The 144179-nt window shown below is 43.7% G+C and overlaps 4 protein-coding genes across 8 annotated transcripts in view; 3 read left to right on the top strand and 1 right to left on the bottom strand.

The window, feature by feature from the left end:
- MTF2 (metal response element binding transcription factor 2) overlaps positions 1 to 22543 on the top strand; it is a 60257-nt gene extending 37714 nt beyond the window's left edge. The window contains exons 6-11 of the mRNA XM_044302439.1: positions 10161 to 10228; positions 14958 to 15125; positions 16507 to 16642; positions 18272 to 18330; positions 19096 to 19194; positions 19713 to 22543. Of these exons, the coding sequence (XP_044158374.1) occupies positions 10161 to 10228; positions 14958 to 15125; positions 16507 to 16642; positions 18272 to 18330; positions 19096 to 19194; positions 19713 to 20070 (888 nt within the window). The 3' untranslated portion in view covers positions 20071 to 22543. The remainder of the gene's footprint in view (positions 1 to 10160; positions 10229 to 14957; positions 15126 to 16506; positions 16643 to 18271; positions 18331 to 19095; positions 19195 to 19712) is intronic.
- An 8039-nt stretch (positions 22544 to 30582) lies between these two features.
- Positions 30583 to 39221, bottom strand: TMED5 (transmembrane p24 trafficking protein 5). The gene is made up of 4 exons (XM_044301499.1): positions 38819 to 39221; positions 36384 to 36481; positions 36116 to 36296; positions 30583 to 30964 (listed from the first exon to the last, which is right to left on the bottom strand). The coding sequence occupies exons 1-4, from the start codon at positions 38990 to 38992 to the stop codon at positions 30746 to 30748; spliced, it is 672 nt and encodes a 223-aa protein (XP_044157434.1). The 5' UTR covers positions 38993 to 39221; the 3' UTR covers positions 30583 to 30745.
- A 617-nt stretch (positions 39222 to 39838) lies between these two features.
- On the top strand, positions 39839 to 89769 carry CCDC18 (coiled-coil domain containing 18). 5 transcript variants are annotated; one of them, XM_044300841.1, is made up of 27 exons: positions 39839 to 39899; positions 43252 to 43386; positions 44056 to 44215; positions 46370 to 46550; positions 49500 to 49594; positions 51963 to 52091; positions 53306 to 53402; positions 56370 to 56491; positions 56584 to 56857; positions 63425 to 63522; positions 64485 to 64600; positions 64974 to 65194; positions 69115 to 69225; positions 70396 to 70527; positions 71792 to 71926; positions 73051 to 73128; positions 73335 to 73451; positions 74358 to 74525; positions 76052 to 76194; positions 77177 to 77340; positions 78610 to 78790; positions 79777 to 79876; positions 80210 to 80326; positions 81931 to 82074; positions 84578 to 84781; positions 87233 to 87349; positions 88225 to 89768. In XM_044300841.1, the coding sequence occupies exons 4-27, from the start codon at positions 46485 to 46487 to the stop codon at positions 88672 to 88674; spliced, it is 3579 nt and encodes a 1192-aa protein (XP_044156776.1). In that variant the 5' UTR covers positions 39839 to 39899; positions 43252 to 43386; positions 44056 to 44215; positions 46370 to 46484; the 3' UTR covers positions 88675 to 89768. The 5 variants fall into 5 exon arrangements, with proteins under 5 accessions (XP_044156776.1, XP_044156775.1, XP_044156778.1 ...); XM_044300840.1 differs by having other exon boundaries at positions 39880 to 39899; positions 43231 to 43386; XM_044300843.1 differs by lacking the exon at positions 39839 to 39899 and adding an exon at positions 40736 to 40848.
- Positions 89770 to 101263: 11494 nt separating this feature from the next.
- LOC122944006 (retinol dehydrogenase 8-like) lies at positions 101264 to 118245 on the top strand. The gene is made up of 6 exons (XM_044302201.1): positions 101264 to 101360; positions 109437 to 109598; positions 113194 to 113373; positions 113943 to 114036; positions 116557 to 116740; positions 117965 to 118245. Exons 1-6 carry the CDS (start codon positions 101264 to 101266, stop codon positions 118196 to 118198), a joined length of 951 nt encoding a protein of 316 aa, XP_044158136.1. The 3' UTR covers positions 118199 to 118245.
- The last annotated feature ends 25934 nt before the right edge of the window (positions 118246 to 144179 follow it).

Below are 144179 nucleotides of genomic sequence, written 5' to 3'. Positions count from 1 at the left end.
GTGTTCTATGGTACACCCCATCTCCATGGGCCTCCTCTGTTCCAGTCGGTCATGATATTGTCTGCATCAATACGTAGTGCGTACACCATTGCACATATCTGGTGAGTACTTTCCAGCAAGTCCTTTTCACTGACTCTGTATTCTCTATCCACCACTCCTCCTTCTGTGGGAAGGTGGTTATGCTGGCACTCTGGTTTAGTAGTTTAGCTACTACAGCGTGTTCTCCTCCACAGGTGCAGCTTTTTGCTAATGCTCGAGTTCGTGGTCGCTGCAGTGGGGCATCCCCCCCTCAGGCAGGGGTCCTACCCTGGCGCTAGCTTTGGCAGTTGCTCCTGTTAAGCACCCTTCCAGGTGGTTTTTACCATAGCTTTACTACACTGGGGCAGTATGGTACATGGCTTCTATGGGATAGTCTCGGGCCTCCCCCTCAGTTTTGCGCTGACGGGCAAGCGCTGGCTACTACTGGGGGAGTGGCATTTGCGTTACCACTACATACTAGGGTTCTTACTGCACAGCTCCTTCGTTAGGTGGTGGATTCTTCTAGCACTAATTCGGTGCCCTCTGCGGATGGCCCCTCCTCTGCTGGGGTATAGGGTTAGCAATACAGTGTGACTCCCCTTGCCTGGCTTCCTCCTCAGGTAGAGTTTTTGCACAGCCACTACTTCTGTATTCTATATATATTCTAGAGGGTTGTAGTCAATGGAGTATATTCAGACCATGGTTTTGTTACCAGGGGGGTACCTCAGGGATCTGTTCTGGGACACATATTGTTTAATCATCATATTATTGATGGTAAGGTGTGTCTTTTTGCTGATGACACAAAGATTTGTAACAGGGTTGATGTTCCTGGAGGGATACACCAAATGGAAAAGGATTTAGGAAAACTAGAGGAATGGTCAAAAATCTGGCAACTAAAATGTAATGTTGATAAGTGCAAGATAATGCACCTGGGGCGTAAAAACCCAAGAGCAGAATATAAAATCAGTGATACAGTCCTAACCTCAGTATCTGAGGAAAGGGATTTAGGGGTCATTATTTCAGAAGACTTAAAGGTAGGCAGACAATGTCACAGCAGCAGGAAATGCTAGCAGAATGCTTGGGTGTATAGGGAGAGGCATTACCAGTAGATAGAGGGAGGTGCTCATGCCGCTCTACAGAGCACTAGTGAGACCTCATTTGGAGTATTGTGCTCAGTACTGGAGACCATATCTCCAGAAGGATATTGATACTTTGGAGAGAGTTCAGAGAAGAGCTACTAAACTGGTACATGGATTGCAGGATAAAACTTACCAGGAAAGATTAAAGGACATTAACATGTATAGCTTGGAAGAAAGACTAGACAGAGGGGATATGATAGAAACCTTTAAATTCATAAATGGAATCAACAAGGTAAAAGAGGAAAGAATATTTAAAAGAAGAAAAACTGCTACAAGAGGACATACTTTTAAACCTTTGCCCCTCTAATGTAAAACTAATATCAGGAAGTATTACTTTACTGAGAGAGTAGTGGATGCAAGAATAGCCTTCCTGCAGAACTGGTAGCTGCAAATAAAGTGAAGGAGTTTAAGCATGCATGGGATAGGCATAAGGCCATCCTTCATATAAGATGGGGCCAAGGGATATTCATAGTATTCAGTATATTGGGCACACTAGATGGGCCAAATGGTTCTCATCTGCCGACACATTCTATGTTTCTATGTATAGCGCCAGTCTCAGTTGGGGAATGGGCTTAGACCTAGCCTATTCTTCTCCTTCTGTATTTTTCCATCTCTGGCTCATGGTTCATAGCCACCCCGCAAGCCTTGGTAGTTTCTGCGTTACTACCTTTCCCTCATCTGCATTGCATGGGTTATTCGTTTGGTGGCCATCCATTTCCGGACATGCTCCGATCCCGACTGGTGTACTGTGTCGCCCACCACATCCCTTCTACAGGGATCCTTCACACTACACGAAAGCTTCCCTCCTTCTCTCTCTCGAGCAAGAGATATGGAAGCATGCGCCGTGGACGCCCTGATATCCCCTTGGCAGGAGTTCTCCCTCTTTTACGTGTTTCCCCCCTTCCCACTCCTACCAGGGTTCTACGGAAGATCTAGATGGAGGGCATGCCGACAATCCTAGTCTCTCCAGATTGGCCCTTCGCGTGTGGTACGCCGACCTCGTTCTCCTAGGAGACGTCCCTTGGTCACTGCCACTCAGAGACTACCTTCTTCTCAGGGTCCGGTCTTCCGTCAGCATCTAAGGTCTTTGTTTGACGGCGTGGCTATTGAAACAGCCATTCTGACGCGGAGAGGGTTTTCAGCAGACGTCATTCGCACTATGATTCAAGCCAGGAAGCCTGCATCGCCCCCAGGATCCATTATAGGACCTGGAGGTCCTTCCTGGGCTTCTGTGAAAGCCGGGACATTCTCCCATTCAGTTTTTCTCTCCCCGTGGTCCTGTCCTTTCTACAATCAGGGTTGGACCTTGGGTTAGCCCTTAGTTCCTTGAAGGGTCAGGTATCGGCGCTTTCTATCCTCGGGGACACAGCTTTTCCAGCGTCTTCTGGCCCCCCTGGGCCATAAAAACCTTCCTTCAGGTAGTAGCCCATACGGTTCTTCCATACCGGCCTACTCTATCGCCTTTGAGATCTGAATATAGTCTTCTCAGCGCTCCAGACTTCTCTCTTGAGCCCTTGCAGAAGATCTCACTCTGACTCCTGTCCTGGAAGGTATTTTTTTTTTCTTGTGGCTAGCACATCCATCTGATGGGTGTCCAAGTTGGCAGCGCTCTCTTGCAGAGAACCCTTCCTTGGTTCTTCACAAGGATAAGGCGGTTCTCCGGCCCATTCAGTTTCTCCCATAGGTGGTCTCGGACTTCCATACCAACTAGAAATTGTCCTTCCCTCACTGTCCCTCTCCTTCACACCCTAAGGGCTCATGCACACGGCTGTATGGCTTTTTTAGTGTTTTGCGTTCCATTTTTTTATGGATCCGTTCCGTTTTTGAACGGATACGGAAGACATACGGATGCATTTCCGTGTGTGTTCCATTTTTTTTTTTTTTGCGGACCCATTGACTTGAATGAAGCCAAGCACCATGATTTGCGAACAGGAATAGGACATGTTCTATCTTTTCACGGTACTGAAATACTGAAACGGAATGCACACGGGGACACGTCAGTTATTTCTTGCTGAACCATTGAAATGAATGGTTCAGTATATGTACCGCATACTGAACTAAAAAAAAGGCCAGTATACTGAACGCAAAATACTGTCATGTGCATGAGCCCTAAAGGAAAGGAGTTACACCATTTGGATGTTGTCAGGGCTCTGAAGATTATTAGCAGCCTCCAGTTCCTTCCGGTGTACGGACTCCCCTTTTGTCATTCTGGAGGGTGCTCGCAAGGGATTGGCGGCCTCCAAGGCGGCAATCGCACGTTTGATTTGGGCTGCAATTGCTGAGGCATACCGCTCCCAGGGCAGGGTTCCGCCCTTAGGTGTCACAGCTGACTCCACCAGAGCATTGGGCGCATCTTGGGCTCGGAGTAATTGTGCCTCGGCTGCACCGTTGTGTAAGGCGGCTACTTGGTCCTCGTTACGCACATTCACAAATTATACCAGGTGCATACTTATGCATCGGCGGACGCTGCTTGGGCTGAAGGTCTTGCAGGCGGCAGTTTCTTAGATGCCTGCAGGGACGCTTGCTTCTATGGGTCTGTGTTTTTTTTTCCCTTCCTGTGGACTACTTTTGGACGTCCCACGGTTCCTGTGTCCCCCCCCCCAATGAATATGGGCGAGAAAAGGAGATTATTTTGTAAAACTTACCAGTAAAATCTCTTTCTAGCTCTTCATTGGGGGACACAGCACCCACCCAGTATTGTTGTTCGGCCACAGTTGTGGTGGCTGCTGGTTAGAACCCCGTTGTGGTGGCTGCTGGTTAGAACCCCGTTGTGGTGGCTGCTGGTTAGAACCCCGTTGTGGTGGCTGCTGGTTAGAACCCCGTTGTGGTGGCTGCTGGTTAGAACCCCGTTGTGGTGGCTGCTGGTTAGAACCCCGTTGTGGTGGCTGCTGGTTAGAACCCCGTTGTGGTTCCTTGACATTGTTGGTGTTCCATGTTTTTTCGATGGTTACCTTGCCTCTCCTACTGCGTGTAAACAAACTGAAGCTCTCTCCAGGCTGGAGGGGGTATAGCTGTCAGGAGAGGAGCTAGCAGCTTTTACTAGTGTCAACGCCTCCTAGAGGACATGGCTATACCCACGGTTCCTGTGTCCCCCTATTAAGAGCGAGAAAGAGATTTTACTGTTAAGTTTTAAAAAAATCTCCTTTTTTCTAGATTGCTCAGCATAAAATGAATACAGATACAATTTACAGAGGACCTGTCGACTCTCCTGGCAGGTCTGTTTCAGTAACTACTTGCTTTTCCCATATTTTCCTGAAATAAGTTAGTATTTTGGCCTGACCTGAGGTCCGCATCGGACCAGGAGTCACCGGGATGTATATATGGACTCCCCAAGTCTGACTCATAGCTGCCAGCCTGCCTCTCTGTGATTGACATTTTCTTAGCTTTATGATGCCAGCGCCAGCTCGACTGAAGTCTTGCTCCTGGTTATAGAACACAGCTTCCTTCTCAACTGTGAGAAATGCCCAGTGTGCTAAGCTGCACGGGCATGATCATCCCATCGGTGATGTGTCTTTTGTGAACACCTCACCGCTGAATCCATTGATTGGCTGTAGCAGAGCAGATCATGCCAGAGAGGAAGTAAACCAGCTGCGGACCGAAAGTGTGCAGGACTACAGCTGCGGATAGCAGGTAAGTATGATGATGTGAGTACAGTACAATAGACTCACTATCTAAGAACTGATTGTATCATAATACATATTCATGCAGTTGACGCACAGTTTCCTGGACCTAGCAGTGGACTGAGCACAGTCGTATGATCAGCACTTAACCTCCTCAGGACCGCCGTACGCAGGATTGCGTCCTGCCGGCGGTCCTGCTCTTCTGGGTGGACGCATATACGCGTCCTCCCGCGAGAGCCGAGATTTCCTGTGAACGCACAGGCGCGCGCGCTCACAGGAACGGAAGGTAAGCGAGTGGATCTCCAGCCTGCCAGCGGCGATCGCTCGCTGGCAGGCTGGAGATCCGAATTTTTTAACCCCTAACAGGTATATTAGACGCTGTTTTCATAACAGCGTCTAATATACCTCCTACCTGGTCCTCTGGTGGTCCCTTTTGTTAGGATCGACCACCAGAGGACTCAGGTAAGTCAGTACAGTCCCACCAAACACCACACTACACTACACCCCCCCGTCACTTATTAACCCCTTATAAACCCCTGATCACCCCATATAAACTCCCTGATCACCCCCCTGTCATTGATCACCCCCCTGTCATTGATCACCCCCCTGTCATTGATCACCGCCCTGTCATTGATCACCCCCCTGTCAGGCTCCGTTCAGACGTCCGCATGATTTTTACGGATCCGATCCATGTATCCATGGATCCGTAAAAATCATGCGGACGTCTGAATGGAGCCTTACAGGGGGGTGATCAATGACAGGCGGGTGATCACCCATATACACTCCCTGATCACCCCCTGTCATTGATCACCCCCCTATCAGGCTCCATTCAGACGTCCGCATGATTTTTACGGATCCGATCCATGTATCCATGGATCCGTAAAAATCATGCGGACGTCTGAATGGAGCCTTACAGGGGGGTGATCAATGACAGGCGGGTGATCACCCCCCTGTCATTGATCACCCCCCTGTCATTGATCACCCCCCTGTCATTGATCACCCCCCTGTCAGGCTCCATTCAGACGTCCGCATGATTTTTACGGATCCGATCCATGGATCCGTAAAAATCATGCGGACGTCTGAATGGAGCCTTACAGGGGGGGTGATCAGTGACAGGGGGGTGATCACCCTGATCACCCCCTGTGATTGATAACCCCCCTGTAAGGCTCCATTCAGACGTCCGCATGCGTTCTGTGGATCCGATCCATGTATCCATGGATCCGTAAAAAATCATGCGGATGTCTGAATGGAGCCTTACAGGGGGGGTGATCAATGACAGGGGGGTGATCAGGGAGTCTATATGGGTGATCACCCCCCTGTCATTGATCACCCCCCTGTCATTGATCACCCCCCTGTCATTGATCACTCCCCCCCTGGTAAGGCTCCATTCAGCCATTTTTTTGGCACAAGTTAGCGGACATTTTTTGTTTGTTTTTGTTTTTTCTTACAAAGTCTCATATTCCACTAACTTGTGTCAAAAAATAAAATCTCACATGGACGCACCATATCCCTCACGGAATCCAAATGCGTAAACATTTTTAGACATTTATATTCCAGACTTCTTCTCACGCTTTAGGGCCCCTAAAAAGCCAGGGCAGTATAAATACCCCACATGTGACCCCATTTCGGAAAGAAGACACCCCAAGGTATTCCGTGAGGGGCATATTGAGTCCATGAAAGATTGAAATTTTTGTCCTAAGTTAGCGGAAAGTGAGACTTTGTGAGAAAAAAAACAAAAAAAAATCAATATCCGCTAACTTATGCAAAAAAAAAAAAAATTCTAGGAACTCGCCATGCCCCTCATTGAATACCTTGGGGTGTCTTCTTTCCAAAATGGGGTCACATGTGGGGTATTTATACTGCCCTGGCTTTTTAGGGGCCCGAAAGCGTGAGAAGAAGTCTGGGATCCAAATGTCTAAAAATGCCCTCCTAAAAGGAATTTGGGCCCCTTTGCGCATCTAGGCTGCAAAAAAGTGTCACACATGTGGTATCGCCGTACTCAGGAGAAGTTGGGGAATGTGTTTTGGGGTGTCATTTTACATATACCCATGCTGGGTGAGAGAAATATCTTGGTCAAATGCCAACTTTGTATAAAAAAATGGGAAAAGTTGTCTTTTCCCAAGATATTTCTCTCACCCAGCATGGTTATATGTAAAATGACACCCCAAAACACATTCCCCAACTTCTCCTGAGTACGGCGATACCAGATGTGTGACACTTTTTTGATGCCAAGGTGGGCAAAGGGGCACATATTCCAAAGTGCACCTTTCGGATTTCACCGGTCATTTTTTACAGATTTTGATTGCAAAGTTCTTCTCACACATTTGGGCCCCTAAATTGCCAGGGCAGTATAACTACGCCACAAGTGACCCCATTTTGGAAAGAAGACACCCCAAGGTATTCCGTGAGGGGCATGGCGAGTTCCTAGAATTTTTTATTTTTTGTCGCAAGTTAGTGGAATATGAGACTTTGTAAGGAAAAAAGAGAAAAAAAAAAAATCATCATTTTCCGCTAACTTGTGACAAAAAATAAAAAATTCTAGGAACTCGCAGTGCCCCTCACGGAATACCTTAGGGTGTCTTCTTTCCAAAATGGGGTCACTTGTGGCGTAGTTATACTGCCCTGGCAATTTAGGGGCCCAAATGTGTGAGAAGTACCTTGCAATCAAAATGTGTAAAAAATGGCCTGCAAAATCCGAAAGGTGCACTTTGGAATATGTGCCCCTTTGCCCACCTTGGCAGCAAAAAAGTGTGACACATCTGGTATCGCCGTACTCAGGAGAAGTTGGGGAATGTGTTTTGGGGTGTCATTTTACATATACCCATGCTGGGTGAGAAAAATATCTTGGTCAAATGCCAACTTTGTATAAAAAAATGGGAAAAGTTGTCTTTTGCCAAGATATTTCTCTCACCCAGCATGGGTATATGTAAAATGACACCCCAAAACACATTCCCCAACTTCTCCTGAGTACGGCGATACCACATGTGTGACACTTTTTTGCTGCCAAGGTGGGCAAAGGGGCGCATATTCCAAAGTGCACCTTTCGGATTTCACCGGTCATTTCTTACACATTTTGATTGCAAAGTTCTTCTCACACATTTGGGCCCCTAAATTGCCAGGGCAGTATAACTACCCCACAAGTGACCCCATTTTGGAAAGAAGACACCCCAAGGTATTCTGTGAGGGGCATGGTGAGTTCCTAGAATTTTTTATTTTTTGTCGCAAGTTAGTGGAATATGAGACTTTGTAAGAAAAAAATAAAAATAAAAAATCATCATCATTTTCCGCTAACTTGTGACAAAAAATAAAAAGTTCTATGAACTCACTATGCCCATCAGCGAATACCTTAGGGTGTCTACTTTCCGAAATGGGGTCATTTGTGGGGTTTTTCTACTGTTTGGGCATTGTAGAACCTCAGGAAACATGACAGGTGCTCAGAAAATCTGAGCAGTTTCAAAAAGCGGAAATTCACATTTTTGTACCATAGTTTGTAAATGCTCTAACTTTTACCCAAACCATTTTTTTTTTGCCCAAACATTTTTTTTTTTATCAAAGACATGTAGAACTATAAATTTAGCGAAAAATTTATATATGGATGTCGGTTTTTTTGCAAAATTTCACAGCTGAAAGTGAAAAATTTCATTTTTTTGCAAAAAAATAGTTACATTTTGATTAATAACAAAAAAAGTAAAAATGTCAGCAGCAATAAAATACCACCAAATGAAAGCTCCATTAGTGAGAAGAAAAGGAGGTAAAATTCATTTGGGTGGTAAGTTGCATGACCGAGCGATAAACGGTGAAAGGAGTGTAGTGCCGAAGTGTAAAAAGTGGCCTGGTCATGAAGGGGGTTTCACCTAGCGGGGCTGAAGTGGTTAAAGGGGTTGTCTCAGTTCAGCAAGTTGCATTTATTATGTATACAAGACACTTACTAATGTGTAGACATTGTCCATATTGCTTCCTTTGCTGGGTAGACTAAGTTTTTCCATCACATTATACACTTCTCGTTTCCATGGTTATGACCACCCTTCATTCTAACATTGGTAGCCATGTTTCAACACTACTTAAAAAAGCACTGGCCTCTCTGGTGGCCGAGACCATAGGAGCAATAGGGGTGGGCGATATGGCCTAAAATCTATATTGCGATATCATTTTAAGCATGTGCGATGTATATCTCGATATATTGGGGGGGGGTTAAACTTTATACTTTTTATTTATTAACTATTAGCCCCCTTAAGGGCTAGAACATTTGTCATATTTACCATAATAGAGCTCTATTAGGGTGAATAGAACTTTACACTCTCCCTGCTGCCCTGTGCTTTGTGCACACAACAGCAGGGAGTTGACCATGGCAGCCAGCCTCTCATGTGCCCCCCAGCCTCTCCCTCTTATCAGCCCCCCCTCCCTCCCCAGTATTAATCATTGGTGGCAGTGGCCACAGGGTCCCCCCCATCATTGGTGGCAGTGGGCATTGCGGTCCCCCCCCTCTCTCCCCAGTATTGATCATTGGTGGCAGCAGCAGTTCTGATCGAAGTCCCAGCAGTGTAATTCTGGGGCTCCGATCGGTTACTATGGCAGCCAGGACGCTAAATGGTCTGTCTGTGCGGCGCATTGCTAATGCTTATAGCATTAGCAATGCGCTGCACAGACCTATGAGAAGGAGCGCCTGGCGGCAACGGCGCACGTGAGTATAATGCTGCTCACTGACATACCATGGCAGCCAGGACTTCAGTAGCGACCTGGCTGCCATGGTAAACGATCAGAGCCGAACTGCCGCTCCGTGGTCATATCGCAGTCCGGTGATATGCAGAAAATCCATATCGTGGCACAAATTTATATCGCCTATACCGCCCACCCTTAGTACGCAAGCACGGCCACCTCTGCTGGATTGCAGGGTGGTCGTAACCATGGAAAAGACCAGTGTATAATGTGATGTAAAAATGAATCAAGCCAGCAAAGGAGGCAATATGGACAATCACAATACATTAGTAAGTGCCTTGTATTAACTTTCTCTACATGATAAATGCCATTTGCGGAAGTGTGACAACACCTTTTAAGGGGTTTGCGACTCTAATGACATTCATCATGTGTCAAAAATCACAAATGATTAACTCTTATTTTCCGCATTCTGTTGGTTATCTGTTAGAGGCCATTACACCTAGTGGATACTTCTTCTCTGCATATTTCACTCATCAGGTTACCTCCAGTGTACATCGAAAAGAGAAAGTGAGGGTCTAAGCTTCTGTTGGTTCAGCATTATTAAAGTGCCAGCCCCGTGTGTGTGTAAATCTCTGCTCAGAACTATACATGAACAATGCCTGAACTGTTCTTTAAGTAATTTATATGTTGTGCCATTATGCAAATAAAATCTATTTCTTTGTTCTAGCTGGCAGACACACCCAAATCAGAAAGATATGAACATATTCTGGATGCATTAAATGAAAATAAGACCATGTAAGTTTTTTTTTTTTTTTTTTTTTTTTTTTTCTTGCACCAACATTTTTTTTGTTTTGGGGGTTTTAGGAAGTGTAAGGCTACTTTCACACTAGAGTTTATCCTGCATCCGAAAGGGTTCAGCAAAAACACTTCTGTTACTAACCGTCTGCATCTGTTATGAACGGATCCAGTTGTATTATCTTTAACATTGCCAAGACGGATCCGTCATTAACCTCATTGAAAATCATGCTGCGGTTTGCTCACCGGTATGAGAACGGAACAGAATGCATTTTGGAGCATATTCCCTCCTGTTCAATTACATTTTGTCCCCATTGACAATGAATAGGGACAAAACGGAAGCATTTTTTCTGGTATTGAGACCCTATGATGATCTCAATACCAGAAAATAAAAACGCTAGTGTGAAAGTAGCCTAACTTTAATCCCTTAATGACTAACATGGGGTTAACCAATACTAAAGTAGCGGCCCAGACTTACCCAACCCAGGCTGGTGGTGATGCTTACCTGATTTATGTGGTCTTTTGGGCTCCCTGGCCGGCAGTTCTACTCCCACATGTGCTGATGAGAACACCTGTTGACGGGGGCAAACATCATGGCAGGTATCGGGTAAGCATCTCCCCCACTCTGGGTCGGGCTGGTCTGGGCTGCTATTTTAGTATTTGATGAGCCCTTTTTACGGTACCTTAGTCTAGGCTGCCATTAAGTGTTGCACTGGTCTCCTGTATTGAGAAGAGCTGGTATTTAGCATGGTTATAACAGCTGGATTCCTGATCTAACGGCCCAAATGTCAGAATCATCAGGCCACGACACTTAAGGCTAGTTGCACAGTAGCGCTAGAGATCCAGCACACTGTACTGGCAGGGAACAGCAGTTTTCTTCTGGACAATTCTCAACATATTTGCGGGGTTGCAGCTGGATCTCCGTTGGTATTATAGTAAATGGGGCCGGATGGAGACTTAAAAGCTTCCAGCAATGCCTGCTGGGTCTCTAGCACTTGTCTGAAACTAGCCTAACCCCTTAGATGCTGTGGTCGAGGGAGCTTCCTCTGCCACTCATAGGAACTCCTGCAAATATAACTGTGTGGTAGCCATGCAGGGGTCTAATGAAGGCCCCCAGGCTTGCCTTCTGTGTAGGCCTTGTCAGACAGGTTGCATGTCAGTTTTCCACTGGCAGCATAATGCACTGCATATTTTTATGGGAAAAGAACCTATACATAATTGATATTTTCGTATCCGTAACAAATTGAACTATATAATTATCACTTTATTTATCCCGCACAGCAAACTCTCTAGAACAGAAGTTAAAGAAAAATGAAGTAAGCAATGCCAAAATTGCTAGTTTGTTTGTCTTCCACTCAAAAAACCCCCCAAAAAACGATCAAAAAGTCTTTAGTTGTCCCAAAATAGTATCAATGCAAAGTACTAATTATCCTGCAAAAATCAAGCCATCACATAGCTATGCCAAAACAAAAATAGTTTTTCGTTGTAGTGACCATGAAAAAAATAATTTATTGTGTAAAAGTAGTAAACCTTCGAAGAAAACAATATCCATTTGGTATTGTTCTAAACGTACCGACCTAGGTAATAAACTATCAAAGTGAACGTTGCCAAATGTTAAACATAAAAAGAAAAGGTCTGAATTCCGTTGTTCTTTTTTCATTCCCATCCGAAAGGAGTTTTACCCTGATGACCTCTCTAGGGGATAGGTCATCAGTATCTGGCTGTTTTAGAAGGCAGCAGCACTTGCTATACCACCGCGGCCTTCTCTATGCAAACCAAGTACAGCTCCGTATATTGTATGGCGGCTGTGCTTGGCATCGCAGCTTAGCCCTATTCACTTCTTTGGGGCTGAGCCACGCCTAGGCCATGTGACCAATAAGCGTCGCATCACATGGCCTAGGGAAAGTAGAGAGAAGGCTGCGGCGCTACTGCAACCACCCCTGTCTTCTCAAAAAGCTGAACGGCAGCGGTCCTGGGTGTTGGATCCCCACAGATCAGATACTGATGATCTATACACAGGATAGGTCATCGGTATAGAACTCCCAGAAAACCCATTTAATAAAACTTATGATTTATGTGCATCCCAAAATGGTGTCATTAAACAGTGAAACGTGTCCCCACAAAAAACAAGCCCTCATATGACTACATTACCAGAGGAAGAAAAGATGGCTCTTGGAATGTGACGATACAAAAAACTATCGTAAAAAAATGCTTGGTCATGAAGGTACAAAACAGGCTTGTTACTTAGGGGTTAATGCAGTTTTTATTTTTTCCCCATATTTTTTTATCTAATTAAACTTTTTTTTATACTAATACATTTATACTGCTATCCTTCTCATTGCCATTGTTTTTGGAGATTTTTGCATGAGGAGAAGTTCTACAGTTAACCTACCTAATGCAGACATCCGTGACCAAAAAATAATTTTCAAAGCATCTCTTAAAGATTCGTGCAACACGGATGGCATCCGTGGTTTTCATGGATTCATTGACTATAATGGGCGTGAGGGATCCGAGAACACGGACTAAGATGAGACATGCATCTGTGCTGAAAACGCGGACTGTGCTAAAACGCGGATGTGTGAATACACACATACTTATGAGGGACATGTGCTGTTCGCGGAGAACACGTACAGCACATGTCCGTGAAACGCTGATATGTGAATGAGGCTTAAGACGGACGCCACTGCCAATTGTAATATAAGGTCACTTTCACACAGTCGGGGTTTGATCAGTGATTTCCATCAGTGATTCTGAGCCCAAACCAGAAGTGAAGCCTACACAGAAATAAAGTATAATGGAAAGAGTTGCTCCTGTTCTGGGTTTTGACCTGCACCTTGTTTAGTCCCTGTCTGATGGAAATCACTGACAAATCAGACACTGGCCAAACACTGTGTGAAAACAGTCAAAGTGTTATCTTTGTTAAATATCCATAGTTAAAGCTTGTTTAAAAACTCAGTATATCCAATAATCCATACGTCTACAGTAGTTTGATACCACATATAACGTGATACAGTGCGTAATGCAAAGCTTACCTGTTATGACAGACCCAGACAGGGGCGCTGATTTAAACTTTAATGTCTCCCCTATATACCCCATCACACCTGCCTACAATAGCTCTTAATTGTTCCCACTCTATCTGAGTGAAGTCTGTATATCAGGTGACTGATAAATGTATATTGCTGTGCTCAGCAAGTTTTAAATATGGCTTCCACAACGTCAAATTACATCAACCCGTATGGGGCCATATAATCAATAAGAGCCAAATCAAACAATGTTGTGTAGGCACAGCCTGGGGGCCTTAATGGTGAAAGGCATGGATGCTCGCGTTTAAAAGTTCCGCAACTTTCTAGCTGACTTTGAGATCATTTACTCCACAAAATTGGCCTTATAGACTATGTACACTTTTTTTTTCTTTTTTTCTGAGATTGCATTTTAGGCCTCTTTCACACTTGCGTTGTCCGGATCCAGCGTGTACTCCACTTGCCGGAATTACACGCCGGATCCGGAAAAACGCAAGTGAACTGAAAGCATTTGAAGACGGATCCGTCTTCAAAATGCGTTCAGTGTTACTATGGCAGCCAGGACGCTATTAAAGTCCTGGTTGCCATAGTAGTAGTGGGGAGCGGGGGGAGCAGTATACTTACAGTCCGTGCGGCTCCCGGGGCGCTCCAGAATGACGTCAGAGCGCCCCATGCGCATGGATGACGTGCTATGTGATCACGTGATCCATGCGCTTGGGGCGCCCTGACGTCACTCTAGAGCGCCCCGGGAGCCGCACGGACGGCAAGTATCCCGCTCCCCACTACACTTTACCATGGCTGACAGGACTTTAGCGTCCCGGCAGCCATGGTAACCATTGAGAAAAAGCTAAAAGTCGGATCCGGCAATGCGCCGAAACGACGTTTCGCTTAAGGCCGGATCCGGATCAATGCCTTTCAATGGGCATTAATTCCGGATCCGGTCTTGCGGCAAGTCTTCCGGATTTTTGGCCGGAGCCGTCTGGAACTGAAGACATCCTGATGCATCCTGAACGGATTTCTACCCATTCAGAATGCATGGGGATAATTCTGACCAGGCATTTTTCAGACTGCTCAGGATCCTGATCAGTCTGATAAATGCCTGATCAGTCAGAAAAAATAACATGCGTTTGCATACAGTTTGCCTGATCAGGCAACGGAACTGCCTGCTGGAATCAAACACATTGGCTAAAAAAAAATTTGAATGCCCTCTGATTTGATCGCGCTCAAAGCCAGGGAAAAGTTGATGCCCACAGCAGAAGACTGCATGTCCACCCTGTTGCGAAGTTGCAGCTCATTACAATACAGCGGACGAACGGGTGGTGGGGTTTAAAAAAAGTACACCCATGGCATCAGTGGGGGCCGCCCTACAAGGTAATAGCATAAATTGGCCTATGTCAAAACAGATGAAATGTCCTCTTTAACTTTCGATCTTGATATACTTCCCCCTATTTTGCCTGAATTTTTTTGGTATTTTTTATTTTTTGCAGCCTTGGTCGCCAGCTACTATGTGTTTAATTTTAAGAAAAATGTTCAATTAGGGTTAAAGATCATTTTTTTTTTCAATAGCACTGACCTTTATAGTTGGTAAACAGAAATTTCTGATGAAACTTTGGACACTGATTTTTACAAGGACACTGTGTGTGACTCCATTTCGATACTGCGCCAACTTTATTGCAACACAGCCTTTTTAACAATGTTTCAATACTCAGGTTTATGTCTGGAAAGGAAATAAAGAAGAAAAAACACTTGTTTGGTCTAAGAATTCGGGTTCCTCCTGTTCCTCCAAATGCTGCTGTTAAACTTGAGAAGGAAGAAAGCACGTCCCATGAGTTCAAGATCAAGGGTAGAAAGTCATCAAAACTGCTGCCTATTGTGAAGTAAGTGTTAATTAAGGTTTGATAAGTGAAGCTTGTCCATGCAACAGCACAATCGTAATTGTTACACTCCTCAACACTGAAGTTGCAACACAAAGAAGGAAAAGTTGTGTAATTATGGAAATAACAGGATCGATGGACATGTTGTTGATATAGAGCAGAAAATGGGAACAAAATATTCAAAACATCTCCTTTATTCACTATTGAATATAAATGCCCTGCGCAGATATACACGCGTATACACGTGTTGGCATGTGATCAATGAGTTTATTAATGGTTGTCTGAGGACTGTTCTGCCATGTTGAATGGTCACGTCCTTGTCACGCTCCCTTTTCACAAACTGGCAAAGGAGCTGGAAAAATGCCAGTTATGACTAAGTAACAGTGGCATTTGAAAAGTTGCAAAAACCAGTTTAGCGAACTTTTAACACCAGAAAACTATGAAAGGGGGAATAGTAAATTCCACCTTCAGTGGTTTACCATCCACTTAGAGAATATTCATCTGTATAATATATATGTATAGTGTCATAATAATGAAAATTAAATTGAGGTTAAAGGGGTTGTACCATCTCAGATACTGGGGGCATATTCGCTAAGAAATGCCCCCAATGTCTGATCGGTGCGAGTCCCACCTTTTGAAACCTATACCTTGAACGGAGTCCTGGACGGCACACTGCGCATGTGCAGCCGTCCTCCATTCATTCCTGTGAGAGCACAGAAAATAGCAGAGCGCTGGCACAGCTATTTCCATCAGCCCCATAGAAGTGACTGGAGCTGTGGCTGTGCTTGCGCGATGCCTCTCCTATTCGTTTCAGTTGGGCTTCCGAAAATAGCCGGCTATTTTTGGCGCCTCCATAGGAATGAATGGAGGGTGGCCGCACGTGCGCCCTCTGGGACCTTGCCTGCTCCGTTCTAAGTATAGGTGCAGGTCCCAGAGGTGGGACCCGCACTTATCAGATATTGGAGGCATATCCTAGTGATGGGACAACCCCTTTAATATTTCTGTGTGCGCAGAAAGTGTGTTTAATATCAGTGGTGTTGTTTCATAACTGTTCACGGTATGTTCCGGTAGTTATTCCCTATAGGGGATAACTTAGATTGGTGGGGTTCTTACTGCTGGAATCCTTACAAGTACTCCTCGGGTGCTCCCAAAATGCATATGCTCTGCTGCTCCATTCATGTTTTGGGAGTTCCAGAGATGGCCAAATACTGCTGCTTCATTTTGGGGGGCCCAACAGCTACAGGGTCCCTGTTCTCGTGATCAGTGAAGGTTCCAGCGGTAAGACCCCCACCAGTCTTAAATACCCTCTCCTGTGGATAGGGCATAACTTATCACTACCAGAATACCCTTTTAATATCGATGCTGTCTTTTTATAATTAACTTGGAGGAAATCTCCCCCTACTCCTGGAAGAGGCGAGGAAAACAATACTGAAGTCAAGAAACGGAAACCAGTGGGTCGTCCTCCAGGCTCGTATAGAAGAAAGATCTTACAGAATGACACCTGTAATAGCCCCTGTCCGGTAAGCAGCACATCCTGTTTTTTTTTTATTTCTCTGTGAGATCAGGCAAAATATTTTTCAATTGGAATTCTTTTTTTAAATTGCTCTAGATTTTGCTGGTTCGTCCCTGTTTTAGCACTCCCACTCCTCCTCGACCACACATTTTATGTCCAAATGAACTGAGCGTTACTTACCTGACAGATCCCACACCGCAGCACTGGGGTCTTTTGCCAGGGCTTTATAAACCTGTCGATGGAACTGGATAAACAGAATGCCGCTGGGAGGACTGGAGTGGCTGTGCAGGATCTGTCAGTTCTTTTTTTTTTTTTGCTGGAGAATCCCATGTATTGTCTGGTTTCTTCCTGAAACCAGATGACGCTTTTGATTCTGTATAGTAGGTGTAGCTCCAGCTAGGTCACATACTGTGCAGGCAGAGCGGTTGGTTCTCTGTTCTAGGCAACACTGACGGCACCCTCTGCAGGGTGGTACACTTTGGGTGGGAAGCCATGTTTGGTTGGGACGACATGTTAGAAAATCGGACACAGGAGTACTATCTGAAATAATCGCGTGTGCCTCTGTTGCTCAGAAACTTCTGCTCCCAGTGAGAACAAAAGTTTTAAACTCAAACCTGTGGTGATCTGAAAGTCTGGCTGCCTACATCCAGCACTAGATGGAGGCTACTACATACTGTTCTATTATTTAGTTCAGCAAATAACCAGTATGCAGGAGCTTCAGGCAAACAACATTTGTATCATTTATGTTTAAACCAGAGCTCCAAGACACAGGAGGAGCTGAGCAGACTGGTAGGGTTTTGTGCAAAATTATTCAGTAAAACGTGTATTTTATTCATTTAAAGCCCTGCCTTTTTTATGTGTAGGAGTCCAGTAGGCGGATCTTCCTTAGTGATTGACAGTTATCCCTGTATACAGAGAAGGCCATCGGAGAGACCAACCGCTGGACTCCTAAGTATAGAGCAGAGATTTAAATGAATAAAATACACATTACACTGAATCTTCTCCAAGCTTCTTCTGACTTATACTACCCACAGATAGGTGGTACTTGTGACAGGGTTGTACACAAAAAGGCGAATGTTTTAAATGCAATGTGTAATCAGCAAATGACCTATTTGTTTAAATTAGGTTTTAGTGGTAAACCTAGTTTTAAAGCTTTTGGTGAGGTTTTAAATTTTCCTTGTCTACATGGTTAAACATAAAATCCTGCAATTTTCACATTAGTCCCTACGCTTAATAGTAGATACTACTTGGTCTGTACAGACCACTTTAGTGCAGTTATCTGCTTATCATTCAGGCAGGATTAGACGCACAATCTTATCACCTACATAGATGGCACAGGATCCACCATTCATCATAGGTGATATCACAGCTTATCTACTCCCTCCTGACCTCTGCACAGGTCACAGATCATAACTAGTAAACACTCCCATAGAAGTCGGTGAAGTTCCCTTCAGACCATTGTGTCTATGGCCCATGGTGGCTGCTGTAAAGCTCATCTCTAAATGTTTTTAATAACGGCTCAGGAAAGATGTCCTCCTCAATAATCATGTTCAGGAAATAGAATAGTTCTTTTCAATCTAGTGATGGTTCTAAATGTAATTTCATACAATGTCGTTTTATGTTCTTTTCATCTTAGAAAACGGAGAACGATGTGATATTGAGGACTAACAGTTTTGATTCATCGGATCAAAGAAAGTAAGAGACCAGTACAAGACTGCCTTATTAAAGGGGTTATCCTGGAAAAGATAATGACGACTTAAGCCTCATGCACACGTCCGTGGAACACCGGCCTGGATTCCTGCTGAGTGCAGGAGCGCATGGCATCATTAGTTGCTATGACGCTGTGCACTTCGTGCTGCCGCTGCTGTACAGTAATACACTGGTATAGATCATATGAGTGTATTACTGTACATCAGCCACGTCACAAAGCGCACGGCGTCATAGCAACCAATGACTATGTTCGCTCCTGCACTCGGCAGGCATTCAAGCCGGTATCTCATGGTCTGTGTTCCACGGACATGTGCATGAGGCTTTACCCTCTGGATAGGTCATCATTATCGCATCAGCAGGGGTCAGAGTCCTGGTATCCCCACTGATCAGCTGTTTCAGGGAGCTGCTACGCTCTCCGGAGCTCTGGTGAGTTCAGCCAGCTTCCGGCAGCTTTCCAAGGACAGCACCTTACATCGTATAGTGGCATTGCGTGGTATTGCAGCTCAGCCCCTTTGACTTGAATGGGGCTGAGCTGCAATGAGGCCACGTATCCGATGTCTAGGAGGAGGCTGCAGCACTCAAGGCCTCTTCTAACACCCGATGGGCGGGGGTCCTAGGTGTCGTCCCCCTGCATATCTGATACTGATGACCAATCCTGAGGATATCATAAATGGCTTTTACTAGATAACCCCTTTAATGTCACTGACCACTATTAGAAATGTTTGGCTTATTTTGTTGTCTATATTTCAGGAAAGCGGACATCACCACCACCTTTTCATCTAGTAACTCTGATTTTGAGTCCAATGGAGCCGCCAGTTCCAAAGAAACTACCTCAGCGAGCCTTCCCAGGTATATGTGGATTTATGAAGTCAGCAAAGAAGGTGCATATGCAGAATATAGTTAGGGTCCATTCACACGTCCGCAATTTCGTTCCGCAGTTCGCGGAACGGAATTGCGGACCCATTCATTTCTGTGGGGCAGCACGATGTGCTGCCCGGATACGGAACTGCGAACCCGCACCTTCCGGGTCCGCAATTCCGTTCCCGAAAAAAATAGAACATGTACTATTCTTGTCCGCAATTGCAATCCGTGGATCCGCAAAACACGTTGCGGACGTCTGAATGGAGCCTTAAACTGTAATTGCTAAGTTGTGAGTTGTTTTTTTTTTCTGCCGGTTAAAGCTGGAGGTTAGCATGTAATGTATGTGAGCTAGCAGTTTACATCTGACCCCCATCCCTCCACTGTGAAGACAAATGTGGAATACTAACTGTGTGAACATCTTCACGTAATTTGCAGTTCCTGCCCTCATACTTTTTCTACAATATAATACATTGCATTATAGACCTTTCCTTGTATTCTCTTATTAGTCCTCCATCAGACATGAGAAAGGTTACTCGCACTGGACGTTCCTGGTCGACCCCTATACCACCACCCAGAAAGCGAGGCCGTCATCCTCGAAAGGCTCTTCAAGCTCATAACTCAGACATTGGAAGGAACGATGAAAGTAAAGAGGATTCTCAGCTTACCGGACTTAACACTGATATCGTTAAAAATGTAACAGATCATGACTTGCAGCTGCATCACCTGAAGAATTCCATTACCAATTACTTTGGGGCAGCTGGAAGAATAGCATGTGGCGAAAAATACCGCATTTTGGCTCGTCGAGTAACTCTTGACGGGAAGGTGCAGTATCTTGTGGAGTGGGATGGAGCCACTGCCTCCTGACCTCCGTTCTGGACAGCCTTCTTCTTTCTCCCCCCCTCCAGGGTTTCTTGAAGTGATATATAACTTATTATTCACCCTTTTACTGCCAAAGTGCCTACAACACACATGGTAGCAAATGGGTGCTGGAACAGAGACACAAAAATTTAGGTTTATTTTTAATGCATTTGACTGGTGATAATAGAGAACATTGCTTTTAACCAAATATCTGCAACGGTGCACATCTGCGAGAATGGCGTGGTTTACAGTATTCTTCTAAGGCAGGCATTAATGTTTTGTGTATGTCATGTGGGGGTTTGTGTCTAAGACAGATTAGCCCTGTAGTAAATGGGTTGATACCTCTATGTCTAGTACATCAGGTAAATTTGAATCCGTTATTTCCTGGAGGTGCAGATTGTACTTTTAGGATCCCTTTTGTTATCACAGAGGCTCTAAACCTTTTTGTCACAATTACTTACTAGACAGGTCAGAGCTACGTACACACACTTATGGATGCAAATGGAAGCAGTGGCATCCAAGTGACATTTATTCTAAATCAGGTCTCTGAAAAAATGAGGACTGCAGCACTCGCCACAACTGGTACATATTGATCATGTACATAATATACTGTGCAGTGAGCTGTGGTACAAGACTGATCAATACATGGACTAACCATGTGCTATTTAAAAAAATATATATATCTTTTTGGACTTGGCTTTGCTTCAGTCCCGGGTATTTGTGAGTCTCCAGTGATCCATGCCAGGTGCAGCAGTGCAGATCCTGTTTGTTCTTGAATGGTTTGCAATATAAAGTGTGGATAAACCATTTCTACCTCTAAGATTTGAAATGTTAGGCATCCAGACAGCACATATATAATAAAATAAAAATGCCATTGCCGAAATGCAACCTTTGCAATCAATTATGATATCAACCACTGATATGTTGGTGGCTAGGTAGGCTTATTACTCAAGTTTTTGAAAACACAAAATCTAACAGGATTTCTGTTGGATCATCTTCTCGGGGTGCCAGGGGCATAGTGGCTTGTGTCATGCTGCCAAAAAATAAATAAAAAAATTTGGTTTTGCCATCTGGTTTTCTGCTGCACAGGTGAAGCACATTGGTACTATATGCTTCATTTGTAAACTTCAAGTTGTAGTAAAACAGTTTTTTGCCTCGCCGTTTACAAACTTGCGGCACAAACTGCTGCATGTACAGGTGCTCTTAAAGGGGTTGTCTTATCTCAACATGTATTGCATATTCTCAGTATGCTAAACATGTTGAGAGGTGGGACTCGTGTCTATCTTCAGAATGGGGTCCCCAAAGTGAAGGGAGAGCAGCAGCACCTGTGTAGTTACCTTCCATTCACCGCTATAACAGTTCCGAAAATATCAGGAGTTGGATTCCCGTGTGCAGCTCGCTCTTCGTTCCAAAAAATAACTGAGCCGTTTTCAGAAGTCCCATAGGAGTGAATGGAGAGCCGCACGTGCACTTTAGTCGCCTTCACTTGAGCGGGTTCCAGAGATGGCATATTCCAGCATTATGCCATGCTTCTTGAGGCAGGGACAACCCCTTTAAAGAAATATTGCTGCAGAGTCTATGTTGGGACACTTGCTTCTATTGCAAACCCCTGCACCTATTTCTGAGCACAGTTTAAATGGCAAAATATGAAAATAAATTCTAATGTGCATTTTTAAATTGGCATAGTTTCTGCAATCTGCACTGCCGATCTCCGGGCTGTGCCTCTGATGGCACTAATGGCACCAAATCTGAGGTGTTCTTAATCCTTAAAAAATAAAAATAAAAAATGTAAACATATTATGCAATTGGTAAGATGTCAGACTCTGTACCAAGGCATGTGATCGGGAGCTTTCTGGTCACACGGAAGGGGGTATATGGTTTACTGTCGAAACCAGGATGATGACGTGATTGTCTACTGTAGCAGTTGGTGAGTTTACTGCCATTCACCTTGATGGTAGTGCCAGTGGTGCTGTAGCCTCCTTCGCTCCTCGTTTGATACTAGACATGACTGGCACTGTTGTCTTAGAGCAATGTATTTAAGAATTCTTTATATTTTGTACATTGACTGTATGTACGTAGGTAGGTAGTCTTGTTTTATTGTTTCTTTTCAAATGTGATCTATGCAATATATTTTTATTTTTCCTATTATGTGACCAGGACAGGTAAAAAATTGATTTTTTTATGTTGGGCGCATTTGCAGTATTGACACACTAGGTAGCCAGAAGCGCGGACCTTTTTGTCTAATATTTTTGCCGGCTCTTATTTTAATTTGTTAATAAATTTTGTATCGGGGGGGAGAGACCTGTACTGGCCCTTCATATCTGACTGAGGCCCAGCAGTGTACCGTGCCTGCATTTTGTCAAGACCTTCCACAAATGAGCGATTCTACCCTCTTTTAAGACTTGATAACCCATGCGTGATAATTGGTATGTGTTTCCCCCACTTTCCTCTGGTTTGTATACACAAACAGTATATTTTGCAGCCAATGAAAAGGTTAAATTTGTTTTTATCTTGTAAAAAAAAAAAACTTTGAAGAATATTTTGTAAAATTTTGTACAGGGCGTCCTAAAATGTCAATTTTTAATAGAATATTGTGTTTTGTTTTTAGAGATACAGATACCACTGATTACATGACATTACTTTATTTATCTTAAGTAAATGCTACTTTCAGTAATACAGCTGTACCTTTTCTTTCTCATTGCAACCCCATCATTAAAGTGCATTACCGTAGAAAACTATAGTCATGTTCTTTCTCATTGTTCTCAGAATGCTTTATAAGGGGATTTTTTTTTCATTTTTTACAGCAGCAGTTCCATCCTGTAAGCCCCCCATGTAATGGTGCATGGTGCTCCCATGGGGCATCCGATTAGTGCACATAGTAGTAGGTCAATGGAAAAGTACTAGGTAGGGAGTGAGATATAGTAGGCATACTATACACTGAATTAAGTATATCAGGGAAATCCACCCTCTGAAAATATATCGGTGTGCTTGGAACAAACACTCTCTTATGCCATATACCAAGACCATATAATAAGATAACACGAATGACTACTAGAGTAAAAGAAAATAATCGTGACAGGAAATGTGGACGCTGCCTCCTCGACATAGGTTTTCGCCGTTCCGCTTCCTCAGGAGGAGTGGTCCCGGTTGTATACTTTGACAGAACCTTTGTGAAATTAGCCTTAGGGCTAATGCACACACCTGTATTTTGCATTTGTGTCCCATCCCCAGGGCTCCAGACTAAAAAAAAATATCAAGGAGCCTTTGGCTCCTAAGCTGAGAAATTTAGGAGCCAAATTAAAAATTTTAGTCGGCAAATTTAAAATACATATAATATATAATTTTTTTTAAAAGACACATCTTAGGGTACTTTCACACTTGCGTTTTTTCTTTTCCGGCATAGAGTTCCGTCACAGGGGCTCTATACCGGAAAAGAACTGATCAGGCATATCCCCATGCATTCTGAATGGAGAGTAATCCGTTCAGTTTGCATCAGGATGTCTTCAGTTCAGTCGTTTTGACTGATCAGGCAAAAGAGAGAACCACAGCATGCTACGGTTTTATCTCCGGCCCAAAAAACTGAACACTTGCCTGAACGCCGGATCCGGCATTTTTTCCCATAGGGATGTATTAGTGCCGGATCCGGCATTCAGAATACCGGAATTCCGGATCAGTCGTTCCGTTATGCGCATGCACAGACTGAAAAAAAGGTGAAAAAAATAAATGCATTTCAATGCATTTTTTCGACTGATCAGGCATTTTTAAGACTGATCAGGATCCTGATCAGTCTTACTAATGCCATCAGTTAGCATACATTTTGCCTGATCCGGCAGGCAGTTCCAGATCTCTCTGCCGCAAGTGTGAAAGTAGCCTTACTTGGGGTTGTCACAATACCAAAATTTTTACTCTATTTAGATACCATGAAAAAGTATTGCGATACTCAATAGCATGTGAAAAAAAACAAAGCGCCAAAAAAGCTGCGTGCATTCCACATTTTATGGAACGTCTGGACCATAATAGAACAGTCCGATCCTAATTTTTGTCGGGACAAGGTAACTAAAAAATGGCAAACTGCACGTATTTTTTTAAATATTTTTTTCTGTTACGGCATTCACTGCATAGGAGATATTTTTAATAGTTCGCACTTTTTTGGGTGTGGTGATATGTAATATTTATTTATTATTTACAAATCGCATATGTAAAATTGGGAAAGGGGGTGATTCAGGCTAGAACCTGGGATCTTTTAATCCCTTGTCATATTTACCCTAATAGATCTCTCTCTCAGGGTGACTAGGACTTTATACTCTGTCTGCTGCTCTGTGCGCCAATGATTCTACTTTATAATACTTGGGGGGGGGGGGGGGGGTGCACTGTGCCACCAATGAATATAGTTTGTCTGAATACAAACGCAGGCTGCGGGTGCCAGCCATATCCCATACCTGTGCCGCACCCGACGGATTAATAGCGGTGGATCGCAGCGCGCAGTCATAGATGCTGGGTGCCGGGTATGGGATATGGCCAGCCCCCGTTTGTATTCAAGCATAAACTATATTCATTGGTGGTGCAGTGGCCACAGCCCCTCCCTGCTGTCAGCCCATTGGTGCAGCGGCACAGGGGGGAGGGACTACCTCTACTACTGTGCTGCTGAGGAGAACATGGCATGCGCTGACAGCAGCGCAGAGTCTAGGCGCAAATGGCAACATTTTGCGATTCTAAGTTGCATTGGCAACCATTTTGGTCGCCATCTGGAGCCCTGATCCCCATCTTATAACTAAGGGTCTGCAAAAAAAAAAAAAGTTGGTCATGCCATATTTGTCGGTATTGTGGACAAGAAAAGTCCTTCCTAGTTATGAGAGTGAGAAAAATGCGGGTTGCACATGGAAGGTATCCATAGTCCTTTACTAATGTTTTATGGACTGATAGAGACCAATTATTGGGGATGAGAGTTTGTATAAATCTTTGTTCCCGATAATTGGCCTGTGTCAAATGCTGCCCACAAACAATAATTTTCCATGGGGACATGGGATGGTTGTATCAGTTGCTTATCCCCATACAGTGGAGGTGATTGCTACATGTAAATGCAGCCCTCATCCCTGAAAATGATCAGGCAATTAGGACCATTTAGCTTGTTCCTGATAATTGCCTGATATATCACTCCATGTAAAAAGACCTTTAGGCCAGACACACACTATTGAGTTCAATGTGATAAACTTGTCTGTCGGTGTGAGGCCCCGTTCTAACCTCTGCTCCTCTGACAGGATCGCACAGTATTATAATGCTGTGTGACCCTGAGAGTCCTGGAATCGACTGAATTGGGGGCCATTCACACATCCGCAAAACACGGACACCGGCCATTTGCGGACCGCACATGGCCGGCACTATGATAGAAATGCCTTTTCATGTGGCTACGCACAAGAATGGGACATGTTCCTATATTATTTTTTTTTGCGGGGCTGTGGAACGGCAGTGCAGATGTGGACTGCACACTGTGCGCTGTCTGCATCTTTTGCGGACATGTGAATGGACCCTTAAACTGACCTATAATGCTGTGCAATCCTGTCAGAGGAGCAGAGTTCAGACACACATGCAGATAGTGCCTTGCACTCATGTCACATGCGTGTCTGCCCTTAGAGGAACCATCTTTGATAACCCTATTCAATACAACTATTTTGCTGGATCTACTTTATAATAGAGTAATAAAAATACAACCATATAAAAGAGCTTTCATACTTATAGATCACTTACTACAATATATAGTTTTTATTTATTTATTGAAAAACTAGGCAACTATTGACAAGCATGACATACAAAAGGTGTTCACATTTAAATGATACAACTGAAATTGGCAAAATCAAGTGCACCAGACAAATAATTAATCTGAAGAAAAACCTATCATATTCTATCCCATTTACATAGTGTGGCTGAACACGAAAGGGGGGATTTATCATGAGGGTAATAAGTCTATTTCTGTACTCTGCTCGAAATTTATCTGTCTCACACTGTTAAATTTGGCTTATCTAACCTAAAAATTGTCTACAAATTATTATTATTTTTTTACACCACCCCACTACTGGAGGGAGTTTGACTTTTGTAAAAAGTTGCAGTGATAAATCTGTTAGTGAAACTGAGACACAGCAAACCAGGCCCACTGTCCCAGCCACTAATTAAAAAACACAGTCAGCACAAAAGGTGTTAGAGGGTATGTTGATCACCTCTAATGCCACCAGATGTAAGATGGCTATCCTACAAGTCAGTGTTCATTGACTTGGCTGCATTCACATGACAGTGGGAAGAAAGAGGGATCATGGTCAGTTTTTAACTTTTTTTTTTTCAATGATGCCCTTCTGAGAAATGGACGCTAAAAATGGTCCCATTCAATTGTATTGAATCTGTTGGTCAGTAAAAACAGACGAGATGTTTTAATTTGTTGACGTCCGTTAGGTTCCATTCACACGTTCATAAGTGTTTTGCGGATCCGCAAAACACGGACACTGGCAAAGTGCGTTCTGGATTTTGTGGACCGCACATCGACGGCACTTAATAGAAAATGCATAATCTTGTCTGCAATTGTGGACAAGATTAGGACATGTTGTTTTTTTTTTTTTTTTTTCGGGAACGGAAGTTCGGATCCGCAGTTCCGTTTCCGGGCAGCACATCGTGCGGCCCCATAGAAATGAATAGGTCCACATTTCCATTCCGCAAAATTCAGAACAGAATTGCAGACATGTGAATGGACCCTTATTCACTGGCTGTCAAACTGCCGTGTGAAAAACCTCATAGACTACTATTGTTCTTAGAAACTGATTATACGTCCATTTTTCATGTGCATGTAGCCTTATAGGATAGCTGCCTTACATCTGGTGGCATTAGAGGCTCAGGTTGTTCAGAGCTGATTTGCATATGTTCTTCCCATCACTCCAGAATTTCCTGGCCTATAAGACTCCTCAGGGCGATTAGACTCTCCATAAGGAGCTGTAGTAGCCTCTGAATTTTTGTTCAATTAAGGCCAGGTTCACATTACCGTTATGCATTCTGTTATAATGGAATCCTTAAGACTAAAATCAAAACAGAAGCCTTTAAGAGGCATTCCGTTTTGATCTGACAGAATAGACGTCTATATGACACTGCTACGTGAAATAAATTGCCTATAGTCGTGAAGTTGCACAACTTGTTACAGTGTGGATATGGGTTCATATCTGCACTGGAGGTTGCTGTAGTACAAATACCACCGAGTACCGGTATTCATACAGGACACCCCGTAATAGAGAATAGGATTCATCAGGCAGCAGTGGTGTCCAGCATATGGCGGTATTCTATTCCTATGCTGGTCTGAAGAGCAAAACCAATATTGGTGTAGACAAACCTTATATTCATGGTACTGCTTACTTTGATCATTTTTATCCCTGGTCAGCCCAAAAATTATGTTCCCAGGCGATAAGTCTGCTGTGGATTTTCTGCAGCTGCCAAATCTACGCAGATTTGCCTCCAATTTCCTTGTCTCCACAGCAAATACGCACAAGATAAACTGCATGTCAAGTTATGGCCGCAGGGCGTGGATGAGTTTTTTTTTTAATTAATAAAGGGAACCTGTCACCTCCAAAAACCATCCCAAGCCGCCAGCAGCGTGTTTCCGACAATAATTGTCTTCCTGAAGGCTGATGCGGCCAAAACTCATAAAACGTTCTTTTATCCCCTGCCGGCGCGCTTCTCTGGTCATGCTTGAAGTCAAGATAACCACGCCCCCTTCCCTGTGACTGACAGCGCTTATGCAGAGAGTTTGGCAAAGCCAACCAAACTGCCAGCTGTCAGTCACCAGGAAGGGGGCGTGGTTATCTTGACTTCAAGCATGACTAGAGAAGCGCGCCGGCAGGGGTTAAAAGAACGTTTTATGAGCTTTAGCCCTTTAAATATCATCTGCCACGCTGCAGCTGTATAGTATCTGCATTTCCCTAACCTGCTCCCTCATCAAATGCTCCAGCTTAAAGCGGGGATGCCAGAGACTAATAAAATATCCAGGACTTCACTGGCATAGGACACATTTGTTTGGTTAAGGCAGGCATCCTTAAACTGTGGCCCTCCAGCTGTTGTAAAACTACAACTCCCACAATGCCCTGCTGTCGGCTGATACCTGTAGACCAGCGGTCAGCAACCTTTGGCACTCCAGATGTGGTGAAACTACAACTCCCAGCTAGCTCCATTCACTTTCATAGGAGTTCTGAAAACAGCTAAGCAAGTGTGCATGCTGGGAGTCATAGTTTCTCCACATATGGAGTGCCTGAGGTTGCTGATCCCTGCTGTAGACTGTTCAGGCAAGCTGGGAGTTGTAGTTTTGCAACAGCTGGAGGGCCACAGTTTGAGGATGCCTGGGTTAAGGCCTCATGTGCATGGCCGTTGCAATCAGCGGGTCCACAATATACGGGCATCGGCTGTGTGCACCCCGCATCACAGATGTGGACCCGTTTACTTGAACGTGTCCACAATCCAGAAGTTCAGTGCCGAACAGAAGCACCACGGAGTGCTTCCGCACTGCAAAAAAAAATTGCAAATTATTTTATTTATTTTTTTCCCCTAAAATCATTTTGTATGTGATTGTAAAAAGATGTGCAAATTATTTTTTCCATTAAGAAACTAAAAATAAAATAAAAAATAGCTTAAAGCACAAAAGTATAGGTTTGTATGGATAAAGGAAACATGGGGTCAAACTAAAATTCTGCAGTAAGGTGTCCATTAGAGAAGAGCAAGTTTCATATTTAAAAATTTGTTTGCGCTTCATTTGGTGGTAAAAGCAGAATTGCGCTATGGATTCTGTTACCACGGACCACAACGCAAGTCTATGACGGAATGCATAACAGAATGCCTTTAGAGGCATTCCGTCATAATAAAAGTCTATGGGCTGCAAAACTGATCCGTCCCATTTCCGTTATGCAGGAGAGTCCTCTCTCATCCCTCGTGTCCATAAATCCTTAATAGCCGGTAGCTGAACCCCTTCATACACCTGCATGCTCGGTTTATCAGAATGAATGCGTTTAATAGTGAGAGGAGAAAATGCTAGACAAGTCTGGGACGCATTAGATTGTTGGTTAACCCCACCAGAAACTGCAGTTTCTATATGGAGGGCTTCCAAGAAGTTGTCCACTCCTTTACTATCGATAGGCTATCTTCAGCCCATGCCATCAATATCTGATCGGCAGGGGTCCTAAGCCCCGCACGTCACCTGTTCTGCAGCTGCGTGAAAACACTACAAAGCTCTGTCTGTGGCTGGTTACTGCAGCCATGTTCTACTCATACAACCTTTTTATGAACATTTTAGCATTTTTAGAGCTACTTTCAATAGATGTCCATTGTGCAAGGTTAACTTGGCCGTAGAGCTAAAAGGTTCTCCAATCTGATTTCTGAATGCTTACCAGGAAAAGAACACTTAAAAAAAACAATGTTAACGATATCCCCCATTACGTATAACATTGTGATTGTGGGCATTGCCACCGACATGGAAACATTTAAACAATGCTCAATATGTCATTCTGAAGCAACAGCTTTTAGTGCCAGGGACCTAAAAAATTATCATTAGTGATCAGAAAATGTTCCGTTTGTTAATCATAATCTTTACAGCTTTAGGCTACATGCACACGGCCGTCTGCAAAAAAATAAAATAAAATGTCCGTATGGCATCCGTTTTTCTTTTTTGCAGATCCATTGTATATCACTATCCTTGTGGAATGGAACCACGGACAACAGGTACGGAAAACAAACAGTTGACTATCCACATTTTTTAACAGCACCATAGAAGGCATCTGCGGCACAGATGCCTTCAGCTGCCAAGTTCACATGTAACAGGTAGGCACAAATCTGCTAATGCCCTTTAATGACCGCAATACCCGGCCACTAGATGATGTACAGCGCCATGCTTGCTCACAGGACCACCCAGACATCTTGAAGTAGCTGATCGGTGGCAGTGCCGGTTATCAGAAAGCCACTAATCAGCTATTGATGACCTATCCTGAGGATCAATAGTGTGCTGCCCAAAAACCACTTTCTTGTGCTAAGGGGGTTGTCCAGGATCAGCCACGCCACACCTGTCCACGTCTTGTGTCCATTCACTATAATAGAGTTGAGCTGCAGTACCAGGCACAATACATGGACCAACTAAAGCAGCCGTGGTGTTCTCATCGTGTAGAACAGCTTTCTTCATTTTGGTACAGAGACTCCTAACTACAACATTTTTATAAAAGTGGTTTGCAGAAAGAAGAAATAAAAAAAAATTCTTAACCCTTTAGTGACCACACACATTTTTTTTAAAATCACATTCCAAGAGCTATAACTTTTGTTTTTTCATCAATGTACTTGTATGAGGTCTTATTTTTTGCAGGACAATTTATAGTTTTTAATGCACCATTTGGGTACATGTAATGATGGATTAAATCCAAGTCTGTTGGACAATGCAAAAATATTCTGTCCCGCCCTTCTTGACCTATCGGACCAGTAGTTTCACCTGTATAGGCATTATAAGATGTTAAGTTATACAACTAGGTGAAAAAAAAAAAAGAGACATAAGAAATACCAGGATTTAAACTAAAAATGTTGAATCTGTCAAATCACAGCTCTTATAAAAGCCCCCGTCCATTCATTTAGGTTGATTTTCCCCATGGTCTTGGCCAAGTTCCTCACAAGTGATAAAGGACTTTCAAGGTCTGCTTTTCCTCTTGTCCTCAAAAAGGCTCTTCAGCATGTATACTTGGGTGACGCACACCACAACCATCACCACCAAGTTGACCATGGACCAGAAGTTTACTCTGTCATAGTTACTCTCCTGGATATTGCGATCTCTTGCTTCAAAGGCCTTCAACAGAGTCTGGATCTGGAGGCTTTTTCCCAATCTTGCTTTGACACTGTTGATGGTTTCCTGGGGAGAGGGTCACAAAAAATAAAATAAAAATACAAGTTAAAAAATAAAACCTCTCAAACTGGAGGACTGGGCTCGAATTGCTAGAAAGACTTTTGTCCGAAGGACCATAACAGATTCTTTAGTGGTCTATGACACAAGGTGACGGTGGTCCTCATTAAAAGGGAATGTGCCACCTAAAACAGGATAGTGACACATCCTTTTTTCCTAACCTGTATTTTCTAATTGTAATTTTCATTCTAGTTCCCGAGCATGATTATGGGGTTGGCAATCTTGCCTGAGAGGTAATCAGTATTTACAGCAGGCACCATGGGCCATAGACACAATGGACAAGAGGGGGATTTTTAATACCCTCCCCCTCCTAAACCGACCTTTCCCTGTGGGTCCAAAATTGACTTCAGTACCCCGCTGACTTCTCGGCGGTGTACTAAGGGCACAATTTATCAATGGGGCAGGAGTGCACATTGCTGCTCCTGCCCCCTGGAGGTTTACCAAATCCTGGCATAGCACATGGGTACAATAATAAAGTATATTTACAAACAGTATTATGGCATTAGGGACTTGTTAACAAAAATGTATTCAAAAGTTTAGTTACTTTTTAAGTTACCATGTTGTCTTCACACAGAAGCATCAAAAAAAATGGGGAAAAAAAATATATCTCTCTCTCTCTCTCTATATCGAAATGTAGAGGAAGTGCTACATAAAAAAGAATCGCTGAGGCTAGGTTCACATCTGTGCTGGTGTCTTCTGTTACAGCGAAGCTTCCTCATGGGACGCACACCAACGCCGCCCCATTGTACTCTTATAGCCAATGCATTCAGACACTATGTGTCCATCACGCGAAGGGTTTATCTTTAGCTTCCATTTACTCTTTCTGAAGAATAAAATGTCTGAAGCAAACCGGATCAAAGCCTTGAGGGTAGGCTCACACCTCCGTCTGACATGAGTAAACCAAGGACAAATACATATCCAAAATCTCTTCCTTCTTGTAATCTCAAAAGCAGTAACGAACTGAAAGTCATGCCAGTCCATGTAGCATACAGCTGGAAAGTTCATATGCAACAGTAGCATCTCAGTCAGCCGGACAAAAACCAGCACTTATTTCGAAAGGCGGCTGAATCCCCGGCCGATGCATATTCACAATATATACCATAAACATCCGATAGATGCGGGTCCCACCTCGAGAACGGGGCCCCATTTGCCGACTGCAACATCTGGAGTGGTGGCTGCGCATGCGCGGCTCTCTTCATTCACTTCTATGGAAATTCAGAAACCAGCCAAATGCAGAAGTGAACGACGAGAGCCACAAGTGCCGCCACCAAACGGGGCCCCATTCTCAAGGTAGATGTCGGTCCTAAGGATGGAGACCTGCATCTATCGGTCTATTAAATGCGCGACAAACACAACGGAACAAAAAGTTTAGAGATATTTGGATAAATAATGTTAAAAATGAGAAGCCCATAAATCTTGCCCAATATCCAGCTCTGCAGATAACAGATTCTCGTGTCCTAGGTCTGTAATCCTTCGTGTACGCAGGAACGCCCTTTTCTATTTACCTTGTAAGGTTGCAATAAGTTTTATTTGCAGCTTCAATTGATCAAACATCACATCAGAAAAGGATGTCAGCAGCAGTAAATGGAGTCTAATTAACAATAAATATGGATATTACAGATGTTAAATATGTAACGAGGAATAAGCTTGTTCATGTTCGGTGAAGCCGTCAGCATTCTGGACTCTGTCCATCTTCTCTGAAAGTTCACGCAAATATGTAACTTTTTATTAGCAAGGCGCCCTGCCCTGACAATTTCCTGCCAGCGCTGCCACAGTGTTGGCACAGGCTCTGCATCAGAACAGTGTCTGCGCAGGCGCAAATGCTGCTCTGTAGCCGAAATAGAGCCTGTGCCCTCGCTAATCTGTGCAGCAGCGCTGGCAGGAAATTGTCAGGGCAGGGCTACAGGTCCTTCTAAAAAAATTAGCATATTGTGATAAAGTTCTTTATTTTCTGTAATGTACTGATAAACATTAGACTTTCATATATTTTAGATTCATTACACACCAACTGAAGTAGTTCAAGCCTTTTATTGTTTTAATATTGATGATTTTGGCATACAGCTCATGAAAACCCCAAATTCCTATCTCAAAAAATTAGCATATCGTGAAAAGGTTCTCTAAACGAGCTATTAACCTAATCATCTGAATCAACTAAGGCTACTTTCACACTAGCGTTCGATCGGATCCGTTCATATTAATGCAGACGGAGGCTCCGTTCAGTACGGATCCGTCTGCATTAATAACTTAGAAAAAATTCTAAGTGTGAAAGCAGCCTGAGCGGATCCGTTCAGACTTTCAATATAAAGTCAATGGGGGACGGATCCGCTTGAAGATTGAGCCACAGGGTGACATCTTCAAGCGGATCCGTTCCCATTGACTTACATTGTAAGTCTGAACGGATCTGCTCGCCTCCGCACGGCCAGGCGGACAGCTGAACGCTGCAAGCAGCGTTCAGCTGTCCGCCTGTCCGTGCGGAGGCGAGCGGAGGCTGAACGCCGCCAGACTGATGCAGTCTGAGCGGATCCGCTCCATTCAGACTGCATCAGGGCTGGACGGAGGCGTTCGGGTCCGCTCGTGAGCTCCTTCAAACGGAGCTCACGAGCGGACCGACGAACGCTAGTGTGAAAGGAGCCTAATTAACTCTAAACACCTGCAAAAGATTCCTGAGGCTTTTAAAAACTCCCAGCCTGGTTCATTACTCAAAACCGCAATCATGGGTAAGACTGCCGACCTGACTGCTGTCCAGAAGGCCATCATTGACACCCTCAAGCAAGAGGGTAAGACACAAAGAAATTTCTGAACGAATAGGCTGTTCCCAGAGTGCTGTATCAAGGCACCTCAGTGGGAAGTCTGTGGGAAGGAAAAAGTGTGGCAGAAAACGCTGCACAACGAGAAGAGGTGACCGGACCCTGAGGAAGATTGTGGAGAAGGACCGATTCCAGACCTTGGGGGACCTGCGGAAGCAGTGGACTGAGTATGGAGTAGAAACATCCAGAGCCCCCGTGTACAGGCGTGTGCAGGAAATGGGCTACAGGTGCCGCAATCCCCAGAAACAGCGGCAGAAGCGCCTGACCTGGGCTACAGAGAAGCAGCACTGGACTGTTGCACGTCATTCGGAAATCAAGGTGCCAGAGTCTGGAGGAAGACTGGGGAGAGGGAAATGCCAAAATGCCTGAAGTCCAGTGTCAAGTACCCACAGTCAGTGATGGTCTGGGGTGCCATGTCAGCTGCTGGTGTTGGTCCACTGTGTTTTATCAAGGGCAGGGTCAATGCAGCTAGCTATCAGGAGATTTTGGAGCACTTCATGCTTCCATCTGCTGAAAAGCTTTATGGAGATGAAGATTTCATTTTTCAGCACGACCTGGCACCTGCTCACAGTGCCAAAACCACTGGTAAATGGTTTACTGACCATGGTATTACTGGGCTCAATTGGCCTGCCAACTCTCCTGACCTGAACCCCATAGAGAATCTGTGGGATATTGGGAAGAGAAAGTTGAGAGACGCAAGACCCAACACTCTGGATGAGCTTAAGGCCGCTATCGAAGCATCCTGGGCCTCCATAACACCTCAGCAGTGCCACAGGCTGATTGCCTCCATGCCACGCCGCATTGAAGCAGTCATTTCTGCAAAAGGATTCCCGACCAAGTATTGAGTGCATAACTGAACATAATTATTTGAAGGTTGACTTTTTTTGTATTAAAAACACTTTTCTTTAATTGGTCGGATGAAATATGCTAATTTTTTTAGATAGGAAATTTTGGGTTTTCATGAGCTGTATGCCAAAATCATCAATATTAAAACAATAAAAGGCTTGAACTACTTCAGTTGGTGTGTAATGAATCTAAAATATATGAAATTCTAATGTTTATCAGTACATTACAGAAAATAATGAACTTTATCACAATATGCTAATTTTTTTAGAAGGACCTGTATATATCCGGCCCTATCAATCTTGTGGCAGGTGGGCATTCGCGGGGACAACACCCCCTACAGGTGAAGAAGCCCTGTTGATGAGATGAATCGATATATACCACATGCATGTTGCTTTGCAGGTTGCCTTGGAACTGTATAGTGCGGCGGACACCTGTCAAAAGGAAAATCTTATGGCATAGCGAAGGGTGACAAGTCTACAAATATATTCAAAGGAGCAGTTCCCAGCACTGCAAACGCAATGTGACCATAGCCTAAAGAGGTATTCCCATCACAGACAATGGGGACATATCACTAGGATATGCCCCATTGTCTTATAGGTGCGTGGGTTCGGGAAATACAGCCGTCAGATTGAACACGCTTAGCCTAACATTGCTTCACTGCAGAAATGGTGCACTTACAATCATGATGCTTTCAGGAGTAAATTTTCGTATTCACATTAAAGGGGTTATCCCAGGATAAGTGTCTGACTGGTTGGGGGTCCAACCACTGGGATCCCTACTAATCATAAAAAGGAGGGTCACTTGTGGCATTCAAGCACTGCCACCCTATTCATTCTCTAGAGGACTGCTGGGGTACAGTTCTTGGCTATTTCCAGGAGTCCTATAGAGACTAAAGTGGTAGCAGGCATGCCCGACCACCGTTCCTTTCATAGGTGGGGCACAGGACCCCTGTTCTCATGATCAGTGGGGTCTCTGCAGTCAGACCCCCCATAGATTAGACACTTATCCCCTATAGCCTGTGGAAAGTAGAGAAGTTTAAATCATGAGTAGTGTTGAGCGAACTTGTGTTTTAAGTTCGGCGTCTAAAGTTCAGGTTATCGAAGAATCGCGTTATGGATTCCGCTACCACGGACCATCACGGAATTTAGAATCCATAACGCGATTCAATCGATTACCCGAACTTTAGACGCCGAACTTAAAACACAAGTTCGCTCAACACTTATCATGAGACAAGCCCTAACACCCAAATGTCCTGTGGCTCTACTGAACCAGACTCAAGATTATCTTATGGTCTAAATCCAGTCCAGTAGAACCACGTGAGGTCTGCTAGAATAAGTCCCTATAACGGTGGTTAAAGTGCACACCTCTTTACCTGCAGCCTGCATAAGCTACATCAGATAGAAGACTGAAAACCTTCTAGACCAATCGTAATACAAATGGTACCGACCAGTATATCCTCCAGCTTCATGTCCAAGAGATCTGTGCCGATGACGTAATTCTTCCAATCTTCTTGCTCTTCACCGTCATTCATGTGATCCAATATCAGTTCAAAGAAGATCACCTTTTCTGATATACGGCTGAAGGTGTTGTCAAAGCAGAACTCGTAGTCTCCATCCACAGTCTCCACCCTGCCGGACGAGAGGAAACTGGTACCATGTTTTGCTCTACCTGTAAACATCCTCATTGGCCCCTTCCAGCAGTCCTATGTAACTCACGTGTGGACGCCATCTGACTGACGATCCTCAGATAGGACCAGGTCTCCATTTGGAGAGAAGAGGTAGAAATCAATGTCTAAACTTGCACCATCTAGGACCTATACATAAAAACATATACAATGCAATCATGTATACTCATTAGTGTAAAATAATAATCAAGCACATGAACGACATAAAAAGGTGACTAATGCAACCTGTGTTTGTTATAATAACCCTAGAGGGAGGAGGTGCACAAAACTTACAGACCCTGGACTCCTACACTACCCATAGTACATTACGCTATGTTCCAATCTGCATCCTGTCACATGATGGATACTAGGGGCCCCCACAGACTTATAATGGGGCCCGTTAAAGGGGTTCTCCAGGCTTTTTAATATTGATGACCTATCCTCAGATCGGCGGGGGTCAGACATCTGGCACCCTTACCAATCATCTGTTTGGGGAGATGGCGCTCGCATTTCGCATGTGCCGTCTCCCGTCTCTCTGCTGTATGTCTATGGGGGCAGAAGCGGACAGAAAGAGAAGGCACTTGTGCATGGTGTATGCCTTCTCCCTGTAGAGCTGATTGGTGGGGGTGCAGGGTGTTGGACCCCCGCCAATCTGATATTGATGACCTATCCTGGGGATAGGTCATGAATATTAAAAAGCCCGGAGAACCCCTTTAAGGAGTCTTACCTTTCAGCTGAAAGAAAAGCGCAGCAAAGGGTGACTTTTAGCCCCTCGGGTGTCCATAGCCTTTAAAAGGGAACCTGTCATCACCTTTAGGCTGCCCATACTAACGGCAGAATAAAGTAGAGACAGGTGAGTTGATTTCAGCGCCCTGTCATTTATAAGTCAAAAGTAAGTGATTGCCGAGAATCAACATCACAATCACTGCAGACTGGGCCTGGAAGACAGTCACGGCCACCTGAGAAGAGTCCTGGTTATTCATGAATTCCTGCTGATGACTGACACCTAGTTTTCTCTTTCTCTCTAGGAGAGAACTGCCAATCATCAGCAGATGGTGAGAGAGCAGGAGGTTAGGAATAACCAGGACTCTTCTCAGGAAGGTTTGACTCTCTTCAAGGCCTAGGATGCAATGATTATGATGCTGGTTCTCAGCAACCACTTACTTTTAGCTGATGAGTGACACAGCGCTGAGATCAGCATGTCTGTCAGTACTTTATACTGCCCTCAGAGACGTCAGCAAAGTTGATTGCCCTTTAGGCACTGTTTATTTAAAGGGGTTATGCGGGTAGCTCCGCTATCCTGTGCTGCAACCACTTCCAGGATCACGTGGCGTACATTGGGTACGTGAGCCTAGCCTGGGGTTAGAACCCGGTCACACGCTGGTATTATAGGTTTCCCTCTCTTATTGAATTCCGTTATAGGTTCCTTTATGACAGAATGCAAAATGGAAGCCTTTAAAGGGAACCTGTCACCGGGATTTGGGGTATAGAGCTTATGACATGGGTTGCTAGATGGCCGCTAGCACATCCGCAATACCCAGTCCCCATAGCTCTGTGTGCTTTTATTGTGGAAAAAAAAGAATTTGATACATATGCAAATTAACCCGAGATGAGTCCTGTATGTGAGGAGTCAGGGACAGGACTCATCTCAGGGTAATTTGCATATGTATCAAATCATCTTTTTTCCACAATAAAAGCACACAGAGCTATGGGGACTGGGTATTGCGGATGTGCTAGCGGCCATCTAGCAACCCATGTCCTCAGCTCTTTACCCAAAATACCGGTGACAGGTTCCCTTTAAGAGACATTCAGTTTTGCTCCATCCTAATACATGTCTGTGGGGGGCACATAACGGTTCTGTTTGTTTCCGTTATACGGGGCTTGGATCCGTCTGACAAATGCATTGAAATACCGGATCAGTCTCTCCAGTGTCATCCGGAAAAACGGATCCGGTATTTATTTATTTTTTCATAGATTTAAAGATCTGCGCATGCACGGACTGGAAAAACGGATCTGTCAATGCAGAAATTTTAAAGATGGATCCAGCACTAATACACTCCAATGGAAATCCGGCATTCCAGCAAGTGTTCAGGATTTTTGGCCAGAGAGAAAACTGCAGCAGGCTGCGGTATATTCTCCGGCCAAATACGGTAAGAGGGACGGAACGGAAGACATCCTGGTGCATACTGAACGGATTGCTCTCCATTCAGAAGGCATGGGGATAAAACTGACAGAACTCAATACTGGAAAACAAAAACGCCAGTGTGAAAGTAGCCTAAGTCCATGCGGTTTTTGGGGCAGATCTGCTTCAAAAACCTCAAATTGAAATTTCCACTTTGTAGTGCTTTAAAAAAAAGCTCAAAAACTGCGCTAATTTTTTTAAAGTGTTTTTTAAAATCAGAGGTGTGAGCTGGCCCTGATTATTACTGATGCTGTGACTCCTCTCCCCCAGGACACCCAGAATGATCGGAGGGCAGCACGTCCTACCTGGTACTCTATCTCCAGGGTGGCATCCTTCTTCATGGTCTGGAAGAAGCACTCCTTCCGCCCGGCGGGGAGGGTGAAGGTGAAGTCATTGTCCACGGACTGGGAGAAGCTGCCGCATCGCTGCACAGTGTAGACTGCGGCCAACAGCAGTGTGAGCAGCGCCGCTTTCCCCATGCCAGCAGCAGAACCAGTGCCCGCTCCCAGTTCTCCCCAACTGCATAGAGGGTGCGGGGAGCGCGTGCGGAATCTCCCAAATGTGGGCTGTGCCCGGAAGAGGGCGGTGCAGCCAATCACCGGTGTCACTCTGGGGTCAGTACACCCGGCGGGTGATTCCTCCACGCCTTGCTGTACAGTGCAGCCCGACACTCCAGTCCATAGCCCCGCCCCTCCTACTAAGTCAACTTCGAATACGAACATACCTACACACGCATACCTCCGGGGTTTAAAGGGTCTGTGGAATTCTGGGTAATGTAGTTCTGGGATGCAGAATAAGAGTTTCATTACAGTCACTTTTAAGCAACACCCGTCTCTCCAGCCGCTGAGGAATGACCACTTCTGCACTGCCTTTGACACGTGCCTTTCGAAAACTCCCAGATCTTCATCCTATTAAAAGCGAAACGGGTTGTGAACAAGTCCGAACTACAACTCCCAGGATGCACCGCGCCCGACGCTCCCACACGTTTCCACGGCGTGCAGAAGTGAAGTTTTTTATGCTGAACGTGCCCGCAAGCTTTTTAATTACAGAAGACGAAAAGAAAGAGACTGAATATAAAAGAAAAAAAAAAAAAACACGATTCTGTTAACTTCCGTGAAGTGAATAAAGATATGGAGTATTGAATCGTCTCCACGGAGATCGTACGGCGTCGCTCCGCCTCCCGCACAACGGTCAGAGCGGCTATTGGTTGCTCGAGGAGAGGCGGGAACGTGACCCTACGCGGTTCTAGCCAATCACGGTGGAGAGTGTCAGCTGTCCGTTTGGGAGGGGCCCGGACTGGAGGGGAGGGGCTTGTTCATGTTGTACTTGTGGAAGTTGGTAGCATGCAGTGGAGAGGGGCTGGAGGGAGGACGGCTGCTGGCGGTGGTGAGTGCTGGGGCTAGACAGACCTGCTGGGAGTTGTAGTACTCCGAGCTGCTGGAGGTTCTTTGCTGACATGAAGGAAATAGGTGTTTTTAGTTTTTCCACCTCTGGGACCTGCAGCTATCTCTAAAACAGAAGTCACACCGTGCATGGGTGGCCGCCCTCTATTTATTTCTATGGGGGCGCCGAAAATAGCCGAGCAACGTGCACGGTTATTTTTGGCAGTCCTATTGAAATAATTGGGAAGTGCACTGCGCAAGCGCGGCCGTCCCCCCTTCATTTCTATGGGGCTGGTGGAAATAGTCGAGCCAGTGCGCAACTACAGGTGAACCTGGGAAAATTAGAATATTGTGCAAAAGTCCATTTATTTCAGTAATGCAAATAAAAATTTGAATTTTGTGAAAAGGTTCAATATTCTAGGCTCAAAGGGTCACACTCTAATCAGCTAATTAGTCCATACCCCCTGAGCAAAGGGGACCTGACATTGTGACTTTGGGGTTTCTTAAACTGGAAGCCATAATCATCCAAATTATACCAAATAAAGGCTTGAAATATCTCGCTTTGCATGTAATGAGTCTCATGTGTTAGTTTCACCTTTTAAGTTGCATTACTGAAATAAAAGAACTTTTGCACAATATTCTAATTTTTCGAGTTTCACCTGTGTTTTTGTAACTCCCATAGAAATGAATGGAGGGCGGATGCGCATTTGAGAGGACACAACCCCTTCAAGGGCCAGTAGTAAGTACATAGTCACTGCCTGGCTCTGTCAGTCACAGTGGTGGGGGTGCTACAGGGAATGGAAAGGAGCAGTGTCTGGGGTGCAATGACACTGCCCTTGTTGCACCCAGGCGCTAATTAGCATAAATATAAATGCTGATTACTACACAATGGAGACGCCTTTTGAAATAGGACCAAGACCATCACAAAGTACCGACGAGCGCGCTTCTTGCATGTAAGTTGGATTCATAGTGATGTATCTGGTGACAGATTCCATTTACAAGCTTGGCTAGGCTTGGAAATTCTTCAAATGTACCAAAAAGGTACCAGGTACAATCGACAACTTTGGAAAAAAACGGACTCAAGTACAGTCGAGCCATTTCCAGGAAGTGAAAAAGGGGCTGTAACAAAGACCAGTCCTTAAAGGGAATCTGTCAGCTGCGAAACCCCCCAGAGTCCGCGTATAGTGCGACACCGAGTCCGGTTAAGTCATTTTGATCTTGCATTCTGATTAGGGCTGCAACGATTATTCGATTAAATCGAGTAACTCGACTCAAAGAAATCCTCAAGAGCTGTGGAGTGTCGGCGGCGCCCCTATAGGAGAGGTAAGTATTAAACTGGCGCTGGGGACTGATAGCATGGGGAGGGACTGATGGCACAGAGTACTAATGGCATGGTGGAACTAATGGCATGGGGGGCCTGATAGCATGGTGGAACTGATGGCACAGAGTACTAATTGCATGGGGGGCCTGATAGCATGGTGGAACTGATGGCACAGAGTACTAATGGCATGGGGGGCCTGATGGCATGGTGGAACTGATGGCACAGAGTACTAATGGCATTGGGGGCCTGATAGCATGGTGGAACTGATGGCACAGAGTACGAATTACATTGGGGGTTGATGGCACAGAGTTCTGATGGCTTGGGGGTTGATGGCGCAGAGTTCTGATGGCTTGGGGGTTGATGGCACAGAGTTCTGATGGCTTGGGGGTTGATGGCACAGAGTTCTGATGGCTTGGGGGTTGATGGCACAGAGTTCTGATGGCATGGGCGGGGGCTGATTGCGCTCAGCACTGGTGGCATGGGCGGGGTGATGGCACAGAGTACTGATGGCATGGGCGGGGTGATGGCACAGAGTACTGATGGCAGGGGGGCTGAGGAGTTTTTATAAAGGAAAACTTTCTTTTAATTTGTTTTTTTTCTTATTAGAGTACTCGATTCATCGATAGAATGCAGCCCAAATTCTGACACTGTGCTCCGACAAACCAGTAGTAAAATGAGTTGGGAGGACTCCTGAGCTCATGCACATAATGGAGAGGACTCGAGGAGGAGTCCGCTCAATGTATTTTTCTGCAGGTTTGTCGGAGCAGTGTCAGAATGCAAGATAAAAATTACTTATCCGGACTCGGTGTCGCATTATACACCGCTTGCTCTAGTTTGGGGCGGTGTTTCACAAAGGGCAGATTCCCTTTAAGGACTGGCCTTTGTTACAGCCTCTCTTCCACTGCATGGAAATGGCTCAACTGTACTTGAGTCAGTTTTTTTCCAAGGTTACCTGATACCTTTTTGGTACCACATTTGAGGAAGTTCCGAGCTAGCCTTGCCAGTACAATGAAGGTCACGTGACCACCCTTCTGATCAGTGATTGGTCAGAGAATCATCACTACACTGGTACCGACTACATGGGGGAGATAACCTATCCACAGTGGAGAACCAAAACTGTGTGGAGCAGGGCAGAGCTGGTAACATGTGGAAAAGCGGCTATGTGTCCAGTTCCTGATAGTTATGCCTGATTCACACGACCATGATCGGTCCAAGAAACACAGCACATGGGTCAGCCACATATCCCGGACCCACCGCAGCTACTATGACCTGAACTGACTGTACATAGTGATCAGGGGTGCACCACCAATGATGCCAGGTCTTCAAGTAGGGGGTAAGAGGGGGGCAGCAGAAGGGCCATGGTCAATGAGTGCTTTCATTGTTAAAAGGCTAATTTCTACATATTCAACTGCATTGCTGTACTCAGGACTGCAATACAGTTGAATGCTGCAACGGCAGTGATGTCTCCCTGGCCCACCATTTTCCTCTAATGGGCTTTAGTCCTAGTTCCTGTAGCCCTTCAGAGGCCGGTGTCCTCATTATCACGCTGCCTGATCCGGACATTTCAGTTTTCGTCTCAGACAGCAGAAATGCTAGGTGCACCCCTGATAGTGATTTATGATGGTCAGTTCCTATCTGATTGCAGGTCTTTTGTACTGTACTCACATTGATGATGTGATTACACTGCAATAGCCCCACAATCACATAGGAACCAACTGCACCCTAAATCGCTATGATGCAGTGAGTTCATGTCAAGGGAGTTGTGGTCAGTCCAGGAGATGTTTCTTGGACCATGCACGGTCGTGTGAATCAGGCCGAAGTAGCATGACTGGTGCTCCAGGATACGGCCAGCATTCCAGCCTAGTGGTCACCTGTACTGCAAGTATCATGTGCCTAACTTCACAGGCAACCTGCAGCAGTCTGATCCCTGGTGGAGGCGTAGTCCTGTGCTGTCTGTAAAGTGCTATGGAGGTTGTTTCTTACTACTAAACCTGCAGTCTGTTACCTCTAATAGAGATATCGCTGTCCTCTACAGAGAGAGTCCGAGCGAAATGGAATCCAGTGCATCAAGATACCGAAAGAAAAACTTATTTGGAAAAACTCTCAATGCAGAAAACAAACAGTTAATACAGACGGAAGGGACGTTGTGTGACCCAGCACGTCGGTCCAGGTGTGTATACGGGCTTCTAGGGGAATAGGGACTGGGCAGAAGGTGTTTTCCTCCAGTATTGAGATCCTATGACGGATCTCAATACTGGGAAGAAAAAGCACAGATTTGAAAGTAGCTTAAAATAACAAGAGTTATGCCTTACCTATGCTCTGCCGCTCCCGTCCCGGCACGCGCATGGTGCCTTGCTGCCTTTGTTTACGAGGCTTCAGAGATGACACGCGTGACCGCTGCAGACAGTCACTACCTATAGCAGTGATGTGTCACTGTTGCAGCCAAAAAACTGACTGTGGTGGGCACATAATATGAAACAACATCGTAGAGCAGGAAGAACAGGTAAGCCTCAATGGGTCAGTGAAAACCATGGACAGCACACAGATCCATCCATACGTGGTCCATTTTTCACTGATTTATTGCAGAATAATTGCAAATTTGATACAAATTGTTAAAAAATAAAGAGGTCTTCCTTAGTGAGAAAACACTTGAATATGATTCAAAACAGACACAGAATTGTGACTAAGCTCTCCTTTTGATGAATCCCTTGTCAATGGACTTTTGGAAAAAAACACAAGTATCTATGTCTATGTTAGACGTACATCTAAAGCCTCTTCTTGAGTCTTTTACTTGGACTCGCTGATCTCTCGTCATGTAATCTTATTTTTGTTGCTCTAGTGACAGTGGAAGTGAGCATTCCCTGAGCAGAGCCCCCTTGGGGCTGACACTGGAAGATCTCGAGCAGCCCAATCGCTGCGCTCCCTGGGAGAGTGTGCCTAAACAAAGGAACACCATGTTTCTGAGTGCCCCTGATTCCCTCAGGACAGGACAGGATAAGGTGCGTACTACTTATGAGATGGTTGTAACAGAGATGAGATATTATGTAACTGAATGCACTGTCACTAGACAAGGGCTATTTACCAGCCCCTAAAATGCAATGACAGAATAAATTATCTGGTATTTTTTATATTGCATTCATTATATGAATGAATAGGAGGTACTTAGCAAACATATTTTGATCAAAATCATTTGTACCCATCTACCACACCAAGGTGACCTCTTTTACATGGGTCCCTTCTCTAAAATGACTCCTTTCTCCTAACAGAGGTCACATTGTTGTGGTGGATGGGCACAAATGATTTTAATTACAATATAGTTGCTAAGTACCTGTATACAGTAAATATCCCATTAGTAAAATTTATAATCCATATGTTCAGTCTTTGCACCATGCTGTTGCATCATGTTTGCTTTCGTATTTTCAGCCACAGAGATGCACCTACGCGTTTATTTCATTTTATCGGATGGTCTGACTTTGTGTTTAGCTTTTGTGTCTTTCTATGCTACACCAGTAGTATCAGCAGGTGTTAATGGTTGTGCAGGCAGTACATATTGATGACCTACCTCAAGATAGGTCATCAATATCTGGTGGGGGTCCGATCAGCTGTTTGAAGAGGAGGTGGCGCTCATACGAGCTCTATCAGGATTACATGACGCATTATCTCAGAAGTCTCAGTGGCGCAGTGTAATTTCAAGTGCTTATTTCATTCACTTGAATGGGACAAGCACTTGAAATTACACTGCGCCGCCGTTGCAAGAAATCCAACCCTTCTGGGCGTCTTGTCAGGTAGAAGTGGCAGTAACTTGCAACACAACCAAACTTTATTAGCTCTTGCCACTTTAAAAATTAAAAAGTTGGACTTAATGGAGGGGCAGGGCCTCCATGGCTTGGGAGATTTTCTATAATTTACATCAGAAACTTACCTTGGGGTATAGCCACACTATATGCTGTCATTCAAGACATCTGCAATGTGTATAGTAGCAACAAACTGGATGATTTTTTATTTTTATTTTTTTGAGAAATGGAATCCACACATGTTTTGACCTGTTGAGGGTAAAGAATGTAGAATCTGCAACAAACCTGCATAATCTACATTATGAATTATTTCTTGCGAATTTTGCAGAATTCTGGGAGATATGCAGCGGACCCTTCCCTTCTGGATATACCCTTAAAGGAAACCTGTCACCGGAATTTTGTGTATAGAGCTGAGGACATGGGTTGCTAGATGGCCGCTAGCACATCCGCAATACCCAGTCCCCATAGCTCTGTGTGCTTTTATTGTGTCAAAATACCGATACATATGCAAATTAACCTGAGAGGAGTCCAGCATGAAAGAGCCCAGCACCGCCCCGCATCCTCAGAATCTCCTCCTTGCTCCCCGACGTCAGAAAGCTAGAGCGCCGTAATCTCATGATGCGCGAGCTAGCGCATGTGCAGTTTCTTCCCTGAGGCTGATGCCAGCACAGGGAAGGAACACTGAGGACACTGCGCATGCGCGCGCTCTAGCTTTCTGACGTTAGGGAGCAAGGAGGAGATTCTAAGGATGTGGGGAGGTGCTGGACTCATCTCAGGGGCAGGACTCATCTCAGGGTAATTTGCATATGTATCAAATCTGCTTATCATGTAGAGAAAGTTAATACAAGGCACTTACTAATGTATTGTGATTCTCCATATTGTCTCCCTTACTGGCTGGACTCATTTTTCCATCACATTATACACTGCTCATTTCCATGGTTACGACCACCCTGTAATCCAGCATCCGTGGCCATGCTTGCACACTATAGAAAATGCTGACCCCTCTGATAGCCGGGAGCGCACATAGGCTGATGCTTTTTCCGATTGTGTGCAAGCACGACCACTGCTGGATTGCAGGGTGGTCATAACCATGGAAACTAACAGTGTATAATGTGATGGAAAAATGAATGAAGCCAGCAAAGGAAGCAATATGGACAATCACAATACATTAGGATTTTTCTCTACATGATAATTGCCATTTGCTGAAGTGAGACAACCCCCTTAAGTGGCATTCCCTAATATACTTTGTCAGAATTTCTCCTGCTGCAAGTAGGAACAACCCAAAGCTACAGATATATCAGGTTACAAAGGTCTTTTTGTTTGCACTTGTAAAATCTTCTTCTTTTTTCCCTATTGCAGACAGGGTCGCTGAGGAGCACCTGAACAAGAGAATAAGAAGTTCAGAGACAAACTGCTTATTCTGCAGGAACAAAATGCTGCACTGACCGCACAAAACCACTCGCTCAGGAGCCGAATGGAATCTGTGCAGCTGGAACTTGCAAACTGCAAATCAAAGCCATCATCCAAGCAGACCTTTGATGTAATTATTCAGCTGTAATATACTATTTCATTTAAAGGGAGACTGTCACCCCAAACTCACAAATTAAACTGTTCCTGATCTCCTGTAAGAACTTTGCTGTTATCCCAGTGTCATGGTATACAGAGATGTATCTGTAGATACCAGTACATGAATACCACTGATAACAGTAGAAGGTGTCCGTCTCCCATACAAAAGATCATGAGTCTGAGATCCAGTAGAAACAATTTAAAAGTAGAGACTAAATTAATTTTAAATGTACAGGGGTATCCCCATACACTGTCAGAATGCTAACCGTGTTGGGGATACCCCAGGGATGACTCTATATATGGTGTCTGCATGGGACTCCCAGAGTCAGGCTAGGGACTTCTAATACCAGACCTATAGCACAGCAGGGCTAGCTGGCTGCTATGTGTGTTAAAGAGCAGGTGTACTTATGGCTGGCGGACCACTGCGTATAAAAGGCAATCGGCCCACCGGGAAAATTCCCGGTAAGTTACATCTGCCAATCCGCCCCTAGCATTAGGGGACATAATTCTTGTGAAAAATCATCCATGTAAACATGCAGGCTGCAACCTTTAACTAAATCATAGTAAGTGATCAAATGTGAGTTTGAAATCTTCTAAGGAGCAACTGGCAGAATTTAAGATAATGTGCTGCAAACCGTGCAGGTTCTGGGTTCTCATGCCACAAACTCTTCAAAACCAAACATATAGGCCTAGTTCACACGAACGTTTTTTTTGCGGGTGTACGGGCCGTTTTTTTGTGTTCCGTATACGGAACCATTCATTTCAATGGTTCCGCAAAAAAAACTGAATGTGTTCCGTATGCCTTCCGTTTCCGTTTTTCCGTTCCGTTGAAAGATAGAGCTTGTCCTATATTTGGCCGTAAATCACGGGTCGTGGCTCCATTCAAGTCAATGGATCCGCAAAAAAAAACGGAACACATACGGAAATGCATCCGTATGTCTTCCGTTTCCGTTCCGTTTTTTCTGAACCATCTATTGAAAATGTTATGGCCAGCCCAATTTTTCCTATGTAATTACTGTAAACTGTACATGGCATACGGAAAAACGGAACGGAACAACGAAACGGAAACACAACGGAACTCAAAAACGGAACAACGGATCCGTGAAAAACGGACCGCAAAAAACAATAAAAGCCATACGGTCGTGTGAACTAGGCCATACTCTGCTGTGCGTTTTATGATTGGCATCTCGTGTAGGATAAATGGGTTTGTAGTTGGCAGGTTGTACAGATAATTCATATCTTAGATAAAAAGATATATTAAAGGGATTGTCCAAGTTATTTTTATTGATGACCTATCCTCAGGTTGGGTCATCAATATCAGATCGGCGGGGGTCAGACACCAGCCGGTTGAAGAGTAGGGGCATGCCGTGCCAGTGCGGCCCTCTCTTTATTGTGTAGGCTACTTTCACACTCGCGTTTTGGGCGGATCCGTCATGGGTCTGCAAAAACGGATCCGTTACAATAATACAACCGCATGCATCCGTCATGAACGGATCCGTTTGTATTATCTGTAACATAGCCAAGACGGATCCGTCATGAACTCTATTAAAAGTCAATGGGAGAGTGATCCGTTTTCTATTGTGCCAGGACGGATCCGCTTGGCTCAGTTTCGTCAAGCGGACAGCAAAATGCTGCAGGCAGCGTTTTGGTGTCTGTTTCCAGAGCGGGATGCAGACTGATCGGAGGCAAACTGGTGCATTCTGAGCGGATCCTTTTCCATTCAGAATGCATTAGGGCAAAACTGATCCGTTTTGGACCTTGTGAGAGCCCTGAACGGATCTCACAAACTGAAAGCCAAAACGCCAGTGTGAAAGTAGCTTTACTTGCTCACTGTCACAACAGCAGCGGTGAGCAGGTGTAATTACACAAAGCCGTCCCATTTACTTTAATGGGACGGCTCCTTCTTATACAGTTGAATAGAAACAAGCTGTTCCACTTGAAGGGGTTGTCCGGGTTCAGAGCTGAACCCGGACATACCTTATTTTCACCCTGGCAGCCCCCCTGAGGCTAGTATCGGAGCATCTCATGCTCCTATGCGCTCCCTTGCCCTGTGCTAAATCGCGCAGGGCAAGGTCTCTATTGTTTTTCAATAACACACTGTCGGGTGGAAACTTCTGCCCGGCAGTGTGTTCGGTGACGTCACCGGCTCTGATGGGCAGGCTTTAGTGCTGCCCTAGCCGTTTTCCTGGCAGCCCCATGGAGAGCCCCGGTATGCCGTTTTCCTGGCAGCTACTGATGAATGAAAGGTATACCACGGCCGATTGAGAAAGACCACACTGGTCGAAACGTCGCTGAGAATTAGTGAATAAATATATAAAAAACGCTGAAGATTTGAGAGTGCCATGGTATACCTTTCATTCATCAGTAGCTGTGACAGGGTGCTTTCAGACTGGCACCTGACACTGCGGGCACCACCACTACAAAATCCGACCGTTGTGCTGCTGCACCCTTCTACGTTTTCCTAGCAGTCGCATGGAGAGCCCCGGTACGTCACCAGATCTCCCAAAAATGCGTTTGCCCTGCGCGATTTAGCGCAGGGCAAAGGAGAGCATCGGAGCATGAACTGCTCCAATGCTCAAGTCAGGAGGGCTGCGTGGGTGAAAATGGAGGTATTCCCAGGTTCAGCTCTAAACCCGGACAACCCCTTTAAGTGAATGGGATGGGTTCTTGTAACTACACCTGCTCACCGCTGCTGTTGCAATGGTGAGCAGGTAAGCAGTGAAGAGAAGGCTGCGCTGGCGCGGTACATGCCTTTCTCTTTTTGACCAACTGATCTGCAGGGGTGCCCGGTGTTGGACCGACGCCCCCCCCCCCCTTCCCCGCCAATCTGATATTGATGAGGATAGGTCATCAATAGCAATAACTTGGACAACCCCTTCAGTGTATCTATGCTGGGTTATATTCATTTTCATGTTTTTTTCAGGTTCATTTTGGAGCTCGAACATTCAGAATCCCAGACCTTGAGGAACAGGTTGCAAGTCTGGAAGCAGAGTCTGAAGCACAAGAGAAAGCCCTAAGGTAATAATTCTGTGGACGTCACCGCCGTTCTCGTACTATCCTAGGAATCGCCACAATTGTCAAATCTGCGGGACCTAAAGTAAAGTATTCCCCCTGCCTCATTTCAGATAATTAACAAGCTGGCAAGTAATTCCGCTACATTAACCCTCTTGTGGAGATAAGGCAGCAGATCTTCCCTCCTTCATAATTCATCACTATCTTTAACCACTTCAGTACTGGAGAGTTGATACCATTGGCACCATATTGGGGTTCATATAACTTATCGATTTAATGGGTCAACAAAAAAAACTGAAGTTACTCCGTGTGCATTCATTTTCCGTATGTTTGTTTCGCCAAAAAAATAGAATTTGTCCTATTATTGTCCGCATTACGGACAAGGATAGGACTGCTCTATTAGGGGACATCATCCGTATTTTTCATGCACACAACCGCAAAAGACATACGGTCGTGTGCATGAACCCCTAATCAGATATCTGAACTTTGTGTTTTAGGCTACTTTCACACTAGTGTTTTTGATGGATCCGGCAGGGTTCAGCAAAAACGCTTCCGTTACTGATCATACAACCGTCTGCATCCGTTATGAACAGATCCGATTGTATTATCTTTAACATAGCCAAGACTGATCCGTCATGAACTCTATTGAAAGTCAATGGGGGACGGATCCGTTTTCTATTGTGTCTGAGAAAACGGATCCATCTCCATTGACTTGCACTGTGGGTCATGACGGATCCGTTTTGCTCCGCATCCCAGGACGGAAAGCAAACTACAACATGCTGCGGAATGCATTTTGGAGCATTCCCTTCTGTTCAGGTACATTGACAAGACTGAAGCGTTTTTTTTTTTTTTTCCGGTATTCAGACCCTATGATGGATCTCAAAACCGGAAAATATTAACACTAGTGTGAAAGTAGCCTTACTTTTGCACAGTAGTAGCACATTTCATGGAAAAAAAAGGATTTATATTTTTCACCGTATTCCAAGAGCCATCAACAAGCCGTAGATAACCATATGTGTCTTGTTTATTGTAGACTGAGTAGTTGAAAAAAAAAAAAAAAACATTGGGGTTCATAGAAATTTATTGGTGAGCTTTTTTTTAACTCTTCTTATGGGGAGGGGGAGCAATTTCACATTTTTTTTGTATTCTTGTAGCATTCACCTTGCAGTTTAAAGGGCATCTGTCAGCAGTTTTGTACCTAAGACACTGGCTATCCTGTTACATGTGCATTTGGCAGCTGAAGGCATCTGTGTTGGTCCCATGTTCATATGTGCGGCATTGCTGAGAAAAATTGTTTTAATGCAAATGAGCCTCTAGGAGCAACGGGGGCGTGGCAGTTACACTTAGAGGCTCTGCTCGCTGCAGCTGGAAGCTGCAAACAACCTAGGTGTTGTATCAAAATGTGTTTTTAATTTTTTCCTCAAATCATTTCAAAGGGGGTTTCCGGCACTAAAACTATAAATGTATGATCAGTACGGGTCCAGTCCCCGGATACCTGAAGATCAGCAGAATGAAGAAGGTCCTTCATTGTATCTTGATCTCGGCACTAGTCACTTGAATTAGGTAGAGCCAGGCTCAGTTTAAAAGGTTTGTCCAGGATTACCAAAATATTGCTGCTTTCTTCTAAAGCCAGTGTCACACCTGTCCAGTGGTTGTGTGGCCGTATGGCAGCTCAACCTTGTGCATCTCAGTGGACTTGAACTGTCATACTGAATACAACCCATGGACAGGTGTTCTCTTATTTCTTGAAGAAGGCAGCCATGATTAAAGGGAACCTGTCCCCGGGGTTTTGTGTATAGAGCTGAGGACATGGGCTGCTAGATGGGAGCTAGCACATCCGCAATACCCAGTCCCCATAGCTCTGTGTGCTTTTATTGTGTAAAAAAACGATTTGATACATATGCAAATTAACCTGAGATGAGTCCTGTACGTGACTTATCTCGGGGACAGGACTCATCTCACATACAGGACTCATCTCACATACAGGACTCATCTCACATACAGGACTCATCTCGGGGACAGGACTCATCTCGGGTTAATTTGCATATGTATCAAATCGTTTTTTTACACAATAAAAGCACACAGAGCTATGGGGACTGGGTATTGCGGATGTGCTAGCGGCCATCTAGCAACCCATGTCCTCAGCTCTATACACAAAATCCCGGTGACAGGTTCCCTTTAATTAACCCTGTCCTTTAACTGCTGCACCTATATAGACCTTGAATGGGCTATGACCCCCATGTTTTCGGCAGGGATAAGGGATATGACCCCTACTGAGAAAAGGCTTTGAATGCTTTAATCCTAAAAAGAAAAAAAATCAGCCTAAGCTCTGTGTATGTCTTGTACGCATAATACCTTGTAACATGTTTCCTAGGATTGCTGAAGATAAATTAGTACAAAGACGCCACAAAATGGCAGAAAAAGAGCAAATTTTGCAAAAGTTCAGAGAGGAACTGAAGAAAATGAAAATGGAGCTGTCTGAGTGTAATAAATGTTGTAAGCGGTAAGGATCAATGCTAAAATGTCACAGAATTAAATTCTGCTGTTGCACCATTGGACTGTAAGGAAAGACACATCTCGCCATCATTAAATGGTATTAGTAGACATCGTGTTGTAAAGTAAAGGTCTGTGAATTTTGAGGTCCCGTATATTCCTGCATCAGTGGGGGTACTCCACTCGTTACCTTCCATTTGCCCCACTCCTTCTCATCACATAATGACGACCTTGCCTCCGCAGGATCAGGACACTGACCTGCTTCTGTAGATATCCGATCATCGGAATAGTCACATCAGTGGCTCTCCTGCTGCCCCGACAGCTTGAGGTGTTAAGAGCTGCTTAGATCCCAGTAAAACAAACTCTAAAACGCTGTCGCAGGCTTTATTTAACGCATCCTGGTCCACACAAAATGGGCTTTATTGGAAAAAGTTATCTATAAAATGTGGTACACGTGTTCTCTACGCTTGCTGTGGCGGCTAATGCACCTAAGGTGATTAACAGGTGTGGAGCCAAATTGTATAGTGATCCTGTTACTCAACACTTAAGCCACATTAAAGAAGATCTATCACTTGTGAGATTATAGAAAAAAATCTCCTAGTTTGGGATGAGATTTTATAACATTACTTTCCAGGGTTGTGAGATGTGCTTTGATACTAATTTTGATCTGTCCCCATTAAAGCCAAAATAGGTGAAAAGACCTGAAATAGTTTTCTAAAAAGCCTTGTATACTGTGAGGATGGAAACACAAAGGATGTTTTGACACCACTATTTGGCCTATTTTTGGCACAGATTTTGTCGCAAAAGGGTTTTGCTGCAAAATCTGCAACTTTTCCGAGGTGGTGGAAAAAGGGGGCAGGGAAGAGGGCGAGCCAGCCGGCCAATCTCATTCATCATTTTCCACCCAATTTTATGGCATGGAAAATGGTCTTAAACTACAGCAGCAAGGGAGCTGGCGTACCTTAAAGCATGCTGCACGGCCAGCGGCACCAAGTGCCAAAGCTATATAGAGCACTGCGCCTCTACAAAACGTTGTCGCATCCGCTGCCAGCGCAGGGTGAGTAAGACCGGTGTCTAAATTGCCGGTCTTGATAAATGATCCCCAAAAAGTATTATAAAATGTAATATAACCATTGTATTCGGACATTTGTAGCCCACTTATTAAATTATCCAGCTGTCGGCATGTATGCTCCCTTTACTGATAACACCGATGTCTTGCATTAGGGCTGAGAAACAAAGAAACGAAGCACTACTGAATGCTGAAGAACTGACTCGAGCTTTCCAACAATACAAGAAGAATGTTGCCGAGAAGCTGGAAAAGGTAAGGCCGCCATACTCCTAAAATAATAATGCTGCCGTACAGTCGATCTAAACCAAGCTACAGTCAGGTCCATAAATATTGGAACATCAACATAATTCTAACATTTTTGGCTCTATACACCACCACAACGGATTTGAAATGAAACGTACAAGATGTGCTTTACCTGAAGACTGTCCGCTTTAGTTTGAGGGTATTTACATCCAAATCAGGTGAACGGTGTAGGAACTACAACAGTTTGCATATGTGCCTCCCACTTGTTAAGGGACCAAAAGTAATGGGACAGAATAATAATCTTAAATCAAACTTTCATTTTTTAATACTTGGTTGCAAATCCTTTGCAGTCAATTACAGCCTGAAGTCTGGAACGCATAGACATCACCAGACGCTGGGTTTCATCCCTGGTGACGCTCTGCCAGGCCTCTACTGCAACTGTCTTCAGTTCCTGCTTGTTCTTGGGGCATTTTCCCTTCAGTTTTGTCTTCAGCAAGTGAAATGCATGCTCAGTCGGATTCAGGTGAGGTGATTGACTTGGCCATTGCATAACATTCCACTTCTTTCGCTTGAAAAACTCTTTGGTTGCTTTTGCAGTATGCTTTGGGTCATTGTCCATCTGCACTGTGAAGCGCCCTCCAATGAGTTCTGAAGCATTTGGCCGAATATGAGCAGATAATATTGCCCGAAACACTTCAGAATTCATCCTGCTGCTTTTGTCAGCAGTCACATCATCAATAAATACAAGAGAATCAGTTCCATTGGCAGCCATACATGCCCAGGCCATGACACTACCACCACCATGCTTCACTGATAAGGTGGTATGCTTAGGATCATGAGCAGTTCCTTTCCTTCTCCATACTCTTCTCTTCCCATCACTCTGGTACAAGTTGATCTTGGTCTCATCTGTCCTTAGGATGTTGTTCCAGAACTGTGAAGCCTTTTTTAGATGTCGTTTGGCAAACTCTAATCTGGCCTTCCTGTTTTTGAGGCTCACCAATGGTTTACATCTTGTGGTAAACCCTCTGTATTCACTCTGGTGAAGTCTTCTCTTGATTGTTGACTTTGACACACATACACCTACCTCCTGTAGAGTGTTCTTGATCTGGCCAACTGTTGTGAAGGGTGTTTTCTTCACCAGGTAAAGAATTCATGGGTCATCCACCACAGTTGTTTTCTGTGGGTTCCAGGTCTTTTGGTGTTGCTGAGCTCACCGATGCGATCCTTCTTTTTAAGAATGTTCCAGCCAGTTGTTTTGGCCATGCCTAATGTTTTTGCTAGCTCTCTGTAGGTTTTTTTTTTTTTTTTTTTTTTTAGCCTAATGATGTCTTGCTTCACTGCACCACTTTTGTTCTTACACATTTTCTCATTCCAATAGAAACAAATGTCAATATCACACAACTGCCACATGGAGACAATCTATAAATGGCGTGGGCATGTATGGCTGCCAATGGAACTGGTTCTCTTGTATTAATTGATGATGTGACTGCTGACAAAAGCAGCAGGATGAATTCTGAAGTGTTTCGGGCAATATTATCTGCTCATATTCGGCCAAATGCTTCAGAACTCATTGGAGGGCGCTTCACAGTGCAGATGGACAATGACCCAAAGCATACTGCAAAAGCAAACAAAGAGTTTAAGGCTAGGTCTACACAACGACATTTTGTAGCACCAATGTCGCGCAACAATTTTTATAATGGTAGTCTATGGTGTCGCAGTGCGACATGACGCGACAGTCGCAAAAAATCCATTCAAGATGGATTTTTCTGCAACTGTCGCGTCACAGTCGCAGCATGTCGCATGTTGCAGTGCGCCACCATAGACTATAATTATAAAAATTGTCGCGCGACATTGGTGCAACAAAATGTCGCGCAACAAATGTTGCAGTGTAGTTCTGCCCTATCTGTCGCGGTACAAATGTCGTCATGTAGACCTAGCCTAAGGGAAAGAAGTGGAATGTTATGCAATGGCCAAGTCAATCACCTGACCTGAATCTGATTGAGCATGCATTTCACTTGCTGAAGACAAAACTGAAGGGAAAATGCCCCAAGAACAAGCAGGAACTGAAGACAGTTGCAGTAGAGGCCTGGCAGAGCATCACCAGGGATGAAACCCAGCGTCTGGTGATGTCTATGCGTTCCAGACTTCAGGCTGTAATTGACTGCAAAGGATTTGCAACCAAGTATTTTATATACTGAAAGTTTGATTTATGATTATTATTATCATATTATTGTCCCATTACTTTTGGTCCCTTAAGTGGAAGGCACATATGCAAACTGTTGTAATTCCTGCACCGTTCACCTGATTTGGATATAAATACCCTCAAATTAAAGCTGACAGTCTACAGTTAAAGCACATCTTGTTTGTTTCATTTCAAATCCATTGTGGTGGTGTATAGAGCCAAAAATGTTAGAATTGTGTCGATGTTCCAATATTTATGGACCTGACTGTAGCTTGGTTTAGAAAGAGATTGTCATGTCTGATTTTTCTTTTTCACCGCGGCGATTGGAATATTTACAGTATTGCTGAAATTTTTATATTTTTTTTTTTAGGCTGCTTTCAGACGAGCGAGTTGTATACTGCAGACTCACAGCGTGAGTATAAGACAGTTGTTGTCATGAACTTCCAGCACTGCCGGGGTCGCATAGCACTATACTGATTTTATGATGCTACGTAACCGCTAGAGTTCTGGAATGTATCGGATAACGCTGTCAGTGTTATCCAACACATTCCAGAACTCTAAGGGTTACATAGCATCATAAATCAATATAATGCTATGCGACCCCGGCAGTGCTGGAAGTTCAGGATGAGTGCAGCACTAAGAGTCTGGAGCTTGACACTCGCTCGTCTGACAGCGGCCTTAGAGTTCAGAGTCTTTGCTCGGTATTTTCACATACAGAGGTACAAAATTATAAATGCCTTGGCAGTTCTTTAGTATGACTGTTGAAAGATAATTGCCTTTCCGGTTTATTTTAGGTTAAGGCAGAAGGACATCTGGTTAATAAGAATCTCCAGAACTTTGAAAGAGAGCGAGGGGATTTACTGGAGAAGTGTACAAATCTGGAGAATGAACTGGAGAACCTCAGAGAGCATCTAAGGTGCAGTGTGCTTTCTATAGACCCGTAACATTGGAAGAATGGAGAAGAAAACTGCAGATGTCTTCATTGTGATTTTGCTTTTTCCTCATTAGAAATGTCATGTCGGAGAAGACCGAGGAGAAAGAGAAGCAGAAAAGTGTTGAGCTGAAAAACCTAGAGCTTATTTCTCTCCTGACGCAGTCCAATCAGAGGGTTCTTAGACTTGAGAGTGGTCTGGAAAATAAGGAGAAAGTGCTTCAAGACAACATAACTCTTATGAATGAAAATAAGGAGTTAAAGGAGCGGCTTATGGAAATTGCAAACCAGAATGAAGTGAAGCAGTGTGGCTCCGAGTCGGTGGGCATGAAGCGCACCTCACAGTTAAAGGTGGGTCTGCTTTATAACTCGCACCTCCTGATCTCTATTATGTGAAGGACAATGCGAGGCGTTCACCAGCATCTTTTCATTTTCTATTCTGTTAGTGTCTTGGGAATTAACCTTTAGATAAGAGACTTAGATTTTAATATTAATTTTAACATTTCTGTGCACAGTATCTGTGTATAAATAGATTTTTTTTTATTTTACCACTGCAAAATGTTCTATTTTTGTGTCTTGCTGTTCAAACAGTCTCCCCCCCCCCCCCAAGAGTCCGGTAAAAGAATGTATACTTTTTTTCACAATGGAACTCTATGGTGAACGGATTCCACTGTATGGTATCAATCTGCGGCTGTTTGACATATACATTTTTTGTGTATGTTAAACAGGTGGGAAAACCGTGATGTGAACCCGGCCTAACTCCCATATTACCATGCACATGTGACTTGGCAAGTTATTTTTATAATGGAGCACTGCTTTTTCAACCTTGTTTCCCCCCCCCACCCCCCAATCTCATCAAGGGACCTTCAGACTAATGGTGCCCATACATCTGGCCATTATATGATTTGTATTCTGCTATTTTAGCAGTTTTCCTCTCTGCAGATTATATTTCATATTGTTAGTATTATCTTAGCAGTTAGTCTCCAACCACTAGTTATGATCCTGCTCACCTCTATCTCTGTATCATACACTCAGAAGCAACAGCATGGAGGACAATGGAAGGCAGTACTGAGCTGTGTAGCTGTAAATCCAGCACTGGGGTGAGATAGGAAAATTGCTAGAGCCAGTAGCAGCGTCTGTGTGTGTGTCTGCTTCTGTCTGCCTTCACAAATTCTTGCTTGTACATCAACACCCTCCCAATAGACTTGCGGCTGCAGCTGTAACCTGATCTCTCAGTGATCTGATAACCTATCTACACTAAAGATGGATTTTAGCAGTTAAGGGAGAGTTAGTAATCGGTGCTGGAGAATAGGGAAGGAGGAAAAATGAGAAACAACATTTCCTCTAATAAATTTCTCATGTTTCTCATTTCTCATTTTCACTTGTACTGTTAATTTATGAAAAATGTATGTATGTGTATTAGCAATAGCACTATTTCTGATCAGTATATAATGTGTATCTGGCATTTTTTAGTTGGTTCCCCTTTGCAGTCTCTGTCTCTTAGGGTGCATTCACACGACCATATGTATTTTGCAGTCCGCAAAAGCAGATCCACAAAAAATGTGGATGGCATCCATGTTGCATCCTTTTTTTTGCAGATCCATTATAACCATGCCAATCCTTTGACTGCAAAATGGACAAGAATAGGACATGTTCTATCTCTTTTGCGGGGCTACGGAACAGACATCCAGATTAGGACAGCACACGCAAAAAATGCGGCTAGGATGCGGAACAAAACTACGGTAGTGTGAATGCACCCTCCAGTCTCACTTCTCCCTGAGATAGTGGGTTGAGACTAGCTTCTATCATGTCTCCCATAGACTGCACATGAAAGAAGGAGATGATGCTCCCCTACTTTTTTTTTTTTTTTCCCATCAACGGAGAATCGGAATAGTATGGAAGACAGTATAGAGAAGTTCTGGGCAGTATGGATTTGAACCTAATATAATAAATAAGTAAATAATAGTATACGTTCCTACTAGTCAAACCTTGCCTGAAAAGAACGCTAATATAAAATAATAAATCTTTATTGTCTCATTTTATTAAAACCAGGAATAACAAACTAGCACTCTGTTGTTAGGGTAGACTAGGCTAGGGTGCAACCCCAATTGTGCGGGAAGGGTATTGCAGATTTTACTTTTATGTTTCCTATCTCAGAATAGATTACTTGAGTTTAGGAAGGGTACCTCTCTGCACCACCCTGTAATACTTAGTAACACTCTCTAAGCACATATATAAGCAACAGTGTTACTGTAACACATGGACCGATGCCTGCTGGTGTGCAGAGCAATTGTTGTGTTCCAAATTACTGCCTACAGGAGCTGGCTGCAGGGGCTGTCTGGGGTTTTGTATCAAGACAACGTATTAGTTGGTCAGCTTGGATACAAGTGGCATGGTAGTAACAATGCCTTTCCTTTCCTCCCCCCCGACTGTCTGCAAACCCTAAGTGTTTCTCTCCTGCTCAACGTGTTTCCACGCGGTGGTGAGCCCGCATTTCATCAGGAGCAGGTACAGGACAAGTAGGTGAGAATGTAACATCAGACTCCTGCACAGAGTGGCATGCAGTTTGGCAGCATACCGGCGCTATGACGGCCGCTCATTCGCCGGCTTCATATAGTTGTAACTCTGCCCCTCAGCAGGCGCGGTCTCGGTGAACAGCCAATAGGAACGGGGGGGGGGGGGTGTCTACAGTTTCCACACCGCTGCTCGGCGTCCACTGCTCATCTAGTGTAGCGATGCTCGGGAGGGAATGCCTACATGTCAGGGGGAATCAATTGGCGGCTCAATCTGTCATTCATATTATTGCCACTGGCATGCTATAAGTATATCAGATCCTCCTAATAAGTATATCGAGATCCTCCTAATTTATTTACATTTTGTTATTATATTGAGCATGACGCTTCAAATCATAAATCAGAGGTTATTGGGATGGACAATTAATGAGGGCAAAAATAAGAGCATATAGTCACCATACAGTGATAGTATCATGATGATGTTAAAAGAGATGAGTGTCAATAAAAAAAAAAAACGGACAAAGAAAGGGGTGATATTGTATCATCTCTAAGGTGGATGTATTTGTATAATGTATTTACTTCATACGTCTATCACTTAGAAGTCACATCCCTGATATTAGACACCGTGTCCGGGCTGTCAATCCCCCTAAGTCAGTAGGGGACGGGTGTCATATTTGGTGTCATCCATATGTGACCCCAGGTAATAATAGTCCACAAGATAGTAATGTATACATGCAAAATTAAAGCAGTTTAAATGAAGCACGCGTAAGAAATAGTATCATTTAGCCCCAGTGGTCTCACAGTTTGCATTCTGAAGATAGACTGGGCTTCTTTACGTAACAAAATAACATCCACATCACCTTCCCGTACGGGTCGCATAACGTGTTCAATGCCTTGGAACTTCACCCCTTCACTTTTCCCAGCATGACATTCGCTCATGTCTTGCTACTGGTGTTTCTGCCTCATTTCGAATGTCCGATAAATGCTCCCCAATCCTTTTTCTGAGTTCACGTTTGGTCTTCCCAATGTATTGTATACCGCATTCACATGTTAGGAGATAGATAACCCCTACTGTCTTACAATTAACAAAAGATCCCAATCCATACATCATCCCTGTGGTTGTACTGCTGAAATATTTGCAGAAGGAGCATGTTCCACATGGGAATGTACCTTTGCATCATTTCTTAACCACGATTTGGGTGGTTTTGGGGCCTGGTACAGACTGTGAACTAGGTGATCTCTTAAGTTACGGTTCCGCCAGTAGGTAATCGAGGGATGTTCCGTTAACAAATGTCCAATATCTGGGTCAGATTTTAAAATCCCCCAATAGGTTGAAATGATTTCTCTAATCTCCCGATGGGATCTGTCATAGGTGCCAATTATATCCTACATGTTTTGTCATCCTCACTTCTCACTTTGGGACACAGGAGTTGTTCCCAGTTGCTACTCAGTACATGTTGATACGCACTCTTCACAGTGCTCTGAGGGTAGGCACGGTTCTTAAAACCGGCCTGAAGATCCCAGGCTGCCACCCTAAAATCTGCAAATTCAGAGCAGTTCCTCCAGGCCCTCAAGTATTGCCCTTTTGGCATGCCTCTCTTAAGGGCTATTGGGTGGCCACTATCCCATTTAAGGAGGTTGTTAGTTGCAGTCGGCTTCCTGAATAGATCAGTTACTATCTAATGCAATGGAGAGGTCCAAAAACGATATTTGTTTGGCCTCTATTGTGGATGTAAAAAATAAACCAAGTTGGTTCTTATTCAGCTCTGATAGAAACAGATAAAATTCAGCTTCTTGCCCTTTCCATAAAATAAACACGTCATCGATGAATCTTAGCCAAAGTACTATCGATGACGTCAACCGTTCCATTATATCTGAAAAAACCACCTCACTCTCCCACCAGCCCAGGAAAGGGTTGGCATAGGTTGGGGCACATCGGCTCCCCATTGCCACACCCCTGAGCTGGTGGAAGATCTGGCCTTCAAATATGAATACATTCCTCGTCAGAATGAACCTGATCAATTCCACAAGGAAGGAGTTATGACGTTGACAGTGTTCCCCTCTTTGCTGAAGAAAAAACTGTATCGCTTGGCACCCTTTATCGTGGGGGATAGAGCTATATAAAGCTTCTACATCAAGGCTAGCCCTCCTCACACTGGAATCCCCTCTAGTTGTTTTAAGACATTCATTGTGTCTCTCACATAGGATGGGAGCCCTTCCACAAATGGTCTTAAAATTGTGTCAACATATCTACTGATGTTCGATGTTATTCTCCCAATCCCGGACACAATAGGTCTTCCTTTCAGCCGTGTCAATCCTTTTATGCAGGTTTGGCAAACTGTAAAATGTTGCCAATACTGGATATTCAGGACTTAGGAATGTGAATTCATTTTTACTTATGAGGTTCTCATAATTTAGTTCCTTTCTGTACATTGGCATGGGATCATGTGGTAACTTATTATATGTCTGATGGTCAGTCAGGATCCTCCTACACATCTTCTCGTACTGTTTATAACCAAAGACGACCATATTGCCACTTTATCGGATTGGCTTTATCACAATTTCTGTGTCCAATTCTAGCTGTTTGAGGGCCAGATATTCCTCTTTACTCATATTCCCACGTTCTTCACCCCCTCCCCTATTTTCCATTTCTAATGCACGTAATTGTTCCGTGACAACTGTCACGGACGTGTCAATCGGCATGTTATCATTTATGGGAGGATGATTTTTTTAAGGGTATTCGTAGTTTTGTAAATGGGCCATCACCCATATTCTGCTGACCCTCAACATAGAGATCTGCCAAAAGCTGGACATCAAGAAGTTCTTGCTCCTCTACGCCCAGCTCTTGGCACGTTGCTCTTCACTTTAATTTGCGTGCAAAGAGGTGTAGGTCCTTCACCCACACAAACAAGTCAAAACTACGTAAAGGAACAAATGACGAACACTTTTTCAATAACTGCCTTTCTATTTCTTATAGTGGATGTGAACTCAGATTCACTACTTGTAAGTTGTCCGTTATAGGAGTCATTTTGAGGGCAGGTACTATGTTTTGTTCCGCAGGAAGTATTCTGACACTTGGGGAGTGCTCCCTAAAAAAAAAAAAGCCCCTCTATTGTCTCTTCCCCTTCTGCCGCGGCTCCCACAATTTCTCCCACTATATGGTCTTCTCTGACTTTGAGTTGTCCCTCTCACTTTCCCTGCATTATAGTCACTGTCAGTTTCACATTCAGACGAAGATAAGCCTACATGCACACGAACGTGGTTTGGTTCCGTATCCGAGCCGCCGTTTTGTGCGGCTCGGGTGTGGACCCATTCACTTCAATGGGGCCGCAAAAGATGCGCACAGCACTCCGTTGCTCCATTCCGTAGCTCCCCCCCAAAAAAAATTGAACATGTCTTATTCTAGTCCGTTTGCGGACAAGGATAGGCATTGTTACAATGGATCCACACAAAAAACAGATGCCATACAGACGCCATCCGTTTTTTTTTTGTTTTGTTTAGTTTTTTTGCGGATCCGCAATTTGCGGCCTGCAAAACACAAATGTTAGTGTGCATGTAGGCTAATTCTGTGTCCATCTCAAGTGGGGAAGTCCGTTTCCTAAACTCAAGTAATCTATTCTGACATGGGAAACATGAAAGTAAAATCTGCAATACCCCTCCCCTGCAATTGGGGTTGCACCCTAGCCTACCCTAACAGAGTGCTAGTTTGTTATTCCTGGTTTTAATAAAATGAGACAATAAAGATGTATTATTTTATATTAGCGTTCTTTTTAGGCAAGGTCCCAGTATGGATTTGAGTCCGGTAGCTGCTGCAGCCTCTGTTCCCGTTTATTTTCACTCCACTCTCCATAGACTTCTATGGGGAGCTGTATCTGATCCTTTAGTGAGGTGACAGGCCATCTAATTAAGCACTGCATTCTGTGTCAATCATCATTTAGGAAAAGTGGGTAGAAAAGCACTGATAAGTGGAGAAAAAGGCAATTTTCGCTTATTAGATATTTTACAGCATTTTCTTATATTTACCAGTATTATTGATGTATGCAGAGTTGTGTGAAAAGCTTATGACGTGTTAAGTGTTGTATTATTTTGTTAGCTGCAGGGATTATTACTTCTCTGATGTAACTGCAAGAACAGTGGCCCAGATTTAATAATGTGTCTGCACCACAATTCTAGTGTAAAAGTCTGTTGCAAATTACGCTAACCAATAGCTGGTATGGAGTTGGACAAAAGTACGTATCCGTGCCCCAAATATATCATTGAGCATGAGCCACTGTGATCAATCTGGTGCAGGCCTAGACAGGCGGTCTTAGTTTACACCACGTCTAGGTTTAGTAAATCTGGGCCAGCGTGTATTCTGCAAAGTTTAAGTAAAATTATATTTTTATATATTTTTGTGTTGTTGCAGAATGACTTTTCAGATCTTGAACGTCTAAGAAATAACATGTCGGAAAATGTGAATAAATTAGAAAGTGATAACAACAGATCACTCATCGCAGAACTGAGGTCTGTAGATACATATACTTGTCTTGGTCCGTGGTGTACTGTCCTTGGAGGCAAACCACGTGTCTGTTATGGGGGAGGGGGCCATCAATGAACTGCCGCTCCTGTTTGACATATACATTAATTGCATTTCCCTGCAGCAGCCACTAGGGGCGCGTATTGCATAGAAATGTTAGTCTTTTTAGGATTGCAGTGGTGATGGTGTTAATTCCTATGTACTGAGCACCCTAGTGGTGGCTGCAGGCGGGCAATTCTGTAATATGTGAGGACTTATCAATGAATGTATTCCAATTGTCTTGTGTAAATTTATTGAGAAATATGGTAATCAGAAAACGCACTCTGTTTGAAACGCCAGGTCCACTTTTTTCCAACATAGAGGTTGGGTAAAGACTGAGAATCATTTTTTATTTTATGACGAAAATTCCTAAGTTTGTCAGAAATCTCTCTGAAGAGGGGATGACGCACTAAGGCCTCATGCACACGACCGTTGTGTGTTTTGCAGTCCGCAAACCGCGGATCTGCAAAACACGGATGGCGTCCGTGTGTGTTCCCCAATTTGAGGAAGGGTACGGACAGCCTTTAATATAACTGCCTATTGTTGTCCGGAAAGCGCAGACAAGAATAGGACATGTTCTATTTTTTTGGCAGACCACAGAACTGAGCAACGGATGCGGTCAGCACACTGAGTGCTGTTTGCATCTTTTGCGGCCCCATTGAAGTGAATGGGTCCGCATCCGAGCAAGCCAAAACTGCGGCTCGGATGCAGACCAAAACAACGGCCGTGTGCATGAGGCCTAAATTATGTTTTGGGGACCTATGAGATCTGTGTACGCCCCTGATCTAGCTAGGTTTAACAAATTATGTATCTATCTAAAAGAAAACTGCAGCACTCCAAATCCGATGAAATGGGAAGCAGGTGGTCTTTATTCACCCATGATATTCATAATGATTTTTTATTCTTTTAGGGCAAAATTATCAAAGAAAGAAGCTGAAAATCAAGAACTTCAAGCTAAAATTTTTATTGCAAATAGCAGTCACACGCTGGACACTGAACCAGTAAAACTAACTTTACAACAATCAGGTCAGTGTGAAACTTCCAAGGATTTTATAAATCCAAGAAAGTACCAGGTACTATCCGCAACTTTTGTCTAGTAGAATAGTGAAAAGTCAAGTACAACCAAGCTGACCGTTCCATGCGGTGGGGAAGGAGCTTTAGTTGTTGGGCATGGCCTTACCAGCCTGACTATTACATCACTCTGCAAGCATGGCAAGAAACGGAGAAAGGATATCACAGCTGTACCCAACCTGTGCATTCCCCAACTTCTGTCGCTGACGTTGAATCCATAAAAAATTATGCTTCTATTTTCTATGGGAACTTCTGTCAAGTCGTTTTTGTCTTTGATTATTTTCATGGCATTTGCTTACCTTTTGGTTATTCCATCTTTGCAATGCAGAAATAGAGAAATTCCAGCACTTCGAGTCGGTGAGCAAAGAGTTACAGGAAGAAAATGAAAGACTGACTGACACTGTGAGAGAATTGAAGCGGAAACTTAGTAAAGCCCAAGCTGAAACCGCAAACACCAAGCTCTCCATGGCTCAGAGAACCAGCCAGTTTCAGCTCATCCAGGAAGAACTTCTGGAGAAAGCGTCAAAAACAACCAAGCTAGAACAGGAGGTGGGTGCAAGTAAGCGTGAAGTCTGTGTTTCTGAGCAATCTCGTTCGAAATCGCGATCTGTGTAGACAAGCGACGCTCATTTGTTGGCTAATGACCTCCTTTATGCAGGCCTAAAAATCATCACTGCCAACAATATGCAAACTGTACAAAATGGGAATAAAAGGATTGTGCTAATGATGGTTCTTCCCCCGTACAGTTTGCATCAGCCAGTGCAAAGGTCCCGTAAATGCATAAAAATCAGCAATCACTGCTCATTCCAGGCTGAAATTAGTCAATGTTTAGGGACCCTGAGGCCAAGTTTACATCAGCGCTGCATTTTCTGTATTTCTCTTTAATTTTCAACGGGAAAATGGTGGGGGAAAAATCAATCGGTTTTATTTTGAGCATCAATGTGTTCTGCTCGTTTGCATCAGTTGGTCCTTTAGGTTTCATTTGTACTTTTTATGGGAGAAAAAAAAAGCTTGTACTTGTACTTTTTTCCCATCAAATATAACTGAAACCACTGAAGCAAAAAGAGCATAAACCAATGCGTAACACAAAATAGTTCAGGCGAACTTCGCCTTAGATAATTAAGTTCTTGCTTTAATAAAGGCCATCACCTTGTGACCATTTTTCAAATTTCTTCATGTGTTAACAGCTATGTACCTCTTCGGAGGCAATTTTTTTTATGATTGCATTTGACTCATTTTAGACTGTAAATCATTTATTGAACTGTTTTTTATTAAAAAATATTGAGCTGTTCTGTCACAAAGGGTTAACAGTTTTTCTAGCAAAAAATGCTAGTGTGAAAGTAGCCTTAAGGGGTTTGGCCCCTTTCTGGTTATTGTTGCCCAAAGTGTATATAAGAGGAATATATGGCACTTACTAATATGGCCTTTGTTGAAATTCTGCATCATTTTCTATATTTCATAAGGTACACAAAGTCTTTTGTGCTGTCCACACAGAGGACTAGTCCATAAAATGGCTGCTGATGGAGGGTCATGTGACCAGGCACATCATCTCCATGTGGGGTCTCCTCCATCTGCACTTGTTCTGTTTGGAGTCCAGTGCAGGTGCAGTATGTTTGGATGGAGGACACATCACATGGAGGTGATTTGCCTGGTCACATGACCCTCCACCAGCAGCCATTTTATGGACAAGACCTCTGTGTGGACAGCACAAAAGACTTTGTGTACCTTATGAAATATAGAAAATGGTGCAGAATTTCAACAAAGGCCATATTAGTAAGTGCCATATATTCCTCTTATATACACTTTGGTCAACAATAACCAGAAAGTGGCCAACCCCTTTAAACATCTAACAGTTAAATATGGCAGCTTCTAGTAAGAGGAAAGTGAGCGCCTTTACTTAAGATATTGTAAGTTTCTTTTCAGTGTTGCCATGGGGCGTATATATCTTACAACTATTTGCTATAGGGCAAATATTTTAAAAAAATGTACATTTAAAGTTTAGAGGTTGTCAGGGCAGGAGGAAGCCAGACACAAGCCTTGCAGGCCAGCTTTTGATGTCTGAGCCATCTGTTAGGCAGGCCTTTAACGCTGTCACTGATGGTAGTGTTGATGTAATACAATAGTTGGCATGCAATGTGAAAAGGTATTGTGACGTTACTGAAAAGCTGATTCAGTTTCCGTTCCGAGCCGTGCCGATAAACGGCAACGATTGGTGCACTCGTACACGTATCTTTTGCATCAATCTAAAATGAATGGATCCATCATCACTGTCATGGTCCTACTATGAATAAAAGCCACAATACTAGCGTGAACAGAGCCTAAAATATGTAGGTCTAGTAACCACGAGGGCTGCAGCAAACAAAAAACGGAAAGTTGTATAATCCTAATTCTATGGGTTTTTTTTTACTGTATGTTACGATCATATTAAAGAGGTCGTCCAAGATTTTAATGTTGATGGCCCAATCTTAGGATAGGTCATCAATATCAGATTTGCAGGGGTCCAACTTCAAGCTCTCCTGCCGATCAGCTCCTCCTTTTTCCCCCAAATTTTGCAAAAGCTTTATTTTAGAATTTAGACTATTTATTTTTTTTTTTTTTTTTTTTTTTAACTTCTTTTTATTGAAGTGGAAGAATGCATGCAATACATATACCATACAGAAGTTGATGACAAACTTAGTAGGCTACATTGCACAAGCAAATATCATTGATCATCTCACAAAATCATCATTCCACATCATTTTTAACTTTTCTCCCCTCCCATCCCCAGCCCAGTCATATTTTCTTTTAAACTGATCCCATGATGACCATTGGACAGTGTTATCTAGCAATAAATCACTAAGTCTAATTATGTTTTTGTCCCTCCATACCTGAAACAGAGTATTCTCCCTGCCCTGGGGAAAAGCCGGAAGTGACCACAGCGGCATTCTAGGAGAAATGTAGTACGGGAGCCCGTAAATCTTTCTAATGGCCTTCCACGCCACTATGGTATCCCTTAACAAGACGGCTTGCCTAATTGGCGCCAGGATGTCACTGAGCCTGGAATGCAGTAGGGCCTCTAAATTCTCCCTGCCAGCTAGTTCTTTCTCGAGCCTAGTCGCCGAGTAGAAAGCAGTGTCCCATACCCAATCTCGCGCGTGCCTAAACAGCGCCGCCAGATTATAGTGGCGGATATTGGGAAGTTGCAACCCCCCTTCATCTCTTAACATAGTCAGCTTGGCATAGGCGATACGCGGTCGTTTAGTTTTCCACAGGAAGCGATTAAACGCTCGCTGCATCCTCACCACATCCGCATGTTTCAGTAGCAGAGGTATCATTTGAAGTGGGTAAAGTAGTTTCGGGAAGCTCATCATCTTGATTAAGTGGGCTCTACCACATAGGGACAAGGGCAGATCCCGCCATTTTTCCAACTCCGTCTCTATTTTCAAGAAAAGAGGGGGATAATTCAGTGTGTACAGCGAGCTCGGGGTGCGACCAATCTTGATGCCAAGATAAGTCATATAATCTTTCCGAACCTCAACCCCATTCATCGTACGGGTCCCCAGTTGCGGTTTTTGCCCCAAAGACAATAGTTGACTTTTGTCTACATTGACCCTATAACCCGTTACTTCCCCATAAGCGCTTAATGTAGACTGTTTTATCTATGCTAGACTACTTACTCACCCAAATCATGGCCAAGTTCACATCACCGTTTCATTTTCCGTCCTTCTGATCCGTCAAAAGAACAGAAAACCAAAAAAAAAAGAAGAATCCTTTATTTTAAGCATCCGTTATGTTAAATTATGCAGATTTTGCATCTGTTTTAGCCATTTCTGTCTGAGATCCGTTACTTTAGACAGGAAAATAAATACTTTGTGTAGAACTTCTCAGACGGAAATTGCTAAAACAGATGCAAAATGTGCATAACTGATCGGAACGGATGTTTTGAATCCGTTTTTCTTTTTGTTGTTTTCTGTTCTTCTGACGGATCAGAACAACGGAAAATGAAACAATGATGTCAACCCGGCCTTACAAACTGAGTTTTAGTTCATTATGTTCCAATGCAGACGAAAAGCCAACATCTGGTTTTATTTATACATGTATCTCCATACAGGAAAGTTTATGTATGAGCTGCACACCAGACCTTCATGTACACTGCACATTTCTTATACACGTGTTATACACTGCTCGGGGTCTGCATTGGGATAATGCAGTAACTTTATGAGCAGAAGTTTGAAGCAGATCTGTTGCTTAAATAAGCGGCCCCAGCGATCAGACATTTATCACCTATCCTGTAGATAGGTGATAAATAGTTTTGTAGGATAACCCCTTATAATGACATATCAAATGTGGACCCAGGTTTGGCAGAGGTTAGCTTGTATCTTGGTATACTTTTGCCATTTTAGTAATTTTCGATTTGAATTCATATGTCACCCAAAATTTATTGAAAATCTATGCAGAAATAGTGTGATTTTTACACAATCTATTGACAGATGACAAAGAAATCCTTGAAGATTGCCTCCCTGCAGAAATTATTGGAAGACAAGACAGAGACTTACTCAGGTGCTATAGCTAGAAACGCCAAACTGGAGGAGGAACTGCGGGTAAGAAAAGCAGGGATGTAATGCAAGAAAATCCTTTCTCACTGCATGCCATGCAAGACCATTAAAGGGGTTGTTCAAGATCATTAGACAGTCTTGGACAGGAAAGGCATAAAGTGGTGATCCCATGATTAATGTAAAAAATTAAAATCATACAATACACAACAGTCTCTTTCTAACAAAGCTAGAACCAGCCCTGCACCTCACATGGGTCCAGAGATCTCCCCATTCATTGCTCTGCTAGACTTATATCAAGCTGACAGCTCAAGGGGAGTGTCCTATCTGTTGCATCTCAGGGGGCGTGTCCTTTCTGCAGCAGCTCCCTCCCTATCACAGCTCAGGAGGCAGTTGAAGGATGAAACTGAGCATGTGCGGCCATCTCAGTGAGCAGGTCAAAGAAATAATAAGAAAAAATATATAAAAATAGCAGGTGGCTCTATACAGATACATTTTATTAAATAACTAGTTTTTTTATTACATGTAATTACAGAAGTATTCAGATCCCGGTGCTGGTTTGAAAACTGTAGAATATTATTCGCGGGGCAACCCCTTTAAAATAAAAAATGATACTCACCCGCTTCTCCAGTAGGTTCTCTGCGGTGCTGGTCTGGTTCTTCTGACACATTTTGTTTACAAGCAGCAGTGGTGACGTGTTGGGATACAGCATGTGACCACTGCAGCCAGTTACTGTCCTCGGCGGTCTGGCACTGAGGATAGTGATTGGCTGCAGCAGTGACATTCTGTATACCTGCACTGTCACAATGACATCCTGGGATATGCCACGTGACCACTTCAGTTATAGGCTGTCCTCATTGGCAGACCTCTATGGTAGCAGCGATCCTACGTCCACATACAGAAGAGGTGATTGCTTCATGTAAATACAGCTCTCACTTCCTCTGACGAGCATGCAGTTGTCGGGAATGAATGGATCGTTCCAGATAATTGCCTCTTGTGTCAGCCCGTGTAAAGTTATATTTAGTTATTTTCCCATTTATGGCTGGCATTAGGGAAGAATTTTTGCATCATTATTAAATGAACTTTTAGTTATGTATAAAATATACACGGCAAATGTGTATCCTTGTCTGTTATCAGCTCATAATCATGGCATTAATCGATGATAACCCCCATATTTGGACAGCACAGTGGGTGATGATTTCTTTTCATACTTTGCAGGATTTCAAAGCTCAAATTCGTAACTTGGAGGAAAACATTTCTAAAGAACACCAAGAAGTTATCATGGCCTTTGAAAAATCAAAAACTGTGTACCTGGATCAACAGAATGAACTCCTGAAACAGATTGAAGATGTAAGATAAACTATTGCAGAGTTAAAGGGGTTGTCCAAGTTATATTTATTGATGACCTATACTATCCAATATCAGATCGGCGGGGGTCCGGCACCCCAGCCGATGAGCTGTTTGAAGAGGAGGCGCACGCCTTGCCAGCGCTGCCTCCCCTTTACTGTTTACCTTCTAGCCGTTGCATCTGCAGCAGTGAGCAGCTGTAATTACACCCAAGCCGTCCCATTCATTTCATAGTACGGATTGCTCCTATACAAGTGTATAGGAGCGATCCGTACCATTAAAATGAGTGGGACGGCTTGGGTGCAATTACAGCTGATGGGTTGGGGACCAGGTGTCCGACCCCCACCGATCTGATATTGATGACCTATCCTGAGGATAGGACATCAATAAATATAACTTGGACAACCCCTTTAAGGTTAAGCCGACACATTAGAACATAAATAATAATCGTCTTCATGGGTGCACATATTTCACATAAGACTACACATCTTCTTCCCAGCCCAATCAATCCTATAAACCCACATTTCTTTGTAATAAATACACCTCATTTTCATTGTAATTCATGGTAGGCCTTGCAACGTTTACACTGCAATACCCTGTAATGATTTTCCAACTAAGTCAGTTATGTTGTGTCGAGGTAAGATTGTTTTAGTAGTCAGGTGATAATCCTTTGGACCTCTGTCTACTTTCCAGCTTAAGGGTCCATTCACACATCCGTGTGTGTTTTGCGGATCTGCAAAACACGGACATTGGCAATGTGCGTTTCCGCATTTTGCGGACTGCACATCGCCGGCACTAATAGAATGTGCCTAATTGCGGACAAGAATAGGGCATGTTCTATTTTTTTTGGGAACGAAAATGCGGACCCAGAAGTGCGGGTCCGCATCTCCGGATCGGGCCGCAAATGAAGCCTAATACTGTTTTGTTCGTTTTTTTTAAAAGTATTTAAAGTGGTTGTCTCATGGAGACAGACCTCATCATATGCCCTACATCACAAAGGGGGATCACAAGCTGGAACCGCTTCTGAGAGCCATGAAGGAGAGCTGTTCTGGTAGACTTGAGCCATGCCTATTCAAGTCAATGGGTCCGCACCGCAGCATGGAGTTCACACGGCTTGTGCCCCTGTATTGCGGACGCACTGTTTGCTGTCCGCAAAACTGGCACAGCGTCCATGCATTCGTCTGAATGGGGCCTAAAGCAGTAACTTTGTGTAGCACATTCAGTCTTCTGTACACAGTTCATTGATTTGTTATTTCCACCCCTAAAGCTCAGTTGTCAGCTGGAAATGAAGAACCTGGAAGCAGCTGAACAAGAGTTTACCATCAATAATCTTCAAGAAGACGCAGCTTCAAAACAAATGCAGCTGGAGGCTCTGGATAACATGCTGGTAGAAGCAAAGAAGGTAAAGACGTACCATATTGTTTGGACTATAAGATGCACTGGACCAGAAGACACAGCTAGCATATAGAGAAGGGAGATAATAATAAGAAAATATTTTTCTTATTAGACCTCCAAGCTCCATCAGACCTCGGATCAGACCCCCAACTACATCAGACCTCAGATCAGATCTCTATATCAGACCCCTAATCCTCAGATCAGATTCCAATCAGACCCCCAAGCTCCATCAAACAAAAAAATAAATAAATGAACCTACCTCTTCTACTCCAGACCGAGCTGACACTTACCACTCCCTGCTCTTCTGCTGGCCTAGCACTGCACTGTGACCTGATGTCGCACAGCGTCGGGTTATAGTGTGCACCTATGTGCGCTACGTCTTGATGCTGTACGCAGTCAGGATACGTGCAGTGAGGCACCTGGAAGTAAACCAGGCAGTGGTGAGTACAGCGCTTCACTCGCCCCTCCCCGCAACTCCTGCATACTAATGAACATTTCCTTAATGGAAGCAGTCATTAGCATTCACGCTATAAGACGCACTGAAATTTTCCCCACGCCTTGGGGGGGATTTTATAGATCGAAAATTACTATATTTTTATTTCATATTATATATATTTATCTAGCATTTGACAGATCCCCAGCTCTAACAGTTGACTCAATGGACTGCAGCCTGTTATAAAAAAACACTGTATCTACTCAGGCCTGATGGACGTTCAACAGGGAAGCTTTTCTGCATTAGCTGAGAGCTTTGAATAACCGTTTTTGTCCTGTATTTTTAGGATCTGTGTGGCCACAAATTATAGAACGTATCTTATTCTGGTCCACAAAAATAGTAATTTTTATTGACGGGAGTCAGAGTGCACACGGAAAGTATCCCTATTTTGTGGATCCATGGTTTGCAGATTGAAATACGGAAACGGCTGTGTGCATGAAGCCTTATGTTCAAGAATTTCTGTTTGCTAACAAATTACAAGAGCGGTGTTTTAGGATATTGTGCATATTGCGCATTAGCTGTTCATTTAGGACGTCTACTGAGTGGTTCTACAAACTTACATTTTACTGAATATTTTTAAATGCACCTCCTATAGATGTATTTTATTTTTTAACTAACAATATATGTCCTATGCATAGGAACTGGAGCTTCACAGAAAAGGTGCAGCTGACAAAATGAAAATACTTGAGAACCAATTAGAGACTGAAGCAGTGACGGTGAGCTACGTGTGCAAATGTGACGTCCTCCAAGTATCATTTCTCGTATATGAAATCTGATGTATACATGTCAGTACGGCTTTTTTTTTTTTACAGGTGTTCAAACTATTCTTCGGCAGTGTGTTTTAAGCTATGCCCAGTAATAAGCTGGCACCAGTACCATTCCCTCAAGCTTATTCCAGTTTGTGTGTCATTTTGATTTACAGGTTAAACGGCTTGAATCGGCCTTAGCTGTTTGTAAAAAAGAATTGGGATTATATTTTCAGCAGCTGGAAGAGAACAGAGAACATTTTGAAAATCAGACCAAGAAGAAGTCGGAGGAGGTGAGTAAAATGATTGACTGCAAGTTCTGGATAATGACAATTAACATACATGTTTATACCATGAATAGGTGCCAGATCATCAAATGTTCTATACTCTATTTTTGGTACAAAATCCGGTAAGGCTTCAGCGTCATTTTACAGTTTACATTCAGTTATAATATACTGTAGATTAGATACAGTGGGGCAGGTTTACTGCTGCAAATATGCCAGAATCCTGGTACACATACCCTACACAACATTTTTTTAAGGGGTTGTGCACCTTTTGAGCCTTTCAGCCAGACCTCCCCAAGTCACTGGACCTGCAAACGTAAGCTTACTTACCTGCACCCTTCCTGTGGGTTCCAGCTCCTTCCGTCTTGTGCTGCCGCGCTCCAGTCACTGCCGGTAAACGTACTGCTTGACAGGGGTGGCCTCTGCAGCTAATAATTCGCCTCAGTGGTTATATGTCCCTCATGCATTATCCTGTGACTGGCTGCAGCAGCAACATGACACCCGTGGTTTACCAGCAGGGACTGGAGAAGCTGGAACCCAGCAGCTGGGAGCAGGTAAGTAGGCGTCCCTGCACAGGTCTGGCAACATGCGTTGGCTGGATTTTAGCGTGGATTTTAGCGTGGATTTCATCCATTGTATTGCCATTAGTGAAATCTGCCCCAAAAAATAAATAAAAAAATAAAAAAATGAAGAAATCGGCAACAGGTAGTTCATGCTGTAGATTAGAATACCTGCAGCTAGCCCTCAAAATTACAGATTTTTTTCTATCCTTTTTTTACTATGCTTTTTTGCAGATGATATGCGCAGAATCCACCGCAAATGTGCCACGTGTGAAAATTTGGCCTGTGCTGTTGTGAAATCTGTATCATTGTATGTTTTTACAGTTAATCACCCTACATTCCTTTTGCTATAAAGGTTCACTGTTTACAGAAGGAAATGAAGTTTAGAACACAAAACCTACAGGAAACCACTGAAGAGAATGTGCGTCTACAGCAGACCCTACACCAGCAGCAGCAGATGTTACAGCAGGCAACTACCCGGATTGGGGACCTGGAAGACACCCAAGCAGAGCTGGAGGAACAGGTTCAGCCCTCTTTATTCAACTATTGTGACTATCTCGTCTATGTCAACTAAAAGGAGCTGTCCAAGTTCATATCCTGTAGTTTATTTTTAAAATGATCCCAACCCAGTGAGACCTGTCGAGGGAAGCCTACTTTCTCACTCCCTGACGCTTGGTTCTGGCTTTGTGGGCCTAGTAATATGATTACAGCGCATTGGTCCCTGCATATAAACCACCAGCAATGACTGGCTGCAGTGGTGACGTGTCGCCAAGTGATGTGCCGCTTGAGAACATGTCACCGCTTCGACCAGTCATTTACTTCAGCAGCTGATGAGACTTTGTCCGTGTTTGGAAGTTTACATGCGGGGACCAAAACGCTGTAAGACAGCACTGGGCTAGGGCTGCAGCAAACTATTATTTTAGCAATCGAGTATTTTACCGATTATTTTTACGATTAATCGAGTACTCTAATAAGAAAAAATGAATTAATAGACTGTTTTCCTTTATAAAAACTAATCGGACCCCCTGCCATCAGTCCCCAACACGCTTCGTTTGCCCCTGTGCGATCAGCCCAAGTGCATCAGTTCCCCCCAGTTCCTTCAGCTCCACTCCCCCTTGTGCCATCGTCTCTGCTCCCCCTTGTGCCCTCCTCCAGACACCCCGAGTGCACAGCGTCATTGGTTGCTATGACGCTGTGCACTCCGGGCGACCAGCCATAGTCGCGCCCCCACCCCCTTGGTGTCACCAACTTGCGTTTCCAGCAGGGGCACCGCCGACACTCCATGGTTCCGCGCTGCTCTGGGCCTGACGTCACACAGCGCGTCAGGTCACGGTGTGCGTACATTAGGAGGTCTGCAGCGCGGGACCATGGACGTGCTGTGGAGTGTCCGGAGGCCCCCCGCTGGAAAGGTGAGTATTCCAAGTGCATTGCGGGCCTTTTGTCCTTGGTGAGATTATAAGCTGCTGCTAAAAGTATAGAGTAGATTTCTCTCCTTTCCCTGTTCAGGACACATGAATGCTTGTCAAAGCCAAGCGTGCACGTGTATGGATGGGTCAGGAGAGATCGCTTCTGGCCAGATGAGCTTATTCATCTGACATCTATCTAATGTGTATGGGGCAGCCTTATTCATTATCTCAAGAGCCTATTTCCGCAGGACGGAACAAAAGGAATTAGTTTTATATCTACCTACATTAGCCCCCCCCCCCCCCCCCCCAATAATCTATAGGGATCTGAGTGGAACCCCAATTTTAAGCCAGTTCCACTGCTTACCGCTACAGCATATTGATGCAGCAATAATGTTTCTTTACTTCAAAATGTCATCCAAAGCCTTGCCCAGGTTGTTGATAGGCACTGGCACCAAATACCACAGACAAAAATGTTGATTCGACGAACTTCACGAACTGCTAAGAAATAATTCACATGAGAATTTCTAACTCTCTAGCTGTCTAGTACTTAGCCTGTTAAAATTATTTGGGTACTATATAGACTGGATAAGTTCATTGTGTTCTATTACTATGTTTGACCATTAAAGCTTGCATTATACCACAGGTTTCCAAATTAGAATTTGAACTTGAGAAACAAAGGTCGTCTTCTCAAGTAGATGTGAAAGCGGCAGAGGAGGCACTTCAGGTTGCTAATGAGGAATTGGCTTGCAAAGCTCATCAAGTTCATGAGTTGGGCGACACAGTTAGGTAAGTGGAGCGTGCACACCATTTGTTGTATCTGTACAATCACATGTACAGGAAGCTATAATACATATGTCTGTGTATATACAGTAGATCTACAAACATTTGCATTATATTGACACAGCCAAGCACACAGTGCAATAAAAGGGAGCAAGCATTAGGGTAAATCATATAGAAATATGGAAATCACCGGCTCGACAGACATCTTGATGATAGGTAAATGATGAAAAACTTACACGTCTTGACATGCTGTCAGTGAGGTTGTTAATGGTTGTCTGAGGAATGTTCTGCCACGCTGAATGCACTTGGACATGCAAGTCTTCCAAACGTACATTTATTAAAAATGTCATCGTCATGTAGAACACATTTTGGAGGCAGTCCTCCTCATCTCGGAAGGGGACCAGACCTTCATTCCAACCTTCATTGCAGTCTTGCTGTGCACCATTATAGCCTTTGAGCACGGTGGTATGAGGTCAATGGAGCACCTGTATCTGGACATCTGCCTCATAGCCCGTTGTCGTGCAAACGCCTTCTGATGGGTTCTGTAGACACTGTTTGCAGCCCTAGTCTTAAAGGTGCAGTTCTTTTTTTACTGATCTATCCTCTGGATAGATCATCAGCATCTGATCGGCCGGGGTCCTGGATGATCAGCTGTTTGAGAAGGCAGGAGCACCGCAGCCTTCTCTCTGTTTCCCTCAGGCCCAGTGACGTCACGACTAGTATCACTAGCCTGGGGGCGGTCAAGCCCCGCTCACTTGAATGGAGCTTAGCGGCTGCCAGTCCAGTAATACTAGTTATGACGTCACTTGACCTGCGGTAAACAGCGAGACGGCTGCGGCGCTCCTGGAGTGCCGCTGCCTTCTCAAACAGCTGATCGGCAGGGGTCCCTGGTGTCGGAATTCCACCGATCAGATACTTTTGATTACAGTATTGTAAAAAATGTTTTAGCTTTAGTTATTTTAGTTGTATAACACCTCTTTTATTCTAGTCAGCTGAAGGATGAATTGGACCTTTGCAAAGAAAAGCTGAACCAAGCAGAAATAAAGCTGATGGCTGCCACTGTTGATAAGGAATCTAAGAGTGACAAATTGAGTCAACTGGAGTTGATGTTACAGCGGACACAAAGTGATCTGAGTGATAAGACCCAGCTTGGTAAGACCTGCACTTACGATCAGGCTTTACTGACTACTTTTCCAGTGCCGCCGTTCCTTTACCAGCCATTTTCAGTCCCACTGGACCAGAAGTGATGACGCCCGGTCCATGTTCACGTGACTACTGCAGCCAATCATTGGCTTCCAGAGTGACGTGTGCACGAATGGCTTGCGTCCCCAGGCTTGTACCTGCCACTTTTTTCTTAGGGTCCATTCACACGTCCGCAAAAGGGGTCCGCATCCTTTCTGCAATTTTGCGGAGCAGGTGCGGACCCATTCATTTTCAATGGGGCTGGAATGTGCTGTCCGCATCGGCACTTGCGGATTAAGGCTGCTTTCACACTAGCGTTCGCTGGTCCGCTCGTGAGCTCCGTTTGAAGGAGCTCACGAGCGGACCCGAACGCAGCCGTCCAGCCCTGATGCAGTCTGAATGGAGGCGGATCCGCTCAGACTGCATCAGTCTGGCGGCGTTCAGCCTCCGCTCCGCTCGCCTCCGCACGGACAGGCGGACAGCTGAACGCTGCTTGCAGCGTTCGGGTGTCCGCCTGGCCGTGCGGATCCGTCCAGACTTTCAATGTAAGTCAATGGGGACGGATCCGTTTGAAGATGCCACAATGTGGCTCAATCTTCAAGCGGATCCGTCCCCCATTGACTTTACATTGAAAGTCTGGACGGATCCGTACTAGGCTATTTTCACACTTAGCTGTTCTATGCTAAAAATAATGCAGACGGATCCGTTCTGAACGGAGCCTCCGTCTGCATTATTATGAGCGGATCCGTTCAGAACGGATCCGCCCGAACGCTAGTGTGAAAGTAGCCTAACAGTTCCGTTTTGCAAAAAAATAGAACATGTCCTATTGCGGACAAGAAAATGTATTTTCTATGAGAGTACCGGTAATGTGCGGTCCGCAAAATGCAGAACGCACATTGTCGGTGTCCGTGTTTTGCGGATGTGTGAATGGACCCTCTTAAGCGCATATTGACATAAGCTCTTAGAAATTTTGTCTGCTGCGTCCACTAAGGAGCCATTCTGTATAATACTGTAGCTGTATACAGCTCCATCTGACCCAAATAGTGGATTGGTGATCTTCATGAAAGAAACTGAGCACTGTCTCTATCAAACACATTTCTCCTGCTGGTTACTGTAGGTACTCACGAAGGCTTCTAAAATATTCTGATTGTTTCTAATGTAGAGGAGAATGTGTTTATGCACTTCATTTAATATCAGGGCTAGTACAATGCTTACTGTACATTATGTCTTTTTCTTCAGTGGCTTTACTACAAGAGAGAGTAGCCGTTGCTGAAAATGATCTGATTAAAAAAGGAGAGATGACAATGGACTTGCAGAAGAGTACGAAGCTTGTTGAGGAGCTACAAGAAGCGCTCACAAAGACTCACCTGTCAGTGGAAGAGAAAGACGTGATAATACAAACCCTTAGAGAAGAATTAAGGTGAATTTCTAACCATCTTAACTGCTTGTACAAAGACTTGACGTGTAAATATATAAATGTGATCCGTCCAAGGACTAGCCACATGTTATCTCCCACAGTAAATAGAGATACAAGCTCACTGCTCCTCATCTTATTCTCAGCTGTGCTCGCCTAGCTGCCTCAGTGCATCTGTACCTGGATCACCTCGTTCTCAGGAATGGGTGGTCGCAGCACATAGACTCCCACCAAGCGGGAACTGAGTGATTTGCTGTACAGAACTGTCTGTCTCTTGTTGTGCCAAGTTTGTAAGTTACTCACCTATCCACAGGATAGGGAATAACTAACTGATCACTGGGGGTCTGACCACTGTGACTGCCACGATCCCAAGAATGAGGGTTCCGTTTCCCTAAGTCTGATGGGGCGGCAGGTTAAGCATGCTCACTCCTGCTCCATTCCTTTTCCGTAGTACTGCTGGAGATATAGGAGTATACTGGAGCAGCAGGGCACATGTTTGACCTTCTTTTCCATCAGATTTGAGGAATGGCACTCCCATTCTCCAGATCAGTGGTGGTCCCAGCAGTTGGACCCCTAGAGATCAGAGATATCCCCTATCTCAGGGGTGGCTAAGCTCCTGCACTCCAGCTGTGGTGAAACTACAACTCCCAGCATGCTCCATGCATTTCTATGGAGTTCTGAGAACAGCCAGGCAAGTGTACATCTTGGGAGTCGTAGTTTTAAAACAGCTGGAATGCCTGAGGTTAGCCATCATAGCCCTATCCTGTGGACAGGGGATAATGTGCAAACTTGACCCCTTAAAGGGGTAGCCTCATCTTGGACATTGGGGGCATATCGCTAGGATACCTCTGGGACCCGCACCTATCCTTAGAACGGAGCCGGCAAAGTGACGGAGTGCCCACTGCTCATGCCCAGCCGCCCTCCATTCATTTCTATGGGAGTGCCGAAAATAGCCAAGCAGCTTTTTTTTAACTATTATTTTTTATTTTTAGGACATGCAAGACTGAACTGGAAGAGAGAGATCATGAGCTGCTTGACTTGGACCAAGCCCTAAAAGACCGCAACTGGGAGCTAAAACAAAGAGCAGCACAAGTTAGTATTAAAAATTACCTCTACATTGTCGTTATCACGTCCAGTAAACATATATATAAAGTAATGGTGCCGTGACGAATGAGAATATTGAAATATAACGTATAGGATGTATTATCAGTGGCAGCAATTAATTAAACGTGTGTGACGATCAATTCCTAAAGGACGGTAATGTCTACTAAATCGCATAAGGAACCAGACACGTATAATGGACAGAAGACATTTTTCCTTTCAACACTACTTTCCGTAAACTAGTTTGAGTGCAAGAAAATCCTATTGTTGTGTCCCGCTTTTAATTACAGGCAGAATAATATAAATTGTCACTTGCTTTTGCAGCTCACTCATTTAGACATGAGTATTCGGGAACATAAAGAGGAGCTGCAACAGAAAATTTCTCAGCTTGAGCGCTCCCTGGAGAAATCTGAATTGGAAACGAAAGACTATATTAAACAGGTGAGCGGTCCTTGTTTTTAAGCAGTATGTCGCATCCCCTTGGGAAAAAATATATAAGATGTTTAAGGGTAAGCCCTGGAACGCTGAGGATTTTAATAAACACAAATTATGCTATAAACATTCAGATTTCACCCGGTGCGGGGCACAGGGCGAAATCTTTAGCGAATTTGAATGCAACTCATGCAGAGTTTGTTGCAAAGTACATCCCTTGTGAACATAACTTTAACGTATAATGACTGTCACCTCGTCATCCTCAGCTAAACCGGGTTTCAGGTTTGAATTCTTGGCAGAACAGCAGGATAGACAATTGATGCCTAATTGGTGCAGTCTGACCAGTGTTACCCCCATCAATCGCTGTAGAGAAGGGCCCATGCTCCTGTGAGCTCAGCAAGGAGCTTCTGATGGATGCTGCTTGGTTAGCACGTCATAATTAACTTAACAAAATATGGGGGTCATTTACGAACAGATATACGCCACTTCTGTGGCGTATATCTGGCGCAGATTCCGTCACATGCCATGTTGCGGCAGAAGCTGTGCCAAGTGTAAAAAAAACGGAGTGGCGGAAAATGTTGTAAATGTAAGACAGCAAGAAAGCTGTCTTACATTTAGAATACGCTGAAGTTATGTAGAGGCCGGCACCCCACCAGAGGCTTATTAAGACCGACGTCTAAAACGCAAGTCTTAATAAATGTATAAAAAATATAAGGGTAAAACAAGAGAAAACAAAGTATAATAATTTGACTGTACTGAACAATGTATGACGGACTGATTCCAGCTCTACGACAGACGTATTCCTCAACATAGACTTCTGACGTTTGCCACTGTATAACCACGAGATAGTGTTTTTTTTGCTTTTGTTTTGTGGTGGACACTGTCTTCTGTGCTTTTCTGTACTGTAAACAATATATATATATTACACACACATACCACCCAAGAGACCAAATTTGACTCTTATTATCCTTCGCTTGGGGCATATGGATAGGTTCAGCAGTAATGTCTCTGCTGTGACTTTTCACACACACCGAGCATAGCATAAACACGAGATGTGAACTGAGCCCAATAATAAAATTTCAAAGCAATCATTTGTAGCTAGGTTTTTTTAGGCTACTTTCACATTAGCGTTTTCAATTCCGCTATTGAGATCCATTATAGGATCTCAATAGCGGGGGGGGGAGCACATCAGTTTTGTCCCCATTCATTGTCAATTCGGACAAAACTGAACTGGACAAAACGGAGTGCTCCAAAATGCATTCCATTTGGTTGCATTCCCATCACGGACAGAATAACTGTGCAAGCAGCGTTTTTCCTGTCTGCGATGTAGTGCAGAGCAAGACGGATCCGTCCTGGCACACAATGTGAGTCAATGGGGACAGATCCGTTTTCTATGACGCAATGGAAAACAAATTTGTCCCCCATTGACTTTCAATGGTGTTCATGACGGGTCCGTCATGGCTATAGAAGACATAATACAACCGGATCCATTCATGACGGATGCATGCGGTTGTATTATGGTAACAGAAGCGTTTTGCAGATCCATGACTGATACGCAAAAACCGCTAATTTGAAAGTAGCCTTACACTGTCTTTTTTTGTGATGTTTGACAGATTTCCAATCTTGATGAAACTCTGGAAAAGGCAAAGGGTCAGCTCCGTGAAAAAGATTTTGAGTTGCTACAGAAAGACCAACATATAACGCAGCTACAAAATGAAGCTGAGAAAAAGCAGAAAACAATAATGGAGATGGAGCAGGTTAGTGAGAACACATCACTAAAGTAAATACAGAATCAGCGATCTCACAATTGCAATACTAAAGGGGTGTCCAGCCAACAACCTCGGTAGCCCTAACCTGTGCCCTATTAAAAAAGAAGCACTCTCCTCTTTGCGGATCTGCCACCTCTGATATCCTCCCCGCTCCCAGACGCTTCTAGTCTCCGCAGGACCAGGAAATGGCTTGATATCATCATAACCAATCACGGGCCTCAGCGGCCATATCTGCTTAAACAGCATGTTCCATTCACACACATGACCACTGAGGCCACAGATTGTCCTGCTATGACTAGAAGCGGCCTGAAACTGGGCAGTGGCGTGGGACCGCAGTCAGATTTTCTTTGTGCTTTTGGTGTTTTCTAGTGGTGTTATAACGGCCGTGTAGATCTTTCAAGATGTGGAGGTTCTATCTATGCGTAATTTTGGGACGAAAACTTAGCACCAGCTCCACCCACTATAAGGCTACATTCACACAAACGTGTTTTGTTTCCATGTCTGTTCCGTTTTTTTTTTTCTTTGCGGATTGGATGAGAACCCATTCATTTCAATGGCCCCTATAATATTGCCCCCAGACCCAACATCCCCCCCACCCCTCCCACCCACTATAGTGACAGCAAATTAAAAATAAAGTAAAATACTCCCCTCACCACAGACAGTCCCGGAAACACTTGCTGTGCAACAGGACCTAACGATCTCAGCCTAGTAATGTGACGTCATGATGCTGGGAGAGCAGGTCCTGCTACCTACGGTGCAGAACAAGTGTTTCTGGGACGGTCTATGGCGAGGTCAGGATCTTATTTTTTTACTCCCTGCCTTCCACCCACCTTAATGGGCATTAAAAATTGGCCCATTTATTTCAGTGGGGACCTTAAGGCCATTAAAATGGCAACACTAGGGCATGTTAGGCTATTTACTGGTCATTGAAAAAAACAGCCATGTGAGTATCTCCACAGACTGCAACAGTTATGGCCGTGTGAGGGACAAAGTCTTTGCTTAGGCACTCATGAGTTCCATTATTCTGTACAGTCATAGGAGCAGATCAATGGAAGTTCTGGATCTGGCTCATAAGTAAGGCTACTTTCACACTCTCATTTGGTGCGGATCCATCATGGATATGCACAGACTGATCCGTTCAGATAATACAACCGTCTGCATCCGTTCAGAACGGATTCGTTTGTATTATCTTTAACAGAGCCAAGACGGATCCGTCTTGAACACCATTGAAAGTCAATGGAGGACGGATCCGTTTTCTATTGTCGGTGAAAACGGATCCGTCCCCATTGACTTACATTGTGTGCCAGGACGGATCAGTTTGGTTCAGTTTCGTCAGACGGACAACAAAACGCTGCAGGCAGCGTTTTGGTGTCCGCCTCCAAAGCGGAATGGAGACGGATCGGAGGCAAACTGATGCATTCGGAGCGGATCGTTTTCCATTCAGAATGCATTAGGACAAAACTGATCCGTTTTGGACCGCCGGTGAGAGCCCTGAACGGATCTCACAAACGGAAAGCCAAAACGCCAGTGTGAAAGTAGCCAAACGAACAGTGCCCTATTGACGGTCATGGGGTATGTCTGGTTTCCGTTAGAGCAGGAATGCTCAACCTGCGGCCCTCCAGCTGTTGTAAAACTACAACTCCCACAATGCCCTTCTGTAGGATGATAGCTGTAGGCTGTCAGGGAATGATGGGAGTTGTAGTTTTGCAACAGCTGGAGGGCCGCAGGTTGAGCATGCCTGCGTTAGAGAGTCCACCATTTCACCAGATAAATAGTCCCATGTGATACTTTTGATGGAATCTCAATGGAGGCCAGAAAACAAAGCCTCCAGTGCAGATGTCAACTCAGCCTTAAAGGGGTTATCCAAGTTATATTTATTGATGACCTATCCTCAGGATAGGTCATCAATATCAGATTGGCGGGGGTCCGACACCCGGCACCCCCTCCGATCAGCTGTTTGAAGAGGAGACTGGCACGGTGTCAGCGCTGCCTTCTCTTCACTGTTTACCTTCTAGCCGTTGCATCTGCAGTGGTGAGCAGGTGTAATTACACCCAAGCCGTCCCATTCATTTCAATAGGAAGGCTTGGGTGTAATTACACCTGCTCACCACTGCAGATGCAACGGCTAGAAGGTAAACAGTGAAGAAGAGGCAGCGCTGACACCGTGCCAGTCTCCTCTTCAAACAGCTGATCGGAGGGGGTGCCGGGTGTCGGACCCCCGCCAATCTGATATTGATGACCTATCCTGAGGATAGGTCATCAATAAATATAACTTGGATAACCCCTTTAACTGCAAATTGTTGGGTGGGGGTCAAATATGAAGGGTACAATGGAGTGTTTGGAGATATCTGTATGTATGACCACAGTATATGATTACCACTATGTTGGAAATATCATTTTATAGGCTTTTTACTTAAGATTTAGTCCTCCATTAATATATAATCTTCACAAGTATTAAAGGTGTTGGGTGGAATCTTCTTTACTGTTTTAGATTATGGGAGAGCAGCAGAAGAACATCTCTGAGCAGCATCAAGAGGGCAATGATCTCAGCCAGCAAGTGAGGCTGGCACGGGAACGCATGCAGTTCACTCAGTTAGAGCTCATGGAAACCCGACAGCAGCTGGCTGAATCTCAGAAAGAATCAGACAGGCTTACACGTAAGCTGGAGGCAATGGATCTTCAGTCCAGAGAAGAGGTAAAAGGCCGTCCCGGGAGAGGGGATTCCTAAACTGCTTTTGATTGTTGATTACTACTTTTCTCACGTATGAACAGCAGGCCACAGAGGATTTGTAAGCATTTGGATTCTCCTAATTTTGTCCTGCTTTATTGAATAGCAGCCCATTACATTAGGGTTTTGACCCCGATCACAAAGTTTTCTAAATAAATACAACAAAACTGAATGCATTTACCCCCTCTGCTATGGCTCGTACTAGACGTTTTCTCACTTTTTGGATTAATTGATTATTTGTTCAGAATCCCTAAATCAGTTGTTAAAAAGTAAAGAAAAGGCCCGGATGTAAATCTGTCCCTAAAACTGGCTGCAAGGAGGACTGTGTATACATGCAGGTTAGAGGAGAAAGAAGAGAAACTTTTCCCGAAATGAAATTATCGCCCTGATATGTTGAGATGATAATAGACAGGTGTGGTAACAAGGGAAGTGCTAACCTCAAGACTTTGAGGTCACAGAGAACTTTTTTACATGTTTCGGTGCGCCTACACTTTCAAAAGCTGTCTTCCGAACTACAGTATATGAGCTGGGGGGGAATAAGATGCTTCCAGTCTCCTCTTATGGTGGCTTATATCTTGTTAGAACGAAGGATTAGACATGTTTAAGTTCAACAGCCAACCCTCGTTCTCCTGACATCATCGGGACAACCACATACAGATGGTCAGCCAGTCCCGCCAAAAATGGAGTAAGGAGGTTTTAGGCTCTTTCATACTAGAGATCTTTATTTCCTTTGTTCTGCTGTTATAGGTATAGGACCAGAGCAACGAAAATAACTTAAACCAAACAGACCCATTATAGTCAATGGGATCTGTTTGGTTATGTCTGGAAGAGCTCTTTTTTTTTTTTTTTTTTTTTTTTTTTTTAGCTGAGGAAAAAGTCCTGCATGCAAGACTTTTCTCTCTGCTGTTTTTGACATAATTTGTGACTGAGGCCCCGCACAGAGACTGCAACACTGATGGGAACATGCCCTTACTTGATCATTTGTTTTCCATATATACTGTATTTTTCAGACTATAAGACACAACTAGGATATAGAGAGAGAAAATAAGAAAACAAATATTTGTCATCTGTTCTCATATCAGACCTCACATCAGACTCTATTCCTCCTCAGATAAGACCTCCAAGCTCCATCAGACCTCAGCTCAGACCCCCAAGCTCCATCAGACCTCTGTATTGGACTCCCATTCCACTTCAGATCAGACCCCCATTCCTCTTCAGATCAGACCCCCATTCCTCTTCAGATCAGACCCCCATTCCTCTTCAGATCAGACCCCCATTCTCCTCTTCAGATCAGACCCCTATTTTCCTCTTCAGATCAGACCCCCATTCTCCTCTTCAGATCAGACCCCTATTTTCCTCTTCAGATCAGACCCCTATTTTCCTCTTCAGATCAGACCCCCATTCTCCTCTTCAGATCAGACCCCTATTTTCCTCTTCAGATCAGACCCCCATTTTCCTCTTCAGATCAGACCCCCATTTTCCTCTTCAGATCAGACCCCTATTTTCCTCTTCAGATCAGACCCCTATTTTCCTCTTCAGATCAGACCCCTATTTTCCTCTTCAGATCAGACCCCTATTTTCCTCTTCAGATCAGACCCCTATTTTCCTCTTCAGATCAGACCCCTATTTTCCTCTTCAGATCAGACCCCTATTTTCCTCTTCAGATCAGACCCCTATTTTCCTCTTCAGATCAGACCCCTATTTTCCTCTTCAGATCAGACCCCTATTTTCCTCTTCAGATCAGACCCCTATTTTCCTCTTCAGATCAGACCCCTATTTTCCTCTTCAGATCAGACCCCTATTTTCCTCTTCAGATCAGACCCCTATTTTCCTCTTCAGATCAGACCCCTATTTTCCTCTTCAGATCAGACCCCTATTTTCCTCCTCAGATCAGACCCCCTATTCCTCCTCAGATCAGACCCCCTATTCCTCCTCAGATCAGACCCACATTCCTCCTCAGATCAGACAAACAAATTAAATTAACTACCTCTCCTGCTGCAGGCTGCATGATCTTCCTTCACTTGCCACTCCCTGGTCTTCTTCCGGACCCCGCTCTGCACTATGACCTGATGCTGCACAGCTTCGGGTCTTAATGCACACCTGCATGCATTATGTCCTGACACTTCACTGTATGCAGTGAGGACACAGTGCAGATCGGGGCCCGGTGAGTACAGTCAGCTGCAGTGCTTCACTTACCACTTCCTGCGCATCCTGCATACTGATGGGCCCCGTCCATAATGGAAGCAGTCATTAGCATTTGCACTATAAGACGCACTGCCATTTTCCCCAGCTCTTGAAGGGAAAAGTGCATATTATAGTCTGAAAAATATTGTATATAAAAAAAATAAAAAATTTGACATCTGTTTGTCTGTCTTAAAAACACTTTGTACAACTTTATTTTCATTCCCTTTTTGCCAGAAGCAGCACTTCAAACAAGATCTGGACGATGCTCAGGATACAATTGCTAATTTAAAAACTGAACTTGAAGCCAGAAACGAGGTGATCAAAGCAACTAATGAAGTGTTAATCCTGAAGGTAAATTACATTTATTGAGATACAATTCCGTTTGTCTTTTATGATCTTAGTTTGGAGCATCATATCCATTTGTAGTCCTCTAAATAAGCTCTTATTGCACCAGTCTGTTTCTCTAGGATAATCACTGACCTGGCTAATTGGGATGGAATCTGAGGAAAGGGCATGCCTTTTAATATGATCCGTTTTGTAAAAAAAACCTTTTAATATAACATTATCAATTTTGATTTGGTCTTTACAGATGGGTACATATTTCACTTCCTGTGAAAACAAAACAAAACAAAACACCCCTCCAGCTGTCCTACTGGTAGTGCTTTTGTATTGTTTGGCTTTATTCATTATAATAGATTTATTATAACTCAAGGAGCAGTAATAGGATAGGCCATCAATATGAAAATCCCATAGGACTCATTTACCACCATGAATATGGTGGTAGCCATCTTTCCTGGGTGGCTAACAGCATTCAGAGAGACGCTTTACAGCAGGAGACGTTTATTGACTTCAATGGGAGACTGTTCTATGACCTGTGCAGAGGTCATTGTGCAGAGAGGGGTAGGAGCTGAGCTGTTCTTTTCTTAATACATTAATGCTGTTTTGAAGCTGGTCTGGCCCCTGCTGCTCTCCACTTCCTGGTCTCAGCACAGTAGGAACGACCTACTCCACCAATCGCTTGCATTCTAAATGTTACCTCCCGGGAAAAAAACATTTAAGCAATAATTACCTAGTGACACATTTCCGGGGAATTGGGAGTAATTGGTTTCTCATAGTCTGTTATGGTCACCCTAAGAATATAATTTTGACATCTGCAAATGTCACCATTATTGCTTGTGATACTGGTTTCCATAATACTCCTCATGGTTTCTTGTGTTCTTCTGCAGGAGTCTGAGTTGACCAGGTTAAAAGCCCGTATTTCAGGATATGAAAGATCACTTGCCCTCAAGCAAATGCCAAACCACTCCTCTGTTTCTCCTGATATATTTGGTGGCTGCCAGGCTCTGGAATCATACAAACTTCCAGAATCCTCTGATTTGAACTGGAACATGGACCATTCGTTAAGTGACCTAAGCCTTTCTGATGTTAGTTCTGTAGATTTCAAAAATAGGATGGAAGGCATGAAGAACTTCATGCTGTCCGATTCTTCACTAGCGAGGATTGCCAGCGACAAGAATGTCCTTGTACCATCAGACAATTTCACCGAAACCTCATTTAACCCGTTAGAGCATGCTGTCAGTCATTGTGACACAACATGTGACACTCCCGATCTAGGCACTCTCAGCGGTATGCTTAAGTACATTAAAGAGGAGATGAATTTATCTGAAGGCCTATAACCTGAACAGGAATGAATGAATGAGTGAATATACCTATAAGGAAAGCAGTTTTGTGTTATTAGCAATATATCATTTTCCAGGTATGATGATGATGATGACCTCTTTAGAATTTCACCACTGGTCACAGCTGTCGTGTTCAGATGGCTAGTTGACAGCCAAATCAATGCTTTATTTGACTAGAAGTACTACATTTTTTTACAAGGCAGCAGAGGTGAGTAAGACAAATTTGTGGGCGACTGTAGGGTGTCACCTTTGTAAAAGGGAACCATGATAGCAGGGGAATGAATATGCAACCAAATAGCATTAAGCTAGGAGCAAAGTTCTGAAGAAGCTTTTAAGGTACCGATGCTACAGCCCAAACTCCATCCGAGATCATCTTCTCCCTGGATTACAAGGGTCAGGGCCGAAAGGAGGAAGAAAAGAGGACTAATTCCAGACGCGGCTTGTCTATAAAAGATGAGGAAGCAGTATTTGAACTTTCCAATATCAAATTTATACAAGACATATCGGGACATTTATAAAGGCCAGCGTCTTGTATGCCGGGCTAACTTTGCCTGGTCCTCTTTATCTGGTTTACAGATAATAGGCCACACAAATCAGCTTAAATACGAGCAAATCGTACTGGAGAACATTAACCTCCTTTACAACCGGAGTGTTTTGATCCTTAATGACCCCTACCTTTTGCCGTATTTTGCGGATCGCGGACCCATTCAAGTTAGTGTGTCCGCACCGCAATATGGAATTCACACGGCCGATGACCGTGCATAGTTGGCCGGTATTTGCAGTCTACAGCATGGGGACGGCGACCATACGGTCATGTGAATGTGCCCTTAATGAAAAAGGGACCCTAAAATGAAAGTGCCTTAGTCTGACAGCTTTTGCTGTGTTAAGGCCTAGTTTATACAATACACGTTTTGAAAGATCCGTGTGTACGTGTATGTTTATATGTAGCTCATTGCCTGTTTCTTTCTGCACTGACATGAGCCGTCTTCTATTATGTTTGTATATGGTGTACATTCTGCTATTTATTTGTATACATCTTTTCCAGGCACTAATATTTTATATTTGTCTTTTTCATACAGATTGTGTATCTTATGATTAAATATTTTCTTGGTGAGAATCGGGTTCATATGTGTCTTTCTTAATACTTTTCATCATGGGACAGAAGTGGTTTGAACATCAAAATGAATTAGAAAGAGCCTTGGGATCTACTGATAATTAATCAGACTGCACCACACACAGTCTCAATCTTTGCTCTGCATAATTCCATCCGCCTGGGGGAATATCAATCCAGTGGAATGGGAAATAAACATTTTGTTGTTGCATGAAATGCTTTTGGAATGAAATATGGTTTCAAGTTGTCATTTAACCCCTTGTGGCCCGCAGTGCTCCAGACTAAAAAAAATACCTAGTAGCCATTGGCTCCTGAACTGAAAAATTTAGGAGCCAAATCGAAACCGAATCCAAATTTTAGTATCGTGACAACGCTATGCCGATCAGATCGGCATAGGGTTGTTTTCATACCAAAATTTTTATTCGCTTTCGTCACCATAAAAAAGTATTGCGATACTCAATAACGCGCAAATAAAAAATAAAAAAAAACACCAAAAAAAGCCGCGTGCATTTCGCATTTTATGAAACATTCAGCCCATAATAGAACAGTCCTATCCTATTTTTTGGGGTGTCAAGGTGACTAAAAAATGGCGAATGCTCACCGCATAGGAGATTTTTTTAATAGTTTGGACAGCGCTATGTAATATATATATATATATATATATATATTTATTGTTTATATATTTTATATGTAAAATTGGGAAAGGGGGGATTTAATCTTAAAAATTTTAAGGTACTTTCACACTAATGTTTTTCTTTTCCGGCACGGAGTTCAGTCCTAGGGGCTCAATATCGGAAAAGAACTGATCAGGCATATCCCCATGCATTCTGAATAGAGAGTAATCCGTAATCAGGATGCATCAGGATGTCTTCAGTTCAGTCATTTTGACTTATCAGGCAAAAGATAAAACTGCAGCATGCTACGGTTTTATCTCCGGCGAAAAAAACTGAAGATTTGCCTGAATGCCGGATCCAGCATTTTTTCCCATAGGAATGTATTAGTGCTGGATCTGGCATTCAAAATACCGGAATGCACCCGCACTAAATCCGGACCCATTCACTTCTATGGAGCTGTGCACATGAGCGGTGATTTTCACACATCACTTGTGCGTTGCGTGAAAATCGCAGCATGCTCTATGTTGTGCTTTTTTCGCGCAACGCAGGCCCCATAGAAGCTATCGGGGCTGCGTGAAAATTGCAAGCATCCGCAAGCAAGTGCGGATGCGGTGCGATTTTCACTCATGGTTGCTAGGATGAAAGTCTATTCACTGTATTACTTTCCCTTATAACATGGTTATAAGGGGAAATAATAGCATTCTTTAATACAGAATGCATAGTAGAAGGTCAATATAATAAACATTGGTGGCGCAGTGCACCCCCCAACACCCCAGTATGATAAACATTGGTGGTGCAGTGTGCCCCCCCCAATATAATAAACATTGGTGGCGTAGTGCGCCCCCCCAACACCCCAGTATGATAAACATTGGTGGCGCAGTGCGCCCCCCCCCCCAATATAAGAAACATTGGTGGCGCAGTGCGCCCCCAACACCCCAGTATAATAAACATTGGTGGCACAGTGTGCCCCCCCAATATAAGAAACATTGGTGGCGCAGTGTGCCCCCCCCTCAATATAATAAACATTGGTGGTGCAGTGCGCAACACCCTAGTATAATAAACATTGGTGGCGCAGTGTGCCCCCTCCTCAATATAATAAACATTGGTGGTGCAGTGTGCACCCCCCCCAACACCCCAGTATAATAAACATTGGTGGTGCAGTGCGCAACACCCTAGTATAATAAACATTGGTGGCGCAGTGTGCCCCCTCCTCAATATAATAAACATTGGTGGTGCAGTGTGCACCCCCCCAACACCCCAGTATAATAAACATTGGTGGTGCAGTGCGCAACACCCCAGTATAATAAACATTGGTGGTCAGTGTGCCCCCTCCTCAATATAATAAACATTGGTGGTGCAGTGTGCACCCCCCCCAACACCCCAGTATAATAAACATTGGTGGTGCAGTGCGCAACACCCCAGTATAATAAACATTGGTGGCGCAGTGTGCCCCCTCCTCAATATAATAAACATTGGTGGCGCAGTGTGCACCCCCCCAACACCCCAGTATAATAAACATTGGTGGTGCAGTGTGCCCCCTCAATATAATAAACATTGGTGGCGCAGTGCGCGCCCCCCCCCCCCCCTCAATATAATGAACATTGGTGGCGCAGTGGGCAGTGCCAATGAGGGTTAAAAAAAATAATAATTATTAACTCACCTCCTCCAATTGATCATCTCCTGTTCTTTCTTCAGGACCTGTCAAAGGACCTGTGGTGACATCACTGTGCTCATCACATGATTCATGTGACATCACCACAGGTCCTGAAGAAAGAACAGGAGACCGGCAGCTACGCGAACTGGAGGAGGTGAGTTAATTTTTTTTAAATTATTTTTTAACCCTCATTGGCACTTCCCACTGAGCCACCAATGTTTCTTATACTGGGGTGTTGGGGGGGGGGGGGGCACACTGGGGTGTGTTTCTATTACTGATACAGATATACGACATCCATTGATTCGCCGCTGTCAAGTCTAGAACTTACCTCCTCATAGAAGCTAAATTAGTTTGACATGACCGATCCCTCATGAAGTCATGCTGATATGGTATTATTTGCTTATTTTCATTGAGGTACTCCAAGATAGCATCTCTTAGAAAACCTTTAAACCGTTTACCCACGACAGATGTTAAACTTACCGGCCTATAGTTTCCGGGCTCTGTTTTTGGACGCTTTTTGAGCGACACTGAAGCATATACATTTTCCATGCATCAGCACTAGCATATTTTAGTTTTCTGTTGTGTAATAGATGGATTCTTTACGGTAAGAGCAGTGAGACTATGGAGCTCTCTGCCTGAGGAGGTGGTGATGGGGAATTCACCAAAAGACTCCAAGAGGGGCCTGGATGTATTTCTGGAGTGTAATAATATTACAGGTTATAGTTAGTAGATTTCTGGAGAAGGGTCGCTGATCTAGGGAAGATTTCTTTCCCCTTAAATGACTAAAATTGGCTTCTACCTCCAAAGTTTTTTTTTTTTTTTGCCTTCGTCTGGATCCCATTGCAGAATAACAGACTGAACTCGAAGGACGGATGTCTTTTTTTCGGCCCGAAAAACTATGTTAATAGAAAAAAAGTCCCCCCAGAAAATTCACTGCTCTTATCAACCAACCAATCAATTAATCGTATCTGCTATTGCAAATAAATGGCGCTGAGCAACAATACCATGGGCTGTGTTGTAGTTTTGTTGCTTAGCCACATTCAAGTGAATAGATCAAAAGTAAAGGAGAATATAAGAAACATTGTAATCTATTTTTAAACAGAAAAGTTTAATGAAAAACCATATTTTTTTTGCCCTATAAGATGCAATTTTTCCCCCAAAAGTGGGGGGAAATGTCAGTGCATCTTATAGAGCGAATACTAGTGAGTGCTTCCATTATGGAAGCACTAATGATTATGGCAGGAGCGGTGAATACCATCACTCCTTGTGCTGGCTGTGTACTCACCGCTCCCTGATCTTCGTCTGCTGGCGCCACACGCTGTTCTGAGAAATACGCACTTCGTAAGGACATAGGCGCTGTGCGATGTCAGGTCACAGCGTGGCAGGAAGGGTACTGGATCTCGGGTGCGGCGACCTGAACAGGAGAGGCGAGTTCTTTTTTTTTTTTTTAGCCCTGAGGTCTGATCAACATTGGGGGTCTGATCTGAGTTCACAGCGACACTGCTTAGTGCTGCAGTATAATGTTCTATAGGTTCCTGCTCCCCTGTCTCTCTGTAGCACCCCCTCAGAAGCAGCAAAGATCTCTTCTAGGTATGCAGTGTACGGAAAAAAACATAGCCGATATTTTGTCCCCATTAGCTCAAGGAGAATTGACCATTAGAGACAGAGAATAAGTCATATAATGGCCACATTGTTATTCTTCATGTACACACGATGACTTGGAAAAGCCTCCTGAAATGACAGCTACGCTCTAAGTAATTGAACATACTACCGCATTCAGACACTCCTACTGCTGAAAAAGCATATGATTTGAGCCAAGAAAATGTAAATTGTCATTCCTGATCATAATGTGTTAACCACTTCCCCTATGTTCTATTAAAATATAAAAGTATTTCTCATACAGTGAAATCCGTAACTGAAAAAATAAATCAAAATTTAACATTCAGCATCTGTTTGTCTCTTCACCTCCCAAAAAAAACTGAATACAAAAGTGATCAAAAAGTCATACACACTCCAAAATGATGTCAATAAAGCAGTACAGATCGCCCTGCAAACAGTGAGGTCAGTGCATGGTGATGCAAATAAAAAATAATACAATAATTAAAACACAGGGAAAATGATAAAAGTGTGGTATTGCTGTAATTGTACTGAAAGGAGTGAACATATAGGGTATCATTTATTAATACCAGGGTTTTAGAAGCCGGTCTTAATAAAGCCCCTGCACTGGCAAAAGTTTTGAAGAGGCGCCGGCCTCTCTATAATTTCGGTGCATCCAGCACCGAATCTAAATGTAAGACAGTTCACTCCTGTTACGGACAGTCGAAATCTAGAGGTGTTACCATTGCTATAAAGAAAGATATACCCTTTACAATACAGGCACGTTTAGATGATTTCTAAAAGGCACTATTGCACACACATTAGGCACCATAGCAGGCCTTTATGCTCCCAACACAGAGCAGATTCCTTGGCTTACAGAGACCCTTCATAGAAACATAGAATGTGTCGGCAGATAAAAACCATTTGGCCCATCTAGTCTGCCCAATATACTGAATAGGCCATGATCATTTAGTGAAGGAATGTGTATAGTAGGCAGGGACCTGAATTTAGTGATGGAACCCTCAATAGACTCCACCTCTGGGAAATCTCACTTACCCCAAAGGAAAATCCGTTACCTAAGACAAATCCTTGCCCCGCTAAAACTGTGGGACGTATGGCGAATGACACATCCATCTGAAAAGGATTATACCTTCTACTCAGAAGTTCATAAATCATAGCAAAGGCTAGACTACCTATTTTTATCCAACACACATATATTGACTTTGGTAGAGTCCAGAATTGGCAATATTGGGATCTCAGATCATGCCCCTGTCACTAACTTTAAAGATTGCTTCCCTGCCCAAGAGAGTGTCTACCCAATGAGTCACTACTCAAGTCTGACATAAACAAAAATAAAGTTATTTTGCAGAAAATGACAGTGGTCAAATTTCACACACGATAATTTGGGAAGCCCATAAAACGGTAATAAGGGGAACTGATCGCTATGAGAACGTACGATAAGAGGCAAAGGGAGATAGATGACGTCCTCGTAACCATCTAGAGATTGGAACAAAAACACAAATTATCAGCAGCTCAAGCAGTATTTGCCGAACTCACAACACAAAGAGAAAAACTCAATCAATTACTAAACCATAGAGCGGCCAAGGCGTATCTGTATGCGAAACACAAGATTTATATACATGGCAACAAAGGTTCCAGATTAATGGAAAAGCGTAGACAAGCGCAAATGTATATACACAAAATTAGTCACAAACCCAACGAAACAGAGACAAAAGCAATAGCAACACAGTTTAAAAAGTTTTATTCAACACTGTACTACTTAAGAGCTGACGAAACGCCCCAAGCCATACAGATTAGACAAGAGAAGATAGAGAAATTCCTTGACTCCCTACAGTTACCAGGTGTGACCGACACAGCGGAAACTGCTATCGACTCCCTTCTTACAAGAACTTCAGATGGCACTTAAGGAATCCCCAATAGTAAAGAGCCCAGGCCCAGATGGACTGACAACAACCTATTATAAAACATTCTCTGACATACTCCTCCCGCAACTATTAAAAGCAGTTACTTCAGCAGCTAGCAAGAATGACTTTCTCACGCAATCACTTGAGGAGCACATCTCCGTCTTGCACAAGGAGGGAAAGGATGCTAAATGATGCATCAGTTATCGACCAATCTCTCTACTTAATGTTGATATCAAGCTGTACGCCAATCTATTAGCAAATAGACTTAAACATCTCCTTCCATCCTTGCTCAAGCAGGAGCAGGTGGGGTTCGTAAAAAGTAGAGAGGGAAAAGATAACACTCTTAGGATATTACACCTTATCCAATATGCAAAGATTAAACATGTTCTCATGGCACTATTATCCACCAACGCCGAATAGGCATTCGATAGGATAGACTGGCTATTCATGCGAAAAGCTCTAGAGAGATTTGGGATTCCTGAGACGTTCATAAAAGCAGTATTCGCTCTATATACTGGACCTTCTGCATCATTAAAAATAAATGTCACACTGTCTCAGAGGTTCCAAATTTTTAATGGCACTAAACAGTGCTGCCCCCTACTCACCCCCGTTGTTCGTACTGACCATGGAAACTCTTATACAAAATATTAGACAATATGCAGACATAAAGGGAATTACGATAGGAGGTAGATGTCACAAGTCAGCGGCGTACGCAGATGATCTCCTTATTTTAACTCCCAATCCTGATATCTCACTTCCCATATTGTCTAGTATGTTTGAGGAGTTCCAGTATCTATCGAACTTCAAGATAAACGCCATAAAATCGACAGCCTTTGAATGTATCTTGCTCTGAAAATGTGATCCGTAAAGCTAAAAGCTTATCCAATTTCCAGTGGTCACCTCAGTACATAAAATATCTGGGATTACAGGTGTCACCAGATCCCAAGAATTGGATCCAGCTAAATTACACACCACTGATCAAGCAGATAGAGAATATTATAGGTTCCTGGAAGATTCCATATATATCATGGTTAGGTAGCGTAAACCTGTTGAAAATTATGAAAATACCACCAAAATCCTACCAAACTCTTTTTTCACACAGATTCGGAAAATTTTTCTGAAATACATATGGGCGAAAGTAATGTGTAGAGTAGCTCTGTCTACCCTAAGCAAACCCAAACACTTAGGGGAATAGGCTTCCCGGACATAGTAAAGATGTACAAAGCAGTACAGTTGACGAGGATATTAGATTGGCAGAAATCCCCCTCCACCAAACTATATACAGGTCCTTCTCCAAAAATTAGCATATTGTGATAAAGTTCATTATTTTCTGTAATGTACTGATAAACATTAGACTTTCATATATTTTAGATTCATTACACACCAACTGAAGTAGTTCAAGCCTTTTATTGTTTTAATATTGATGATTTTGGCATACAGCTCATGAAAACCCCAAATTCCTATCTAAAAAAATTTGCATATCATGAAAAGGTTCTCTAAACGAGCTATTAACCTAATCATCTGAATCAACTAATTAACTCTAAACATCTGCAAAAGATTCCTGAGGCTTTTAAAAACTCCCAGCCTGGTTCATTACTCAAAACCGCAATCATGGGTAAGACTGCCGACCTGACTGCTGTCCAGAAGGCCATCATTGACACCCTCAAGCAAGAGGGTAAGACACAGAAGGAATAGGCTGTTCCCAGAGTGCTGTATCAAGGCACCTCAGTGGGAAGTCTGTGGGAAGGAAAAAGTGTGGCAGAAAACGCTGCACAACGAGAAGAGGTGACCGGACCCTGAGGAAGATTGTGGAGAAGGACCGATTCCAGACCTTGGGGGACCTGCGGAAGCAGTGGACTGAGTCTGGAGTAGAAACATCCAGAGCCACCGTGTACAGGCGTGTGCAGGAAATGGGCTACAGGTGCCGCATTCCCCAGAAACAGCGGCAGAAGCGCCTGACCTGGGCTACAGAGAAGCAGCACTGGACTGTTGCTCAGTGGTCCAAAGTACTTTTTTCGGATGAAAGCAAATTTTGCATGTCATTCGGAAATCAAGGTGCCAGAGTCTGGAGGAAGACTGGGGAGAGGGAAATGCCAAAATGCCTGAAGTCCAGTGTCAAGTACCCACAGTCAGTGATGGTCTGGGGGGCCATGTCAGCTGCTGGTGTTGGTCCACTGTGTTTTATCAAGGGCAGGGTCAATGCAGCTAGCTATCAGGAGATTTTGGAGCACTTCATGCTTCCATCTGCTGAAAAGCTTTATGGAGATGAAGATTTCATTTTTCAGCACGACCTGGCACCTGCTCACAGTGCCAAAACCACTGGTAAATGGTTTACTGACCATGGTATTACTGTGCTCAATTGGCCTGCCAACTCTCCTGACCTGAACCCCATAGAGAATCTGTGGGATATTGGGAAGAGAAAGTTGAGAGACGCAAGACCCAACACTCTGGATGAGCTTAAGGCCGCTATCGAAGCATCCTGGGCCTCCATAACACCTCAGCAGTGCCACAGGCTGATTGCCTCCATGCCACGCCGCATTGAAGCAGTCATTTCTGCAAAAGGATTCCCGACCAAGTATTGAGTGCATAACTGAACATAATTATTTGAAGGTTGACTTTTTTTGTATTAAAAACACTTTTCTTTTATTGGTCGGATGAAATATGCTAATTTTTTGAGATAGGAAATTTGGGTTTTCATGAGCTGTATGCCAAAATCATCAATATTAAAACAATAAAAGGCTTGAACTACTTCAGTTGTGTGTAATGAATCTAAAATATATGAAAGTCTAATGTTTATCAGTACATTACAGAAAATAATGAACTTTATCACAATATGCTAATTTTTTTAGAAGGACCTGTATACGAATAGAACAAGAAATAGTAGGGTATTCACTTACACAGGGCATTACTCTGGGTAATTCAGGGGACAAGACCTCCACGAGGAACACCTATTCTAACGAAAGCTCCTCTCTCAATATGGGCAGGTTCACAACTTCCTCCTAACTTTTGGGAGCATCCTTCACCGCTTCTCAGTTTGGGTGATCTACTGGGCCTGACTAGTCCTTTCAAAACCAATGTAATTGTAATGGGCAATCAGAGGATGTTAGATGGATACGAGTTAGGAGACATGTTGGCTTTCCCAGAATTAGGTGTTACAGTCCAGAATCCTGCTAATTAAGATAGATCTGCTGACTTATACTCAGCTTCTATCTAACTTCAAAAATATACTGGCAAAAGATATAACATGTTAGAAAGAGATCATCATGATCTTGAAAAACTGGCGGCACAAACAGCGACGATACCAAAACTGATTTCCACCATCTGCTAAATACTGAATAAACATCCAGAGGGGCAATCTCATACATATATTAACACTTGGGAAAGAGAACTAGATATCAAGTTTTCCAAAGAGGATATCCTAAATATATACAAAAACTCACGTGGACCATCTAGATGTACCACTATGCAGGAGGCGTTATACAAAGTAGTTAGTAGATGGTACAAAACTCCAGTGGTTTTACACGCTATGAACCCACTCCTGCCGCGTCATGTTGGAGGTGCCTAAGGGAGTCGGAGACCTATTTACATATATGGTGGGAGTGCCATTTGATAAAACCATTCTGGATCAAAGTGAAAGCGATAATTTACAAAATGTGTATAGGATCGCCACCCTAGACACCACAACTGCTATTTCTTAACCTACTACCTACCTATACATCTACATTCAATGTCAATCTTTGGAAACAGATGATTCTAATTGCTAAAAGCATGATACCCCTATACTGGAGACAAACGCAGGCTCCTTCCGTGGCACATTGGCTGCAGAAGGTGAGTCAGGTTGCCAGGCTGGAGGAGCTGGGATCGAACACAGGTGCAGGTTTGATCAGGTATCATTGAACCTGGGGTCCATGGCTGGAATTTGCTAGAAGCCAGGATGTCCATCAATTTGTGTTGGAATGATTTGGGAGAGGACCACTCCACTAGAGTTTGGAGGACCTTCCTCGCGCATATCCTAATGTATCCGTACGTTTCCTTACGATTACTTATGTTTCCAAAGGTTCGGAATCTTTTCTGCATAATTTGTGCGAGTTGATCATACTTACCAATGTGATATATGACTTTTCTTTTGTCCAGTCCCTGTTATAGGAGAAAGATATTTCCTATTTGATATGAAGAGATATATAATGTAACCCATGTATCTGGAAATAATATACATTGTTTGTCGTTGATGAAAAAAGAAAATAAATAAAGAATTACAATAAATAAATAAATGCAAGACAGCTTCCTCACTGGCTTACATTTAGACCATTTTCTATGCCTAAGGCTAGGCTAGGGCTACACGACGACATGTGTAGAGCGACAATTTTTATGTTTCAATGGGGTATTTATTGAAAGATTTATGCAAGAAAAATTATGTCAATACGTAATAGAATATGTTGCAAACATGAACATAAGTTGAGGATACAACATTATTGGGTGGCATTCCTATTATAGCATATACATTAGTTAAACAAAGGTACGCAGCATCAGCTATTTACATAGCTAATATGAAGTACAGTTTCAACTGCCAAGAGAGCAACAATTTTTATAATGATAGTCTATGGTGTCATACTGCGACATGACAGTAGCAAAAAATCCATCCAAGATGGATTTTTCTGCGACTGTCGCGTTGCAGTAGCAGCATGTCGCAGTGCGACACCATAGACTATCATTATAAAAATTATTGCGCGACATTGGTGCAACATATGTTGCAGTGTAGTTATGCCCTATGTGTCGCGCGACACATGTCGTGGTGTAGCCCTAGCCTAAAACAGACATAGAAAATGATGAATGAGATCAACCTACTGACCCGTCCCCACCCACTTTTTTAGAAAAGTTGCAGATTGCGGTGCAGCTAACCATCGCAATGCAATCTGCACCTGATATACGCCTGATTTATTAGTATTTTAGGTTGATAAATGAACCCCATAGTTTTTACCGCATAGGGAACACCATAAAAACAAAACCAATAAAAGTGTGGCGGAATTTAATTTAATGAAATTTTTTTCAATTTCACCAATTTGGAATTTTTTGGCCAGCTTCCCACTATATCGTATGCAATAGTAAATGGTGCCATGAGAAAGTACAAAAAGCCCCTTATGACTATTTGATCAGAAAAATTAAAAATAAAGCTATAGCTCTGGGACAGCATTGAGTAAAAAACAAAAAATTGCTCAGTAATGAAGTGGTTAAGTAAAAAATTATAAAAAAAACAAAAAACATCCTAAATGCACAGTGATTGCTATTTATACACTGGTCATAACAAGCATGGAGAGTATGTGATGGTATCTGTAAGTGCTTGGAAATATCAGTTTGAAGGATTACAGTACAGTTACAGTAGTATTCTATAATTAATGAACCACCCAGGAACACGAAAGGCTGTTGCCTAACTCAACCTCTGCTTTACCCTTCCAGCCTCCCCATGCACTGTCTATCCAGATTATGTCATTATGCTGTTCACCCACATTAATGTCAAAAAAGGGATTATCCAGCTTTAGCCACAAAATGTGCAGGTTTGCATTTTTAGCCGCGCTGACGCAGCCTGGGTCCAGATAAAGCGGTGAGAAGCCAGGACTCAAGCCCAGAAGTAACATCTCTCTTGTCTGTCTTGATAATATTTGTATCCAGAAAGGCCTGAGATACAGGGATGGCTCTGAAGAACGTGCTTGTTACAGGATGCTCCTCGGGGATAGGTCTGGCTATTGCTGCCAAGCTGGCCAAGGATGAACAGAAACGATTTAAAGGTAAACTGATCCATCCGCACGGCTTTGATGGGCAGAATGCATTTGAACGGGCCGTGTGAACAGTTCCTACATTTGCATTGTCTGCAGAGTGTGTCTGCTTTATTTTTAAGCTGCATCTATCAAGGTGGATTACTGGTGATCCGGAGCAAATCTCCGCTGTTTATTACGCTGGGCTGGAGATGAGATGGAGAAAGGATTGTGCTGCACCCACTTCCACATTATAACATACCGCTTCCCCCCGTCTCCTATATCAAGCTGCCGATGCATTCAAAGCAGCTCTCGTTCCAGGTCACTTTATCTTCATGGCTGAGCTGTCATATCTGATACTTCAGAGCTCCTGCAGAAAGCGAGAGATGAAGCTGCATTCAAGAAACTGTGCTATGGCGGACCGTTAGCAATCTAGAATTCCTAGGCTCTAGGTTGGACTACGCTTTTAAGCCCCATTCACACGAGCGTAGTTTTGGTCCGCATCCGATCTTTATTTTATTTTTTTGCGGATTGGTTGGTGTGTGCTGTCGGCATCTGTATTTCCGTTCTATGGCCCCACAAAAAAAAAGAGAACATGTCATATCCTTGCCCCCTATTGTGGACAAGAATAGGCATTTCTAACAGAGGGCAGGAGGTACCGATACGCAAAATGCGGAACGCACACGACCAGTATCCGTGTTTTGCAGATCCACAATTTGCGGACAGCAAAAACGGATATGGTGGTGTGCACAAGGCCTTAGAATGTGTTAGATGCTGTACCTGAGTGCCGGCTTGTTAGACTGTATTTCCAGTGTGGTCGTCTGTCTAGCCAAACTGGTGATCATATTCCAGTAATTTAGGTGGGGTTATGGGAGGTTTGGTACTTTCTAAATGGTCCACGTTTACTAATGTGAGTGCACCTAGACCTTGTTGTCAATTGTGCCAAAATATGTCTAGTTTTAGAAAAATCTACTGCACCTAACTTGCAAAGGTGGTAGGGGGGAGTGAAAAAGGGGCAAGGGCTTGGCCGCAGATCCGCTCGCACCTTAGCTCCATCGAATGGGGCGGAAGTGGACAACTCGGATGTCGCACACACCATGCCAAGTCCCTTCTTGGTGCAGTAGCGGCTTTAAACTACTGGCCAGTGAGCTGCAGCACAGCCTCCACTGAAAACACCACGTGGTGTCCTTGCCAAAATTCTGCCGGCAAAGTCCACCACGTGAAGGGGGGTCCTAACAGATCTTGTGTGTGTGAACGTAAAATCTGCTAATTTTATACCAATATTGAAGACAGACTTGTAGATGGTAGCATAGGTATGAATGTGGCACTAAATATCCCAAATGCCAGGACCATGAGGTTGGGTTACCACGTTGCAGCACAGACCCCACCCGTGGTGGTTAATGGCCACATACATTTGTGGGTCTAACAGAGGTATTACAAAAGGAGATACCCTGACCCTCTGCCTGCCACCCTCTGTCACACTTTACCAGGGCTGTGTATAATTGCTCTAATTTCCAGCCACACATCTTGTTCTTCTCCGTGCTACATACACAAGGAAGAAAACTGTCAAGTGTTTTCTCAGCTGCCATAAAAATAACATCCTGGAAAGGAGATCAAAATCTAATATTTGCATTGGCTTCTCCTGCAAATGTTGCAGTTCTCTGTAATGAAACCGCTTCAGTCTTTATTGACGCCTGAGCTTATTTCCATAACTAATACAGCAACTATCACACGTAAAAGAAAAGAAAAGTCACACTTACATTATAGCGAATGTTTTACACAATCCTTTACAGTTCTGTTATGATCAGGAATTGTCATGATTTATATTGTAGGATCATGCTGGTCCCCATAGAGATCCGGTGGTGTCACCCACTTACTACACAACCCACATAGTTGTTCGGGTGCTGCCTGACAAATTCTGTAGTGTGAAGGATTTGGAACTGGAATGTTCTGTTAGTTATTGTTTTAAAAATACACTAAATATCATATTTTTTAAATATAATTGAAGGCTATGTACACCTTAGGAGGCCTAATTTGTTTTATGATTGCATTTTACTTTTGGGCTAAAAAAAATCATTTTTTTCAATTGGTCTTTATTAAAAATATTCATCCGTTCTGTCACAAAGGGTTAACTGCTTACCAAGCTGTGTGAATTGTACTTTTTACTTTTACTTTGTGTCAGTCATCTAGAAAACCTTATCTCTAAATTGCTAAAAGGTCTCAAACACTTATTTAAGCCACATTCTTATCGGTAAGATAAGAACTGAGCTGTAATGAGTGTTTATGTCAGAGAGCAGAGATAAGGAGCCTGTCAGCTAGCTATCTGACTGAGCAGAGAGAAAATTCTGATCCCTTTATTGGAGCATCTCAGCCCTGTACAGAAAAAAGGACTCCATATTTATAATAAAGACCAAATAAAAAAAATATTTTTAGCTCAAAATGAGTACAGTGCAGTAATTTAAAAAAAAATTGCCCCCCACGGTGTACATAGCTTTTAAGCTTAAAAAAATAATTACTTCTGTAATTTACTTTCTGTGACAAAAATACTCCAGTAGTGAGATATTCTCTTTATACTATATATGAGCGGGAAACAAATGCTAAATTCTGCTCCCAGTTGGGCAGAGACGATAATATAGCACAGTGATGGCTAAGCTCCGTCACTCCAGCTGTGGTGAAACTACGACTCCCAGCATGCTCCATTCATTTCTATGAAGTTCTGAAAACAGCCAAGCAAGCGTACATCTCGGGAGTCGTAGTTTTATCACAGCTGGAGTGCCGGAGATTAGCCATCAAAGATATAGTAGATCTGCTTCTGCAAGCTGAGACAGTTGCAGAAGAAAGAAGCTGAAGGACACGCCCCCTGAGCTGTGATAGGGAGAGAGTTGGAGCAGAAAGGTCATTCCCCCTGAGATGTGATAAGGAGAGGCGGCTTCAGGGGTTGCCAGCCTGAAGAAGATCTAGCAGAGCAATATAAGCAATGAATTGGGTGAGCACTGGATCCATGCGAAGTACAGGGCTGGTTCTAGCTTTGTTAGGCTACTTTCACACTAGCGTTCGGGCGGATCCGTTCTGAACGGATCCGCCCATAATAATGCAGACGGAGGCTCCGTTCAGAACGGATCCGTCTGCATTATATTAGCTAAAAAAAGCTAAGTGTGAAAATAGCCTGGGACGGATCCGTCCAGACTTTCAATGTAAAGTCAATGGGGGACGGATCCGCTTGAAGATTGAGCCACATTGTGGCATCTTCAAACGGATCCGCCCCCATTGACTTACATTGTAAGTCTGGACGGATCCGCACGCCTCCGCACGGCCAGGCGGACACCCGAACGCTGCAAGCAGCGTTCAGCTGTCCGCCTGTCCGTGCGGAGGCGAGCGGAGCGGAGGCTGAACGCCGCCACACTGATGCAGTCTGAGCGGATCCGCCTCCATTCAGACTGCATCAGGGCTGGACGGCTGCGTTCGGGTCCGCTCGTGAGCTCCTTCAAACGGAGCTCACGAACGGAAACCCGAACGCTAGTGTGAAAGCAGCCTTAGAAAAAGACCGCCAGGAATTATATAATGTCAGATTTTCATTCTTAACTTGGGATAATCCCTTGAAATCTTAAAGCAATCTGTCATTGGGAACAAAGCCATAACCCCCTAGCTTAGAGTAGATAAATATTCTGTCATTGTCCCATAATCCGATACATGTGGTTTATAGGTTCCTGAGGTTGAGGAAGCACCAAAATCAACGATTGCACTACAGTTGTGAAGTCACAACCACTTTCAGCATCCATGAGTTCTAGCGCCCCCTGGTGGACATGGAATTCCGCAGTATAATGTATAGCTTAATTTTTCTTTTAGATGGACTTATAAAACCATTATACCTAGTGACTAATGAAGTCGGGTGCTTAGTCTCCTTTTCACTTCCATTATCTGCTGTAGCCTATTCTCACCTTATCCTTAGGGATGAAATGTGTCATGTCTGGTTGCATCAGATTATCCTCAAGTTAAAACCTGCTGTTATCAGAGATCCCTAGCCACCCAAAATTGCACTGATGCTCCTTTAGTGATCCTGACTGAGCACCTGCAGATAACAATCAGTCGCCAGCCCTGATGAAGCCATGCTCATGGATTTACAGGAACATTCCTCCTTTCCATAGATGATTCTCAGTAGACATTACACATCCTTGTCATCCAGCATATTTTTTTTTAGCCAGGGCATACTCTTTTCTATATGATGTTCCTCAGATCCTCAAATTTCTTAGTAAAGTTTATGTGGATTTGATACTTAAAGCGACCCTTCAGATCATACACTTACATGGTGATCTTCTGTTCATCTGCAGATCTGCCAATTCCCGGACTACTCTTCCTTCATCCAAGATGGCCACACTGCTTCTCAGACCACCTGATCACACTGTACAATGGTTGTCCAAGACACTTCCTGTTTGTCCAGGCCTGATCTTGGATTGGCCAGCACTGCTCACGTGAGGAGTGCTGGCCAATACGAGGGTATCAGGAAGTGTCTTGGACCAAATGCACAATGTGATCAGGTGGTCTGAGAAGCAATGAGGTCATCTTGGATGACAGAAGAGGGGCCTGAGAACTGGCAGATCTGCAGCTGAAAAAAAGGCAAAAGAGGACACCAGGTATTCTGTTCCTACCCAAGTTATTGTGAATTTTTTCTTGAACCGGAGGGTCACTGTAATAGTGGTAACCCATGTCCAGAAAATGATGTAAAATTTCATCTCTGCAGCTGCAACCAGTTATGTTATGTTACTAAGTCCTTGTATAGCGCTCTAGAGGAACTCAATCCGATCGAAGCGCTTGTCGATGGCTATATTGGTGGGCCCCTACGTCATCCTACACAAAAAGCCAGGTCTTAACCAACTTCCTAAATTCCAGGTAATTTGATGTTGTTCTAATGTGTTCTGGGAGGGAGAACCAGTGAGATCAATATGCCCTGTTGAGGGACATGATATAATTGTGAGGGGTTCCCTGTTCCGTTTTCCCTCTCATATCTTTTTCATGATATTTTTCCATAGGAAATACTGTAAATGTAAACCTATTGCCAGAATATTCCTTACACAAACTCCTGGGTGGCTTGGAACAGTACCACTGGGTTGTCCTATCACTATGGCCAGCACAGGCTTCAGTAGTGTCCTGGAAGAAGACAGCTAACAATTTATGGACCTGCAGTCTCCAAAAGTTGCATTTGAATTGTTTGGCTACATTGGCATTTTATTGGAAGCCACACAGTTGGTTTAGCTGACTCACAGGGGTGTCCGGGCTACAGATATTGATGCTGTATCTCAGGGCACAGTGCTCGCACAAGCACAGTGGCTTCTTCGAACAGCTGATCAGTGGAGGTCCTGGGAGTAGGACTCCAATTTTTCCAATTTTTCCAAGAAATTTTTCCAAAAAGTAGTTAAATTTAATCAACATTACTATAACTACCTTTCCTTACTCCTCACTCTTCTTCTCCAAGTGTCTATCCAGACCTCTAAGTCAGCACCTTCTCAATATAAATACCCCATCGGGCGTTATTTCTCTCTAAGGCTGCATGCACAAGACTGTATGTATTTTGCAGTCTACAAATTGCAGATCTGCAAAATAAGGATACTGTCCGTGTTGTATCTGTATTTTTTGAGACCCATTGACTTCAAGGGGTCCATGGTCTGCATTTTGCGGCCAAGTATAGGACAGGTTCTGTCTTTTCGTGGAATGGACATATGGATGCGGAAAGCACACGACACCACTCCATTCTAATGGGGAAACAGCTTAACTGTCACCTACAAGCACAGGAGCTTCTTGCTTCTTTGGAGATACAACACCCCACCAGGAAATAATGGAGGGTAATGTGAAGTACCACTACCTATTATTGTACAGTAATATTATCTCTCCTTGGCTACGGCTGAAAGATTTTTTCCTTTAATGGTTGAGCTAAAGCGCTTGTGTTTTTAATCTTCAGACCTCTTTATGTACTTTTAACTTACAAATGATTAAAGGTGAAGTTCTACATTATAGGGTGATACGTTAGATTTTCTCTCCCAACAGAGGGAATAAGTGTTTAAGTGGATATAAAAGTACACTCCGAAAAGCTTCAGATGAGAACATGAAAGTCCCGCAGTATTTTCACATTTCCATTTTCACATTTGTTTCTGGGGCGAGATCAGAAAAAATTACACAAATCACAAACTATTAAACTTTTCCCTTTAAGGTATTATATATGACATTAATAACTGCAGAAAATAAAGTTTTGTGCACATTTTGGCTAGCTTGTTTGGTCCAGCCAACATGCTCCTTGTGATGGTGCGATTTTGCAGACTGAACATTGCTCCTCCAACCCAAACTCACAGCATCAAACTTACCTATGATGTTTTGAGTTCCTGGCTGACCGCGCGTCTACTGTATTGTGCTCACATAATGTTGTCAGTACAGTACAGTAAAACTGCAGTCATGCAGGAGCTTACAGCATTATAAATCATAATCGGGTCACAGGAGCAGTGTTCGGTCCAGGAAATGCAGCCATTATATGGAGCCAGGGCCGGGTTGGGAACATAAAGTGGCCCTGGACAAAAAAATAAAAACTAAAAGTAGCAGCAGTGGCCGAGTTTGGGGTGGCCCCAATGCTATGCTGGATCCCCCGGATACCGTTGAGGTGTCACCACGTGTTGCTGCTCTCAGGAAGGGATGGTAAGGCGTGGTGCACCCCAATGGGAAATAAGTCCAGAGAGTCGGGGTCTGCAGTAAACCAGGGTGCTTCATTACTGGAGGAATTCAGGTGCAAAACAATACAGGTGAGGCATTGGGCTGGCTTCTCCAATCTCCTCCCTGGCAGAAGAAGGGGTTGATGCTGAGGAAAGGCCTGAGCTAGCTGTCCCTCTCTCTCTTCAGAAGGATGGTATCCAGGTCCAAGGCTGGTGATCCAGGGTCTGTGGCAGCATATCCCCTTCCCAGCGTCTTCTTTTGATCACTCAGTAGTCTGGCAGAGTCTCCTCCTCCAAGCAATGTTCCCTAACTGCAGCACACTAAGAGGCTCTGACTGCTCTTCTTATATACAGTTTTTGCTAGACTAGAACCTTCTAGTGGGAGAGGTGGAGAAACTCAGCACAAACAGATACATTGTTGCAGCTCACGTCTGGTAAAGACATTACAGCTTCAATGATACTCAATGGCAATGACACAGCAGGTTTTTCAGACAAAAACAGGTTTCCAGACATAACAACATAGCTAAAACCAGACATTTAAAAGGTCAGGCTGTCTGCTTTTTGGCGGTAAACAAGTCTGTTTTTTTTCCCTCCAAAACATGGTCTTCTCTAAACCCTATGGCCGCTGTGTAAAATTACCAGCTTCTCAATCAAAGCCCTAACAGTCTCTCAGTATTCATTAACCCTTTCCACAGAGTCATGTACATACAGTGATAATGAACAGGATATATATCACAACATATATATAAAATGCAGTATTAAACCATGCACGTTAACCCTTTTAGGGAGAATAAAGTAAGAAGTTTTAACTTTGCATAGGGGAAATAGCCAAATGTCCAAATGTCAAAGTACTCCCTGCTCCAGGGCACTACATGGCCCTATGTTGTAGGGAGGTCCAAATTTACAGCAGGCGGGGCAATGCAGGTAGGCTGCATCAGCAATATCATAGCACAAAATACCATCCCATCATAACCATATACCACAGTGCAGAACAATATATTGCCCCCAAAAGCTGTCCCTCTGTGGTGGCCATTGATAGCTGCCATTTACTGTTCTCCTCCTCCAGTTGTCTCTGATTAAGATAAGGAGCAGGGGGCTGAGGTGAGATGTGGGCAACAGCAGTTGAATTCAGGAGGGCATGTGAGGCCAGGTACATAAATACCTGGTTCTCACAGCTTTAATTTCCGCCGATAGGTCTTTATGTACCCAGCCAGCGGAGGGCTTAGGCGGCCCTCTGGGCATCAGCCCACCGGGAAATTTCCCTGTTAGGTCTACGGCCAATCCGTCCTTGCATGGAGCATGTTTCCCAGACCAAACATGCTTATGTGAAAATGGCCTTAGTTCTGAAGTTTACTTTGAACTTCTTACATTGCCGATAGTCCAATAATCATGACATTTACTATTTCTTTATGCATAGTTTATGCAACAATGAGAAACTTGTCGAAGCAAGATGACCTGGTAAAAGCCGCAGAAGGATGTGCGGGGACAACACTGGAGGTCAAACAGCTGGATGTGTGCAGTGAAGAGTCCATCAGAGACTGCGTCAACAGCATCCCGGATCGAAGAGTGGACATTTTAGGTAACAGGAATTTGGCTGACGACATAATATAATTGATCAATAAAAAAACGGACCTAGCCGAGCATGCATGATCACTGCCATGGGCCAATTTGACATGGTATTTTTTATAGTCACAAATCCTTTCCTTACATATTCCTTTATAGTTTCTACTCCTGGTTTTTACTTGCAAAGGCCTTCTGATTGAATCAACTGCAGGATAATAACCTAAACAGGATGTCTTTTTTCAGCCTTAAATACTATGTTATAAACGATGTTATATATAGTCAGCTTAAATGTATTAAATATTATTATCAGTGCTCCCCATATGGCAGAAATAATGTTTACAACAACAATTGTATCTTTTTTATTTTACCTTTTCTTTGTAAATATTTTAGTTTTTACGTCGCCGCATTCTAAGACCCATTTTTATTTTTCCCTTGATACATAAAAGCTCTTTATCAAATTATTTACAAATAGTCATTCAAACTAACAACTGCCTTATTTTCACATATGTCCTTGTCACTTATTGTTAAAACATAACTTTTAATTATCACTATATACAATAACCAAGAGACCAATTGAATCTTGTTAAAACTCTCAGTGTGTCTCATTCTTTTTCCATTTATTTCTTTAGTGTATAAGCCCTGTTATTCCCACAGTGCTACTACTAGCCTGTCCTAATTTCTGCTAACTTGTTAACTAAATCTTGTACATCAAGATGCTTCACTCCTGCTGTAAGACACTCTGGCATCTTCAGGGTAACGGGCAGTGAGTGTTTGAGAAACTTGGGATGGGTCTTTTAAAGCCTCCCATACTGACATTATAGGTCATTGTCCCTATCATGCCGACCGTAGCTACGTCTTTTCAATGTGTATTTTGCTTTAAGCGCTGCTATTAGAGAGCTCTCCCGTTTCTCCTCGCTTAGGCAATAACTCACCTATCCCTCCGTGCTGCTTGTAAGCATGTCTTACTGCGCATGTCAGTGGACTTAGGGTACTTTCACATTAGTCGGCAGGGTAGTCCGGCAGGCTGTTCCGGCGGGTGAACAGCCTGTCGGATACATCCCCATTCACTATAATGGGGCGGGGGCGAAGTTCTGACGGCAGCACGGCAACGCACTGCGAGAGGCAGCCGGACAAAAAGTACGACATGCAGTACTTCTAGTCCGGCCACCTCTCTGCGTGCGCTGCCGTGCTGCTGCCGGAACTCCGCCCCCGCCCCCATCATAGTCAATGGGTACGGAGCTGCAGTCCGGGGGCACACGTGAACTAGCGGCAGGACAGATCCGACAGGCTGTTCACCCGCCTGAACAGCCTGACGGACTCCCCTGCCGCCAATGTGAAAGTACCCTCAGCTTCCTCGCTCATAGCTTGCTCTAACCATACATACTTTGATACTTAGTTTTATTATCTTCCATCAATTATATAATAATGTCTACAATGTTGCAGTACAAGGGGTTATAAATAGTATTATCAATAGTACATCCATTCTCACTTTGTCAGCTGATTTTAATACTTTCCACATATTTTTATCTATTTATTCCATTAAGTAGTGTCGAATTTTTATGAATTCTATTATGATCTTATATGAATTATATCTATTTTTGTTTTTTTTATATATCCTTTTGTTTTCTATCATGATTAGTATTTATAGGGTGAGGGTGGGCCCTCAGAATACTTTACTCTGGTGGGCCCAGGGAACTTCAGTCTGACACTGATAAGATAGTTATTCTTTATAACACTCCTACAAATAATGCTCAAGAACCCAATACATCAATTTCTAGTGAACCCAGTTTTACTAACAATATAATACAATCTACAGTACGTAATAGTAAGAATATATGTCTAATGCTAGGATATGGATGTTCTCTAACTATTTCTCATTTATTGGTCTCCACTCTCTTACTGTATGACTATGACAGGAATACACAGCAAATATTTGCTACACAGTCAGCACCTGCTGCTTTAGGTTTACACTGTGCCTAAGGCAAATAAAGTCATTTCAATTAATGGCAGAAAACGATCAGTAGGTAAAATGCGTCCATCAAGAACACGGTATTTGTTACTCAAAATTTCTATTCTTTAATTACAGGGCCACCTCCCTAGCAAAAACGTATCACATATTAACAGCCTACATGTTTAATTTTTTTAAAATGTTCTGTATACATTTTTTAAAATTCACTCCATGTATACTACTTCCTGTACTGCCTCTTAAAGGGGTTTTCCAGGAGTTCTATAGTGATAGGTCATTAATATCTGATTGTGGGTGTCTGACACCCAGGACGCCCGCCAATCAGCTGTTTGAAAAATCACCGGCACTCGCACTAGCACCGCGGCCTTCTTCCTGCTCACCAAGCACAGTATACTGTACAGCGGCCGTGCTTGGTATTACAGCTCAGTCCCTTTAAATTCAATGGGGCTGAGCCGCGCCTGGGCCATGTGACTGACAAACGTAACATCACACGGCCTAGGCAAAGCTGGAGAAGGCCGGGGCTACTGTGAACGCCGGAGCCTTCTCAAACAGCTGGAAACAGTTCAAGCAAGGATAGGTGGTAGATGTATGATCATCCTGGGATCCACCATTGTGACCCCTACCAAAAAGCAGAATGGGGGTAATGAGTCCCTCCCTCACAATTGAGCAGTGAGGAGAAACGAGAGACTCAGGACCACTAGTGGTGGAGCACCCAGTTATCATAGATTTATCATTAATGCTGTGGGTAAGTGTCAAATGTATACGATGGGGGAACCCCTTTTAATATAAAAGCAGCTTACTTTGCTGGGAAAAGATGTGACCAGAAATATGGTATTATGTGCGGCCATTAAAATGTAATATGTGAACAGACTTGGTTGGCCAAGGCAAGCGTTGCTGCTCTCTACTCTGGAAACCCTACATCTATGTCCTCTAATAACACAGATGGAAAGGGGTTGTCAAAATAAGACAACCCCTCTAATGTAGAATGTGGATCTGTCCAATTGACTGTAGGGGTGAGGAAGGAATGATACCATCTCGTGTCAAATTGTTTTACATCATTTTTGCCTTCTTCTGGATCTACTGGACTTGTAATTATCTAGTATTGAACTTGATGGACATATGTATTTTTTAGCCAACTATCTATGGAAATATGGTACCTTTATTACAAAAGAAACTATTTGAATTTAAAGGCTATGAACACCTTTGGGGAAATTTTTTTATCTTTACATTCTACTCATTTTGAGCTAAAAAATGTAAACATTAAACTATTAAAACATTTTTCAACAGTTTTCCCTGTATCACTTTCAGTTTCTGCATGCCTTCTCTCTGAACTTCTTACAGCTCATAAACACTCATTTAATCTAACTTCTTATCAAACTAATAAGAATTGGGATATGATGAGTGTTTATGAGCTGTCCTAAGTCCAGAGATAATGGCTGCAGACTGGAGCCCAGAGAGCTGCTGTCTGGTGGGATTCACTGTAAACAGATCTTTTTTTTAATATTTAAAAAAAGATCAATTCAGGAAATGATTTTTAGGCCAAAATGAGTAGAACCCAATGATAAAAATAAGTGCCCCCAAATGTGTCCATAGCCTTAAAGTACTGATTTTGGGGCATCTAACATGAGCCGTTTTCTGTCCACAGTTAGCAATGCAGGAGTTGGGCTCATAGGACCTATTGAATGTCAAAGCATTGAAGAAATGAAAACTGTGATGGATACAAATTTCTTTGGACTGGTCAGACTACTAAAGGAAATCTTACCAGATATGAAAAAGAAGAAGAATGGTCACATAGTAATTATCAGCAGCGTCATGGGAATCCAAGGTACCTCTGCATGTCTATGGTTGTCACTATCAGGAAAACATATTAATCTGGCCCATATTTATGAACATTTTTGTGTTTACACTTATTAAAAGCAGCCATGTACCTCACATGACATGACCCTTACCACCAATCACTGGCCTAAACGGTCTTGTGCCATATACTGCTGAACAGTGATGGTCAGTTCGCAGTGTTCGCCAGTGAACCCATGCGGGCTGCCATCTTGACTCACCCGTCTGGCGATGCACAGGTAAGCCGGTCTGAAATCAAATGCAGTCATCGGGAGCAGGCAGTTCCAAGAACTGCCTCCGGGGGCCTTCATCGTGCTGTTCTTGGAACTGCCTGCTCCCGGTGACTGCATTTGATTTCAGACCAGCTCCCGGCTAAGGGCTTACCTGTGCATCGCTGGACGGGTGAGTCTACCTTACTAAAGATGGCAGCCTGCATGTGTTCGCTGGCGAACACTGCGAACTGACCATCACTGCTGCTGAGGCCAATGATTGGCAGACTTTATTCAATTATATATTTCCTAGATATTTGTCATTTTTGAACATTCACTCGTTTTCTTGCAGGCATTTTGTTTAATGATGTCTATGCTGCCTCCAAGTTTGCTGTTGAAGGCTTCTGTGAAAGTCTAGCAATACAGGCCCTGAAATTCAAGCTCCAGTAAGTCTTGTTTCTTGCCTCCTTCTTCTGTGATGAAATTACATTGAAGCAATATTTCTCAGTTTTTTTGATACACAGCCTATAAAGATATTTAGGCTACCTGCACACATTGCGGATTATGCATGTTTATTTCCTGTGCTGAAAAACCACAATGTAGGGGCTCATGCACACGACCGTATGTATTTTGCTGTCTGCAAAACATAGATCCGCAAATAATACGGATGCATTCCGTATTTTGCGTAACGGAACAGCTGGCCCCTAATAGAACAGTTCTATCTTTGTCCGTTTTGTGGACAATAATGAGGCATTTTTTTGAGGAACGGACATGTAGACATACGGAAACGGGAGTAACTTCCTTTTTTTTTTGCACACCCATTTATTTATTTAATGAACTTATATAGCGCTGCTATATTCCGCAGCACTTTACAGACATTACCATCCAACTGTCCCCAATGGGGCTCACAATCTAAGGTCCCTATCAGTATGTCTTTGGAGTGTGGGAGGAAACCGATGCAAACACATGGAGAACATATAAACTCCATGCAGATGTTGCCCTTGGTTGGATTCAAACTAAGGACCCCAGCGCTGCAAGGCACCAGTGCTAACCACTGAGCCACCGTGCTACCCATTGAAATTAATGGTTACGCATACGGTACGCAAAAAAAAAATAAAGAACGGACATACAGGGGCAGACTGAGAACTGAGAAAAAGTGGCCCTAGAAAAAAAAAACTTAAAGTTGCCCCATGTTGTAGCGGGGCAACAAAAGTAAGCAGCAATATCATAGCGCAATATACCATCCCAGCAAAACCATATACCGCAGAACAGCACAATACACTACTCCAAAAGCTGTCCCTCTGCCCCAAAATCTGTGGTGGCCATAAATAGATGCCATTTTCTGTCCTTCTTCTCCAGTTGTCTCTGATTAAAATACGGTGCAGGAGGTGAGATGCGGGTCACAGCATTTGGCACATGCGGATCTGGTATCTGGTGTGGAAACGCAGAGAAATCTGCATAAAAATCTGTGTGGAATTTCTGTTTTGAAACCCGTATCAATAAGGGTTCCCAAAGCTACCAGATACAGCAGAGCTCACTGTGTTAGGCCCCATGCACACGGCTGTGTTTCACGGCCGTGTGCGGGCCGTGGAACCGCGGCCTGGATCCCTCCTGAGAGCAGGAGCGCACGGCGTCACTGGTTGCTATGACGCCGTGCGCTCCCTGCTGCCGGCACAGTACAGTAATACACTGGTATAGATCATACCAGTGTATTACTGTATTGCGGAGGCAGCAGGGAGCGCACGGCGTCATAGCAACCAGTGACGCCGTGCGCTCCTGCTCTCAGGAGGGATCCAGGCCGCGGTTCCACGGCCCTCACACGGCCGTGAAACACAGCCGTGTGCATGGGGCCTTACGCTGTTTGCACAACTGCCACTCACTGCTATAGGAGCTATAGAAACAGTGGAGCACAGCCTGCTTTGCTTTTTCCTTAAAGGGATTATCCAATGATCAATATAAAATAAAAAAAATCTGATATCATATAGTACATGACAACCTCTTTCTAACAAACTTAGAACCGGCCCTGTACCTTACATGGGTCCAGAGATCTCCCCATCAGTTGCTCCAATTGCTCTGCTACATTTATTTCAAGCTGGCAGCTCAGGGGGCGTGTACTTTCTCAGGGGATGTGTCCTTTCTACTGCAGCTGGTAGATTGAACTAAGCATGTGCTTCCATCTCAGTGAGCAGGACAGAGAAATTAGAAACAGTCCAAACAGCAGGTGGCGCTATACAGATATGTTTCAGTGAATAATTCAATGGCTATAAAAAAAAAATGAATTACACGCAATTACAAAAGTATTCAGATCCAGGTGCTGCTTTGAAAAATGTAGTATATTTTTTGTGGGACAACTCCTTTAACTCTGCTTATCCCAGTGCTTACTGATGCTATTCCCATCTCAGCCATGAAAAGCTGATATATGAAAAACTCAACTTGAATGTAAACAATATAGCACAGCCAGCTTGGCTGTTTCCATAGTTCTAACCGCCTCCAGGTGGAAGGAGCTTGGGGGGGATCTTGAGATGGGAATACCCCTTGAGGTACTGGTTTCTTGCAGCTGCCACTAAATAGAGTTTATTGAAGACAGATTTGTACATTTCCCATTAAACTCAATGTGAGGTGTGAGAGAGTCGGGAGTAATAGCTGTTGGCCAAACAAGTGTTATCGAAGGTGTGTGACGAACTTTAGTTACTCGTGGGCCAGTTGATTATGTTTGATGTTTTTTATTTATTTTTATGTCTCCCAATATGTCATCAGGGACTGCAGAGAGGCCCCATATACATTTGATTGTTGGCCAAACCCACCCAAATCAGGGTGGTTGGGCAACATTGACCTAATCTTTATAACAAGCCTTACTCTATATTATTTTTTCCTCTGTTTTTCATTGACACATCTAAATAATGTCCAGCAGAAGATCAAGATGTGGAAGTTTTGTGTCTATATAACAATCTTTTCATATATTACAGGTTGAGCCTCATTGAACCTGGTCCGGTGATCACAGAGTTTGAACGGAAAGCTTTTGAAGATGGAATGAAGATGGACCTTTCTGCAGCAGATAAGGAGACTGCAGAGATGTTTACCAATATCTATCTTAAAAACTACAAGTCAATCTTCCAAAGCTTGGGACAGACAGCTGAAGACGTGGCAGAGGTAAGAGTTATACGTCATCTGTCAGCCAAACCCACTGAGATGTCTCACCAACACCTGGGTGGGGTCAGTGGAATACCTCCTAGTTCTTGCACCTTTTCTGGAAAATGGAATAGCCCAATAGCTAATCATACAAGGTCCAATTATGAGCACAATCACTGACTCAGGATGGAATATCTAGCAGGGTTTGGCCAACTTAAGGCCAATCTGGACATTTACACACTTAGGAGCAGCTGTCTTGGGTATAGTTGTCTCCTAAATTCTAAGGTTAGACAGGGTGTAGAAAGAATTACTAGGTAGAACGTCAGGCTTTATCATTAGGGACAGCATAGGGTGAGTTACAGGCATTTATACAGGGCGCTGCACAGATATCCTTAAAGAGACAGTACTCTTTTCTGTGCGCAAGACAGACTTTTTTTGTCCAAAAACATGTTGCAAATCTTCTACAGTTCATAAGTGTGGAATAGGTATATTTCCCAGCATCCCACCAGCAGCAAATATTTTACCACAAATGCTACGTTATTATGCATTTTTTTTCCAAAAACCTGTTGCAATTTTTGTAGCATTTATAAATGCGGACCTAATTACTAATCTAATTTTAGTGAGTCATTAGCAGTGTATAGTTTGGTTATAGCCAAGAGACGTTAAATTAGGTCTGTTACCATTTGATAAGTGAGCATTGCAAGCCACTAAGTAGGACTGATCTGTGCCACGTGACCAATGTAAAGTGACTGTACTGGCCTGAGAAAAGGCTTAAGTGCTTAGGGAGCACTGTAGCTTCTTCCAACAGCTGATCTATCCTGAGGATAGGTCATCAATACCAAATTTCTAGATAACCTCTTTAAGGCATACATTTTGAACACTTGTTCAGAACAAGCTACTGTTTTTTCCAATACTGCTGTGTGTGTTTATAAACCCCTGCAATAATCTGCCCCAAATAAGTGACAATAAGTGGAATGTTTTCAAATTTAAAACAGCATAACAAAGGCAAGTGTGTTTTTAAACAGGTTATTTGTAAACACCGACAACCATGCATTTACCCACAGCTTTATGTGTCAGTGTCACTCTAACATTATTTACTATTGCTGTCATTGTATTTAAGAGTTTTAATGGGGAGGGGGATAAGAGAGAAATTATTTTATTTTTTTAAAGAGAGAAAGCCTGTAAGACTTAATGATAATAAGCTGTGAAAAACATCAACATAACATAATATTCTTACATCAACAGCATACAATGAAGATTATTCTGTCAGACAATCCACCGTTCCGTCACCAGACAAACACTCTCTACACTCCAATGACAACTTTAAAATATGCCGATCCCAATGGTGACTTACCCATCGATACCTTCTACAAAATGGTCTTTCAGCATGACAAAATCTTCAATGCCAGCCTAAATTTCATCAAACTCCTGAGATGGAGGAGTAAAAGGAGCTTTGACTTGGGGAAACCACAATCATAGGACGTCGTACAAACCACTCATTGCATTATAATAATACTTATGGATCACTTTCTATGCATTTTGTATTTAGTTGAACCAGTCCTGCTGGCGACTGCAGCTGTGAATGGTTTTAGAAACTGCAGTAGATTTCATATTATTATTCCTATAATGTCTAACAAGGTTTATTGTAGTAGAATCAAGTCACGTCTCATGTTCACCGAGAGCACGTTATACTGTTCATCCACTGGATTTTATTATGTATGGTGAACAGTTATGATAGAGTATGGTGGTTGCAGAGGCAGAAGTCCTTAGATGATGAGGGTATTCTCCAAGTGGAAAAACTGGAGCTACGAATTGGCTTTTTCTGTACTTGCAAGGCACATCTTGTGCATGGCATTAGCATGTGCCCGGGCATGCACCTTGTTCTTGTGTATTGTACCAGCATGACATACCTGGACAGATAATAAGCATGTATGAGGTCACAGAAAAACAAGCCTCAGCACAGACAATGGGTACATCAACACCAGGAACTGACAATTTACTGCATATTGTAATTTAGTCATTTGAACTTGGGTTAGGCTACTTTCATGCTGGCGTTTTGGCTTTTCGTTTGTGAGATCCGTTCAGGGCTCTCACCAGCGGTCTAAAACGGATCAGTTTTGCCCTAATGCATTCTGAATGGAAAAGGATCCACTCAGAATGCATCAGTTTGCCTCCGATCAGTCTCCATTCCGCTTTGGAGGCGGACACCAAAACGCTGCTTGCAGTCTAATGAAACTGAGCCAAACGGATCCGTCCTGGCACACAATGTAAGTCAATGGGGACGGATCAGTTTTCTATGACACAATCTGGCACAATAGAGAACGGATCCGTCCTCCATTGACTTTCAATGGTGTTCAAGACGGATCCGTCTTGGCTATGTTAAAGATTATACAAATAGATCCGTTCTGAACGGATGCAGACGGTTGTATTATCTTAACGGATCCGTCTGTGCAGATCCATGACGGATCCACACCAAACGCGAGTGTTAAAGTAGCCTTAGAGACATTGCTTCTGATTCATTATTACAAAATTTTTGTTTCATAATGTTCGTCATGTTAAATCATTGCAAAATTTCTCTTTTTTTTTTTAAGTACAAGATACTGAATATTTTATACTATAGGACTTCCTCTAGCAATATCAGTCTTCTATATGTAGTCTCATATCTAATACAATAGTATACCGTATCTGTATTATATTTCTCCTATGGTACTAATGTAGTCTCATATCTAATACAATAGTATAGCGTTTCTGTATTATATTTCTCCTATGGTACTAATGTAGTCTCATATCTAATACAATGGTATACCGTATCTGTATTATATTTCTCCTCTAGTACTATGTGATGTGTTTTGCTGATAGTTCAGTATATGTTTCTCTGTGTATATGGTTCGACAGTTTTGTTGTTTCTATTGCAATCCCACCTATTATTATCTTGTAACACATACACCACAGCCATATTATTTCAGTTTCTCCTGCATGGACCTGTGATGACCAAGGGAATCTCATGCAAGAACCAGAGTTTCCAGATGCTTCCTTATAGAAAAAAAAACAAAGGGTAAGGTTTCTTTCACACCACAGGGTAGCGGTCGAATTTCACGGGACCCCATTATAGTCAATGGGGCCGGCGGGCATTCTCGTAAGGGAAAACATGTACTAGTCCCATATGCACTACTACAACATACCTGTATCAGGGCCATAACTATCATAGTGGCAGACCATACGGCCCAGGGCAAGAAGGGGCTCAGTTGGGATCATTCCCTCTTCTACTGGGGGTTAAAACTTGGTCAGGACTTTACCCTCTAAAGGAACAACTTTTAGCAAATGAGGCAGTAGAAAAAATGGTCCAAGGGTCATTGAAAGCATTTGGCATTTTCTTCCCAAACCCTTCTGTCCTGTGTGGGGGGCCCTTACTTCTCTATGTACGCCACTGACCCATATATAACATGTTCTAACCTACAGCATACATTATAACACAAAACCACCACTTCCATTACTTTCCCTCCCTAATCCTGAAAAATGTTTTTTTGGTGTTTAGTGCATCATGCGCATGACCTCTCCCTTTGGTGCACTATCGCTTTACAAGTAACGCTGTCCAGTGCCTCCCCTCTTCTTTGATTGACAGTACCCAAGATTTCAAGCCCGACAGTGATGACTAGGGATGAGCAAATCTACTTCGGATGAAACATCCGAAGTCGATTCGCATAAGACTTTGTTAGAATGTATTGGCTGCGATGAGCCGAAGTTATCGCTTCGCGAAGTCTCGCGATACTTTGCATAATAACTTTATAAATTAATTTGTACTTTAAAAAAAACATTACCCGAACATGAGTAACCTACAGTACAAATTAATTTATGAAGTTATTATGCAAAGTCTCGCGAGACTTCGCAAAGCAATAACTTTGGCTCATCGCAGCCAATACATTCTAATACTGTACGGAGCTCCTGCTCAGTACAGTATTAGAACAAAGTTTGATGCAAATCAAAGTCGATTTGCTCATCCCTAGCGATGACCCAAGGCAAGCCAGGTGCACCAAGCGATGCGGCCCTGCCTGGGTGGCACCGAAAATGTTATTTGTATACAAACAGAATTTCTCATTAAGAAAGGTATGGTTGTGTTCAGAAGTAATTACCCTACATGGTAGGCTTGCATTGAAACTGATCAGGGTGACTGACTCCTTTTAATCCTGAAGCTGTACGGAGAATGCTTTACTTGGTGTAATAAATAAATAATTCACTTGAATTATGATGTCTCTTGAATTTACCAAGGAAATTTATGAAAAAAAAATCACAGTTTTTTTTTACAGTCATCCTAAAATAATAGGTAATGTCACCGTTGCATATGGCCACCAATAAAATATATGGGCAATGGTTAGCAGCTGTTGTGGGTACATACAGTGCCTTGTTATGGGTACATACAGTACCCTTGAACTTTTCCACATTTTTTTCAGGTTACACCCACAAATTTAAATGTATTTTATTGGGATTTTATGTGATAGACCAACACAAAATAGCAAGTAAACGTGAAGTGGAAAAAAAATGATACATGGTTTTCAAAATTTTAATAAATAAAAATCTGAAAAGCATGATGTGTATTTGTATTCAGCCCACTGTACTCTGATACCCCAAAATAAAATCCAGTGTGAACAATTGCCTTCAGAAGTCATCTAAATAGTAAATAGAGTCCACATGTGTATAATTTATTCTCAGTATACCTATAGCTGTTCTGTGAAGGCCTCAGAGGTTTGTTAGTGAACATTAGTGATCAAACAGCATTATGAAAACCAAGGAACACACCGGACAGGTCAGGGATAAAGTTGTGGAGACATATAAAGAATGGATAGGTTATAAAAAAATATAACCTATATATTGGAACAATGTTCAATCCATCATCGGAAAATGGAAGGAGTATGGCACAACTGGAAACCTACTGACATGGCTGTCCACCTAAATTGACAGCCCAGGCAAGGAGAGCACTAATTAGAGAAGCACTCATGGTCACTCTGGAGGACCTGCAGAGATCCGCAGCTCAGGTGGGAAAATATGTCCACAGAATAACTATTAATTGTATACAATGTTAGTTCATTTTATGGGAAAAGCGATTAGATAATATTTAAACAGAAAAATAAAAAAGTTATGGCTTCACATCGGCAGGGAGTAAAAAAAATATTTTCTTATTGGGTTAAATTACTTGTATCTGGCACATTTCCCCTGTACATACTGAATGTCAAGTTTGCAGTTCTCCTAAAGTTGGGTTGGAGACTAACTGCCATCCATGACACACAGAAAGTAGGTGAGAATCTGCTTCTTATAACATCTATTATGCACTCAAAAGCAGTCCCAGGATAATATTACAGAGAAGTATTGACCTATTCACATTTAGGAAGTGTATATATCAGTCTATGTAGCTGCAGCAGTCTGCTTATCTGTGTGTGTCTTATTTAGCTCACGCTCACTTTCCCCATTCTTCCCCCACCATAGACTTGCACTGACATGTGTAATATGATCCCCCTATGAGCTGCTCACATCCCGGATGGGTTTAAGATCAAAGTAAAGAGCAATTTAGACAGATGGGAAAAATAAACCACTGAGATAACTATAAGGCTACTTTCACACTAGCGTTGTGGATTTCCATTTGTGAGATCCGTTCAGGGCTCTCACAAGCGGTCCATAACGGATCAGTTTTGCCCTAATGCATTCTGAATAGAAAAGGATCTGCTCAGAATGCATCAGTTTGCCTCCGATCAGTCACCATTCCGCTCTGGAGGCGGACACCAAAACACTGCCTGCAGCGTTTTGTTGTCCGCCTGATGAAGCGGAGCCAAACGGATCCATCCTGACACGCAATGTAAGTCAATGGAGACGGATCCATTTTCTCTGACACAATCTGACACAATAGAAAACTGATCCGTTCCCCATTGACTTTCAATGGTGTTCAAGACAGATCCGTCATGGCTATAGAAGACATAATGACTATCATGACGGATGCATGCGGTTGTATTATTGTATATATAACGGAAGAGTTGTTGCAGATCCATGACGGATCCGCAAAAAACGCTAGTGTGAAAGTAGCTTAAATTGTTCACGGATAAGACATTACAAAGTTTCTTGTGGTCGCTTGTACTATTGATTTATGCAAAGTTGTGTAAAGCATTACTAACGATTCAATTCATTAGCCACATAAAACTATATATTGATCTGCTTAGCTTCTTCTGCTCTATAACATGCTGCCTGCAGATTGCATTGCATTTTGTGGTGATGAGTTCTTTTAAACTAGATGTCAGATGGAAACAATGCCTTTATTTCTGACCAATTATATGGTAGTAAGGCTTAAAAGTCACAACAATCACACAATCGATTACTATACCATTGGTCTATATTATAGTGTAATATAATTACTAATATAATACTACTTAAATGGATCCAAAATAACATTGTCAAGATCATTAGGGTATGTTCACATGTCTCAGATTTGGCAATAAATCAATTGCGCAATAAAATAAATGATGACTCAATTTCATGCCGGATGTGGCATACTGTAATAACTATAAATAATACTGCAGGATCCTCAAGCAGGAAGGAACTAAAATAGTATAAGGAGAATGTGAAGATAGAGGCAAATACACACATCCCAACTTCCATAAATCAGAGTTTGTTGCATGTGTCAAAATGTTCATGTTCCGCCATAACCTAGTCCATATTGTGGGAAGGAACAAGGGGCTGTCATTGATGGTCGGTATGTATCACCGAGGTTCCTGGCCTCGGTGAGGTTAGAGCTGGTTTTTCTCAAGTGTCATTATTGCAGATTGCAGTCTGACACTTCAGCTGTTTAGTATGGCTGTAAAGCTGATCCAGGATGGCTTTTACTGGGAGTAGTCAAAAGTGCTGGGTGGGTGGCTACTTCCCACGTTCCAGGCCGGGTCTTGGCAGGCTTATAAAGCAGTCAGCACTATCAGGTGGTGGGAATCTACCTCCATCTGACAGTGAAGCTGTGGAGTCCTCTGTGCTGAATGCTGCAAACAGGCGTGCAGGCCGCCTGGAAGCCTGCCAGTGAACTTTTCTGTGGCTGAGCATTCAGCCAGGTGTGAACTGACACCTAGGATTCCAGGTGAACATTGTTTAGTTTTGCTGTATGTGAACAAGCACCAAGACTGTTATGTTTTGTTGAGTGTGAAAAAAACACTGAAGTTTGATTTACAACCTGGTTCCTTGCCTGTGTCCGCTAACCTGTATACCAGAGCAAATCCCCACATTTGGTGGAGGATGCGGGCAATTCTGCAGTGAGGATGGACCGAAGGCCGAAAAGTTTTAGTTTTTTCCTGGCTCGGGTGTATGTCCTATATCAAGCTGGCAAGGTTATGACCCGTGTCCCCTAACAAAATATAGGCGGTCGTGAAAGCCCTCATGGAGGCTAACTTGCAGCAGCGGGAGCCTAACAAGCAGCAGCAGGAAACCTGCCAGCTGCTATTACAGCATGTGATGGCATTACAAGCGGCAGGAGTATCCCAGAACGTCCACGATGCCCAGAAAACTGTCTGTGCGGCGATCCCTAAGATGTCACTCTCGGACAACGTCAAGACCTATCTGTCAGTATTCTAAAATGTGGCCGTGAATGAGACGTTACCCCGAGACCAATGGGCTGAGGTCGTCGCTCCATTTCTGGCGTCTGGACCCCAGCAGGTGTTTTTCGACCTACCAGGTGATCAAGCGGCTGACTACCCGACCATAAAGGGTGAGATTCTGGCAAGACTGGGGGAGAATGTATTGGTCCGGGCCCAAGGGGTGCGTCAGTTGGAATTTAACCCGGCTGAACCCGATTGCAAAAATGGCTGCAGCCTGACGTACTGAGTCCCACTGCTATGCTGGACCGTCTGTTGGCTGATGTGTTCTGGAGGGCTTTGCCATACCCTCTCCAGCACTGGATTGGCCAGGTGTCCCCTGGTAATGCCCTAGAGATGGTCGAACCTGGTGGAGCGCTATGAGGCCACCAGAAATCTACAGGGGGGTTCTTTTGGGAGGAGGCCAGTTAAACCCCAGAAATCTCCACCCGTGACCAGGCGGCTAGTGCCAGCAAAACCTGCTCGGGATATACTCCCTACAGACCCAGCTCCGATTGTCTGTTGGCAGTGTCAAGAGCATGGTCACATAGGGGGCGACTGTCCCCATCCGGGGGAACCCATGGACACTTCTATGGCTACCGCCCCTCAATGTATGCCAGGAGGCTGTGTGCAACCGGTACCCCCGAGACAATAGTCACCTGTGCCAGGTGTAAGTGGAAGATACCCTGGCGATGGCACTGTTGGACTCAGGGAGCCTAGTGTCCCTGGTAAGAGCTGCCTTGTTGCTGCCCATCCAGTATACTGGCCGAAAAGTCGGCGTCGTGTGCATCCATGGAGACTTAAAGGACTATCCCACTGTCCTGCTGTCTCTATCCACAGTGGCCAGCAGCTAGACTCATGAGGTAGCCGTCGCCACAAAGTTACATTATGAACTAATAATTGGGAGAGACTTCCCCGGTTTCGCGTCACTGTGGCCTGAGGCAAGAGTCACTGATACCCATGGGGCATGAGTAACCCCAATAGAATGGCCTTGCTCAGGGGGGAAATCGGAATCCTGGGAACCTGAGACTGAAGGGCCAGCAGTGGGGGTGGCCACCACTGCGGTGGAAGGGGGAGAGCCAACCCCACTGAATGAAATGGTGGGAGACGTGGAGGATTTGCCGCCGCGGTCCAGGGTTGGCAGACCTCAATGTCTCTAGGGACAATTTTGGTACAGTACAACACCAGGACTCTATCTCGCTCCTGGGAAAATGTGGTAGTAGTTGAGGGTGAGCCGCAACAACTGGGGGCCGAGTCTATGTTCCCCCGTTTTGTGGTTCAACAGGAGATGCTGTATCGGGTAAATCAACTATGGGGTGAGCATATTGAACAGTTGGTGGTGCCCAAAGCGTATTGCAAGCTCGTGGTGGAGCCCACCAACATGTTCTTGAGGGACACCTGGGCCAGCAGAAAACGCAGGACCGGATTCTACAGCGGTTTTACTGGCCCAGTATATTCAGAGAGGTCGAAGAGTATTGCAAGTCTTGCCCAACCTGCCAGATAACCTGCCCCCAGCCACATTTCCGTAGTCCCCTGGTCCCTCTCCCGATTATTGAGGTTCCATTCGAGCGGATCGCTATGGATCTCATAGGCCCAGTACCGAAGTCCGCTAGAGGGCATCAACACATCTTGGTAGTCCTGGACTATGCCACTCCGTGTGTTTTCAGAGAGGTGGAAGAGTATTACAAGTTTTGCCGAACCTGCCAGATAACCAGCCCCTAGCCACATTTCCGTAGTCCCCCTGTTCCCTCTCCCGATTATTGAGGTTCCATTCGAGCGGATCGCTATGGATCTCATAGGCCCAGTACCGAAGTCCGCTAGAGGGCACCAACACATCTTGGTAGTCCTTGACTATGCCACTCGGTACCCGGAGGCAGTGCAGCTGCGACATACCTCCACCAAACTCATAGCCAAAGAGTTAGTGGAGATGTTTTCCCAAATGGGCCAACCTAAAGAGATTCTGAACAACCAGGGGACCCCTTTTATGTCAAAAGTCATGAGGTAACTCAGTAAACTACTACAGATCAAACAGTTACAGACATCCGTCTATCACCTGCAAACGGATGGCCTAGTAGAGAGGTTCAATCAAACTTTTAAAAACACGTTAAAGCGGGTGGTGTCTAAAGTTGGGAGGGATTGGGATCTTCTACTGCCCTATCTCATGTTCGCAGTGCGAGAGGTGCCCCAGGCCTCTACAGGTTCTCGCCCTTCGAACTGCTGTATAGCCGACATCCGCGTGGTCTGTTTGACATAGTCAAAGAGGCATGGGAACAACAACCCACACCGCTTAAAAGTGTGATTGAGTATGTCACTCGGATGCAAGAGCGGATGGAGAGAGTGTTGCAGCTGGTTAAGGAACATATGGAGGCAGCCCAGCGAGCCTAGAGTAGGATGTATAATCGCCAGGCTCGGGTTTGGAATTTTAACCCGGGAGATCGGTATTTGGTTCTGGCACTGATGGTGGACAGTAAGTTCCTGGCTAGGTGGCAGGGTCCCTACAAAAGTGCAAAAAAGTTGGGGAGGTAATCTACAAGATACTCCAGCCCAGGCGGAGAAAGCCGGAGCAGGTGTACCATACCAAACTTACTGAAACCGTGGAAAGATAGGGGGACCAGTACGGACAACAGCCCCGGCCAGGTTTTCTGGGGGTAGAGTTTCCAGTCCCGCGGTCTGATACGAGGGACGCAGTTGCCACAGTAAAGATTGCTGACAACCATTCCTCTAAACAGACCCAGGAGGCCAGGGAGTTTGTCAGCAGAAACACGGATGTGTTTTCGGACCTCCCTGGAAACACTTCTATCATCCGACATGACATCAGGCCAGAATCAGGCTGAAACCAAACCGGGTACCTGAGTCGCGTCGACAAGCCATCTCAGAAGAAGTGCAGCTGATGTTACAGCTAGGTGTCATCGAGGAGTCAAAAAGTGAGTGGTCCAGTCCGATAGTCTTAATACCCAAGCCTGACGGGACATTACGATTCTGTAACGACTTGCGCAAATTTAATGATGTTTCCAAGTTTGACGCATATCCCATGATCCAAGTAGATGAACTTATTGAGAAGTTAGGCCAAGCCCGGTATTTTTCTGTTTTGGACTTCACCAAAGGGTACTGGCAGGTATCCTTGACAGAAGCTGCCAAGGAGAAAACGGCTTTCATCACACCAGAGGGGCTGTATCAGTACAAAGTATTACCCTTTGGTCTACATGGTGCTCCCGCCACGTTTCAAAGGCTAATGGACATTGTACTCCATCCATATCATATGTACACTTCAGCGTACCTGGACGATATCATTATCCACAGTACCGACTGGGAAAGTCACCTACCTAAAGTACAGACTGTAGTGGACTCCCTCAGGAAGGCTGGCTTAACCGCTAATCCAAAAAAGTGTGCAATAGGGTTAGAAGAGACCAAGTACCTGGGGTACGTAATTGGGATCGGAGTTATCAAACCTCAGGTGAACAAAAATGAGGCAATTCGGAATTAGCCCCGACCTGTCACTACTCGGCAAGTAAAGTCGTTCCTGGGAATGGTGGGATACTATATGAGGTTTGTCCCCCACTTTGCTAACGTGGCCACACCATTGACAGGCCTTTTGAAGGGACGCAAGTCAGTGACGGTCCACTGGAATGAGCAGGCGGAAAAGGCTTTCTCCTCTTTGAAGTCGGCCCTGTGTGGGTCCCCGATTTTGTTGACGCCCGAGTTCAAAAGGGAGTTTATAGTACAGACCGATGCCTCCGAAGTAGGTATCGGTGCTGTACTGTCTCAGGAAGTCAACGGGGAGGAGTATCCCGTTGTCTTCCTCAGCCTGAAGCTTACCCCAGCTGAGACCAGGTATAGTATAGTGGAGAGAGAGTGCCTCGCTATCAAGTGGGCACTCAAGTCTCTCCGCTATTATTTGTTGGGGAGAAAGTTTTGTCTGGTGACCGACCACTCACCTCACAAATAGATAAGCCAGGCAAGGGACAGAAATGCCCGGGTCACCCGGTGGTTTCTGTCTTTGCAGAATTTCAAGTTTTCGGTGAAACATTTTTTGCATATGGGCGGGGACACGGGAGACCCTATCGGATTTTATGAATCATTTGAATACTGTATTTGATGGTCTACAATTTAATGTTACATCTGATACTAATATGGTGAGCTTCCTGGACACGAGAGTCATTAAGGATCAAAAAGGGAATCTTTCTACAGATCTTTTTTGTAAAGATATGGATAGAAATAGTATACTCCATTTTATCCCTTAAAAAAGCCATTCCTAGATCACAATACCAACGAGTGAGACGGATAGTCTCTGATCCAGTTACACGTGACAATGGCTGAGATGACAGAGAGGTTTCAGGAAAGGGGTTATCCCCAGTCTGTTCTAATGAAAGCAAGAGAAGAGATTAAGGGTGATATAGGTCCACGAGAGAGAAACGTGATGTCCAGGATCGCGTTCATCCACAAGTTCCACCCGTTTAATGTAGGCATTGACAATATAGTTAGGAAGCATTGGCACCTGTTGGGTAAGGCATACCCACAGGTTGATGAATTCAAGAGTCTGCCCTTGATCTGTAATAAAAAGAACCCGAATTATCGTGATAAAGTGGTCCATGCAGATTTGGGTAGTACTAAATTGATGTTAAAACAACAGTGGATATCCACACCACGGATGGGTACGTTCCCCTGCCTGTATTGTCTACAATGTTCCCACATAGTTAAGGGTCCTTCATTCCAGAATCCACACATGGGCAAAAGCTTTGGATTGAAAGTTTTTTTTACTTGTGAATCAATGAATGTGATATACCTTATCAAGTGCCCTTGTGGCTTATTATATGTGGGTGAGACAATGCAGGCAGTGAGGGACCGTATCAGTAAACATAAGTACGATATTAGGACAAAAAATCTGATGTTACCAATTCCTAATCATTTTGACAAATTGAAACATACTGTAGCACAATTGCGGTTTCAAGTCTTGGAGCAGGTGAAGAGACCAAGAAGAGGGGGTGACATAAAGAGACTCCGCCTTAAGCCAGAGGCCTTTTGGATACACACCTTGGATACACTGCGCCCAAGGGTGCTAAATAGAGATTATGAGGTCATGCATTTATGATGTGTGTGTATGCATATACTTAAAGGGCTTCTGTCACCCTACTAAAGTCATATTTTTTGGGGGGGCTAGTTAAATTCCTTATACTGCGATATATGAAAATATAATGGTGTTACTTACTTTCCTTCAGCCGTTTCTTATAAAAACGAAGTTTTATAATATGTAAATTAGGTCTCTACCAGCAAGTAGAGGGTCTAATTGCTGGTAGCCGCCGCAAAAAACCGCCCCCTCGTCGTGTTGATTGACAGGGCCAGCCGCGATCTCCTCCTCCGGCCGGCTCTGTCAGCATTTCAAAAATCGCGCGCCTGTGTTCATTCGGTGCAGGCGCTCTGAGATGAGGAGGCTCGTCTCCTCAGAACTCTCTCAGTGCGCCTGTGCCGATGACATCACCGAAAAAGAAGACGTCATCGGCGCAGGCGCAAAGAAAAACAGGACCTTTTCCCGGCGCTGATGCAGAAGACGTGGGACCAGATTAGTATTGGTAAAACAGTAACAATTCTTTATTCCAGATTTTACCTAATCTGGTCCCATCAGTGCCGGGAAAAGGTCCTGTTTTTCTTCCTTTTACTACTGTTTCTCATCCCTGAAACCGCTGCTGCGGTTAGGGTAATGACCTTGGCAGTCGAGCAGATCCCCCGCAAGCTGGACGGGAAAATACCAGCAAAATAAAGTTGTTGTGACTCATCACAACATCATATGGTAAGCGCAACTTATTATCTATTGCGACTTTGTGGCAAACGGCAACACACACGAGGCGCTGCCTCCTGTCTCTTTTTCTCTCCTATGCAAAGCTGATCCGGGACGGCTTTTACTGGAAGTAGTCAAAGGTTCTGGGTGGGTGGCTACTCCCCACGTTCCAGGCCGGGTCTTGGCAGACTTGTAAAACAGTCAGCACTATCAGGTGGTGTGGATCTACCTCCATCTGACAGTGAAGCTGTGGAGCCTCTGTGCTGAAGGCTGAAGACTGCAAACAGGCGTGCAGGCCTCCTGGAAGCCTGCCAGTGAACTTTTCTGTGGAGGAGCATTCAGCCGGGTGTGAACCGACACCTAGGATTCCAGGTGAACATTGTTTGTTTTGCTGTGTATGAACAAGCACCAAGACGGTTATGTTTTGTTGAGTGTGAATAAAACACTGAAGTTTGATTTACAACCTGGTTCCTTGCCTCTATACTGCGTCCGCTAACCTGTCTACCAGAGCAAATCCCCACAATATGCATGATGCTATTCGGAATTACATTGTCTACATGTAGACCTATATACTGAGCTCCATATAGGCTTACACAGTGCTAAGTACAAAAAATATGTACTAAGTGTAAATAGTAAGGTAAAACAGACAAATTACATACACAATAGCAAATGTAAATAATAATCACGGCCTGCAAAACAATGGGGGAGCTCCCGTTGCTGTGCTACCCGCGTAGCACATGGCCGACACCCTATGGTAATATGAGAGAGAGACAGTGACCTGCAACATCCTACCTGAATGAGGTTCTCGCTGAAGCTAAGGTCTTTGTGTATAAAAGTTTATACCTCTCAGCCCCTCCTGCATGGAGTACGCAATGGGGTCTGGTGGTCATCTAAACTTACATATGGCTTTGTATATGTTAACTAACTATCCCTAACTCACTACATTATAAGGACTATAGAAGGTAATATAATAATTAAAGTAGAAGAACCAATAAGTACAAATTACTATCGAGATGGTATTATGTCCCAACTCGTCTCCAGAGAATGTTCCCGACGGCATCCCCTTTGTGTTGGCGATGCGACTCTCACCAAGGTTCGCTCCTACATATTTTCTGGCAGTGTGACAAAATCAAGCCTTTCTGGGAATCAATTCATGAGGCCCTAGCTTCCATCTTCGCTTTTCCTATTCCTAACACACCAGAGTTCTTTTTACTTTTTCTCTCGGATCTGCCATTTAGCCTCTTTCGGCGCTCCTGCCTGCGCCACTTGGTTATAGCAGCTAGGTCATGTATCCCGGCGAAGTGGAAATCCTCCTCTCCACCCTCCGTGGGGATGTGGATTCAGAAGGTGGACGAGATACCGAGAATGGAGGAACTCACAGCCTCTCTGAAAGGAAGTAACAGAGGTTTTGTTGCTACTTGGACCCCTTGGTTTGTTTTTCAAGATTCCTCGGAGTATCAATCCTTGCTGACTGGATAGTGTCGCCTGGTGCCCTCCCGTATGCTTCACTCACCCTCTCAGTTCTCTTATCCCCTTGTCCCCCTACTTTCCCCTTGTGTCTTTGTCCTGTGTCCCCCTCGTACCTGATATTTGTCTTGTATTTTTCCATGCTGTGGCCACATTATGTATGGCCCTTTGAGTTTTGTTTACTTTATGCCATATAAATCCAGATGCTCAAGTATCACCGCGGAAGGCATGTCATACATAGGCATTAGTGATTGCTGTATAGATGTGTGACTGTATTCCATGTTAATTTGTCGGCATGGTCCCGACTTCACCTTTATGATGTGTGTGAATCAACATGTTGTCACTTTTTTTCAAGTATAAATAAAGAATAAAAAATAAATAAAAAAAGAACCAATAAGTAATTAATTATGTATGTCAAATGCCAATAATTTTTTGTAACACAAATGTATACATAAAAGCTCCGATCATATACATTAAATGTATCAATGAGCCCCCATTAACAGACCCCAGGCTAACAGATTGTTCTTTTGGCCTCTGTTTGGTCAGTATGCAACTGTACAGGAAAGTGCAGCAAAAGGTCATTGCAAAAAATTAATACTTTGCAGTATTTTTTTAATGGGACCCTATGGACTCTATACAGTAGTATATGCTGTAGCTTCAATTGGAGGAATACATCAGGAGTGCATACCCCCCAGATGGTAGGCTTAAAGTGGTTGTCTGAAATACTTGAAAAATGGTAAATGGCCTGGCGTGGTCATCCCTGCTCTAATCATCCCGGTTGCTGTGGCGTGACTCTGTCCCAGCCACTTCTGGTCCCCACCTGGCAAGAAGTGGGACTTGCCCATGATGTGCATGCCTGGTCAATGACGTGTGCAGGCAGGGGTCTTGGGCAACCCCTTCATAGATCAAGCGGCTGACTACCCAACCATAAAGGGTGAGATTCTGGCAAGACTGGGGGTGAATGCAGAGGCGTATCTATCGCGAGGCAAACAAGGCATTTGCCTGGGGCGGCACTTGCCAATGGGGCGGCAAAATGCCTTGTTTGCCTACACAAATACTTGCCGATCGATCCGATCCTTCACTATGCCGCTGCGAGCGGCAGCATCGCCGGCGCCGCATAGTGAAGGAGTGACTTATCACTTATCTCCTCCCTCCTCCCTCCTCCTCCTGACCCCAGCTGTTTTCCTACCCGGCCTTGCTACCCACGTCACTTCTAGTAGTGACGTGGGAGGTGCGTCTCTTCCCTCCACTCCTGACTGGGTTTGTTGGCGCAGGCCCCGTAGCAGAATATTCCGGCCCAGTGCGCATGCCCGAAGCGCAGTAGGAGGCGTAGTAGCAGAAGATTCTGGCTCCTACTGCGCCTGCGCCAAGTCGCCTTATTTGCACATGCGCAGTGGGTCAAAATATTCAAAATACAAGCGGCAGCCACAGCCGGCCAGGAAAAGTCTGCCCAGACCGGCTCCCTCCTCACACAGACAGCTGGCCACTTTGCCTGACTGACTCCTGGCCTACGTACCCTGCGAGGAGTGTCCAGACCAGGACCAGGTCCTGAGGTCCAGGCAGAGGAACAAACAGGAGTGAGTGAGAGTGAGACAAGAGAGTTAAAAAGCAAATACTGCACGTTCACAGTGAGAGTGAGACTCATAAATAAAGGTGGTATGATGTCAGACTGTCTATAGTGGCCCTGGCCTCTCCTTGAGGCTGCCCCATACAGACTGTATAGCCTGGGGCAGCCTCGAGGAGAGGCCAGGGTCAACATAGACAGTCTAACATCCCACCTTTATTTATGACACAGACACAGTGCACTATTTGCTTGTGGCAGCCGGGCAGCCCCCAATCCCCCATACAGTTTAGTGTCTTCTTGTGGCTGCCCCCGGCCCCCCATACAGTATAATGTCTCCTTATGTCTGCCCCCAATGCCATACAGTATGTATAATGTCTCCTTGTGGCTGCCCCCGCCCCCCATACAGTATAACGTCTCCTTGTGGCTGCCCCAGTGCCCCATACAGTATGACGTCTCGTTGAGGCTGCCCCCATACGGTATAACGTCTCCTTGTGGCTGCCCCCATTCAGTATAACGTCTCCTTGAGGCTGCCCCATACAGTATAACGTCTCCTTGAGGCTGCCCCATACAGTATAACGTCCCCTTGTGTTTTTTCTTTTAAACTGGTATTTCTTGCAATATATATATCGTTATCGTGATAAATTTCTTAATATTGTTATGCAAAACAGGAAAGGGTGGAGCCTAAAGAGGAAGGGGTGGGGTTTACAGAGGAAGGGGTTTGGCCGTGACAGGAAGGGGTGGGTCAAATTTATATTAGGGGGGTGCCCGAGTTTAGTCTCGCCTAGGGCAGCACAAAACCAAGATACACCACTGGGTGAATGTATTGGTCCGGGCCCAAGGGGTGCGTCAATTTTAACCCCGCTGAACCCGCCAGACCGCAGTATGCTGATCTGCTACACCGGTTGCAAAAATGGCTGCAGCCTGACGTACTGAGTCCCACTGCTATGCTGGACCGTCTGTTGACTGATGTGTTCTGGAGGGCTTTGCTGTACCCTCTCTGCACAGAGCCTAATCTGCTCCCCTTCAAATCTCTACACAAATCAGACAAACCAGATTACAGATTATGAACATCTAGTGAACAATAATACCACTGTACCAAAACTGTATAGTTCTCCTTTTCTTGTGATGCCAATGTCGAAAAAAGTTAACTCTTGCCAGATTGCTGAAGTGAAGCAAGATTTTGTATTGCCTAGCGGCACCAGTTCCCGGTGTATCCTGAAGAAGAGGTTAATTATGTTGATTTGTACTTTCTAATGGCACCATTTAACGTTACATACAATGTAATCCCAATAACATATAGGGCTCCCAAAACTTTTTTCTTGCACTCTGTGTCTTAAGTTACTTTCACACTTGCGGCAGTGTGATCCTGGAAGCAGTTCCGTCTTCGGAACCGCCTGCCGGATCCGCCGATCTAGATGTGACTGAAAGCATTTGTGAGACGCATCCGGATGCGGATCCGTCTCACAAATACATAGCGAGAACGGATCCGTCTCTCCGCTTGTCATGCGGACAGACGGATCCATCTTGTATCTTTTTACACATTGCGCAGACTGGAAGGACGGATCCGGCACTAATACATTCCTATGGGGAAAAATGCTGCATCCGGCATTCAGGCAATTCTTCAGGTTTTTTTCGCCGGAGATAAAACCGTAGCATGCTTTTGCCTGATCAGTTAAAATGACTGAACTGAAGACATCCTGAGGCATCCTGAGCAGATTAGTCTCCATTTAGAATGCATGGGGATATGCCTGATCAGTTATTTTCTGGTATAGAGCCCCTATTACTAGTCTCATCCCAGTAGTTTATGATACCGTGTGTTTTTTATCTATCTGTATTTGACTGCCGTGTTCTATTATATTAGGGCTCTTTCACACCTGCGTTATTTTCTTCCGGCATAGAGTTCCGTCGTCGGGGCTCTATGCCGGAAGAATCCTGATCAGGATTATCCTAATGCATTCTGAATGGAAAGAAATCCGTTCAGGATGCATCAGGATGTCTTCAGTTCCGGAACGGAACGTTTTTTGGACGGAGAAAATACCGCAGCATGCTGCGCTTTTTGCTCCGGCCAAAAATCCTGAAGACTTGCCGCAAGGCCGGATCCGGAATGAATGCCCATTGAAAGGCATTGATCCAGATCCGGCCTTAAGCTAAACGTTGTTTCGGCGCATTGCCGGATCCGACGTTTAGCTTTTTCTGAATGGTTACCATGGCTGCCGGGACGCTAAAGTCCTGGCAGCCATGGTAAAGTGTAGCGGGGAGCAGTATACTTACCGTCCGTGCGGCTCCCGGGGCGCTTCAGAGTGACGTCAGGGCGCCCCACGTGCATGGATGACGTGATTGCATGGCACGTCATCCATGCACATGGGGCGCTCTGACGTCACTCTGGAGCGCCGCGGGAGCCGCACGGACTGTAAGTATACCGCTCCCCAGCTCCCCGCTCCCACTATGGCAACCAGGACTTTAATAGCGTCCTGGCTGCCATAGTAACACTGAAAGCATTTTGAAGACGGATCCACCTTCAAATACTTTCAGTACACTTGCGTTTTTCCGGATCCGGCGTGTAATTCCGGCAAGTGGAGTACACGCCGGATCCGGACAACGCAAGTGTGAAAGAGGCCTTATATTTTATATTTACTTGATCTAATAAAATGTATATATTTTTATACTTGGGTAGCACTACCTTGTGTTCCATTGTAGGTGTTATATTACATACAATGTAGTGGGAAGCTGGAAAATATTCTAAATTGGAAAAAAATAAAAAATCTTTTTATGTAGTTCACTGTGTGGTAAAACTGACCAGTGCCCTTCATTCTCTGGGTCAGTAAGATTTTAGCAATACAACATTTCTATAGATTTTCTTGTGTTTTAATACTGAAAAAAAAGTTATTATTTTTTCTTTTCATCACCATATTCTGACCCTTATACCTTCTTTATAGTTACCGCTACGTAGCTGTATGAGGGCTCCGTTTTTGCTGGGCAATCTGTCATTTTTATCGATACCATTTTGAAGTATGAATTACTTTTTGATCACTTTTTATTCCGTTTTTTGGGGGGAGGTGATGTGACGAAAAAACAGCCTAATTAGATTTCTTTTCTGCTATGACGTTTACCGTACGGGATAAATCCGTTTATATTTTAATAATTTGGGCTTTTTTATTATTTTGGGGAAATGGCGTTAAACTTTTATATGTTTGTATTTTATTTTTATTTTTTTTCAACTTTAAACTTAACAGAATAGAAATAACATCGACATCATACATTCCTGTTACTTGTCATTATACAGACAGATATAAAGATTCCTTTTTATCAATTGCTTCAAACTCCCACTGCCCATTTGCGAATCCCTTATTTCCTTGGCTGGCTTTACATTATACAGTCGTGGCCAAAAGTTTTGAGAATTACATACATTTTGGAAATTGGAAAAGTTGCTGCTTAAGTTTTTATAATAGCAATTTGCATATACTCAAGAATGTTATGAACAGTGATCAGATGAATTGCATAGTCCTTCTTTGCCATGAAAATTTATTTAATCCCGAAAAAGCCTTTCCACTGCATTTCATTGCTGTCATTAAAGGACCTGCTGAGATCATTTCAGTAATCGTCTTGTTAACTCAGGTGAGAATGTTTTTTTAAAACTCGTTTTATTGAAAAAGAGTAACAAGGCACTTACATGGTACAGACATATGCACACAAAGTATTCTTATGCAGCATACAGTAACAAGCATATTGACTTTTTCTGATATAGGTATAATAAAAAATAGTACAACGGAATTAGTTGCATTAAATTCACTGTACATGACATGCATACGTTCGCAATAACAAGTTTAAGCTATTAGAATCATGATAAGCGTGCAACATTCACTACTATAACGTTTCAAGAATCTATAGAGACTGCAGAACCAGACGAGGTAGTTAGGTTAGATTCACACCACAAACCCCACACTCAGGTGAGAATGTTGACGAGCACAAGGCTGGAGATCATTATGTCAGGCTGATTGGGTTTAAATGGCAGACTTGACCTGTTAAAAGGAGGGTGATGCTTTAAATCATTGTTCTTCCATTGTTAACCATGGTGACCTGCAAAGAAACGCGTGCAGCCATCATTGCGTTGCATAAAAATGGCTTCACAGGCAAGGACCACCTGCAAATGTGACAAAGATTGGTTGGCCCACAGAGGTATATCGGAGACGACCTACGTAAATTGGGTCAGTGATTTAGCCTCTTTCAAGATCTTTTGACCCAGTTTGTGCAATGGCAACAGTGGTTTCTGGAATTTAGGGGACATTTCCAAACTGACCATAATGTGTGGCAGTTTAGGTAGTGTTTTAAAAAGTGCTCCTAAATGGGCAGGTCCTCAGTTGTATAATGAGCCGTCGCTGGCCCACCAGGTAATATATATAATAGTCCGGTAGCTCCATGCCTCCCTCTGTTTTTGGGCGTTTTAGTGTATCTAGGCTTAGTTTAGCGCAGGATCTGCCCCAAATAAAGACTTTAGTCAGTGAATCTATTTCTTTAAACACTGATTTGTGTATATGTACCTCTGGGGAGTCTTATCATTTTAATTAGGTTGATACGTCCTGCCACTGAGATAGGCAATGTCTTCCAGCTTTGAAGATTGTTCCGTATGTGGTCAATTAAGGGGTAAACATTAAGTGATAAGGCCTGGGAATGTCTTTTAGTAATATTTACTCCCAGATATTTGAATGTGTCCACCACCTTTGGCCGTTCCACATGGGAAGGGCCTGTCCAGGCTGCCCTGCCCATAGGCATGTAAACTGATTTCTCCAAGGTAATTCTTAGGCCTGAGAACTCTCCATATTCGTTTATCAAAGCCACTGCATTGCTAAGGGATGTATAAGGTGAGGTTAAATACAAAATCATTTCATCCGCATATAGTCCTATACGGACCTCTCTCTCTCCCATATTCACTCCAGTTATGTTGTTGCTACTTCTGCGAACAGGAGTGGTGACAGGGGACATCCCTGCCTCGTTCCTATGTATTGTGGCAAGCTATCTGATAATTCCCCATTTATCAGTAGTCTGCTTAACGGGTTGCTGTATAGGATAGTGATCCATCTGAGGAACTGTGGACCAAACCCCAAACCACTCAGGCAGCCAAGTAAATAGGCCCATTCTATAGAATCAAATTCCTTGGCGGCGTCTAATGAGGCCAGGGCCCAGTCTGCATTCAGGGAATAACCCACCTGTGTAACCACCTGAACCCATCTGATATTCTCAGTAGTGGACTTCCCTGGCATTGATCCCGTTTGGTCCTGGTGGAACAGTGACAGAATTACCTGATTTAGGCGAGTGGCTAGAATTCTGGTCAGGATTTTGTAGTCCACATTTAGCAATGCTATGGGTCTATAAGGCCCCTTTCACACGGGCGAGTATTCCGTGCGGGTGCAATGCGTGAGGTGAACACATTGCACCCGCACTGAATCCGGACCCATTCATTTCAAAGGGGCTGTGCACATGAGCAATGTTTTTCAAGCATCACTTATGCGTTGCGTGAAAATCGCAGCATGTTCTATATTTTGCGTTTTTAACACAACGCATGCTCCATAGAAATGAATGGGGCTGCGTGAAAATCGCATTTTCATCTGCAAGCAAGTGCGGATGTGATTTTCACGGATGGTTGCTAAGGAGACAAGAAATGAGCGACCCGGGACTCTATTTACTTTATTATTTTCCATTATAACATGGTTATAATGGAAAATAATAGCATTCTGAATACAGAATGCAAAGTCAAATGTCAATTGTGGGAAACAATAAAATAAAATAAAAACATTACTCACCCCATCCACTTGATTGGTGAGCGCGGTGACGTCAGCGCAGGTCCTGCTGAATGAAGATAGAAGGACCTTCTATCTTCATTCAGCAGGACCTGCGCTGACGTCACCACACTCACCACATTGTGAGCGCGATGCCGTTAGCGAAGGTCCTTTTGCAGATCCTTCAAATAGAACATAGAAGAGGGTCCCGGCTGCGCGATCAAGTGGATGAGGTGAGTAATGTTTTTATTATTTTTTTACCCGCAATTGATATTTGATTTGGCATTCTGTATTAAAGAATGCTATTATTTTCCATTATAACTATGTTATAATGGAAAATAATAAAATCTACGGAACACCAAACCCAAACCCCAACTTCAGTGAAGAAGTCTAGGTTCGGGTCTGGGTACCACAAAACGCATTGCACCCGCGCGATAAAAACTGAACATATGAACGCGAACGCAGGCAAAACTGAATGACTTTGCCTGCGAACTCGCTCAATTTTCACTGAGCGCAGACGCAACGCATCCGGACCTAATCCGGACACGCTCGTCTGCAAGGGGCCTAAGAGCTGCATTCTAGGGGATCTTTATCAGGTTTAAGTAAAAGTATAATAGTGGCTTCCATAAATGAGTCGGGCAAGCGCCCTACTTCCAGAGCCAAGTGGAGGGTGGGCAACAATTGAGGGGCTAACACCTCCACATATTTGGCATATACTTCTTTGGGGAGCTCATCTGGGCCAGGAGATTTCCCGTTATTAAGATCTGATATGGCTTGTATTATTTCCTCCAGGGAGATTGGCTGGTCTAATTGGGCACTTTGTGCTATAGTGAGTTTGGGGAGGGATATGCCTTCTAAATACGTGGCTATATCTGTTTCAGATGTTGTTATGCTGGATTGATATAGATCTTGGTTAGGGTCCATTCAGACATCCGTTGAATGGGTCCGGATCCGTTCCGCAATTATGCGGAACGGGTGCAGACCCATTCATTTTCAATGAGGCTGGAAAAGATGCGGACAGCACACTGTGTGCTGTCCGCATCCGCATTTCCGGTCCGCGGCCCCGAACTTCCGGAAAAAAATAGAACATAGGAATTATTTATTAAGTGCCGGCGATGTGCGGTGTCAGTGTTTTGTGGTCCGCAATTTGCGGACCGCAAAACACTACAGACGTCTGAATAGACCCGGAAAGTGTGTATGATTGCTTCTTGCGTGCAGAGTTCTTGTCCTGTAGAATTCATAACTGCTGAAATTGTTGAAGAGGGTGAGTTAATCGGATTAGATGAGTGAGTCGTTTAGCTGACTGATTACCCAGCTCAAATGCTGTCTGTTTCATAATAAACTGTTTCCTATCTGCTTTGTCCTTAAGTATCGTTAGGTATTGTCTGCCCGCTTGCAGCCAAGCATTTCTTTTAGTGTCCGTGGGGTGATGTATATATTACTGCTCCAGTGTGGTACACTGAGATTCCAGCTCTATCGCTGAGCGTTTAGTATCTTTTTTTTATGTAGGATATGCTGAAGTGTAGGGACCAATGGAGAAACGCCTTTAAGGTGTCCCACACAAGAGCCAGATTGGGCTTATCTACATGTACAGTTGCAAGAAAAAGTATGTGAACCCTTTGGAATTATATGGATTTCTGCACAAATTGGTCATAAAATGTGATCTGATCTTCATCTAAGTCACAACAATAGACAATCACAGTCTGCTTAAACTAATAACACACAAAGAATGAAATGTTACCATGTTTTTATTGAACACACCATGTAAACATTCACGGGGCAGGTTGAAAAAGTATGTGAACTCCTAGACCAATGACATCTCCAAGAGCTAATTGGAGTGAGGTGTCAGCCAACTGGAGTCCAATCAATGAGATGAGATTGAAGGTGTTGGTAACAGCTGCCCTGCCCTATAAAAAACACACACCAGTTCTGGGTTTGCTTTTCACAAGAAGCATTGCCTGGTGTGAATGATGCCTCCCACAAAAGAGTTCTCAGAAGACCTACGATTAAGAATTGTTGACTTGCATAAAGCTGGAAAGGGTTAGAAAAGTATCTCCAAAAGCCTTGCTGTTTATCAGTCCACGGTAAGACAAATTGTCTATAAATGGAGAAAGTTCAGCACTGCTGCTACTCTCCCTAGGAGTGGCCGTCCTGTAAAGATGACTGCAAGAGCACAGCACAGACTGCTCAATGAGGTGAAGAAGAATCCTAGAGTGTCAGCTAAAGACTTACAAAAGTCTCTGGCATATGCTAACATCCCTGTTAGCAAATCTACGATACGTAAAACACTAAACAAGAATGGATTTCATGGGAGGATACCACAGATGAAGCCACTGCTGTTCAAAAAAAACATTGCTGCACGTTTACAGTTTGCACAAGAGCACCTGGATGTTCCACAGCAGTACTGGCAAAATATTCTGTGGACAGATAAAACCAAAGTTGAGTTGTTTGGAAGAAACACACAACACTATGTGTGGAGAAAAAGAGGCACAGCACACCAACATCAAAACCTTATCCCAACTGTGAGTATGGTGGTGGGGGCATCATGGTTTGGGGCTGCTTTGCTGCGTCAGAGCCTGGACGGATTGCTATCATCTAAGGAAAAATGAATTCCCGAGTTCATCAAGACATTTTGCAGGAGAACTTAAAGGGCTTCTGTCCACCAGCTGAAGCTCAACAGAAGATGGGTGTTGAAACAGGACAATGAACCAAAGCATAGAAGTAAATCAACAACAGAATGGCTTAAACAGAAGAAAATGCGCCTTCTGGAGTGGCCCAGTCAGAGTCCTGACCTCAACCCGATTGAGATGCTGTGACATGACCTCAAGAAAGCGATTCACACCAGACATCCCAAGAATATTGCTGAAACAGTTCTGTAAAGAGGAATGGTCAAGAATTACTCCTGACCGTTGTGCACGTCTGATCTGCAACTACAGGAAACATTTGGTTGAAGTTGTTGCTGACAAAGGAGGTTCAACCAGTTATTAAATCCAAGGGTTCACATACTTTCCCATCTGCACTGTGAATGTTTACATGGTGTGTTCAATAAAAACATGGTAACATTTAATTCTTTGTGTGTTATTAGTTTAAGCAGACTGTGATTGTCTATTGTTGTGACTAAGATGAAGATCAGATCAGATTATGACCAATTTGTGCAGAAATCCATATCATTCCAAAGGGTTCACATACTTTTTCTTTCAACTGTATGTTCAAAAACTCCTTTAGGTGATATGAAGTCTCATCTGCTGCGACCAATAGATTCAGCCAGAATGGGTGTATATTCATTCTATACATCACTGAGGGAGCACCACGTATCAGAATGCCTAGTATCGGCAAGTGATCTGATATCCTCCTAGGTAAGTATGATATAGATCGAAGATTCAACATCGCTGTCCCATTACCCAACATATAGTCTATCTGGGTTAGGGAGTTGTGACCACCACTATGGCAGGAGTACACCTTATCTCTGGGAAATTTGGCTCTCCAGAGGTCGAACCATCTAAATTCAACTTAGAACCTGTTTAGTCGCGAGGGGCTCTCTGCACCTGTTGGGTCCACTGCATCTTGAAAGCGGTCTAAAGAACGGTCTAACATCATGTTTAGGTCTCCCATGCAGATTATCTTAGCATGTGGATAAGTAACCTGAAAGGTAAACGCTAAATGTAAAACCTACATAGAGCCGGGGGGGGGGGGGGGGGGGGGGGTTATAAATGCCTAATAAAGTGTATTGTACATTGTCAATTAGAGAGTGAACAAAGACATATCTGCCTTCTGAATCAATGGCTAGGTCTTTTACCTCCCAGCGTAATTGTTTGTGTAATAACAGAGATACCCCTCTTGATGAAGAGGTGTGATAGGAATGTGCGGCCCGCTGTACCCAAGGCTTCTTTAGGACCCGAGAGGTGTTGGTAATAAGATGTGTCTCTTGGAGACACAGAATTTGTGGGCTACAATTTCTAATAAAGGCGAGTACCATAGATGTCTTTTGTGGCGTACCCAGTCCCCTGACATTCCACGATAAGATTTTTAGCTCAGCCATGGATTCCAGGGCAATCGTGTTATCAGGAGTGGAACATATTGCAGTCGGTGTATTAACGTGTAACAGGGCTACATTAATAACGAGATATAGGAAACTATAGTGGCTCACTTGTCTACCAATGTATAGTAGGTGCTCTATGTCTCACTGATTCACCCAATCATTATTATTATTACTATTATTATTTATTATTAAAGCGCCATTCATTCCATCAGAAAGGTAGTGAAATAGAATAAGTATTAGTTTAGACAGGCACTCTATATCTGGAGTCGTGCAGAGGAAATAATTGCAATTTATTAATTAAAATGAAAATAAAAATAGTCAATCAAGCATAAAATGTAAAACACAATAAATAACAGATAGAATTCACCCCAGATGATGGGGCTAAAAGAAAAATAAAACCTTATGGCTATACTGGGCCTGCAAAAATTCTATTATACCACTGGAATGTCCACGGACTTGAATGCCGATTTACCAGTTAGTTGGAACCGGACAGGTTCAAAGATTGTCCTTGTAGCAATAAACTCTGTACTTGGATACCGTTTGACGGGGATAACTTTACCGCTGTGTGAACGGGTCGGAAGCCCGCTCCGAAAGTGGAGAAAGAGAGAGCGAACGCTATAATCTGAAAAGCGGTAAAGTTATCCCTGTCAAACGGTATCCAAGTACAGAGTTTATTGCTACAAGGACAATCTTTGAACCTGTCCGGTTCCAACTAACTGGTAAATCGGCATTCAAGTCCGTGGACATTCCAGTGGTATAATTGAATTTTTGCAGGCCCAGTATAGCCATAAGGTTTTATTTAGGAGTACTTCAGTTTGTATAGGTTAGGGCGTGAGCTCCGCACTGTCTATATCTATACAACATACACATATATGTATTTATGCTGACATGTGGATATCTAAGTAGTTGTATTTTATATTGTTAAAATTTATAAATATCTTATTTGATGCAGAAATACTGTGAGCCAGCCTATATTATTATTCGATTTATCTGTTTTCTTTCAGCTGGTAACTGAAAGGCTGAGCTCCAGTAGTTTGCTGGTGGAGCCTTTCTAAAATATTTTTAGTAGTAAAAGAAAAATAGTTCACTGAATCTAGTATAGAAGGTATGATCAGTTATTGGTGCACGTGGCCGTATCTCATGGATGCGCCCTATAGCATAAGATTGGGCCTAGATCCAATATATAAAAATATAGGTCTATATCCAATCTTTGGACAACAAATAATGAAGGTCTTCATGCTTTCCACC

This window comes from Bufo gargarizans, chromosome 7 (genome assembly GCF_014858855.1).
Source record: "Bufo gargarizans isolate SCDJY-AF-19 chromosome 7, ASM1485885v1, whole genome shotgun sequence".
NCBI lineage: Eukaryota > Metazoa > Chordata > Amphibia > Anura > Bufonidae > Bufo > Bufo gargarizans.
This window is presented reverse-complemented; position numbering and strand designations above follow the sequence as displayed.

Coding starts and splice junctions, on each gene's coding strand:
- CCDC18 (XM_044300844.1), top strand. CDS start 40,784: ATGGAGACGCCTTTTGAAATAGGACCAAGACCATCACAAAGTACCGAC. Junction 43,387..44,055: donor GACCCAGCACGTCGGTCCAG/GTGTGTATACGG, acceptor TTGTTGCTCTAG/TGACAGTGGAAGTGAGCATT. Junction 56,492..56,583: donor AACCTCAGAGAGCATCTAAG/GTGCAGTGTGCT, acceptor TTTCCTCATTAG/AAATGTCATGTCGGAGAAGA.
- LOC122944006 (XM_044302201.1), top strand. CDS start 101,264: ATGGCTCTGAAGAACGTGCTTGTTACAGGATGCTCCTCGGGGATAGGT. Junction 101,361..109,436: donor TGAACAGAAACGATTTAAAG/GTAAACTGATCC, acceptor CTTTATGCATAG/TTTATGCAACAATGAGAAAC. Junction 116,741..117,964: donor CAGCTGAAGACGTGGCAGAG/GTAAGAGTTATA, acceptor TTACATCAACAG/CATACAATGAAGATTATTCT.
- TMED5 (XM_044301499.1), bottom strand. CDS start 38,992: ATGGGGAAAGCGGCGCTGCTCACACTGCTGTTGGCCGCAGTCTACACT. Junction 36,482..38,818: donor CCCTGGAGATAGAGTACCAG/GTAGGACGTGCT, acceptor TTTTATGTATAG/GTCCTAGATGGTGCAAGTTT. Junction 36,297..36,383: donor CAGTCAGATGGCGTCCACAC/GTGAGTTACATA, acceptor CTCGTCCGGCAG/GGTGGAGACTGTGGATGGAG.